Genomic DNA, 134744 nt, shown 5'->3' with positions numbered 1-134744 from the left:
TGTATCTGAGACTCCAACAACTGTCTGTCCTTGCTCACCAGGAGCCAGTCGTCCAAATACGGGTAGACCACTAGGCCCTGGGTTCGAAGGTACGCAACTATTACTGCCACCACTTTGGTAAAAACCCTCGGAGCTGTTGATAATCCGAAAGGGAGGACTGTATACTGGTAAATCGCATCCCCCACTGTAAAACGGAGGTATTTTTGGTGGTTTTCCTGGATGCCCACATGGAAATATGCGTCTTTCAAATCTAACGTTGCCGCCCACTCTTCCTGCACCAGAAAGGGTAGAATTTCCTGCAGTGTCGTCATTCTGAACCTCCAGGTCCAGACAAAGTCGTTGAGTTCTCTCAAGTCCATGATTGCCCGTATCCCACCATCCCGCTTGGGTATTTGAAAATAACGGGAGTAGAATCCAGACAACCTCCTCGCCCACTGCACTGGTACAATTGCTCTCTTCTCCAACAACACCTTTATCTCCTCTTCCAACACTGGTGTTGATTTTGTGAAACGTAGGCCTGAGAACGGGGGCAGAGCTGTGAACTCGATTGCATAACCCGTCTCCACAATTCTCAGTACCCACTGGTCTGATGTAATGTTGTGCCATGCTATAGCATGGCTTGCAAGTCTGATGGTTGAGCTGACAACTACAGGGCCGATGGCAGTTGTCCTGGTAATTGTACTTAAATGCAGCGGGCTGGCAGAGCAATAAAAAAGACTGCTTTGCAGCCTCCTTGTTGTTACGATTACTCTGGTTCTTGTTTTTGTTGCTGCTGTTGTTATTGTTGCTTCTGAAGCCCCTTGATCGCTGTTAGGGTTTGTTCTGCCTTCTGAAATCCCCCCTATCCTGGTAACGATACGGCCTTTGTCTATTATAATTGTATGCACGAGAGCCAGATGTCGAGGTAGTCTTTGCCGTAAACTTTGACTTCTTCAGCGTTTCCATCGTGGTGTCTGTGCTCTCATGGAAGAGACCCTTTCCATCAAAAGCAAGATTTTCAACACAGTCCTTCATGTCTGGCTGAAGAGATGTTGCACGTAGCCAGGCATAGCGTTGCATGGGGACTGCAGTCACCATGGCCCTAGACTCAGTTTCGGCTAAATGTTTAAAAGTACTAAGTTGTTGCTTAGTCACCGAAGTTGTCCTTTCATACACCTCATGGAGCTTAACCTGCAGTTCCTCCTGGGACATCGAGGTTGAGTCATGTAGCAAGTTGTTCCATAGGAGGTGAGTGTATCTAGCCATACATGCTGCGTAGTTTGCAATCCTAATAGCTAGGCTCGAGGTAGCATATAGTCTACAGCCTAATACATCAGTCTTTCTGCCTTCCTTGTCCCCAGGTGTTGTGTGTCGGCGGCCGCCCTTTGATGTAGACGCGCAATCCACTACAATGGAATTAGGATACGGGTGCTGTAGCAGGTGTCTTCCCCCTCACAAATCCGATATAGGTTCTCAATGCGCTTTGAGGTTGGATTTGCTGAGTGCACCGCATCCCATGCTGACTTCGCTGCCTTTGCTATAGCCGGTATCATGGGCAAAGATATAGGATGTGAAACTGTTGACTTGAACATCATGTTATAGACCGGATCAGTGGAATCAGTTTCCGGCAGTTGCAAGTTTAAACCTAAGGCCTCTGCCATCTCTCTAATCAGCACATGATATGCCTTAAGTTCCTCAGTCGGGGACCTTGAAAGGCGTGGTGGAACCTCGGATGGAAGTTCTGCCTGTCCACTGACTTGATCTGAATAGGATACCTCAGAATCCAAATCCTCTCGCATTGACACGGGAGATGATTCCCTGGATGATGGGCTTGGTGGTGGTGGAGTACTTTTTCTCTTCCGTTTCCCACTTGGTTTTTCCTGTAGGGTCTTGGCCCTGGATGTTGTGGTCTGGTCTCCTAACCCCTGTGGAAGCCTCTCTTCCCTGGGTTGCTCTGGAACAGGCTGCTGCGCTTTCCACCTAAGGTATTCAGCATAATCGTGTGGGAGAGAGTGCCTGAACCCACACGAATGCGATGGTTGTGTAGCGGGGTGGCGTATGCTGCCATCCATATAACCCGCCAACGGTGGCACTATAGCCAAGGGAGACTGGAGCAAGTTATCGTCTGCAATCCTCGGGGGGAAAAGATGGAGTTTTTGGAGGTGGGAGACAAGGCTCCACGTTTTCTGCCTCATCCGCTTCTTCCTCCTCCTCATCTAAGCCAGTGCTCACAAACCCCTGAAAAGTAGATTCTGCAGGGGTATTAGGGCCCGATGCCATCAGGCTCCTGAGTGCCAAGGTCGCACTCCGATCGGAGCGCTGGCTGCCCATATTCCGTGGCGTAGATGGGACTGTTGAGGAGTACGCGCAGGTGGGAGAGAGACACGCTGTAAATTTTCTCTCGATGTCAATGAGTTGCGTTTAGTCTTTGCCCTCGACATCGAAGAGTCTCCTGTGCGCTCTCCCCCCGACGTCGAGGGCTTCGGTGTCGAGGGCTTCGGTACCAGTGAATCCCTTGCGTGTTCTGCCCTCGACGTCGAGGGCTTCGGTGTCGAAGGGTCCCGAGTGTTCCTTGTGCCCATCGATGCCGAGACTGGGCTGGACGTATGAGGTTCCATACCCCACTCATCCTCCGAGCCTTGCACCGATGAAGCTGATGGGGTTTTATGCTTATGCCCATGTTTCGTACTCTTTTCGGCGGAGCCTTCGACGTCTTTCTCTCGACAAGGCTTCTTCTCCGCCTTCGAAGAGACTTCCAACGGTCTTTTAAATGCTGTAGTAGGCACGGTTTTAGACTGTGCTATGACAGCTCCATGTGTCTCCGCCGTCGATGTTGATGCCGGCGGAGCCTCAGGGCGAGGGGTCGGCAGGCGGAGGGCATCCTCATAAAGCGCAGCTCTAAGGCGCAACGCTCTGTTCATTCTCGTTTGTTTCGAGAAGGCACAGCAGATCTTACAAGCTGCTGTGTTGTGCTCCTCTCCGAGACACAACAAGCAAGCATCATGATGATCAGTGGATGGCAATTTTGCCCGACACTTAACACATCTCTTGAACGTAGTTTTAGTCTCCATACCGTTTTCCATATCACAGTCCAGGTCAAAAAACAAACTACAATTTTCCGTCCAATCTTTTGTCAAATACTGTCCGTGTAGCAGTTAGTCAAGTTCCAATAACAGTCCGGTTTAAGCCAAAAAATCAGTCCAATCCGTTGTCAAATCCAATCTGTCAAGCAAATAGCAAATTCCGTTTGACGTATCCAAAGTCCAAAACCAAATTAAGTACTTCTAGTTCGCAATCTCTGTCTACCGAGGAGCCCAAACGAGGTCTGAACGCTGTGGCGGTCAAACAGAAACTAACAGAAGACACCCAGCCGCTTAATATATTTAGCGTGCAGGAGCACGTGCAAAGGGGTGGTTGGGCGTCGCGAGGAGCTACCTAGTCGGCCCGAGAGGTGCCTGCGCAGGCGCAGAACCCATTCACATATGGACTGAACGGATCACTACCAGATCACCTGTTACAGGTAAGCAACCTGTTTTTCTGAAGGCAACAAACCATCATGATTAAAGGAAGGCAAACAGTTTGCTGATGTTTATGTCCAAACAGGAGCGCAGTCTCCAACCGCTGATAAAATGCTGACAACTGAGAGCCCTATTATATATAGGGGGGAATGTTGGTTTGTCCCCTTCTGGCAATTACACCTTAAGTAGCAAACAAAGAACCTCTCAGTTAATATATTGACCAAAACATATTATTTTGGACATTTGCCTAAACTCAATTAATCATCAGCGTTGGAATACAAAAGGAAAAATTAGAGCCTCACTTGCTCAGATTTTGTGCTTTCCAATGCAAGCAGTTGATTTGATATCATTTTCTGAACTAAAAACCTTTACACCCTATATGCTTAAATTGCTGCTCAGATTTGACTATGCTTTAATTCCACAGTCTTTGCTTAGAATGTGGAACCGTTTGGCACAATAGGAGATATTTCCCAGGAGGGTGATTGAGGAGTCTTTGAATGTTCCTGATGACCCTGTAGAACTAAACCTTGGGACCATGAGGAATTGCATGGCTATGTGAGTGAATCGGATCACTGGTGATCTACAGAAGAGAGAACTCTTGTAGTTCCTTTCCCATTATGAAAGATCAACAAACTCAGTTTAGGTGTACGGATCAAATCATGAATACTTATGCTGTACCCAAGTCAACTCTTAAGTCCAAGTGAACCTAATGATCCTCCATTTGTAACTATCTCGGAAGTGGGAGAACTATCAGAAGTTTTCCAACCCCCCATATTATTTGGAGGATTGTGAAACATCTGAAATACTGAGGAATTTATCCCTGGCATCACAGGCTGTTAATCAGACTAGCCTGGAAGATAATTTGCAAGAAAATGAAGTCTTTGGAACCTAGTATCTCTAAATTTACTGAGGCGCTGACTACACCTATGCTTAAGAATCCTCTGATAACTTTAAACCCCACTAGTTTAATGGGGACCTCGGATGATGCAGAAAAGACTGAACTAATAGAAGAATCTCTTTTGAATGATGGCTTATGGTCTAATATTTCCATGTTAACATCTCTTGAGGCCATTCTAATAGAAAACCAAAATCAAAGGAAGAAGACGCTACGGGAGGAAAGTGCAAGAATCATGACACTTACTCATTTACAGGAGAATGATAAATTTAACTCCTCCTGCACAAAGGATCAATGGAGCAGCTTGCCCACTGATTATTCACACCACCTGAGACAGACTAAAATCTCATTTTTTTTTTCCTCCCTCGAAAAAGACCTTAGGAAGTTTGGAAAAGGTATCAAGTTCTCTTCTGCAGAAATGAGTCTCAGTTTGCTCTTGACAAGCAGAAATATCTGAAACCTACATCTGGTTTTGCACTGTCTGAAGGGAATATGGAAAACTTTACAGAGGTGAAATCCCGTGTGCTAACGTTATTGACGGGAAATGGCACTGGACTTTTATTCTCTGAGTCTTCGCTTGAACAATCTATCCCTGCTCGATCTGAGATTTGTAATGCAAGCTGCAAACAGTCAACCTGGAAAATTCTTGGTTGGAATATTGCTGGGTGGAATGGGGAGAGAAGTGATACAGAGTTTATTACATTTATACAACAGTGGGATATTTTAGTGTTTCAGGAGACATGGACAAAAGAACAAATTAATATCAGTGGTTATACTATTTACTCATTGAAAGCCCATTCGGATACTAACAGGGGAAGGCTGAAGGCCAGATTAGTATGCTGTATATCATTAGCTTTGAATGTAGAATCCATTCGATTATTTGACCTCCCCCCTTATGCTATGGCAATTCTGATTAAGGCTAAGAGCAGAGATTTGTTATTGATTAATGTATATCTGCCTCCAGGTCAAACAATCAATTCCTCTATTACTATTTGGCAACAGTTGGATTTATATATCACTGAAGCAACATTAAATTATACTTATGCTTCTATAATCCTTATGGAGGATTTTAATTCTAGATGTGGTACTGATGATACAACGCTGATGGCCTCCCATTTTTGGAAATGGGGCGACTGTATAGACGGTGCTCCTGTTCCCAACCGTTTTTCTAAAGATAAAGCCATCAATTCATCAGAAGCCCAACTGCTCTATCTAACTAGGATATTTGAGCTGACAATATTAAATGGTGCTATACCTCTGGATATTCCTGGGGAATATACGTTTCTTTCCTCTTGGGGGAGTAGTGTTGTGGATTATGGTATGGTTTCTAAATCTATTCTTCCTTATGTTACTTCCTTCGAGGTGGGTGAGCAAATTTTCAGTGATCATTTTCCTATGTTCATTTATCTAGGTCTTCCCTAGGAAAGGAGGGATAATCTTTTTCCCTGTGATTTTGATGATAGTTCTACCAATTTAAGTTGCAAAATAAAATGGTCTAAGAAAGTAAAAAGTGAGATATCCGTGTTCTATGACTCTCCTGAAGGTAGAAATCTATATAATTCTATTGTGCAAGCACATTTGGGCCCGCAAACAATTACTGCTTATGTAAAATTAGAAGATGCTCTTATACAAGTTTTCATGTTTGAGCAAGTCACAGTCTCCACACGCTCATTGTAAGAGAGCAACAAATAATTGGTTTGACTCACGCTGTAGGGCATTATGTAAACAATTGAAGAATATCTACAGGGCTCAGAACAATTTCTTCCACCTATCTATTTTCAGATAAAGCATATAAAAGTCTCAAATTTGCTAAACATCAAGCCCTACGAAATGCCTGGAATACGCTAATAATGGCTACTATTAACAAAGATAGCCACACTTTTTGGATAATTGTTTCTGTAACAAGCCGAGTTAACACGCCTTGTAAGATCTCGGCTAGATCATGGGAAACCCACTTTTTTGAAGTTTATAATGATGCACAGCCTAGTCAGGTTATTACACCATCTTTGATTGATGTGTTACCCCGTTGGCCCCCCGTTACTCCTGCAGAAATAACTAACTTAGTAGGATGTTTAAAACTTGGAAAAGCCCCTGGTCCAGACCTTATTCTTCCTGAATTATTAAAAGCTAATATAATGGTGGGCCTTAGAGTTAGCCAATTTATTTACATCTATTAATAGCTCAGGAATTATACCAGAGCAATGGAAAACAGCTATAGTTGTTCCCATATTTAAAAATGGTTCTCATTTGGATCCATCTAATTATAGGCCTATAAGTTTGCTGTCTGTGGTTGGTAAGCTATATGCTCTTTATCTATTGGATAAGCTTGAGGCATGGATCTCAGAGAACCAGATCCTTGGGATTGAGCAAGCAGGTTTCAGAGCAAGCTGCTCTATTCTTGATCATTGTATGATCTTGCATCATCTAGCGAAGAAATATTCTAGTGGCCCTAAAGGCAAATTTCTTGATGCTTTTATAGATTTGAAATCTGCGTTTGACTCTATTTCCAGACACTTATTATGGTCCAAACTTGAAAAAACTACAATAGATTAGAGACTGATGATGCAGCTTTATTCCAAATCTTCGCTATGGGTTAGGTATGCCACTAATGGGGCTCTAACTGATCTAATTCCTTCTACTCGTGGGGTCAGACTGGATTGTGTCTTTGCCCCTTCATTGTTCAATCTCTTTATTAATGATTTGGCCCAATGTCTGGAAAAGGTGGATTCAAATGCACCGAAGCTGGCTAATAAACGAGTGCTAGTTTGGTTATACGCTGATGATGCGGCTGTATTATCTCAGACTAGACTAGGGTTGCAAAGATTGCTGCATGCTTTCACCTGCTATTGTAATAACAAGCTAATTATCAATTATAAACAATCAAAAGGTCCTGGTTTTTTCCAAATCCAGGAAACTATATAAATGGGTAGTAAATCAGAACTGTATTGAGCAGGTTTACAAATAAATATTTAGGCATTTTCCCCCAATATAATCTTAATTGGAATACTCATAGGCTGTCCTATATTCATATCGCCCGTAAAACCCTTAGTGCCTTTCTGTGCTTCTACTATTCTAAAGAAGGCCAGTACATTCCTATGGCACTCCATGTATTTCAGGCTAAGATTGTGGCTCAGTTACTTTTTGGAGCCTCACTATGGATACAGGGAGTAACATCTGATTTGGCGAGAGTCCAGTCTATATTCCTAAGAGCAATCTTTGCAGTGCCTAGGTATGTGTCATATTCTGCTCTTTGCTTGGAATCTGGGTCTTTCTCTATAGCCTGTAAAGCTCGGGAACTTACTTTTGATAGATGGATCAAGCTCTGTTTAGAGATCTGGGAATTTGCTTTCTTCCAATATTTATGGTTGGACTCTTATCCAACCCCTGGCTATCTTATGTAAATAACAAAATAATGCAGTTGGGGCTTTCTCCTTCTGAACTACTTACCCTGGATAATAATAATAAGGTGAAGGAAATACTATTCCTGCGGTTGCATGATATTGAACATCAGGAACTTGTGTCCTCGGCTAATAGGACCTGCTCTCCCCTACACTTTGGGATTTCCCCCCGCTATGGGAGATAGAGGTGCTAATTATTTAACACCACTTCACTTTTCTAAGTTTCAGGTTGTGTTTGCTCGGGCCTGTTTAAATGTGCTGCCCTCCTCTCTCTTGGAAAGGAGGTTTGCTAAGGATCCTTCAACTACGGTTTTCTGCCCTTGTGGCTCTGGCCTCCTAGAAACTGTTATCCATGTTCTCTTATATTGTTCTCTGTATCTTGATGTCAGAGAAGAACTTATTTCCCCCGTTAGTTAGATTTCCCGGAAGGTGTGAGCTTTTTCATACACAATATTGCCTTGCGGATACAAGCTGTGAGGTACAAAAGTAGTAGCAAATTTTGTTTATATTGCTATGAGATTAAGGTCCCAATTTTAGGAGCCATTTTACTATTTTTAAAGTAATCTATTTCAGATGCTTGTATACTGTTTTATTGTGTGCTGTCAGTTACCATTTGTGTTTATTAGCTATATTTGTTCTGATTTTTATCTCTTTGCTGGCCAACGACTGTAATAAAATTGACTGACTAGTTCTGTGTTTCCTCTTCCTCCCTGATATCTTCCAAGCTGTCAACTACAAGTTTGTTTCTGGATCCATAACCTCCCTCCATTCATGGACAGAAGATCCTGTTCCATGGGAGCTTGATGTACTTGCCCTGTGACAGCTTGAGAAGTATAGAATAGCATACTTGTCTCTGCCATCCTTGAATTTTTTTTAAAAAATTAACACAGTTGTATATGACCCAAAACAAAAACAGATAAAAGATTAAAACATTACAACAATAAAAATTTAACATGTTAAAACTATTAAAAACACAATTAAAACAATATCTAATTAAAAGCCTGGGTGAACAAATGTGTCTTAACTGCCTTTTAAAAAGTTGTCAGAGATGAGGAGGCTCTTATTTCAGCAAGGAGTGTGTTCCAAAGCCTTGGGGCAAAAACAGAAGGACCGTCCTCGAGTAGCCACCAGACAAGCCGGTGGCAACTGCAAACGAACCTCTCCTGAAAGAAGACATTCTCTTAAATACTCCGGGCCCAAGCTGTTACAGCTTTATAGGTTAACTAAAACCTTGTATTTTGCCTGGAAACTTATCAGCAACCAATGTAAATCGTTTAAGATGGATTGATATTTCTCCATATCTCTTCCCAGAGACCAACCTGGCTGCCACATTCTTGACCAACTGCAGTTTCTGAACTATGTACAAAGGCACCCCTCACAGAGTGCAATGCAGTAGTCAAGTCGGGGGGTGACCAGCAGATTGTACTACTGTTCTGAGATAATTTATCTCAAGAAATTGACACAGCTGGTGTATCAGCCGAAGCTGATAAAAGGCACCTCTGGCCACTGCCTCAACCTGGGACACCAGGGAGAGTCCCTGTTCCTTCTGGGGAAGTGTGACTCCACCCAGAACCGGCAGATCAAAATGATCTCCCAAATTCTGACCCCACACAATAAGTATCTCTGTCTTATCTGGATTCAGCCTCCGCTTGTTACCTCTTATCCAGGCCATCACTGCTTCGAATCAAGCATTTAGGGAGGTTATGCCTTGTCATGATGACAACAACAACAACATGGAGAAAAAGATTTGGGTGTCATCAGCCTACTGATAACATCCTGCACCAAATTTCCTGGTGATCTCCCCAGCGGTTTCATGTCGATGTTAAACAACATCAGACAATATGGAGCCCTGAGGGACACCATACCAAAGTTCAGGTTTTGAAAAACAGTCCCCGATGGACACCATCTGGAATCTGCCTGTGAGGTAAGAGTGGAACCCGCTGCAAAGCAGTGCCTCCCACCCCCAACCTCCTCAGACGCTCCAGAAGGATACTATGGTCGATAGTATCGAAAGCCACTGAGGTCCAAAAGGATCAATGGAGTCACACTCCCTCTGTCAATTCCCAATTGGAGACCATCCATTGACCAAGGCAGTCTCCACCCCATAGCTGGTCTAAAATGGATCTAGATAATCAGTTTCATCCAAGAGTGCCTGGAGGTGGGAGGCTACAGCCCTCTCAATTACCTTGCCCAACCACAGAATGTTGCAGACAGGCCCATGGTTGCTCAACTCTGAGGAATCCAAATCTGGCTTCTTCAGAAGTGGTCTAGTGATTGCCTCCTCAAGACAAAGAGGCATCCTGCCTTCCCTCAGAGAAGCATTTATGATCTTTCCCAGGCCTTCTACAACAACCTCCCTGCCAGATAGTATTAGCTATGTCAGGCAAGGATTAAGAGAAAAGGTGGTAAGCTGCATTGCTCCAAGCGGCTTGTCCACATCCTCATGAGTTGCAAACCTAAACTGCTACAGCCTGACCACCAAAGAGGAGTTGCTGGACACCTCCAATTCAGACACTGCAATAATTGTAGAGTCTAAATCCAAGCTGGCCCTAATAAGAGATTTTATCCATACAAAATACCATAACACATCACAGCTGTCAATAGATGGTTCCAAATACTGATTCAAGAGAGGAGGAGCACTCACTAGCCCTCTCACAACCCTAAACAACTGCGCTGGACATGAACTTGCAGACTCAATACAGGCCAAAAAGAATAGCTTCTTTGCCACCTATATTGCCAGAGCATAAGTCTTCAAATGTGCTCTTTGTTGTAATCTTTCAGATCCATGTTGAGTCTTCCTCCAATTGCACTCTAGTCGTCTACCTCAGGGATTCTCAACATTGGGTCCCCAGATGCTATTGGACTTCAACTCCCATAATCCCCAGCCCCAGTGGCCTTTGGTTGAAATCCAATAACAGCTGGAGACCCAACGTTGAGAAGCCCTGGTCTACCTTGCTGCTTCAGCCCCTGTAGTTCTTCTGTATACCCAGGGGCCAATTTTGAAGCGGGTTGGAGAACGCTTAAGAGCGAACATGTCTGCTTCCCTGATGGGTTTGCTGTTCCAATTCTCTACCTGGGCATCAACATTATTACCAGCAGAGCCAACACTAAATCCCTCCAAGGCTTCTTGGGTGGACCATTCTAGTGGGCCCCTTGGCTCTGTGAAGGTGGGGTGTGACTCAGTCCAACCTTAACCAGGTGGTGGTCCATCCACAACAATGGGGAAATCACATGAGTCCCCACCCACAGAATACCACCCTCCCTGATCACAGTGAAAGACCAGATCAAGTGTGTGACCTACAATGTGCATTGGTCCCGAAACCCTTTGGGGTAGGCCCATAGTTGTCATGGCTGCTGAATTGCCCCAGTCAGAGTGGTCCCAAAGTAGACACTGAAGTCTCCCAGCACCACAATCCTGGGGGACTCCAACACCAAACCCGAGACCAAGTCCATCAGCTCAGTTAGGGACTCCATCAGGTAGTGGGGTGATCGGTACACAAACAGAAGTCCCAGTCTACCCCTGGTCCCCAAACTTAGGTACACTTCAACAGGGATCCTGGTCAGGGAAAGGTTATTCCTATAGACTACAGCCACTCCACCTCCCTGCCCATGTCCCCGCACCTGCTCCTCAGAGTACCCTGGAGAAAGAAGCTGGGACCAGACTGGGCCACCAGCCTCCTCTATCCAAGTCTCTGTAATACATACCAGGTCTTTCCCTTCATCCAGAATCAAATTATGGATCGTTTCTGAATTATTCTGGACAAATATGGCATTACAGAGAAGCAAGGTGAGGGTCTGTGGGATGCTGGCACTGCTCCCCAAGGTCAAAGAACGGGTAGGACAGCAGGAAGGGGATATATTTTTAAAATAAATTTAAATATTTATTATTTAAATATTATTTTAATTTTTAAATAAATATATTTTTAAACTTTTAAATAGGGATGTACACAAACCAATTTGGTGCCTCCTTAGGAAAGTGCTGAACTGGCATGCCTGGCAGCCATGTGCGTGCCAATGCACTTTGGTAGAGCGATTGGAACAGGGAAGGACCTGCTTTCTTGCTTCTTAATGGAACCACTCCCACCCGGGCTGCGCGAGCCCCTTCAGGCACATCCCTACTTTTCAACAGAGATGTGTTTTAAAAGTTAAACTTTAATATTTGTACTTTTCACTGTGTATTTTGCATTTGATTATATTGTGAACTCCTTTGGGATTTTAATTTCATATATTCATATACTGCCTGGTATGTGCATCTCTAGGTAGAATGGACAATTTTAAACAACAGTAAACAAAACAATTTCACAGAATGAAGTTAAGTCTCTTGGGATAAAAATAATTAACACAATTTAAAATTAATTTCAGTTAAAAGCCTTAGAACTTGTGCGTTGATGGTCTTCCTAAAAGCAAACAGATTTGACAGGGCAGCTACAGAGAAGGCTTGGTCCTGAGTTGGCAACTGTAACCTGTACTCTCCATATGAACTCTGTCACCTATTAAGAGAGCACCTTCTGTTATGATCTTAAGTACCCTAGACCCAAGCCACTGAGGGCTTGGTACATAATAACCAGCACTTTGCATTTTGCTCAGAAACATAACAGCAGCCAGTGCAGTTCTTTTAAAATCTGTGTTATGTGGTCCCTTTGAATTGTCCCAGAGACCAACCTGGCTACCGCATTCTGTACTAGTTGTTTCCAGACTACATACAAACGCAGTCTCCCATAGAGTGCATTACAGTAGTCAAGCCTAGAGGTAACCAGCACACGCACCACTGTTTTAAGGTCATTTGCTTCTAGAAATGGGTGTAACTGACATCAGCCGAAGCTAATAAAAAGCTCTTGGCCACTGCCTCAACCTGAGAAAGCAGAGAGTGAGTTTTGGGTCCAGGGTAAGATAGGGATATCCTGCAGCAACAGCAAGGGCCATTGAACTTTTGGTCTTTCCTGCTGACTAGCAGGAGTGCACAACTCAATTGCCCCGCTGGGTTGGAACCAAGCATCAGTAGGCTCCAGGGCAGGGGACATCTGTTTTCAAGTGGCCAACTGCATTGACCTGTTGCCACTCAGTAGGAAAGACCAAAAGCTCAACTGCTCCTGCTACAAGATGTTCCTACCTTGAGGCCAGCAAGAGTCCACGGGGGCCAGATCTTGTGCAGGCCTGATTTATACAGGAGAAACTCAGTGAAGCCCAATTGTTTGATCAACAGAGACCACCCAGAAGAACTTCATTGTTTGCAAGGGTTCTGTTACCTATCACCATGAATAATGAGGCATTATTCATATAGGGAAAGGGGGGCGAGTAGCTTCCAGATCATACAAAAAAAAACCCCACAGCAAAAGCAATTATTGTGTGCTCCATGGGGTCTCCTTGTGCCCCACAATATCCCCCAACTGTACATTACTTGAAAATGCTTAAGGTGGAAAATGGCAGAAAGACAGCAAAAAGTACTCTTACCTTGCTCTGCGGGGGTCTCCTTGTGTCCAGCCCCCCAAAACATCACAGAAAAGTCTGTTTTCTTCAATGAACAAGTTGCAAAATGGCCCCTGGTGACAAAATGGAGGGTAGAAGTGACCTCAGCAGTCACTTCCAACCCTCTAGTTTTAACCCTTTAGTATCCAGATGCTGAAATCGGCTGTCAATTAGACACCTGCAAACAAGTGAAACTGGATATAGAATCTGTTTAACTAAGTTCTCCTGTACACTTAATGCTTCTTTGGAAGAAACAAATGCTCTAAACTTAGTTTTACCTAACTTATTTAGCTTTTTCTAGGCCTCTGCAATTTGTTTTTAAAGAGCACCTGTGTTCTGAAACAGCTGTGCATGCATAATACTTTTGCAAGCATTAAGCAAGAACAAAGCCCAGTTTGTGTTACCAGCATGGTTGCTTCAGGCATTCTTGTAAAGATATTTGAAGGACACAAATCATATAGGTGGGACGAGCAAAGTAGTTGGCTACCACTCCATTTCTCAGGACAAGAGTGATGATAGCGCTCCCTAAATGTTAAGTTCCTTTGTAAGAGCAACACTGAGCCAAGAGTATACTTTGCTGTCTGCTCTGTTTAATATTAAAGTGCTAATAGAAGAACCATCAAGCTTATTTAAAATATTTAATACCCACCTTTCAGGCATATGATCTATGTCAAATGGTAAATCTGACTCGTCTTGACCAAGTCCCATTGAAATTAATGGAATTTGGTCATTACTAATTGCTCAGTATGCATAGCTAATACCAGTGTACTCTCCAGTTTCTCAACTGTGTGTGGAATGAGTTTTTTTTCTGCATGCCAATATCAAGACAAAATGTACACATGCATTCAGAGTGTGGCCTTCCTGATTTCACCTGAGCAGACATCAAAAACCTGTGAGTGTGTGCACGCCTTAGAGGGAACACAGGTATTATAGTTTGGATTGGACAAGCAATCAAGAAGTATGCAAGTCTTAGTAGTCACTTAATTTTTTATTCATCTTTCTGTTGGGATAGGGAAAGAGCATACATTTTATTTATACAATATTTAACAATCACTTGTATCCAGGATGGGTTTTTTTAAATACTTGCCAAAAAATTGCAAGTCTAATTGACAGTAGTACAACAACCTGTGCCCAGAACACTGACAAGTACAGAATAAAGCTAAAATAATTGCGTACCAATATTTTGAGAGGTAACAGATCTTAAATGGACTGAGTGTGCATTAAAAAAAAAGTACTGCTGGTTGAATATCTTGAGGTAAATGGTGTTCCAACAAGGATAGTATTTATCATTTTGCTCAGAATCCTGTACATAGCTTTCTGCATCTTATACCAAATATTCCTAATAAAAATGCTTTAAAAAGGTTAAAAAGAGAATACTGGAAAAGAAGTCAACCAACCAGTCACCTCACTTTGTTAACTACAATCAGTAATTCTGTAGAACTGTAGTATGAACAATATTTATTACTACTACATCTGATTACACTTTAGTTATGCAAGAGCTACTCCACATGGATTTTGCTATCAAAGAAGGTATAAAGTTGTGTATTTCAATCGACTCATTTTCAGAATACCACCATGAATGAGAACGCTAGGTCAAGAACTCCAACAATTACGAGGCACGATCTGTTCTGAAATGCTAAGTTATATTTAGTAGCAACTGTACAAAGAGTAGTCATGCATCATCATGTGATATAAAGTTCTTAGCTTCTAACACAAACTGAAAAGGTATTGCAGGGTTTAAATTTTTGAGTTGATCACAAAACTGGCTAATCTTAACTCCTGTGGCAATTATATGGCAGCCAACTAAGTAGACACGGGCAAGCCAAAGACAACTGAAAGCTTGAGCTACAGGCCTAGCTTTTCTTCACAAGTCAAAAATACAAAAGGAAACCACCAGAGCTGGCCAGATCCACACAAGCTGTATGATTCAAATACATAAAGCGACAATGGTCACTATCTGCCAAAAAGCAGAGAATCTCTCTTAGCTCAGATGTTAAAGTGTTGGCTTTTATCCGTGGGCCTTGGCTTAAGCATTTTAAACTTGTCAACCTCTAGATTTACTGTACTGTATAAGTTAGAAACATGATGTTGAGATTCCCTACGAGACAACATCTTAAATCTGGATCAAAGTAGTTCCGTGACTTCCGCCAATTCTAGTAAAGGTTTAATAATTATAAATGTTTTTTTGCTGAATGATGTATTGTTCTCTTTACAAATCTAAACAAAGTACTTCAACCACTTATTTGAGGGATTGCAAAAGGCATTTTAAGTAGAAGACCTATTGCCATGCTTGATTGTCAGTTTTGATCATTTCCCCATATGACCTACAAAACAAACATTCACAAAAATACACAAGATAGTTCCCACCTGATTCATGGGCCTTGTTGGCGGAAGTTAATGTTTGATGGAAAGCAGCTCTACGAAAGTTTGGGGTAAGTTTCCCAAGACAAGAACTGCAACTATATTTTCAACCAGAAGTAGTTCTACTTACATGCTTTAGGATAACCAATGGTGCTATTCTTGCATTTTCCTAATATAGACATTTCCAATTTGATGAGAAACCAGATCAATCTGGTTCAGAGCTTTTTAGACATGATTTGTTGGGATGCCATATCAGTTCCCAGTATTAGGTACAGGCCCTCTCAGGAGTACAGACAGGAAGTACACTACTTGCATACATCTTGAAAATATAGCATGTGGATTACTACGCATACAGATCTGTATAAATACAGACTGCACACAACTGTACATACGTTTAATAACATCTGAACATGGCAAATTGAAATTCAGTTAGGGCATGGGGTTCGTAAGCTGCCATAAGACAGACCGTTTCTGGGTGGTGTGCCAGTTGTATGTGAACACCTTTGCTGTCACCCTTTTCCTTCCTACTTTAGTGTTTGGGGACCAAAATCTTGTTTATAAACAATTCCTCTTTGTTCCCAGAGATTCCGCACATCAAAACACAAGATTGGTCTAATAAATAACTGATTAGAAGAGAACATTCACAGTGAGCTCCTGATTGACATTAAAAATTTCTCTTGTACATCTAATGCATGATTAAAAAAGACTTGACCAGAATCTCATAATACTGGCTACTGTTTATTCAGTACTGTCGTTTTATAGAGAGTTAACTCATACTTTGGCGTGTATAAGTGTAGGTGATCAAATAACTATAACATATTATTACTTTTGGCACCTCTCTCCTAAGTGCCCATAACTTTTATCATAAGGCTTTACATCTTAAATTCCTCTTGAATACAAGTTTTAATTTAAAATTTGCAGGGCTTTTTTGCTAGACTGTGCTACATTATCTCTACAGGAGTAATTGCATATTTGATGGTAAGCATTTAAAAAAAAAAATACATGTTTCTGGTTTGTTTTTGTTTTCTGTGACCATAGGGTAAACCTATGCATCACAACAAATATTACTCTGACAAGTCGGCACCAAAAATCAAGTGTTTTGAAGCTACAAAAGGCAACGCATAGAGTGAGGAGTTCTCGATAATGAAGCTTCCTGAGGTGATCCTGAAGTAGTGATACAGTGGAAACTAAGTTCTGTTGAAACAGAAAATATGCTCAGCAGAACACTTTTACATACATAAATGGGAAAAGCTTTTTTTTTTTTTTTTAGTTAAGAGCTTTCCAGTGCCATAGCTCACAATTTTTTTTAGAAGTCATGCTTTAAGTTTTCAAATAACCGTCAGACACAGCAAACCTAAATAATATTTAGTAAAAATTAATGTATGAAATATTTTGGGAACTGGAGGTAAAATAAAGCTTTAAACTAAAAATGGGGAAATTGCAATTTAAACACTTTTTTACACACAAGCTAGAACAAGGCAAGGCTAACACACTGTTTTAGGAATGGCCATTGACAGTTGGCACGAAGCACAGCGTACCTTTAAAAAAAAAACCCAAACACTGTGAATCTGTAATACATCATTTACAAAATCTGGTTCAATTTATTTCAGTTTGTTAGTGTTGTCAATTTCACAATTTAGCAGAGGTGGAACTGAGGTATACCTTGTTGAGGGAGGTTAAGTAATGCTTGGAAGCCTTTTTGCTAGATCCCACTTTGATTACATAGAACAGCAGCACACTAAACATTCACAAGCTGTGTCATATTGGCATTACAATAGTCATTTATATAAACACAACAGCAAATGCAATAAAAACAAAGTTACCCTTTTTTCTTAAATCTGAAATGAAATGTTTGATTTAAAAAAAATAGCAGTAGTTCGTTTTAAGGAATTAGTCTCTGACACTTTAAGAAATAGTATGTCAGCTTTTAAAATGTTTGATTAGCTGGGATAGGTCCATATTCTTCAAATAAGTTCATTATAATCATTTTGCCACTTTTCTCAGTTGCGTGTCCTTCAGGCATATGCAAAGAATGCAGCAAGTCTCCTGGATCCATGTCTGAAGGACAAGGAGTCTTCCTACTGACCCTCTGAAGACAGACTTACCATTCCGCATTTCACGCTCAAGACTATTTTGACCAGAAACAGGCCCATTAGCTTAGCAGCTCTAGTTTAGAGAGTCTTATTGGTCAAGATGTGTGACCAGTGCAACTATCATAGACTGGATTCTTTGGGAGGAAAGTCCACATTTGTCACCATAGTGACCACAGTCACAATGTCCTCTGTTGTTATAATGTTTGTCAGTCTTTGCATCTGAATAATCCGCTCCTCTACACAGCCTGCTGATAATCTGGCTTCTGCATCATGATCCCAACACTCTTCTATTGTTTCACAGAGCATTGCCATTCCCTAAAACACAGAATTCAGATGTATACATTAGAATCAAATGGGTTTAAATGCAAAGAAAAAGAATTATAATTAAGCTTAAATTCTGTCAAAGTTCAAGATTTGATCCAGACAGTGTCACAAGTGAAAGGTATTCCCTTCAAATGGTGTTTGCAGAGCCTTCCGATCTGAATGAGCTTTTCCCCATAGAACCCTCCCCATCTTCTGAAGTCCTGTTTTTCACAAATTAGTTTAATGAGAAATCAGAACAAGGCTTTTCCAACGAACACAATGACCCTGTGAAGGCTTCTCCTGGAATGTCTGCCAATATCCAGTTTCTCACAGACTGCCCAATTGACGATCTGCAAGATGAACATCAACGTTTCCATCCACCACTTAGTACTGCAGCAGGGACGGTTCGGGAGGGGTTATGACTACAAAGGATCACTTCCAGTTACAGGTAAGCAACCTGTATATCTGGATCGTGATCCGTTGTAGTCATAAGGAATGGGTGATTAGCAAGCTTTCCTTCCTGGAGGGGGGTGCAGTACACCGCAGCCTATGTGAATGTTTTTAGAACATTTATCCCAAAATCTGCTGCTTTCGCCATTCTCAAATCTAAAGCATAATGCTTGATGAACGGCTGTTGAGAAGACCATGTGGCTGCCATGCATATATCCGACATCCTAATGCCCTACAGGTGAGCAGCTGACGTGGTGTACGCCCTGGTCGAGTGAGCAAGGCGACTCCCTGACACTTATATGTCAAGCAAATCAGTTCCACCAACCAATGCGCTAGATGCTGGTGTGAAATTGGGTAACCTTTACATTTCCCTCTAAAACCAACAGTCTCCTTGTTTTCCTAAAGTCATGGGTTCTTTGTAAATAAAATAGAAGCGCCCTCCGCACGTCTAACGAGCGGAGCGCCATTTCCAATGGTGTTTCCGCCTCTTGAAAAAAGGTGGACAGGGTGATTTTCTGATTTAAATGGAAGTCCATCACTATCTTCGTGCGAAAGCGTGGGTCTAATCTCATGACCACTTTGTGGGGATAGAATTGGGTATATGGTTTATCTACCCGGACGGCTGTCAGCTCACTTACTAATTTCACAGATGTAATTGCCACTAGGAAAGCGGTCTTTAGCCTAAGTAGACTGAGGGGCTCAAATGGCCCCTCTGTCAATGCTGACAATACCAAGGACAAACTCCACTGCTGTATTGGCCATCGTATAGGCGGATATAAATTATTTAATCCTTTCATGAAGCGTTTGCATTCCGGATGGGAAAACACAGTCATCCCATCCCAACCCTTGTGCCTTGCTGAAATGGCCACCAAATGTATTTTGACAGACACATTTGCTAAGCCCTTTAGCTTCAAGGAAGTTATGTATAGTAATACGCCCCAAGGAGTGGCCTGTTAGGGCCTGACTCCTCTAACCTGCATATTAGCCTTAAAATGCTTCCATTTACTAGCGTAATTCCTTCAATTGCCCACTGTTTAGCAGGATGTTTTTCATAGTCTGATCCTCCAGGCTGTCATTTTTAACGCGTGGACCTCGGGGTGCAAGATCTCTCCTTGGTCTCTTTGTAACACGTCTGGTGCCTGTGCGAGCTTGAGGAAGGTCCCCTGCGACAACTGTAGAAGTGGTGCAAACCACAGTTGGCGTGGCCACCACGGCGTCAGTAGAATGCAGTTTGCTTTGTCCCATATCACTTGCGCCAACGCCCGTCCTATTACTGGCAATGGCAGAAACAGTTAAAGAAGTCCAACACCCCATGTATGTTGGAACACATCCCCCAGGGACCCCCGTCCAATGCCTGCACGAGAGCAGTAGTTTGCACATTTCTTGTTGGCATGTGCTGCAAATAAATCTATCAAGGGGGTCCCCCAGGCGTTGAACACCTTCTGGAGGTACACTGCCTTTATCGCCCACACGTGCCTCTGGTCATAATCTGCAACTCTGCTGAGGCTGTTGGCTAGGTGATTGTCACGCCTCGTATGTGGAGTGCAGCAGGATAGACAACATGTTGTATGCACCATTCCCATATCCTCTGAGCAAGGAGACACAGTGATATGGAGACTGTTCCGCCCTGGCGATTGATGTAGGCAATTGCCGTCATGTTGTCCAATTTTATCTGAACAACTGTCCCCCGTAACTGAGGTTCAAATGCCTTCAGGGCCAGAAACACAGCCATCCGTAGTTGATATGCTGTCTGTATTGAAGATGCGTCCAAGTTCCTTGGATGCAATGGCCGTTGCAATGTGCCCCCCAGCCTATTAACGATGCATCCGTCGTTACCCACCAGTCCGGGGCCAGTGGCGCAAATGACACTGCCTGCGTCAGATTGTGCTCTTCCATCCACCAGCGCAAGCTCTCCAAGATCAACCTTGGGATGTCCAAGCGCATATTCTGGCTGTCTATATTGGGTCGGAAGTTGCGGAAAAACCAGTGTTGTAATGTGCGCATGCGCAACTGTGCGTACAGGACTGTCGTGGCACAGGAGACCATCAGACCCAACAGCTTCTGAATCTCCACCGCAGGTTGTCGTGGACTTTCCACAAACTGCTGAAGGAGCAAGTGAATTTGCCATATGCGTTCTTGAGATAAAAACGCTCTTTTCTTTTCTAAATCCAGTACTGCACCTATGAAATTTATCCGCCTCATAGGGATGAGGTTTGACTTTTTCCAAATGATATTCACCTTAAGGTCTTCGAGCAGGTGGAGCATGTGTTGAATTTGTTCGACCAGTAGCTCCCTGCTGTAGCTTACTAGGAGCCAATCGTCTAAGCATGGATAGACCATCATTCCCTGTGTTCTTAAGTGGGCCACCACCACTGCCATCACCTTGGTGAACACTCTTGGTGCCGTTGACAGCCCGAGAGGTAGAACCATATATTTGTATACGTGTCCCCCCACTGTGAACCTGAGATACTTGCGGTGATTCTCCTGGATGCCCACATGGAAGTATGCATCTTTCAGATCCAAGGTCGCCGCCCACGACCCTTGGGTCAAGAAGGGCAGAATAGACTGTAGAGCTGTCATTCTGAATTTTTTGGTTTGAATATAACAGTTGAGATCCCAGAGGTCCATTATTGCCCTGATTCCACCACCTTTCTTCAGAATCTGGAAGTACCGGGAGTAATATCCCGTGAGTCTGTTCGCCCACTGCACCAGAGCAATTGCTTCCTTTTCCAGTAACACTTTCACTTTGTCCTGTAGTATTTCCGCGGCTGCAGTGAACTTCATGCCTGAAAACCGTGGCTTGGCCTTGAACTCCAGCGCCTAACCCATCTGTATTATACTTAATACCCAGCACTCTGATGTTATATTATCCATGCTTGAGCATGGCTTGCCAGTTTGATGGTATTCCTGGCAACTACAGGACCGATGGTAGGGGTCCTGGCATGAATGGCATACAAAGGTGGTATGGAGCCAATGTCGTGGTTGAAGGACTGTTAGAGTGTGCAGTGGATGGAAATTCCTGTCAAAAGTTCTGTTTTGGAGTGTCCTTATTTGGACGAGTAGTAGTCCCCTTTGTTTTCTGGTTAAATCCTTTAGACCGCATTAGAGTCTGTACAGTTTTTTTGAATTCTCTCCTGTCTTGGTACTTGTAGGATCTTTGTCGAGAAAAGGCACGGCCCTTTGACGAATTCCCCGTCGACCCAGAAGAAGTCATGAAGGTGCGAGCTGTAAACTTTGGGTTTTTTTTAAACAATTCCATTGTTGAATTCATATCGTCATGAAAAAGGCCTTTCCCATCAAAAGCCAGGCCTTCTACTCTTTCTCTCATGTCCTGTTGCAGGGACATGGAACGAAGCCAGGCATGTCGGCGCATGATTACTGCCGTGACCATCATGCGAGATTCCGTCTCAGCAAGATGTTTAAAGGCGTTCAGCTGTTGTCTAGTTACTGCAGTTTTCTCATAGACCTCACTGAATTTCCACTGAAATTCCTCAAGGGTCATGGATGTAGAGTCCTATAACAGGGAGTCCCATAACAGGTGTCTATAACGAGCCATGCACGCTATATAATTAGCAATGCGCATCGCCAGGCTAGCTGTACTATAACTTTTTCTATCCATGACATCAGTCTTTCACCCTTCTTTATCCCCAGGCGTTATATGGCAGCGTCCACCCCAGGATGTCGAGGCACAGTCCACAACTAGCGAATTAGGAGAGGGATGGTGCAAAAGGTAAGTGTTGTCGTCTTCAGAGATTCTGTACAAATTCTCTAAGCGTTTCGAAGTGGGAGTGGAGATATGAAAGAGTTCCCACGCTGTTTTGGCGACTTTACTGATTGCCGGGATCATAGTGAGTGCTACTGGATGGGATGTCTTGGACCTGCCTATCATCTTGTACACTGGGTCTACAACCTTCGCATCCAGGGATTTCAAATCCATCCCCAGTGCGTCTGCAATGTCCAGGATAAGGGCATGATATGCTTTCAACTCCTTTGTATGAGAAGTAGAAAGTCTAGGTGGCACATCTGATGGTGGGTCAGACCTCCTGCTGGTGTTATCAATCTGAATCCGCCAAAGATTCCTCTTCCATGTCGCAATCACCCAGTGAGGAGGGTGGTTCTGAGGGCAGAGGGGTTGACTTTCGCTTCCTCTTTCCGCTTGGTTTTTCTAGAGGTTGTGGAGGTGCTGCCTGTAACTGAATAGCAGGCTCCTGTGATATTACTACTGGTTGCGGCATATGAAGCTGGGATGGATGGTTGCCCTGTCACTGTGCCTGTCCAGGTATCTGCATTGCTTTCCACCACAAATAATCAGCATAATCATCAGGCAATGTATTGCGGAAACTGCAGGAATGCTCTGGCTGCATAGGTGACAAGCAGACTCCTTGTTGTTCCAAGTGTTGGCCGAAGGCTGAGTTACAGATATACGTCCAGGATCCGATGTCACAGGCTGCGTCGATGTCGCAGGCTGCATCAGCATCGACAGCCCGCGTCAGTCCAGTACTTGTTGAATACGCAGTGGCGAGCAAGAAGGCGTTTTAGGCGGTTGTATGGGCTCATCCTCATCCTGCTCAATGTCAAGGCCAGTGCTCAGGAGCCCATGGAAGGTCGATCCTGATGGTGTACTCGACGAGTCCATCAAGTCTCGAAGTTCAGTATATTGCTCGTCCTGCGCACGCAAGCCTGATGTCCTTGGTGTTGGGGGAGACTGAATCGGGGTTCGAGCTGGAGACAACAAACAAATAACCTTTCCCATTAGTATTGAAGTGGTTGATGTCGATGGGGCGGATTGCATCATTTTTGTAGACGCCAACATCGATATGCGAAGTTGTGCCACAGGCGATGCAGACGTTTGAACCGAGCCACCCGACATCAGGCGCAGGTCCGGCATCGAGCATGTACTACGTGCAGTTGGTTCACTTGAGCCACGGAAAGGGACGGAGGCAGACTCGTTCGAGTCACCCTCAAAAATCTGCGCCGACACTGGGGAAGGGGTGCGATGCTTTTTAACCAGTGGTGCCCCTGAACCCCCGGATCCGTGGTGCTCACGTTCCTTATGCTTATGGTCTTTCTTTGAGATATTTTTTGGTCTCTTAGAAACATTCTCTCCAGACTTTGCCATGCCTGTCGACGTGGTTTTAGACTGCTGGCAAGCAGCTCCGCAGACATCTGGTTTCGCCCCTTTTGTCACCTTCAATGTTGTAGTGCTCAATATCAGGTTAGTAATCAACATTGACGGAGAGTCTGGCGAAACATTTGGGCATGGTGTTGGCGGACGGAGTGCTTTGTCATATAATGCAGCCTGAAGTTGTAACGCCCTATTTAGTCTAGTCTGTTTGGAGAAGGAGCAACAAACTTTACATGTAGTAGTATTGTGCTCCTCTCCTAGACACATCAAGCAAGCGTCATGATAATCTGTCGATGAAAGTTTTGCACGGCACTTAACGCACCGTTTAAAATGTTGTTTTAGCTTCCATCGTCCGAAACCAGTCCTAAGTCAGTAACCAAAATAGCCAAATAATCGTTTACCAGAACCAGTGCGTCTTGCAAATCCAGTCAGTTTGCCAATCCGAGTCAAGTCTGTAAATAATATCAGTCAAAACCAAAGCCAAGTCCATAATCCAAGTCAAATTCTGTAGTACAAATCCAAGTCAGTATTTAGTAAAGTTAGTCAAGTTCCGAGGAGCTACAGCTACGAGGTTTGAACACTAAGGCGGTCAAAGAGAAACTGGATAACGGACGCCCAACCGCCACTCTTAACTAACTCAGCACTGCACGTGCAGGCGGGGTGAGGTGTCACAAAGAGCTACTCAGTCAGCCCATGAGGTCCCTGTGGAGGCGCAGAACCCATTCCTTATTACCACAACGGATCACGATCCAGATGTAATATTTTCACTCAAGAAGCATTCTTCAAAATGTGTTATGACTGACTGAACTGATGTCGTTTCTAAAAGCACTCTAGTTTCTGCACAAGAAGACAGAACTCCCTATTTGAATCAACAGAATATACAAGTGCTTCATGCAATCTTGCAGTTTACACAACCTCCTGTAAAGAAGCTATCACTATGATTGCAACTACATGGATGAAGAGAGTAAGTGTTAAGAAGCAGCAGTCACACCCACTACTGAAATCCTGAGCAAACACTGCCCTTTCCGCCACACCAGCTCTAAGATATAGGGCAAAATCTGGCTAAAGATATATCCAATTGAAATGGATACAAGTTGTGAAAAAGTTCCATCCATTAAGGCTGTTTAAAGGCGCTGGGTAGGGCTGCTCATGTGAAGTGCCGAGATCGAGGCAAATCCTGGTGCTGCCCTGCCAGGTAGCCTGGGATTTCCCCCCTAGAGGGAAATAAGATAAGAAGGCGCCTAGAGTGCTCAGCTCATGGAGAAATCCCCCAATGCACCATGCTCCTCACAGCACTGTAGGATTTCTGGAGGCCAGGGTCCGTTTCCCTGGCCTCTAGAATGCCACATGGATCACAGGTCATGTGGGTGTGCGAGCCATACTGCCTCAGGACCACTCCGAATTGTCTGTGGGGGGGGAGGTGCTGCCTTCCCTGCTCCCAGCCTGAATTGAAAAGTTGTGAGCACAATTGAGTTAGATCCTAACTCACCACTCCAAACAGCATTCCTTCCATTCATGGAAGAAAGAGTACTTGAGAAAGGAATCCTCTCATAAAGGCAACCCCCCTTCTGAATGCAAGGAACTCCATTCACAGGGCAGTAAGCTAAGATCCAACCCCAAAGCTTTCAATGGGATTCAGCAGAAATTAATTTTTGAAGTACTGTTCCTGTATTTTTCCAAATATCTATTAATAGGATAGTCATATTAGAAGTAAACTGAAAATTATTACATCCCATTAAAAACCTGAAAGTAAAACACTTAAAAATATTTTGCTGTATGTAAGATCTCTTCCAAAGTGAAGAACAATTCAAGTATTCGGATTTTTTTTTATTTTTATAAGACAGGTGAAAGTGTGTATGGAATTTCATTCCAGTTTCAAACAGAAGGTTCAGTATTAATTTGCAATCCTGATTATGTTACTGCTTTTCTAACTTGAACGGTGAGGTGTTTTGAGGCTTTTAATTCTTTGTTTTTGTATTTGGGATTTGTGGTGTGTTATTTTATGTACTGTAGTGCAATTTTCTCTCAGGAAAGTGGGATATATGTTTTTGTTAAAGCTAATTTCTATTATTTTAAAATGGTTTTAATTGATTTTATTGATTTCTATTGTTTTAGGTTGTATACACCACTCTGAGATTTAGTTGTTAAGCAGTTTATAAATATAATAAATATAATGCCATAGTATTAAATACTTACAGCATGCTTCTGCCAACACTCTCTCAAAACAGGCCTCCTCTTTTTATGTACTACCACTTCCTGCATATCTTCAAGCGAGGGATGCTGGCCTACTTCTTCTTCAAAAGGCAACATATACTCATCCACAGGTCCTGTATTTTAAATAACAAAAACTTAAGGTAGACCATATTTAAATCCTGCCTTTATTCAATGGAGCTCAGGCTAGCATACAAAGGACCTTCCTTTTAGCTCAATCCTGTGCCCATCCAAGTACATGCATCTAGAGTGTGGGGCAACTTCAGGGGGAGGCATCTTGTATGAATGGGTGTTTTGGCTTGTATAAAATGCCTCCACACAATATTGGCACTAAGGGCACTGTAGTGAGGAGGATGGGGCCAGTTACCCTGCCACAAGCTTCCTCCAACTCATGCTCACTTTACTGACACAATCAATAGCCACTGACAAACAAGTCTAGAGGCCTATCTGGCATTCTAAACTACAAAGCTATAAGGAATTTAGAACCTCCTTTATGATAGGCTTCATGAGACATACAGATTGGTTTTAATTCAGAAATTGAGCTCTTAACATTTCCTCCGATGATTAAATTACATGTTGCTTACCATCTGACGCAGTGCATCGTGATGCTAGTTCCCAAAGTACAAGTCCCATGGCATACATATCTATTCTCAAAAATGCATCCCTTTGAAAGTTTATAGCACCTTCTAACACTTCTGGAGCCATATATCTGCGGGTGCCAACCTTGAAAAAGTGAAAGTGCATGTTAGGGTTGCAGATGGGAAATCCCAGCTTTAAACATACACATACAGCATCCTTCTAGGAATGTACTCAGTGGCCGACATCTGGACTATACATGTGACAGAGAAGGGATACTTTTTGCTTATTTCCCCTTCTCTCTGCAACCCACAGTGTCCCAAAAATATGTCTCCGAGTTCCAAGGCATGCAGGAAGATATTTTTAGGAGGCACAGTGGACTACAAAGGGAAGGGGGAACCGCAGAAAGCACCCCGCACCCGTGCACATGGTTAGTTTGGATACCAGCAAGTGCAAGTATTGCTAGACCTGAAATCATTTAGCACATGATACTTGGGGATTAATACCAACCAGCGTTAGAGCTGAGCTGTCCCAATCAAAAGGCCAACATTGCTCACTTTAAAAAAATATGAATTGCCTTCAGAATATTAAACATTAACAGATCATTCAAAATCTTTTGAACCCAACAGTTTCAGTAGAAAATAATTCAAAGGAATGAGATCAGCTTAGGAGAGAGCTGTTGGCAAGGATGATGACAAAGAATATTTATATACTGCTTTTCAACAAATGTTCCCAAAATAGTTTACACAGAGAAATAAAAAATAAAATTGATATCCTGTCCCCCCAAGGGCTCACAATCTAAAAATAAACATAAGGTAGACACCAGCAACAGCCACTGGAGGGATAATGTTCTGTGGTTGGATAGGGCCAGCTGCACTTTAAAAAGGTGCCTCTTTGCTCGGGAAAGGAAGACAGATTGGCCCAGACAGGGAGAAATATTCCTCCGTTATCAGGGTAGTCTCCAATACCAAGGCCTCTACACAAATTACATAAGGATCTGGTCAAGATTTGTCTAGGTTTCTGGAAGCCTTCATGCAGCCTTGGCAAGAAAGAACTACAGTGCCAGGAAGCAAATTTACAGCACAATCCTATGACGCTCAGAAGCATGTGCCACTGCATTCAATAGGGCTTGCTCCATAGTATGTGCGTATAGAGGAGAGCTGGTCTTGTGGTAACAAGCATGACTTGTCCCCTTAGCTAAGCAGGGTCCGCCCTGGTTGCATATGAATGGGAGACTTGATTTGTAAGCACTGTAAGATATTCCCCTCAGTGGATGGAGCCACTCTGGGAAGAGCAGAAGGTTCCAAGTTCCCTCCATGGCAGCATCTCCAAGATAGGGCTGAGAGAGATTCTTGCCTGCAACTTTGGAGAAGCTGCTGCCAGTCTGTGAAGACAATACTGAGCTAGATAGACCAAGAGTCTGACTCAGTATATGGCAGCTTATTATGTTCCTATGTTTACATTTTTACTATCCAATATCACTGTCTCTCCCTGCATTCTGCTACTCTGCAATTTTAATTATTTAAAACTGACGTATTTATGAAATCTTGAAGAAAATGGGCAGCAAGCAGACCTTTAGTAAAGTGCTGCACTATACGCAGAAGTTTGTTCTATGAACTAGGTATGTGTGAACTAGATTCGTGCACAGGCTTGGCACTAAATGGGTTCGGATAAGGCCATGTATGTGCTGGCACTACACGTGGGTTCTTAGGAGGAGCACTGTCACAGCAGGAAGCTGCTTGGGGTGTCAGCGGTCAGGCAAAGACCTGCCCGTCTCCTTTTTAAATATCCCCCTCACTGCTCCCCTCCCTCCCTGCACAGACCTTGGTTCGTGCACATCCCTGCTGTGAATAGGAGGAGTACTCCAATCAAAGAAGCATCTTTATATGAGAAGAGGTCCTCACACAGCACAGTGAGGAGTTTCAGCTAATGGAGCACAGCTCTGCTAAAAGTCTGGATGCTACCCCATGTGTTTAGAACTGGTTTGCTTGATCTATTCCAAATTTTAGAGCTAACCATGGTAAAACAAAAAAGCCTCTCAGACGAATCTTGTTCTACAGCACGAGTATCTATATTATTACATTACGAGTAGGTGAAGCCCGTCACTGATCGGACAGTCTTTTTGCATTGTGGGGGGATAATGGTTGCAGAAACAGCGATACTGGAGTGCTTGACCTAACCCCAACAACAGTATTAGGTTCCTGAGCTAAACAATCAGTTCTTGCAGCAAGAGTGGATGGAAGCAGCCTGCGTGGTGAGAGTGACTATTTAAACTTTAAAGCTCCCCCTGCATCAGCTGAGAAGCGCAGGGCAGTGTAAAGCTCAAACACTCTCCCCACTTCTCAGTCGAAATGTTTAAAGGAGCAGGCGAGAATAGATGGAGCAGCCTGCACCTTTCGTGCCACTTCTCTCCACATATCAGCTGAGAACTGGGGAGAGTGACTATTTAAGCTGTATACCAATTTAGTTAGTGAGTAGAAAACCACAAATACCCCACCCCCAGATATTATACCAATATCTAAATTGGTATACAGGGAGGTGGCTCATGAAAGAGCAAAACAGCTATTTGAGGGCCATCTGTATGTAAAAGAACAGTTTAAAATTTTTTAGGATTTCAACTTCAAACATTCATTTTATTCAATTACCATCATATATGGTAAATTTGAATAATTGTAAGTTTGAATCTGAGAAAGATGATCTTCTCTTGGGCACAATGTCATTTTGGAATTCTGGATCTTACTGAGTATTAAAAATCTGAGAAGAACAGTTAAAATATGATTATACAGGAAAACCTCGATATTCATGGGGGTTCCATTCCCCACCATTACCATAGATAAGGAAACTACGAATTCAGAATCATTACGTCTATGGTATCACAGAGGTGGTTAGGTTCCTGGAGGCTGGGAAACTGTCATGGAAATGGGCCAAAATGGGGGGGGGGCACAATGTAAAGTGCCCTGCCATGGCCCATGGACCTCCAGCACTCCAGCAATGCCCCTGAGAAGTGCTAAAATCCATTTTCTCCCATGAAAAGTTGGGTTTTAGAGCTTTTAAAAAACAAAATGAGCCACAAAATGGCAGGCGGAAATGACCTCGGAGATCATTTCTGCCCCACTCCAACCTGCGGATCTTAATCATTTGTGTGCTGGTTTTAATTGCATATGCCAAGATCAGTTGCTAATTGCCCAACTGCAGATACCTGGAACCAGGATAGTGAGTCTGAATGCCAAGGTTTGCCTGTATACAGAATTTCTTCTAAAAACCCATAAAAAATTTAAACCTCTCCTCCCCACCCCACAAATTCTGGTGTAAAAAATACTGCTTTCAGCTAATTTCAGTGGATTGTTCAGGCAAAATTTGGTACCTGTAGGTCACTGAAAGTATGACTTTATTTTGCACAAGTTCTTCAAAATATATATCAGACAGAAGGGTGAGTGTTTCCATTTTGACTTGAACAAAAAACACGTACCTGTCCATGTGTATCTCCAGCTGACTTCCCAGCCTCAAATTTTAATGCAAGACCAAAGTCAGCAATACAAGCTGTAAGATTGTTTTTCAGCAATACATTCTTGCTTTTGATGTCCCTTTAAAAGAATTAACACAAAGATGAGAACTACCAACACAAAACAGGAAGACTAAAGGGTCCTAAAGAATAAAGTGTAATTGGATAGTTTCAAACCCTCAACTTGCATTTTATTCATAACTAGGACATTGTTTAAGCAGTAAATATGCAGCCATATAGTCAGGGCAACAAGCCCTAGTGACATTCAATGCCACCAACATCTTCAAGAAAAATGTATCACATCTAGGTGCCAGTCCACCAAAACCTGTATTGGCTTCAAATGCATTTATGGCTACTGCTTACATTATCAAAACTGGATCTACGTTACTGGCAAAGTTGAAGTAACAGTCTGCACTAGAATATTGTTCTGGAAATATTCCAATTGCTTTTCATCATTCTGATTATATATTTCTGCAGATATTATTATGTAAAATACATTAACTACTAATAACTCTTAAGTAAAATAAAGGAATACCGTATTTTATGGACTATAAGACTCACTTTTTTCCTCGAAAAATATCCACCAAAATTCAGGTGCGTCTTATATGTTTTAACAGTTTAATATGTTAAAACTCTGAAAAACTAGATTAAAATTAAGGTGCGTCTTATAGTCCGTAAAATACGGTATATATCCTCTATATGTTTAATATAAAATAACGGCCCAGATACTATGTGAATCATACCTATGGGATATAGCTGGTTTATGTCCATCTTTTAGCCCAGGGATATCTTCATGAAGATAAGCCAAACCTCTAGCCATAGTTTCAGCAATGTGACACAGTTCATTCCATGAGACTACATTAGCTTTCAGGAAGTCTGTAAGTGAACCCTGAACAATGAAAGTATCAAAAGTTACACCTTCTCTCTCAGTTCAGTCTTCAATAAATTATCCTAATCTTCAACACGTTTGAAGTAAAAATACCATACAACAGGGTCTCAGATATAAATCTCTACAAGTTCACTAGTGTGCATATAGTCTCTCTGGCTAACACCGGGTTCTCCCTGTCCAGCATAATGTCAAGACAGTGTACTGCCTCCCCTCCCCGCATCCTCCCAGTGTGGATGCACATGCAAAGTGGTCTCCAATGCAGCTGCAAGAAGGGAAGCTTGCATGCACATCAAGTCTGGAATAGCAGACATTTCATGCTAATTCCAAATTCAAGTTCTAATTTTTGTTCAACTGGTACAATTGCCCTGACCCTTAGTTGTCCAATTCTACTTTTACTTTGTTGGGGGGGGGGGGGGGGAATTACCAGTAGCTGGGTAAGCAACCTCTCATAAACGTTAGCCAAGGTTTTAAGAATGGGGATTTATTTATTTGTTCAATTTTTATACCACCTTTCATATTTTTATTTATTACATTTTACATCCCACTCTTCTTCCAAGGAGCCCAGAGTGGTGTACTACATACTTAAGTTTCTCCTCACAACAACCCTGTGAAGTAGGTTAGTCTGAGAGAGAAGTGACTGGCCCAGAGTCACCCAGCTAGTTTCATGGCTGAATGGGGATTTGAACTTGGGTCTCCCCGGTCCTAGTCCAGCACTCTCACCACTACACCACGCTGGCTCTCCTGTCTCTCATAAGACATCCCAAGATGGCTTACAAACGTTAAAAATACAGGAAAACTCCATTAAAATCGCATTTAAAACCTTAAAAATCAGTTAAACAATAAAAACTATAACAAACCAAACCAAACCAAACAAACAAAAAACCACCCCACAACATTAAAAAGACAGTAGCAAGAAAGCTGAAAGACTCGGCAGCCCTTAAGGGGTAAAAGCCTGAATAAAAAGTTATTTTGTTTTTTAAGAGCATATTTATGCAAATATAGACACGCATCTATATGTGCATCCCACTGAATGCAACAACAGCATTCTGTTTCAATGTACACCTGGGAACACATCCAAGTTATAGCGGCAGTTCTAAAAGCAAAAATGTCCAAGACACTCTGCAGCACTTCTGTGGCTATCCAAGGCCATGCGGCAGCAACACTAAAGGCTCCATGGAAATAAGCAAATAGGTTGAGAGCACACTACTAATGTCCCATTCACTCAGTGGAACATATACAGACGACTATTTGCATGACCCTCTCAGTTACATGGGAGAGGAGCATGGGAGCACATCTTTTTATCCCATCCAGAAAGCTGTCGCATTATCACATCAGGCCAGTTCATTTGAACTGTCCTCAATATATGGATTAAATATGTATTATTTTGAAAATACCACACACTGAAGTGTGGTATAGGTGAACTCCCTGGCACAATTACATGAAAATGGGTTGCCAGGCTGGTTTGGGAGGCGATAGGATAGATATGCACTCACACTCCTCTCCCATATGATTAGAATGGGTTGGCAGCCATAATGTCATAGTTGGCCCTCTGTTTTTCAATTATCAGCTACCAAAAACTTTGTGTATATGAGCAACCTCATGTTGAGTTCTCTTCCAAAATTAGTAGTGTAACTTACTTAGTGTTCCACTGTTATGCCGAGCATTTCCCTGTCCTACATTTGGCTGGCAAAGCAGGAAGACACCCTTCTTGTCACGGGTAGTTCTAACCCTAGATGATGAACCTCTACACATGATCAGAAGGCAGTGATCTGGGTCTTGGAAGAGTCCTAAGCCCAAACTATCAACATGGCCAGGCTATGTTAACTCAGCTTGTACATAATCGCGACAGCAGCAAGTGTGGAGCATGGAAGTCCACCCGGGAATCGGTGGAACTGCTCCCACAATGCACCATGCTGCCAGAAAAAGGGAAAAAACCTCATCACAGCCACATTCTGAGTGGCCACAAGAGGGAAAGGGGAGAGACAAGATCCATCCAGTCCGATTTGGGCAAGGGATCAGAGACCCCTTGGTGGGTGGCTGCCAAAACCTGAAAACAGAGAGGGAAGCAGACACTCAATCCACAAACCCAGGTACTGGGACCCCGGCTGTGCACTAATCTAGGTTAAGACCCAGGGTTATTTTCAAGGATACCTGATTTTGGCAAGCCTGAGTTTGTGGGCTGTGCCCTGGTTTACACAATATGCTAACTAGGCTTGCCTCCTCTAACATGGGTGATCATGTTAAGAGCCTTGATGAGTTTTGTTGCAAATACTTTAGTAGCTTGTTGATATATACATGCTGTTTATGACTAGGTTCATTTCCATTTCCACTAGCCATTTCCTCACATCCCACACACAGAAACCATATCACTTAAAATGAGAAATCAACAGTCCAAACACCTTTTCGTGAAATGCTGTTATTAGCCACAAATCTACATCAATGTTGGTGCCTCGTTTCTCCGCACCGATAAATTGTAGTACATTTTCATGCTTCATTCCAGGCAAGCTGTATATTTCATATTCATTTTGCCATGACTGTTTATCCTAGGGGAGAAAAGGCTTTTAATATACCCACAATGTGTCAAAAATCTCTCATGTTTGTAACATCACTTCTGTAATTCTCTCTCAAAAACAATCTATCATCTTTTAACTACTCCTATGTCTTTCTGTTCCTTAATTTATTTTTAAGACATTATTGTAATCTTTATAAGCTGCCCAGAACACAAACACACCTACCCCAGGGTGGACTAGGGATGTACAAATCAATGTATTAAAAACTGGATGATTAATTCAAAATGACAAATATGCACTTTGTTAATATAGCAATCTGAAAGTCGATTACTTCAGTGTGTCTTGTGTTAGAAATGTGTCACATACTGTAATTACCTGAATTCAATACTAGTTTTCCCCCAGGTTTTTTGTAATTAGAAATCAGGAGGAAATCAAGATTTGTCCCTTTCAAGTAAATGCAGTTATAACCTGAATTTAACTTCTACTTTTAACAGGGGGTCACCTTAAATTGAGAGTCTTCTATTCGGGTAAATATGGTAAGCCATTATTTCAGCAAACTATTCTTTTAGGATATGAGATTAACATAACCATGTTCATATAACTTTCCTTTTGTCGGTTCAATAAAAAGGTGACTTCTAGTCTGGTATTTCCTCACTTTCTTTGTTTTCAGAACTGCCCCCACACACACACACACTTTTAAAATAAATGTCTTGAGATGTAGTACAGTCCCAACTTTTTCTGGTTTTCATAAGCAGCAACTTTCAACCAAGTTGCATTTACTCTGAAGGAATTTATTTACCTGGATTGGGAATATTTTCACAGCTACATATTCATTTAACAACTGAGCTTTCCAGACACAGCCAAATCTTCCCCTAGCTTTGACTTCTAGTAACTGCAGTGGCTTCAGACCCATCAATGGTGATGGAGGTGGTGGTCCAGGATCCTAGAAACAGACAGACAAACTAATCAGACTCTGGGGTTCACACCCACCCCTCCATGCTACACCACCACCAATACTCAGAAGAATAAAAACCATGAGGTGGCAAAGTTCTGCTAATAAAACTTACTAGCAGAAGATAGGCAGTAATTAGAACACAGAAGCAAGTTAACATATTTATGACAATGATCGGGATTGTACAGCAACAACTCAAACTATATGGAAAGCATTGACCAATTTCATAAGTGACTAAATACCTTTGACAATATTACTACCGATTACTACTACTAACTACGAAGCATATTTATAAACCGTTCTTCAACAAGTTTCCAAATCGGTTTACACAGAGCAATAACAAGTAAATAAGATGGCTCCCTGTCCCCAAATGGCTCACAATCTAAAAGGAAACATAAGATAGACACCAGCAACAGCCACTGGAAGGATGCTATGCCAGGGTTAGTCTCCCAATACCACAATGGTACTTATAGATGCAATATAGCAAAAGCTAGGCACAGATAAATCATTTTGATTTCAGCAATCCTCAAGCACAATTAACTTTTAACTGTTTAATTGATTTTAAGATTTTAAATGTAACTTTGATGGAATTTTATTGTATTTTAACTTTTTAAAACCACCTTGAGATGCTTTATAAAAGGCGGTACACAAATTTAACAACAAACTCTCTCTGCACTGTGTCACAACTTCAGTTTCCGCTAGCAAAAAGCAGATAGTTATGGACTGGCTGCAGTTCTCTGTAGCAAGTACCCATTTGAGGAAATGCGTGTTTTCCCAATATAATGAGCCAAGTAGTGATGGCAAGCACAGAATATCTACCTGATTCTTGCCAGTGCTGCAAACAGAGAACTACCAATTAACAGCAGGTGGTCGTCTCCTTTAGGTCCCTGTAGATTGTGTACATGGGGGATAAAGTGTGAAGCTGGCACAACCTTTTTAGGAACAATTCAAGCTCAAACTATAAAAAGTGTCCGTTAACTATATGCATATACATGCATTACATGTGTATGCATATGAGGTTACTATAGGTTTAACTACATATCTGCATCTATAATAAAAGGCTTGGGTGTACACCCATGTCTCTGCGCCCGTGTCTTTCTCGGCCGTTCTGGGCATGCCCAGAACATCCGAGAAAGATACGGCCGCAGGAACCAGGCAGCCATGTTGGCTCCCGGTCCGGGAGAAGGAGAAGCGGGGACCGGGGAGGGCAGAGGCAGCCGCAGAGAGAGGAGAGGCGGTGGAGGCGGGTCTGGCCCGCCCCCCGAAAAGAGCAGAGAAGGGAAAGACGGCGGGGGCAAGCCGCAGGAAGGCCGGAGGAGGCGGGCACGGGACCACACAGACTGCAGGCAGAGGCGACAGCGGCGGGACTGGCCCTGCCGCGGGGAAAAACGAAGCGGCGGCGGGACCGGCCCACCTGCAGGGAGGGGGGAAACGGTGGCAGCGGGGGTTTAGAAACAGCAGTGGCGGCGGTTTAGGATCGGCAGCAGCAGCAGAACCGGCCCGGGAAGAGGGAAGGGAAAGGCACCAGACCCGACGCGGGGATAGAAGCGGGCCGGAAAGGGACCACGGCGGCAGGACCAGCCTGCCCATGGGGAGGGAAGAGAGAACAAGGGCGGGACCGGAACAGACAAAGGATAAACAGTGGCGGTGGAGCCCACACCCGCCAGGGAGAAAAACGACGACGGGAAGAGGAGAAGCGGGGACGGGGAGGGCAGAGGCGGCCGCGGAGAGAGGAGAGGCGGCGGCGGGTCTGGGGGAGGAGGAGAAGCGGGGACCGGGGAGGGCAGATGCGGCAGCGGTGGGTCCGGCCCTGCCGCTGAAACGGCCGCAGGCACCAGGCAGCCATGTTGGGGCCAGGAGGAGGAGAAGCAGGAAGGAGATGCGACCCCAATTTCAAGAACCGGCTGTGGGAACGTGAGTCTCTTTGCCCCTCCCTTCCCCAATCTTCCACACGCACTTTAACCGTCTCTCGATTATTCCGGGGCGGGACTCTCGCCTGCTCTCCCCGCCACCAGCCCCATAGATGGAGGAAATCGTGTTGGAGAAGAGGCTCTCCGTCCCCATCCCCCAACAGAGCCTTCAAATCAGGGCTTCCTGGCCCGTGTCGAGAAGAGGAGGAGGGCACCGAAGCCTGCCCAGCAGGGTCCTTGGTCTGCGGCCACCCAACCCGTAAAAACAAGGGCGGGTGTGTGTGTGGCGAGCCTGAATGAAAAATCCGCCCAGGCCCCAAATGGGACCTCCGCCTCCCTCCCAGCACCGCCCAGGATGCAGCCCCCCCCCCGAAAGTTCTTTGCGGGAGGCCGGAGAAGGCTACTAGCGCCCATTATTTTAACGGGCTGAAAATTACTAGTATTTAATAAAATTCTTACCACCGTTTGGCAGTACAACATAGGCAACCTACCTCAGGATCCAAGCCACTCCAGAGTGGTTTATTCATCAATATGATCATTGCACATCAATTTTTAATGTGCACTGAACATAAATGTTACCTGGGTACTGGTTTTTAGTTATACTATGATTTTATGCAAGTGGGAAGGATCAGGTCCGCTATACACACGATAGTAATATCTCCCTGGGTGGTTGGGTGGGGTTTTTTCATATTTAAAACAGCAGTTGCAGTCCAGACTGGAATCATAGCGGGAGGGGATTCACCCGTTGTCCTGTGCTTTCCTCCCCCATATATTATTGCCTTCCCTTGAAGCAGATATTTGCCCTCAAGGATGCCACTGCAGCAAAGGTCACCATTGAGACTAATAGCCAATTTGAGGGAGGCAATTCTCAACAGGTAGACACTGTGGGGGCAAAAGGTTAAGCCCCCACTCCATTTACTTTACCCCCAGCTGAAATAAAGCTTACATGTAGTCATTTGTTAATACGGTATTTATCCCTTTACCCTCCCTCCTCTCTCCCATCATCTCCGCCACTGTCAAGGTATAAACAGTACTAGCTTTACCAGCGCAGAACATCTGCACGCTAGTACTTGATTGCTCTCCTCACCCCCTGGCACAGCCCCCCTCACCTCAGAGATCTTTCCACCCTCACCTGAGCCGCACTCCTGCTCCTCTATCTAGTTGCTTCTATCCCCCTCACCCCTCTTGGTCATGGCTATAATGTTGTGGCACCTATTGGCCAAGCTGCAGATCCCTATCCCCAGAGACCTCCCTCCTTCACCCCACTCCTACTCCTCCCCACAGGAACAGAAGCAGTTGACCAGGCCCTTCCTCACTGCCACCACCGCAATGGCCACTGGTTCCCCTCATGCCGCTGACAGGCCTGGGCCCATCCCTTGCCTGCCTGCCTCCACCAATGGTCTCGGTAGCCCCAAACAGCAACAGTGGTTGATTGGGTCCTTCCTTGCTGCTGCCGCCGCCACCGCCACCACCATAACCGCTCATTTCCCTGAGGCCATTGACAGGCCCGGGCCTGTCCCTTGCCCTTCCTTCCTTCTTTTTCTCTTCCCTTCCCTTCTCTCTCTCTCTCCCCCTTCACTCACTTTCCCTCTGTCTTTCTCTCCCCCCCCCTTTCCCTTTCTGAGTTAACAGTTCTTGTCTGTCTGTCTATCTAATTCTCTAAGATATACCCATGGCTAATCTTGTGTGTTGCAGCTCTCACGAGAGTTCGCCAGCATAAGCACCATGGTGATTGGACAGTGGGGATTCCATATGCAAATAGGGAGGAGGAGCCGGAGAGACCAGAAGCACCATGGTGATTGGGCAGTATGGATTCCATATGCAGATAGGGAAGAGGAACCTCTGATGGTTAAGGACAGTTGGAATGCAACTGTTAATGGTTGGAATATGTTTTTAATTGTAGAGAGGAATCTATAGATAGATAGTGGGGTGTCCGTGAAGAGAGGGGTTGTGAGGCAGATCTGTTTCCTCATCTAATTAAAACAGCAGCCTCCTTCTCCTGAAGGGGCTCTTTCCTTCTGTATTAAAATACTATCCCTTGGTGTCCCTTTGAGACTGTTGTTCATCCAAATCTGAACTTCCCTATGGTGTCCCTCAGGGCTCCATATTGTCTCCGATATTGTTTAACATCTACACGAAACCACTGGGAGAGATCATCAGGAGATTTGGTGCAGGGTGTTATCAATATGCTGATGACACCCCAAATCTATTTCTCCATGTCAATATCATCAGGAGAAGGCATAACCTCCCTAAATGCCTGCCTGGAGGCAGTAATGGGCTGGATGAGGGATAACAAGCTGAGGCTGAATCCAGATAAGATGGAGATGCTTATTGTGCGGGGTTGGAACGCGGGAGACCATTTTGATCTTCTTGTACTGGATGCGGTCAAGCTCCCCTGGACGGAACAGGTACACAGTCTGGGGGTGCTTCTGGATCCAAACCTCTCTCTGGTGTCCCAGGTTGAGGCGGTGGCCAGAGATGCTTTTTATCAGTTTCTGCTGATACACCAGCTGCATCCATTTGAGATGAACGACCTCAAAAATCATGGTACATCTGCTGTTAATCTCTGGATTACTGCAATGCACTCTATGTATGGGGCTGCCTTTGTACATAGTCTGGAAACTGCAGTTGGTTCACAATGTGGCAGCCAGGTTGGTCTCCGGAATCTAGGAGATTACTCCTGTGTTGAAGGAAATACACTGGATGCCGATATGTTTCCGGGCAGAATACAATGTGTTGGTTATTACCTATAAACTCTAAACAGCTTAGGCCCTGGGTATTTAAGAGAACGTCTTTGCCATGAGCCCCACCACCTGTTAAGATCATCTGGAGAGGTTCATCTGGGGTTGCCGCCAACTTGTTTGGTGGCTGCTCAGGAATGGGCCTTCTCCGTTGCTGCCCCAGACTTTGGAATGCGCTCCTTGCTGAAATAAAAGTCTCCGCATCTTTGGCAACTTTTAAAAAGGCACTGAAGACTTATTTATTCATCCAGGCCTTTAATAAGATTCAGGGTTTTAAATGATTTTAATGTTTAAATGATTTTAATTGTTTTGGGAAACTGTCCTAAGCCATTTTTGGAAGGGTGGTATATCAATCAATCAATCAATCAATCAAATAAATAGGAAAAAATATACCAGGGAAGTGTTCACTAGATTTTGTTTAATATATAGAGAAGAGGAAATGAATGGTGAAAACTGCTTCAAATAATACTTGACTAATATCGAGTATGAATATTGCAGCCTGTAAAGACCATAAAGATAGGAATTAATTATTGAATGTTCATTGAAAGCAAAGTAGAACTAGAAGTATGTCATTGGGATTATGGTGCAAGTTATACAACTCTCCAAAACAAGCAAGGTGTATTTCATGGAAGATGAAACCTAATATGCATTTAGATAAGAGGCATCCGAAAAGTCTATCTAAAAAGGTGAAGGAAATGTGATGCCACAGAAAACAATTTTATTCCTGACACCTCCCAACAGTGAAAACTACACAAGTCCTCAACTTACAAATGGGTTGTGTATCAAAACTTGATTGGTAAGTGTGACATACGTAACTCAGAATACATACACATAGTTCCCAAGAGTGGTGACTTGTTCATATGTTTGGGCTGGCATTTGTAAGTTGGGGACTTCCTTAATGTAATAAGTTATGGAGCTTTGTTTGTATATATAGATGTTTGTAACTTGGCAAGTACCTGTATTGATATCAAAACACACACTAGAACAAAAGGTTGTATCCTAACCTCTGTGAGCAAAAGTTCATGCAAACACATTTTCACATCCTCTCGTCAACACAATAGCTCTCCTTCCCCCAAAAGTTACCTCAGATGATTAGGAGACCTCGGGCAATGGGGTGTGATGAGGAGTGGGGAATTGTAGGGGAAGGTAAAGAATTCCTTAAAGTTCTTATGAAACACTCAGGGGGAATGTCTGTGCCCAATTTTATGGATCCCCCTTCCCTGCAGCTTCCTACAACCATGAGGGGCCCCCAATTCTTAAGTGCTGCTTTTTGGTCAATTGCTGTGGGGAGGAGAAACAAGCAAGTCCACTAATGCAAACTTCTTTCCACTCAGAGGGGCTAAGATGTAATCTAAAATACTTAATACATCATGTACAAAAAGTATAGTAACTATACTGTACTAATATTAAACTGTAGTTGCTATACTGTACAAAGAGCCTTACCAATCTTTCTACTCTAATTTTCCCCCCAGAATTTGTTATCCTGATTTTATCTGTAGCTGGCACACTTAGTTTCTTCTATTTAAACTTTTGGGTCACCTTGACTACTGAGGCCACAGCTAGAGAGATATTTTAAAAACTTAAAGAATAGTGTCTAGCAGTTCATAAAAGGCAATTTCATCTATCAACACTTTCCACACACGAGTATTGGTATTTGGATCCAAACATATTTATTAATAAGCTGCTCAAATTGTGTTCATAGATCTATAATTCCACAAATCGATCTACAATTCCACAAATCCATATCAATCAACAAACAATGTATCTTACCTCTATCATTATATGAAAGGCGTGCTTGTAAAGAAAAAACACACAGGCAAAAGGAAATTACTTGATATAGTACAAATGAAGTACAAGAGCAACTTAAGAAAGGTGACAGAAGAGAATAAAGTATAAAAAATTTAGAGCTAGGATTCAGCATTGATTCTATTGTTTTAAAACCAGCAAGATCCCCCTTTCAAAATAGGAGGCATAGCAATAGGTTTACAACAGCTTAACATATTTGGAAGTCAATCATGTTTACAACTAATGTTCAAAACTAGTAATTTTTATGAGTTGAAAGATAACAAATTAAATATATTTTAACTGTAGTGCCCATGATACATACTGAACACCATGAATGTTCACATGTATAGCTATCTGGCTATTAACTAGTGTTCCTTTACAGATGCTTGTGAGCTTTCCAACTCCTTTGAAGTGAAAATTAAAATGTAGGCAATGAACATTTCTATAGGTTCCAATATCACACCAGAGGGCAGTGCTGCATCACCTAGAATTACCTACAAGTCTTAAATACCTGTGAAGCAAAGCACACACACTCCTATGCAACATGCTATTTGGTGTTAATATTTTTATTTTGGCAGATCAGTAGAAATTAATGCTAGAAATACAATAATTGCCACTCCATATAAATGCTTTGATTTTCTATTGTTTCCATTCAAGAACTCTTGAGAAAGATGTACAATATTTAAATTTCATGATAAAAATAAGAACCAGATTGTTGTAATGGTTAGAGTTCTGAACTAGAATAGAGAGACCCAGACTCAAAATTCCCACATAGCCATGAAGTTAGTTAGGTGATCTTGGACCAGTCACCATCTCTTAGCCTGATCTACAAGAGGATAATTGTAAAAATTAAATGTGCTGGGGGCAAGGAGGCATGGTTAGTGGGGATAAACTAGTATCTTGGTTTACCACTCTGCTCCTTGGAAAAAGGCTGGAATACTGGTGTCAATCCATAATCATAATCATAATCATTGATAACCACCCTAAAAAGTGTCAGAAGACAAATTAAACTCCAGAAGGCCTGTAAGTCACAAAGGGGCATTAAACATGTAAAACAAACATTTTAGTTTGGAAGGAATCAGTACAATGTATTTAATTTATTTATTCTAGTGACCATAAGAACCACCAAGTTCTTGTGCACCCCTGTGTTATCCTAAACTTACCCCCAAGCCTGCTAGTTAATGCAAGCTTATAAGAGATACATCCTAAATCAATTCCATCAAGTCATTTCTGGACACCCAGTAGCTACTAATTTCAAGATTGGTCCCTAGAAATTTAGAAAATTGTGCCCTATTGTGTGCACTGGAGTTGAAATTTTGAAGATGTTGTATTAAGCTACAAATCCTAGCTAAACTCTGACCAGATTCTATTTGGGGGTATACAGCCTTCAGAACTTTATACTCCTGTATAAAGCACTGTATGCCCCTAATTAATAACCCAAAAAGAGTAATCATCATGAATTGAATCTTTTAAGTAAAACCAGGAGTGCTCTTTGGACCCAACTTCTGTGGGGAAGTCTGGTCCACAGCACTGGTGGTGGGTGAGGGGGAAGGCCTCCAAATGTCCTGGGCAGAGACTGGGGGATGCTTGCAGCCCACTCAGGGCCCACCCACTGATCTCCTGCGGGACTGTTTGGGGCCCGCAGTTGCCTGTCTCCATGGTGGCGGGGGTGGCTAACGCTCTGGATGCTGTCAAATGCTTGTGACCTTCGCAAGTTGAACTGCACAGGCATGGGGAGCAGCTCATCTATTCCAGGCCCGCCAGCAAGGCCCAGCTCAGGCCGGGTCAGGTCCATCAATTTGTCAGGATGATGCCTTAGACACCCCCGCTGCCACAGAGAAAGGTGGCTACTTTCCATCTATTTGCTGGACCACCCATCACCCAGATATGCAAGTGCTTTGCTTAGACTTTAGAATGTGTTAGGAGCTGGAAATGACTTTTGCACATGCTCAGACACTATGGAGTTGGTTCCCCACAAGCTGGCCACTCAGTTGAACTACTTTAAAAAGGAAAACGTAAGAAAAAGAGGTCACCCAAGCCAGACTCCTGCTCTGCAGAGAGGGGATTCTCCAAAGGTTGAATTCTCTCTGGAAGCAGAGAGTGGTGGCAATGACTACTGGGACCTTGCATTGTAGAAGGGGTTAGTGAGTGAAACTACCTAAACTCCTGTTGGGGCTTCTGAACTGGGAAGAGGGTTTCCAACCCTGGACCTCCCCCAAGTATGCTTAAAATCATCCGGTAGAACTGCCACCAGTCTCCTATGAAACAAAACTAACATTAAAACCTTCCCTGTTTTATCTACAACCATGGTGAACTCAAATTATAGCCAAAATGCCTTAAAACCTCTTTAAAGAGCATGTAGCCAGAACAGGCTTGTGAGGAGACAGAACGGAACATGTTTCCATTCAGATCAAGTTTAAAACAATCAAAAGATAGTTCATTTAAGTAGATATAAAAAGGAGGATGGTTTACATGGCAAACAAAGCAAAAAGGTTAAGATGTACAAGCAAGGACCACAAACACCCACAGCACTGCCTGGGATATCTGGAGTGCCCACCCCTGGGCATTTTGGAGGCCTTAGCCACGGAGACAGGCAGCAGAGCCAACAACAGGACTCAATGAGAAGCAAGCAGGCTGGCCACAGTCAGAGTGGCATGGGTACGTGCATGTCAGTTAAGAGTACCTTTTCCAAGATTTTTTCTAGAGAAAGAAAAATTGGTAGACTGACTGTGAAGGGTTCTTTTTCAGGGTATAGGGAGGTCAACAAAAAGAACAGATAAAATAAGCTAGAACAAAGGCAGTAAAGGGACAGATAAACTGTTAGCCTGGGGGTCGGCCTACTCCCCTGACTATAGGTCCAGTGAGGACTGAAAATACTGAGAAAAATGTGTCCCCTATCCACAGGTGGGCCGGATGAACTCCCTATATCCTGAAAAAGAACACTTCACGGCAAGACTATCAATGTTTCTTTTCCCATGGTATAGGGAGGTCATCCTCAACATGACGGGGTGTACACAAGCGGAATAGGAATAGGGAGGGAAGCGGATGGTTAAACCACCTGCTATAAAACTGTCCATCCCATAGCTGCTTAAGCCGCATGGATAGACAACCTTATTGTTTTTCACAAATGGGGACACTGAGGCCCAAGTGACTGCTTTGCAAATCTTGGTTATTGGTGCTCGTGCTGAAAAAGCAGCTGAAGTACAAGCACTCCGAGTGGAATGGGCTGTGAATCCATGAGGAATAGACAAACTGAGACACTCATAAGCAAGGGCAATAGCTACCCTGATCCAGCAGCCCAGGAAAACCTTAGAGCCCAAGAAGAAAGGCTGGAAGGACAAAAACAAGGAATTTGTGCTGCGAAAGAATTTGTTACACTTCGTATAAATTCGGAGGGCCCTGCGAACATCCAGAGGGTGCCAAAACTCTTTCCTTTGGATGAGAAGGAGCTGGACAAAAAGGAAGGCAGAGCCAACTCCTGTTCCCTATGGAAAAATCGAATTAGCCTTTGGCATAAAGATTGGGTCCAATTTAAGAATCACTGAGTCCTTTTGGAAAATGCACAATTCCTTGTGCACAAAGTGGCCAGCTTGGACACCCTTCTAGCAGAACTGATCGCCACAAGGAACAGAAACTTGAAGCACATCAGCTTTAGCAAACCAAACGTAGAGGCTCAAAAGGGGGCCCTTGTGCGGGCATTTAGAACATTTTTCGAGTCCCAAGATAGAAATCTATGTACTAGAGATGGAGTCATGTTGGAAGCTCCCTTTAAAAAATTGAAAATATGGGGATGTAGGGCAGAGAAGCCCAGTACTGAAATGTCCAGGACAGATGACAAAGCTGAAGTTTGGTGTTTCAAGGTATTTGGACAGAGACTCATCTTGAGATCTGTCTGGAGAAAAGCCAAAACTTCTGAAACTCCCGCTGAGGAGGACTGGATTTGTTGCCTTCGCCCCCAGCTACAGAAAGCTTACCAAATGGCTTGGTAAACCCGAGAACTAGAAGGCCACCTTGAAGCAAGAATCATGTTCTGAACTTGCCATGAATAATCTGTCTGCTAGCGACTCACACTCAACCTCCACACGTGTAGGTGTAACCACGCCGGATCTGGATGGAACAGAGGATCCTCTGATAAGATATCCACTCGGATGGGGAGACGCCATGGTCGATGAACAGACAGAGACAGTAGGTCCGAGAACCAAGAACGACGAGGCCAGTAAGGGGCCACCAGGATGATCTCCGACCTTTCTGACAGAAGCTTCCTGATGACAGATTGTGACAGGTGGAAATGCATAAAGAAGCCCAGGTGGCCAGTGACATGAGTACATCTATCTGTTCCACTTGGTAGTACTGGAACCTTGGAAGTAGAGTGTTCAGCGGAGACACGGACAGGTCCAGTTTAGCGGAGATGCAGACAGACCCAGCCTCTTCACAATTTGAGCAAAGACTTCTGGATTCAGAGACCATTCCATGGGATCTATCCATTGCCAACTCAACTAATCCGCCTGCAGATTTACTGAACCACTTAAGTGCTCTGTCAATACGGTGAGAAGGTGAGTCTGCATAGGCAAAGAGTAGATTGGGGTTTCTCATGAGAGCCCGTGATCTTGTGCCCCCTTGATGGCTGATGTGTGAACGTTATCAGAACATGTTTTCCCAGCAGTAATTCTTGCAACCGAAGCAAGACAAGACAAACAGCCTTCAGCTCCAGCCAACTGATACTGTGCTTCAAGATTTCCTGAGTCCATACTCCTTGTGCATGCTGTCCCAGGGAATGTGCTCCCCAGCCAGAGATGCTTGCAGCAGCAGTGACCACCACCTTGCATGGACTTTCCAGAGGAATTCGATGTGGAATTCCACCTTCAAATTGAGTTGGCAGAGGGCGATATGGCGGTGGGAGGGCGACATGCCATGTGAGGAGAAGGCATGTTGGCTATATCACGCCCTCCGGCCTTTATCCCATCCAAGGAGACCCTAGTAACTCTCCCAGCAGCTGACCTTGCCTGAAGCTCGTGCTATTAAATGCCAGGTCCATAAGTGCAAAGACTACAGCCACCCAGGAGATTATCCTGGATGAGCACACGAACCTGGCGTGCATTACGGAGACTTGGTTGGATGTGGGGGGAGATGTAAATCTCTCCCAATTATGCCCACCAGGTTTCCGGGAGCAGCATCAGCCAAGGTGGGGTGAATGGGGTTGCCCTGGTTCATTGGGAAACCATCCCCCTCACCAGATGCACTGTCCGCCATTCTGAACAGTTCGAGTACCTGCATGCAGTGATGGGATCACAAGACAAAGTTGGGATTCTGTTGGTATACTGCCCACCCCACTGTCTAACAGTCTCTCTGCCTGAGCTGCTTGAGGCGCTCAGAACCCCATGACTTTTAGTCTTGGGGGACTCAGAATGTCCATGTTGAGGCTGCCTTGTCTCGTGCAGCTCGGGACTTCATGTCCTCTATGACCACCATGGGCTTATCTCAACTGATTTCTGGTCCTACACATGTGGCAGGCCATATGCCTGACTTGGTCTTTGGGTCAATGTGGACAGTGGTGCTCTGTGGATAGTCCAAGAGACCTCAATACAGTTATCATAGACGGATCACTATCTGGTGAAGACTGGACTGAGGGTGGACCCAATACACCTCTTCAGGGGTGGGGGAACAGTTAGGATGGTAAACCCTCGGACACTTATGGATCCTAATGGATTCCTGACAGCTCCGGGAGAGTTTGCTGTTGAGAGAGTGAACAATCCTGTTGACACCCTGGTCTCCCTCTGGTATGAGGAGATCGGTTGGGTGATTGACACGGTCACGTCTAGACATCATCTCCCGACCTGCCGAGTCTAAGTGACTCCCTGGTATACAGGCGAGTTGTGGACAATGAAGCAGGCTGGTAGGCAGCTTGAGTGTCATTGGCGGAAAACTCAGAATGAATGTGACCCAACACAGGCTAGAGCCCATATCAGGGCCTACTCTATGATGGTGAAGAAATTCTACTTTCCTGCCACTACGAATCTGCTCAATGTCATCCAGTGGAGCTTTTTTGAGTGGTTCAGGGCCTCCTAGGTGAGGACCCCAAAGACCAAACAGAACTCTCAGCAGCTCACTGTGAACAATTTGCACCATATTTTGCCGATAAAATCATTCTGACTGTTCTGACTTGGATGCTAATGTTTTTGCAGCACTGGAACTGGATGTTGCCAATGCACCTTCTGGTCTTGTTAAACTGGATGTTTTTCAGATTGTGTTGCCTGGGGAGGTGGACAGTAGTCTTGGAAGGCTGAGGCCTACCAAATGCGTTCTCGACCCTTACTTGCCCTTCATGGTTGGTGAAGGCTACTGGGGAGGGACTGATTTCATGGGTGGCGGGGTGGTGAGTGCCTCTATAGAACAGAAGGTGGTGCCCCCTCACTTGAAGGAGGCAGTCATTAGATCCCTCCTTAAAAAGCCCTTACTGGATCCAGATGACTTAACTAACTTTCAAACAGTTTCAAATCCCCCCTTCTTGGGCAAGGTGTTTGAGAGCATTGTGGCATCTCAGCTCCAGGCAGTCCTGGATGAAACTGATTACTTAAATCCTTTTCTGTCTGGCTTCTGACCTGGATGTGGGAAAGAAACTGTCTTAGTCGCCCTGGTGCATGGCCTTTGCCAGGAGATAGACAGAGGGAGCGTGACTCTATCGATCCTCCTGGACCTCTCAGCAGCTTTCGATGCCATTGGCCACTGTATCCTTCTGGGATGTCTCTCCAGGTTGGGACTTGGGGGCACAGTTATATGCTGTCTCTGCTCCTACCTGGAGGATCATACTCAGAAGGTAGTGTTGAGGAATGCCTGCTCCACCCTTTGGCCTATGGGGTGTCACAAGAATCTATTCTGTACCACAAGTTGTTTAATATCTACATGAAACCTCTAGGAGAGGTCATCCGTGGGTGTGGGCTGCGGTGCCATCAGTGTTCTGATGACACCCAGCTCTACCTATCTTTTAAGTCAGCAGACACTAGGGGGACAGTGGATGTTCTGAACCAGGGCTTGAAGGCTGTTCTGGACTAGATGGGGGCAAACAAGCTGAAACTTAATCCAGATAAGACGGAAATGCTCTGGGTTGGTAGAACTGATCATCTGAGTAATGAGGTAAATCTGGTCTTGGATGGGATCACACTCTCTCTGAAAGAGTCTGCAGCTTGGGGGTGCTTCTGGACTTGACACTGTCCTTGGAGGCACAGGTGGTGACGGTGTACAGAAGTGCCTTTAACCAGCTATAGCTGGCATGCCAGCTGAGACTATACTTGGAGACGTCAAACCGGACCTCAGTCACTCATACTTTGGTAACATCCAGACAGGACTACTGCAATGCGCTCTATGTGGGTCTGCCCTTGAAGACGGTTCGGAAACTTAAGCTGGTCCAGGATGTTGCTGCAAGGATGCTCACGGGTGCAAGTTGCTTCATGAGTGTCACAAACACCCTGCAGCAGCTTCATTGGTTACTGATCCGCTTCCAGGCTAGATTCAAGGTGCTGGACTTTAAAGTTCTATATGGCTTGGGGCCAGGGTACCTGTCGGACCTCATTCACCCATATGAACCTGACAGGGCCCTCTGCTCTTCATCTCAGGTCCTGCTCATGGCCCCGTCACTAACAGAGATCTAGTTGGCGGGGACTAGAGGCAGGGCATTTTTGGTTGTGGCCCCTTAACTTTGGAAATCCCTCTTTGAAGAGCTTCGCCATGCTCTCTCGTTCTGTTTTTTAAAACCAATTATAAACACATCTTTTAAAAGAGGCTTTTAAATGTTTTACCTACTGCTTATATCTGGTCGGTTCCTTCGGTTTTTTTAATTTTCAATTTTTAATTTTAAAATAACTTTTTATTTGAAACTTGATTCTGACTGCAGTTTCAGCCTGACTTTTAACTTGTTTAATTTAGTTAATTTTATTAGTTTTATTTTACATTGTATCTATTTTATTGTTGTGAGCCGCCCTGAGCAATAGTGTACTGGAGGAGCAGGGTATACATATAAAATAGTAAATAAAATAAATAAAATAAAATTCCAGCGCGAGACCCTCCTTCATGGCTGGAGACAACCACCTTGAGCTTGCGAGGGAGTTGTACCATCACATGCCTCTTTTCCATGATGGCTCCCTGAAAAGGCAGGATGGTCCATTGAAGAGGTCTGGAGTGCTACCATGCCCAAGGGGTGAAATCCAAACAGGCAATCATCAACTCCATGGGTTGAGTTAAAGTCATTAGATCTACTCTGTGCTTGGACAATAGGGGCATTATTGAAGTAGCCATCTTCTGCTTGTGTACTAACAGGTGAGACAGTAGCCGCTTGTCTGTCGAATAGAGCGCCCAGATGCTGGAGGCACTGTGATGACCATAGATCATTCTTCAATAGATGAAGCCATGCTACTGGAGTATCTGAACAGTCTGCTAGACATCTCTGGAGGCTTGGCACAGTGAAGATGAGCAAATCAACAGATCGTCCACGGACAGGTGGGCATGAATGCCCTGGAAACAGACGTGGGCAGTCACTGCCACCATCAACTTGGTAAAGACTCAGGGCGCTGATGGCAGTCCGAAGGGGAGCACCCAGTATTGGTACTGACTATATTTGTAGGGAAATCTCAGGAAGCAGCAACAAGAGGAGTAGGTGGGTATGTGTAGGTAAGCTTCTGACAGGTCGATGGATGCCAGGAAGTCTTTGGGCTGGACAGCATGCTTGATTGACCTGAGGGATTCCATACAGAACGATCTCTTGCTCATGTTCTAGTTGAAGTGTTTTAAGTCCAAAATGACTTGCCAGGACCCATCCTCCTTTGGCACCAGAAAGAGTAAGGAATAAATGCTTGAATGTGATTCAGCCAATGGAACTGGCTCTATGGCCTGGATTTCCAACAGATGTTGAATGGCCTGTTCCATCAATACATTTTTGTTTGGACCCTGGATTTGCGGGTTTTAAAATAAAAATAAGGGAAGGAGAAATGAATTCTGTTGAGTACCCCTAAGGTACTGTCTGCAGCACCCAGCAATCAATGGTGCTATTCTCCCAGGCAAAAGCAGGAGCCTGCCCCCAACCAGGATTTGGCCATTGCTTATGATTTCCCTCAGTCGATGAGAAGGGGAAAGATCTGCCTTGCTGGTTTCTGGAAGTATCTCTAACTCGATTGCTCCAGGGCTGTCGCTGGGCTGGTTTGAAGGTTGGTGGTCGATTGTCTCTGTAGTTGTCTCTGAACTGGTTAGCTGGAGACCAGTGAAAGGCTCTGTAGGGATGAAAGGAAGACGAATAGGAAGTACTCCCTTTAAAGGGCCTACAAAACTCTGTGTCCAGCAGGCATGACCTTCTTTTTATGTTTAGTCTCGACCAGCACCGGCTCCAAAGACTCCCCAATCTGCCCCCCAGGAAAGGGGTAGCAGCCAGTGTAATCTTTGATTTGGCATCAACGTGCCAGTTCTTTAACCACAACCCTCTATGCATTGCTACGCCAGAAGCCATAGCCCCTCGAGGCATGCTGCATACAATCCAGGCTCGAATCAGCCATGAGGGTGGCTGCCTTAGCTAACCTGTTGACTCCTTGGCGCAACATAACCTTCTCTGGAGAAATGTACTGCACCAGCTCCATAGCCCAAAGCATAAAGGCGCTTGCAAAAATTGAGTTACTGGTGCCCAGATAACAGTGACAGCAGCATCATGACCTTTTCTAAGCAGATGATCCACTTTCTTATCCTCTGGCGACTTGCTGTTCATCCCCCTCCTTATTCATCAGCGCTCCCCATATGAGCTGCGCCACGGGAGCGTCAACCAGGAGGTACTGTGAGAATAGACATAATATTGTTAGGCAGTTTGTGGAGCATTTTTGGGAAGGAGAGAGCTGGTTTAGAAGCCACCAGGGCACCCTATTCAGCAAACATGACCTTCTTAAACAGAGCCGGAAAAGGGATAGTAGCAGCCGCAGCTGCAGTTGATGGGAAAACCTCCTGATCCAGGTCTGAAACGGTGGTAGTACTGACTTCCTGGGATACATCCTTAATAGCCCTTTTGACCGTAGCCAAGAGTACTTCAAATTCAGTCGTAGTAAATAAGTGTGTTGAATTAGGCTTTTCAGTGGGGGCCTGTTTATCGGACAATTCCCCCTCATCCTTCTCAGACTGAGGACTGAGTGTTTGGAGACAGTGGGACTGAATGAGGCAGCTGGCCTCTAGGTGGTGCTGGCTGGCTAGGAAGCACTGGTACAGGTTGCTGGCCTCTAGGTGGTGCTGGCTGGCTAGGAGACACAGGCCCGGGCACCTCAGGAATAACAGGCGCACGAACAGAAACAGGTTGTTTTGGGAACCTGGGCCCCTCTGATGAGTATGGTGATGAAGGAGGCACCACCTTTCTCTTGCATGACAGCCTCCTGTGCTTTGATAAAAAATTCTCCCTTTCCCCCAACGGAATAACCCGTCTAGTGGGACAAGAGTCCGGTGAGGACAAAAAAGAAGGATAGCCAGGATGTTTGGGCAACACAGAGGCAGGCAGAAGGCAGCAGGGACTGGAGTAGCAACGAGAGGAGAGACAGGCCAGACATTGCTTTTTAAACAAATTCCCTTCAACTATTTAGAAACATCAGGAGGAATCATGGGTGGCAGACAATATCGGAGCGGTACTCATGTCCCATCACCGGGGCTGGTGTAAACAATGGTGCTACCAGCGGCAACTGGATTGGACTGGGGGGGGTGGGGGGTGTCCGGTGGTTAAATTGGACTGGGAGGGGCAGTCTGGCACAGAAACAGCCTGTCTTGGCCCAGTATTCAAAACCAGCACCACAGTTAAAAGCTTGTCAGGGGCTAGTAAGCTACACCCCGAATGGTATTGGCTCCCAAAATGGCAGCCGCTGCTTGGCTGACAGGTGAAATTGCTGGCTGGGCCACAACCAAAATGACCGGACCCTTAGCAGGATCTTTGGGTGGGAAGAGAGAAGGCTGTTTGCAGACTGCCCGAATTTGTAGCCTCTCGCTCAGGGGAGCTCCCCCAGAGGCATGCTTAACCTCTCTCCTCTTTTTTGCGCCCTCCACCTCAATATGTTTGTATTTCCTTGCCGCTTCTTTATGTGGCTTCTCTGTCACGGCGGCAGTAATCATGTGGCCCAAAGCTCCAGCCAGTTCATGACTGGTGCACGATCATGCTGAGGAGAAATCAAACGGGCCTCTTGGGAGCCAAGGAGAGCACCCTCTTGGCGTGTCTTCCGTTTGATTCAGAAAAAGGTCCCTCAGAAAGGGGACTCTAACATATTGCCTAAGTGGGAAGCCTCCATAATCTGAGTCAAATAGGTCCAAAATACTACCTGAAAAAATCAATTTAGGAAATCATCCAATTGTAAGATAGTGACTCTCTTCCCACCTTTGCACACAGTAGAAACAAAGCAAGCAGGAAAAGAACTAGCTATTTATTTATTTAATTTCTATGCCGCCTGGTACAGAAATCTCCAGGCGGTGTACAAATTATGAGCAGAAGCTTGAACCAAGAGCTGTATAACAGAGCAACACAGGACTGGAACTGGGGGTTTACTGATAGTTACCTAAGCTAGCAACTAGCCTGCCTGAAATTTGATTGCCCCTGTCTGTCTGAAATTTGATTGGCCTCTCTGGAGCATGCAGAGGCTGATAACCCATCACACTGAGGATTCCATCCCTATAAAGGTAAAAGGTAAAGTATACTGTCGAATAGGTATCGACTATCCACTCCTGGCAACCACAGAGCCCTGTGGTTGTCTTTGGTAGAATACAGGAGAGGTTTACCATTGCCATCTCCTGTGCAGAATGAGATGCCTTTCAGCATCTTTCTATATCGCTGCTGCCCAATATAGGTGTTTCCCATAGTCTGGGAAACATACCAGCGGGGATTTGAACCGGCAACCTCTGGCTTGCTATAGTCAAGTCATTTCCCTGCTGCGCCATTATGTGGCTCATGACCTCCCTAGACCATGGGGGGAAGTTCCCAGCTTTCCCTGAGCATGCTCTGGGGTAGAAAATAGTGCATTCAACTAATTTCAGTGCCAGGACTCTCAATGCAAAATACTTCACAGGTCAGTGCAAAGTATCTTCCTTCAGGATTTTTTTTCTTTAAAAAAAAACTTTTGTTCAGTCATATTTATTATAACACTGCAAGAAAAAAGTAAAATAGCTCCAACTTCTTGCCTACTTTTCTGAATGGTGGGTCGTCTTTTCCACTCAGCCCCCAAGATGCAATAAAAACAACAAAAATTCTAAGGTCTTCCCTCCACCCCCACCCCCGTGTTAAAAAAAAAGTGGTTTGGTGTTGTTTTTTTTACATCTTTACATTCTTGCAAATTCAATTGCTTAAATACTGGATCCTTTAGAGATAGAGCGGGCAGTGGGTAAAGCAATATGTGGGGTGGGAATATGTTAAGTTGTGTGTTGGAATGTTTCTGCTAATGCATACTTGTATACATAAACATATTTTACATTATTACATTCTTGTGAGTTCAATTGCTGTTTGTGCCCTCAAGAGCCCATGTGTTAAAAATAGTGTGTTTGTGTGTGTAGAACAAGGGTGGGGAACCTTGGCCCTCCAGCTGTTTTTGAACTACAACTCCCACCATCCCCAGCCACAACAAACTGTAGTTCAACAACAGCTGGAGGGCCAAGATTCCCCACCCCTGGTGTAGAAGGATGATGCTTAATATGCTGCAGCAGAGGTGGCCCCTCCAGTGGGGGTGGGGGGCTCCAAAGGCCTTTAGGCCAGGCTCCAAAATTATCTAGGTGCACCAATGAGTAAAACAACATTGTGTAGAATTCTGGCAACATCTAGAGCAAAGTATTTTTGCTCACACAAAGGTTCCTATATTCTGCCAATTTTTCCTGCAACCCTCCATCCCATGCTGTGTCCCTCAGGAATAACTTGGAGAAGGAGCACACGGGGCTGCAATGGAAAGAGACAGCAGCAGGGTTAAATCTGTTTAACGTGCAAAACTCTTATTTGGATCAAACTCATTGATTTCAGTCACTCACCTTAAAGAAAAATATTTGCTTTTACAACAAGCCTTACTCAGATTGGGGGTTGGGGGGATGGAATGAACTTACCTGGGTTGGTACAAGTACTGGAGGATATGCTAATTTGTGATGTCGATACATCCAAAACGAAAAAAGTACGATCACCGCAATTCCCATTATAGGCACCAGAGAATAAAGCAAGGTACTGAACAGGGGTGGCTTAGATGGGAAAGGATTAGAAGTAGCTGCAAAAAGAGAGTCACAATTAATCTTCTGCTTTGCATGAGGCCTATCAGAAAACACAACCCAATTCTTTAAAAATTGGGGTGGAGGGGCGGGAATCAAACAAAGCAAAGCATACCATGATAGTAAGCTAAGTAAGCAAGCCACCAAAGATGTGGGTTTTCAGGAAAAAAATGAATAGGGAATTGTTCGGGGGGTGGGGGTGGGAATTCTGAAGTATTTTCACATGCAAGTTTCTCTCACTTGCATACAAGTTTTTCTCAGAAAGTTTTACAATGCAAGTTTTCCTGATGCACTAAATAGATTGATCTGATTTGGCATATAGCTTTAGTTTAAACACACACGCTCACACCATATTACCCTTCTGCTTACAAATCAATAAAAACATAGGTACTCTCACATTTCCTAGTAATAGTCACCTAAAAACATTAATTACAACTTTGAAATTGCCAAGTTTGCCTAATATTGCATGGGCATTTATTCAGAGTTATTAATGTATTTTACTGAACACTGAGTTTTTAGAAATGGAAATTTTTTCATTATAAAATAAAGTAAGCCACCAAAGTAAAGTTTAGCATTTAAAAGACTTACAGTAAGCTTGTATTTTAATTCATTTTTAGGCAGCTTTCATCAGTCAATGACATTCAGACTACTCACAGAAGAGCATTTTTCATAGTGTGAGGAGCAGTACCATTTTTGATGATCGTCCTCCACCTCCCTTCTACAGTTACCTGTGACTCTGAATACACATGCTTAGGGTGTGGATTCTTCAGGGACATGTTTTCAGGAGTCACAGTCGGCTGCAGAAGGAAATGAGTTGGGGGGGGAGGTAATTGAACATAGTCCCTTCCCTCACACCATGAAAAGATGCTCTTCTGCAAGGGTGTCCGTTTGGATGTCGGTCGTTAAGGGCCTATTTCTTTATTTTTGTACTATCAAGTACTGGGAGACTTGAAAGGTCACACTGTATTTCACCAGCAGACATTGGCCCAATAAGAAATAATCACTTTATCTACTATGTATCAGCCAATACCAACAATTCTCCTGAACACAAAGGCTTTGAGAGCTCAAGCGCTATTCAAAACCCTTTTTAACATTACTTAAAATAATTCCAAAATTTAGGGATAAGAACACACATTAGCTTTAAAGTAGCTTCTTAGCAGGAATTAAGAATATTCTGAATCAAAGAGGATGCCAAGAGTGCAGTTATACTCCTTGAGTTCTAATTTCAGATAAATAACTTAAGTGTTGCACACTGAACCACTAGCTATCCAATAATGTTATAACGCAGCTCTTTAGAAATGTTGATTTGCATTTAGTAGAAGGTCCAGCTATTCTGCACAATGCTTTTGAATTCTATACATATTGTTTACAACACAACTGCTTTGTGTCACTGTCACTTCTTGTGCTCCTGCATCTGCTGTGACCACCACATAACAGTTCTCTGTACCTACTAGCTGCCCTGGTCACTGAAGATTGATGGGGAAAACCTCTGCAGACCTGTGCTATCTACAACATTTAGTAAAAGCTAAAACGTTAGACAGTTTGTGTTAAACAATGTGTGCTTTAAACTCTAAGACTTTCTGAAATAAACTGGCCAAGTGACTTTTCATTTGAACCCATTTGTAGGGATCTCGTTACAGGATCTCTCATGACCAAAACACAACTATGATTTATTTTTTAAAAAAACATATTTCCTAAAGCTAAAAAACCAACTTGTCGTTACTAACTTTTCAGTGGGGGGGGGGGGGGGGACACAAACTTACGTTGTGTGACCTCCATCTCTGGAAAATAGAAAAAGTGTTCATTGCACATGTTGCCTTCACAGCAACAAAAGAATACATCAGGGCTGTCTTTCTTTTCTATACAGTCAGTTCTGAAAGAGATTAAAACCAGTTATTCATCCTTATTTTAAGACAGCATAGATTTGACTGACAACATACAGGAAACTAATGCACAGAAATAAGATGATACAGTTAACAATTCAATATTATGGCATTTTACATTTTTTAGGAGTCCCAGTTACTTAAAGCAGAGCTGTACCAAATTTTTATGGAGTTCATTTTTGAAGCCAAAGGTAATGTCTCAGAAGACAAAATCCAAAAAAGCAGCATTGCTCTGGGGGGTGAGGAAATAACCTACTGTGAAACTATGATTCCTCCTGCTCTCCTTATTACTACTACAACAAATATTTATATACCGCTCTTCAACAAAATTCTCAAAGCGGTTTACATAGAAAAATACATAAATAAGATGGTTCCTTTCCTGTTCTAAAAAGGCTCACAATCTAAGAAGAAACATATGGTAGACACCAACAGCCGCCACTGGAGGGATGCTGTGTTGCAGTTCAATAGGGCCAGTTGTTCTCTCACTGCTCAATATAAGAGAATTACCACTTTGAAAGGTGTCTCTTTGCTCAGTTTGCTCATGGCAAACTAACTGCCAAGAAAGGGAGAAGGTATCATGTGGGGCATCATAATGCAAACTGGCTCCTTTAAAGTGGTTGGTGAATATATTGTTTAATATTATGGTAATATAATATTATATTAATAAAAGTTAATATTAATATGATTAACATTATCTAGGACCCACTTTCATATGCTGTGAATTTCGTTTGCATCAGAATGGATTAAGAGAATGGTGCCTATACTTGGAGTGATCACCATCTTGAAACATTGTGGATCAACAAAAAGACTCATTGGGGATCTCCTAGTCCCCAATCTCATGTTCTGTTTGTATCAGAATGTAGAGGAGAGAGAAAGAGAGAGAGAGAGAGAGAGAGAGAGAGAGAGCGCGAGCGCGTGCACAAGCCTTCAGAAAGTAGGCTAAAAAAAATTAAGGACCGCAAGTACCTTTATGCAGTTGAAATATGCATTCAGTGCCTTAAACAAAAATAGAACACAATCAATGTTTACAAGACTGTAAACCTGCTCTGGAATGGAATGATCATAATAGCTAATTAGCCCTGTTGCTTTGCAGCAGGCTTCTGCTGCACACCAGTAGAAAAGGTTTGCCCTGAGCTCAATCAGAAAGAAGAATATGTACATCTGGCCAGAATGTGGTAAATGCATTTCCAGATGGCAGTGACTGCTGCTTGTAAGCAGCCTAAGTAACAAAAGAAATGCAACTGTTTAGATAACCATGCTGGTAAAACTTGAGGAAAAAAGGTAATACTTCATAGAGCTCAATGGGATCAAGACACCACGGGCATGCTATGGCAGGAGAGTTTGTCCTCAAGCCTAACAGAAGCAAGTACAAAATGTGCCAAATTGTGCCTTATTGCCCCCCCACTATTGCTTTTTTTTTTTTTTTAAGCACACAGTTTAAACACTGGTACAAAAAACATACAAGAGTGGTTTACTTGCCTGTCGTAACAGTTGATATCATCCAGCCAGCAACCTTTTTTCACAATCTCAACAGACCCAGAAATATTCTTCCATGTTGCAAAGCAGTGTCGTCTTTTATCTTTATCACCATAACAAGATTCAATGCCACTGCGATTTGTGTTGTCATTTTCCCAGTTAGCATTGTAGAAGATGCATTCCTGTGTCTCTGATCTGCCTAGTATGGCACCTACAGGGGATTAAAAAGTTAAGCTATTGGAGAAGGTTGCAAAAGGGTGCTCAGAATAAAACTGCATTATACTACTTGTGCTGTTCTTTCCTATTAAGTGGCATTATACAAGTGTCACCACTGAAACTTTCCATAATAATTTCACTGCAAAATATAAACTAAGTATTTGTTATAAAGAATTGTGAGAGTTTTATGTACTACCAATGCCAGTCTAATCAATGGAATTCATCACCTCCAAATGCAAGAAGAATGCTTAACACAGATAACCAAATTATTGAATCATGTTTACATGATCAGAAACCTGAAAAATGAAGATATGTAGCAGTCCACAGTAATATCTACAAAAGAAAATATTTAAGATTGTGTTTTATCTTGAAAATTTATATTATAGAAATATGTTTTTTAAATAAAATTGTTCACGGCTGATTTCCCCCCCCTACTATCCACAGTCAGCAAATTTTTCTATTAAAGTTAGTTGTCTGTAATTGGATAAACTAATTTGTTAAAAGATTGAGACAGGAGTTTTCCATGGAGCTGCAATGCAAAGCCTGGCTGTTGTTGAAGTCATCATTTCGAGATCTTCCTTTATGATAGAATTGTTTATTAAAATAATGTTTACGTAACCAGACCTTCAGGTTAAACAAGAGTTCAAAGCCAGCAACACCACTAATAAAATTTAAGAACTAATTTTTAAGAACAATGACTGGACCTAGTTAGAACATACATGATATCCCCCAAAAGCACTGGGGTTTGACATCACCAAAGAGCACCTTGTAGATTATAAATTTGATTTAGATGGGAGAGATAAGATCACATTTAAACCAGATAATGGTTTAACCTTTTGTTTGACACGTAGACAGGGGTCATTCAATCAAATGATGCTGGAAACGCAGTCATTTTTTCAGTTCTCTTGATAAAACCAGGGTATGCATCATGTACCCCAGACTTCCTTTCATCTACAGCTTTCAGTAGTTTGCTTCAACCTGCATTGAATATTCCATTCCTCACTTACTTTCAACTGAAGACAAGTTTCAGAAGGTGATGTCTTTACCATTCAGTAAGGCTTCCCTCCCCTTGATCATTGAACTATTTGTCTTACTCCACCGTTTTTTACTTTTTGCTAGTCTGTGTCAAATGGGAACTTCTCACTCCGCAGTCAAAATTGGTTACTTCACTCCACTAATACCTTACAGTCAATTCAGATTCCATGGCAGGTATGTTTGCATCACTATTCTTTCCCTAGAGGAAACTCACGGTATTAAACGAATGTATTTAATATTTATCATATTTCTGTAGAACTTATGTACAGTATACAATTTATCCGTATGTGCATACAGTTTATTCACATACAGTATGTCCAACATAAATACTGCACTACATGCTATCTGTACTCTTCATTTTCATGCCAACTTCCAAAATAAATGCATGTAGTGTCATTCACATGGCAATGTATAAACACACACAGGACAGCACATAAATAGCCCTACAGTGTGAAGTTGAGGTGTACCTTTACAAAGGTGCATCTCCCCTTCATGCTACAGGGCTATTCATATGCTGCTTGTTTGCAAACAACTCTTTGAAGAATGTCTGAAGACAAATCTCCCCTTTAGTACTTTACATCAGTATTCCTTGTGGCTAGTATGTAAATACAGTCAACATGTCTGCTGCATTGAAGTCCGAATAGTTTCTAATCATATTGCAAATACGTACTACTCTCCAACTAGCTTTAGTTTTGTATTTACATTTAGTTTTTACAAGCATAAAATATGGACACACACATACACTGCCTTTCTATGATCAGCTCATCCAATAATCTGAATTCTATGTACAATTCTCATATGCATACACTGAAACAATTTTCAGAGTTTATTTTGAAAGTCTAAGAGACCAGTTGAGATTTAATGAAGCATTTGAAGGCATTTTTTTTAAAGTAACCCAAGTTAAATTATGCACATAAACTCTGCTTACTTTTTACAAGGTAACATATGACCACGTGCAGCTAGATTTACAACATCTAGTTTACAACAAGTCCAATGGCAAAGCAATACTGGACAACTTTGTCTTTTTTCTAACCAAAGAAAGAATAATTTAAAAAAAATATTTCAACTAAAGAGTTTTAAGTCAACTGAAGCTTGTTTGTTTGATTTGTTCTCATAGAGATTCACTGACATATACTTTTCATATTCCCTCTGAGTAAATTTTCTATATATTTGATATATATTGATTTGCTACCTTAACTTTTATATTGGCTTTGATCCTTATCTCCTGTTCAATCCTCGGCACCAGCTGAAATGGACCAATGGTATGACTTAATACAAGACTGCTTCCATATATGCATAAATATTTGGCTAGCCAGTTTACTCTCAGATCTCTATTATCTTTTAGAGATGCACAAGCTGCTCAGCAAGTCTGTTTACACCTCTCAGCACCAGAAACAGAACCAGTTACCAAGAGTTTTGAAATATTTTTGCATTGCCTTTAAACCCTCACACATAAGATCAGAGGAAAGTTTCCAAACATTTGAGTCTGGACCCCAATGCCTTGAGAAAAATATATATTAAAAAGCACATATTGACAGCACTATGTGCAGTTCCAATCCAGAGCTATAGTGCAAAACTAGAAGAATGGAAAACATCCCTGAAATAGGCAGGGTTAAGATGTATTATTGAAACAGAGATCAGGCAATAAAAAACCTCAAAAACAGGGGCCCTCGTTATTTGCAAGGGTTCCCTTCACACCAATTTCCACAGATAACAGCATGAATAAAGGGACCTTAACCTTATGGGGATTGTGGGGGCAGGTTTTTTTTTTAAAATGCTTTAAAAAAAAAAAAGCAGGGAGGGGGACACATAAGGGTAGAAAAGCATAGCACCTTGTCTCCAGGTCTCCAGAAATGCCCTCCAAATCCTATTTTCCATTTGTTTATTTTTTAACAAAAGAAGAGCCACATAATGGCTTTCCACTTCAAAATGGTGGCCAGAAATGACATCGGAAGTTGACATTTCTGGCCACTCAGGAACCATGGATAGGCGAAAATTGCCTATATTTCATGCTGTGGGAAAAGAAACTGGATCTCTAAGACCCATCCATGGATACACGAAACCACAATCCATGGTTAATGAGGATAATGAGGGTCTCCTGTACTTTATTTTGAATTGTCTTTCTGCATTAGAACAGTCCTCTATTTTCAACTCTGCCTTTCAATCTCATGAAGATTCAAGAGTGTTATTTTAATTTTGCTCTTTTCTAGCATTCACATATCTATGATGCCCGATATCCTTCCGTTGGCAGAATCTTGAAGGAAATCTTGCTCAGTCATCCTGAGCTCTAAAGATAATGACTGGAACTACAAGGTCAGACTGAGATAGGCATGTGAAAAGTGGGCAAGAGGTATTAGTAAATTCAATTTTTTAAAGAGTAGGGCTTTAGTGAGGAAGAAAAAGTGAGCAACAAAGAGCCAAGATCTGAAATGAGAGTCAAAGTATCTGCACACCTAAGCAACGCAATCACTGTATTATACAAATTCCAATATTGCAGTTTGAGATAAGAGGAAACATGCCAGATATAATAAACAGTGTTAATCAATGAGCAAATCTACTTGAAAAAAGCAAATCCATTGGTCTACTTCAGAAAGCTTCTGAAGCATACAGAACATCTGCAAAGAACATTAAACCAGGCACCAGCTTGCAATAGCGCCAAGAAATGTAACTGTGGCACCTGAGCCAGATGGTGGATGGACACAAGGAGGCGGCAGCAAGCAGGGCAGGGGTGGGCTCTTCCTTCCTGCTCATAGCCATGCTGTTGCCTGCTTAGCCATGCACATGCTGCCTTACTTCAATCCAAACGGCTGATATTGGGCTCCGCCACCATCCATCTTCCCCTCCATGTGCATGCACCAGAAACTCCCCAATTTCCTTTAACCCCCCCCCCCCCGCCACCTACATGCTCACCTTGTGTGGTGGATCACACAATCCATGCAGTCTTATCTGGACAACTACCAACACAGCCAACGTGCCTCAGCAGGCCCACACCACATGCACCCTTCTCCAACCAACCAACCAACCAACCAACCAACCAACCAACCAACCAACCAGACCATTCTCTGAGTCTAGACATGTCTTGGCCCACCTGCCTATTGACCTCTTCGACACTTACACAGTGCTCACACATGCACATCCTGTGAAAATTACTGATGCTCTCTCTTCATATGCTCCACCTTCTCCCAGCTACTCTGCATTCTTTGCAATCTTCATCACGCATGAAATGAAAACAAGTTTTCAAAGAGAAACCGAACTTAATTTCCTACTCCAATTCACTTACACTGGACCAGTCACTACGTCAATAGAAGAGTAAAATCAGTTCAAGGGGGTTGTTTTCTACCCCATCTCATATTTTTTATTAATAGACACAGGAACATTGGACTTACTGTGAATGGTTCTTTTTCTCTGTGACTGGAGCGCATCAGAATGGGTTGTGCCCATTCTGCTCGAGAATGGCCAAATCACGCAATACTAGTTTCCTGTTGCCAAGAGGCACCATAGCCCCAGTTCTGGGACTGTAGGTTGGAGTATGGTATATGTAGTATGGAGTATGGTATAAGGGCTTCGAGGTAGCTGAGAGTGGAATGTGCCGAAATTCCAGTAGGGATGGGTAAATTAAGTCAGGAGGATCCAAGGCCTCCTCTAGATTCATCTAGAGTACCCTTGGAGACCTTAGAGCCTAATCAAGAAGACTGGAATGTAACAACAAGAGAGTCAATTCTCTGGAATGACAGATATAGACGTGCAGAGTCCTGCGGATGTCAAGGGTGTGCCATGCCATTTCGCTAGAACTGGATGGTGATGGACAGAAGGAGGGTAGCAATGTTCCCTCTAACAGGGAATCCAGATGTTGCTGACTACAACTCCAATAATTCCCAGCCTAGTCCATCAGAATTGGGGATGCTGCAAATTGTAGTCAACAACCTCTGGAATTCTATGTTAGAGGAAATGCTGGAGAATAGTACTATATCCTGAGAGTGGTAAAAGGAAGAGTTAACCTTAGGAAGGTGTGGTTAAGCTTCAGGACTACAGTTCTGTTTGGAAGAGGCAGAACTCTTTTCTAACTGAGAAGGCACCCTAGTTGAGATAATCTATGAGCCAACGTGATGGCTACAAGGAACAGGATGTTGTAGGATAAGTCCTTGAGGGAGGCAAAGGACAAGGGTTCAAAGGGCGGTTGAGTGAGTGCGTTCAGGACCTTTTTCAGGCTCTATGTTTGGAACCTGTGAACAAGAAGGGGGGCAGATTGGATGTCTGCTTGAGAAATCTTGCAATGTGTGGGTGAAGTGTGGACTACCCAGGAGAGGATAGGTACAGAACCAATACCAGGGTGGAGGTCTGGCATTTCAGAGTGCGAGGGCAAAGCAGCAACTCAAGTTCAGACTGGAGAAAAGCCAGGACCTTGGGAACTCCCACCGGGATAGGGTCAGTGTGTTTTCTACGTGCCATCAAGAGAAGGCTGCCCATGGTAAATGCAACTGGTGGCCAGGCGCCTGGAGGCCACCCTAAGAGCAGTTGCTTTCACCATCTTATTGAGGCCTTGGCAGAGTTTGGTGTTTTCAGGCAGAAAAAGCAATGCCAGTTCTTTCACCCGAAGGATTGATGCTCTGGCAAAGATAGATTTCATGGTTGCTGCCTTGATGACTGCGGTGGATGCCTCATGAGATTTCCTGAGGAGCAGATCGCACTCTTTAACCTCCGATATTCTGAATTGTTCTTGCCCCTCAGGATTCAGAATAGAACCAGATATGTTGCACCACAATTGTAAAGCACATAGAACAACAGGCCCTGCTGGGAGAGAACCAGCATGGCTTCTGCAAAGGTAAATCTTGCCTAACGAACCTTTTGAAGTTCTTTGAGAGTGTCAACAAGTATGTGGATCAAGGTGATCCAGTTGACATAGTATACCTGGACTTCCTAAAAGCTTTTGACAAGGTTCCTCATCAAAGACTCCTGAGAAAACTTAGCAGTTATGGGATAAGGGGACAAGTACATATGTGGATTGCTAACTGGTTGAAAGAAAGGAAACAGAGGGTAGGTATAAATTGAGAGTTTTCACAATGGAGGGAAGCAAGAAGTGGGATCCCCCAGGGATCTGTACTGGGACTGGTAATTTTTAATTTATTCATCAATGATCTAGAAGTAGGGGTAAGCAGCGAGGTGGCCAGATTTGCAGATGATACCAAACTCTTTTGGGTAGTGAAATCCAAAATAGATTGTGAGGAGCTCCTAAAGGATCTCTCCAAATTGGATGAGTGGGCGACAAAATGGCAAATGTAGTTCAGTGTTGGCAAGTGTAAAGTGATACACATTGGGATAAAAAACCCCAACTTCAAATATATGTTGATGGGATCTGAGCTGTCAGTGACTGACCAGGAGAGGGATCTTGGGGTTGTGGTGGACAGCTCGTTGAAAATGTCAACTCAAGAGGTCGAAGCTGTGAAAAAGGTCAATTCCATGCTAGGGATCATTAGGAAGGGGATAGAAAATAAAATTGCTAACATTATAATGCCCTTATACAAAATGATGGTGCAGCCACACCTGGAGTACTGCGTACGATTCTGGTCACAACATCTAAAAAAGGACATTGTAGAACTGGAAAAGGTGCAGAAGAGGACAACCAAGATGATCAGGGGCCTAGAGCACCTTTCTTATGAGGCAAGGCTACAACACCTGGGGTTATTTAATTTAGAAAAAAGATGACTGCGGGGAGACATGATAGAGGTCTATAAGATCATGCATGGAGTAGAGACAGTGGACAGAGAAAAATTCTTCTCCCTCTCACATCACTAGAACCAGGGGTCATCCCATGAAACTGATTGCCGGGAAATTTAGGACCAGCAAACGGAAGTATTTTGTCACACAACGCATAATCAACTTGTGAAATTCTCTGCCACAAGATGTGGTCTTGGCTACTAGTGTGGATGGCTATAAGAGGCGTTTGGATAACTTCATGGAGAAGAGGTCTATCAACAGCTACTAGTCAGAGAGCCACCTCCAGCCTCAAAGGCAGAATGCCTCTGAGTACCAATTGCAGGGGAATAACAACAGGAGAAAGGGCATGCCCTCAACTCCTGCTGCAGGCTTCCAGTGGCATCTGGTGGGCCACTGTGTGAAACAGGATGCTGGACTATATGGGCCTTGGGCCTGATCCAGCAGTGATGTTCTTATGTTATTAATGTAAGGAACTGCCAGAAGCGACGCAACAACTTGTGGAAGAGAGTAATGTTCCTGGGGGCAGACCCCACACTGGCTTAGAGGAGATGGGTCTTTCTCACTCTGCTAGGATGACCTTCCGAAACATGAGGGGAGGGGGACCACGGAAGAAGGGGTGGAGAAGGAAGGGAAGACACTTTGGTCCCATTCTGTGGAGAGCTACGATTCCTCAATAGGCGTAACATCATGAATAGTCCTCTTAGCCTTAGCAAGAAGGACTTCAAATTCTATGGACAAGAATAGACATGAGGATATGTGTACTTGTGTGACCTCTTCCTCAGATAACTCTCCTTCCTCCCTATCAGACACCCACGGATTAAGAGAGTGAGAGTATTCAGAATTTAACCGTGGCAAGATCAGGTTCCCAGATTGATGTGGTAGAATTGGAGGGAATACAGGTACAGGTGGGGGCAACACCCGGGGCTTTGCAGGAGGGATAGGGACTGTTGGTTGCAAAAGTAAGCACTTAGGTGGAGGTGGAACATGCCCAGTGGGCAGTAGTTGGAATCCTGCTTTCTTTTGAGGCTGGCAGGAACAGCAGGGAGGCAGCACTTTTTTTCTGCTAACAAACTGCCTGAATCAAAATGTGCTCACTGAGCCGAATGGCTGAAGCTGGCTTCTTGTGATTTTTCAGCTTCTTGCGCTTTTTTCCTTTTTTGAGGCTTTGCCTGGCTCAGAACAATGTTTTGTCTTCTCTGCCTTTTGGGGGGCCACGGAGGAGGCTTCCACAGCTGTGGAAGGGGAAGGAAGGGGTCACAAGGATCCCCTGACCAAGCCCATTTTAGGGAGGTGGGTGGCTCCCATGCCAGGCTTCTGCCCCTAGAGTTGGACTGCGTGCCCTCTGAGAGGGAGCCAAGCAACAAATTGCCAGCCTCAGATTGCTCTATGTGGAGCAAAGTGAAGCAAATCAAAAGTGAAACTAAATACCAATTAGCCAAATGAGAAAAAGGCAATTTGGGAATGTAAGAGAGCTATAAACAGTTCCCTTCCCACCCTTGTACAATCTGGGAGTGGGGGAGGGAACATAGAAGGAAAATTCCAAGTCAAGAAATAGGAACTAGCCTGCAAAAATCTCAAACGCCAAAGAGCTCTTTCCAAGACCTATGAACGTGAGCAAGACAGGACCAGAACTGGGGCTATGGTGCCTCTTGGCAATAGGAAACTAGTATCACGTGATCTGGTCCTGTCTCGAGCATGCTCAGTCCACAACCCATTCTGATGAGCTCCAGCACAGGGGAAAAATAACTGGCAAATATCAGTACTTTTGGATATATTGTATAGTATTAAATAAACAGGACAAAGGTTGAGAGGGGAGTTTCAGTTACAAGTACTGAAATGGCCATCCATGTCAGTTTTCATGGTAGCTGCAAGCTGAGTTCCTTAGAACTTCACACACATCTCAAAGGGTCAATTCAAAGGAAGTTTTGGAATTTAATGTAACTGAGATCCCAATTATTTTATTTTTTATAGAGATAATGACGGCGAATGTGGGCCCATTACTGGAAATTAGATTAAACCCACTCACACTCCACTTAATCCCAACCCAAAAGATTGATTATAATTATTACTTGGGAAGATGAATTTCATTTGGGGGGAAATGCCACATTTTTATTCGTAGCTAAAAAAAAATTCAGCTGATTTCCCTCCCCCCCAATATCAAATTTGCATATGCAGTGAAGAGATGGCATTGGGAAGTTCTCCAGCAATGTTTGGCTTGACTATGAGAACACAAATTCAAATCGAGATTGGCACACCTTACTATTAAGGAGTGCAACCTCAAACATTCATCTCAAAACATGCAGTCCTTATCTGGCTCCCTAATGTCTACTATCTATATTAATATTTAAAATCCCAGCTACAAAAAATAAAGGTAGTTTATAGACAAAGAAGCACTCAAGACAGCAGTTGAGGACTGACTAAGGCTACAAATAACTTTTGATTGACATTATCAGCTTAACACACTAGGAAAATAAATGCATTAAATTTTATAATTAAATTTTATAATACTCTATACAGATAGACAATAGATTAAATAGTCATAAAACCAGGGTTGATTAACAAAATTAATGGGTTTTTTTTTGTTTTTTTTTAAATAAGGAAAGGATTTCTTGATTTAAATTGCATTTTTAAATTTTCTGAAAACAAATTGTAAAAAATACCTAGGTCAAAAAATATCATGAATAGTAATCATAACTTCCAATTATATTCTATAAACATACTTCTTAGCAGTATATGGAGATGAGAGATAACAGACCTGATCAGTGCTATTCTGCTGACAATGTAAATTGCATGCACGCACAAATAGTCAAGCCTTTCCTTTCTTTCTAAAACTTCTAAGACAAAGAAGGACAATAAAGAGATAATTGGGGGGTCGGGTGGAACATAGGAAACTGCCATATACTGAGTCAGACCATTGGTCTATGTAGCTCAATATTGTCTTCACAGACTGGCAGCGGCTTCTCCAAGGTTGCAGGCAGGAATCTCTCTCAGGCCTATCTTGGAGAAGCCAGGGAGGGAACTTGGAACCTTCTACTCTTACCAGAGTGCTCCATCCCAAGGGGGAATATCTTACAGTGTATCTTACATATCTTACACTAGAGATGTGCATGGAACCGCAGAGCTGCAGTCCGGCACTGGAGTGGGGGTTCCTTTAAGGGCGGGGGGAGGGTGTACTTACCCCTCCCGCTGCTTTTCCCCCGCCGGTGCGCATATTTTAGTAAGCATTTGGAGCAGCAGGGTACCTCCCTGCCGCCCCTTTCCCCGGTCGCCAGCAAAAGGCTTCAGAAAGCCTTTTACACATGCGCACATTGTGGAGATGTGACGTGCGCACGCGCAAAAGGCTTTCTGAAGCCTTTTGCTGACGACCAGGGGAAGGGGCAGCAGGGAGGTACCCTGCCACCCCAAATGCTTACTAAAATACAAAGCGCCGGTGGGGGGGGAGTGGCAGGAGGTTTAAGTACACCATCCCCCCTCCCTTAAAGGAACCCACACCCCAGTGTCGAACCACCAAACTGCCCCATGTCCAGACCTGTCCGAAGGCCTTTAGAACGGCCTCCGAACTGGTCCATGGACATCACTAGCTCACATATCTAATCTCCCTTTCATATGCAACCAGGGCAGACCCTACTTAGCTAAAGGGACAAGTCATGCTTGCTACCACAAGACCAGCTCTCCTCTCCTCTCTGAACAAGGAGAAGAAGTCTGGATATAAATGCAACTGACAAGGAAGAGGAAAACAAAGTGAAACAAAACATATTCATGCAGTCATGAGGAAACTTATTCTGAGTGTAAATTTCAGGGCTAATGGTGGCCAGTTCAAGAAAAATATACTTGCTAATGACATTTTAAAGGCAGTCACACCAGTGAGCTGGTGGAAGTCACTTAAACATTTGGATCTGGAGACCAAGTGGTACAGCTTTTAACAGAGGTAGCCTCTTCCTCAGATGGAGAGAGAATTCCCTCTCTCTCTCTGGGCTAATTCATTCTAAATGAATGGCCCTATCCACCGCCAGCACAATACCTCCAGTGACTGTTGCTGGTATCTATCTTAAGTTTCTTTTTAGATTGTGAGCCCTTTAGGGACAGGGTTCCATCTTGTATGTTTGTGTAAACTGCCCTGAGTCATTTTTGGAAGGGCGGTATAGAAATCAAATTATTATTATTATTAATAATAATAATAATAATAATAATAATAATAATAAAAAATTGAGAAATAATTTGGGAATGGAAAAAACAGGAAAGTTAGTCTCTTTTTTCCAGACTATGAAAACAGGACAAAAGATGAAGATGGCCGAGTTAGCTGTACTACCCAATATTTTTAAGTTTCTAGTGTTGACTTGGCTGAAATTGCCTATTCAATTTTGAAAAAAAAACACCTTTACATGTATAACTAAAGTAGTTAATTCAAAAATATATTCAAATTCTTTAAAAGGTTGGCCAATTAGTTGGTTGAGAAAAACTCACCAGAATGAACAAGCTTATTAGTACAATTTAAAAGCTTGTTAGGTGATAGAGGTGGTTCTCCTACCACATCATGACAAAAATACCCTCCAAACATCCATGATTAATTGAACTGGAACCGGTTCACTTCCTAATGACTTGACAAATATGTATGTACTTTGGTACTAAATAAATTGACCAAATCATCCCTTTTTAAAAAATGAAGATTAATCTTAAAAATTTAGAATAAATGGTTTATAATGTAGTATGTACCTACTTTCTAAAAATGAAACCTAAATCTGAGTGGTGATTAATATGGATTAAGATTATATCAGACAAGAATGTACTTTTACTAGAAAATTACAACTAAATAGAATCTTCCCGACGAATGTTTTAAATCATTGAGTCTTCTGGAGAAAGGATTTAAATTGTGATTTAAAATAGAATTGATTTAAATTAAACCCACTCTGCATAAGGCAGACAAATATTTTGAAGCCTGCCATATGTTGTCTATTTAGGAAGTCCTCTCAATGACTGCCTACCATAAAGCTTTAGGTCCAGCACCTAAAGATGTACAGAATTGCAACCTATTCTGAAGACTGAGCAGCATCTCAGTTTAGCAGCATAAACAAGAACACTTTTCAAGCAGGATTTTGTTAAAAAAAATAGGCAACATCACCCTCCTTAAAATGATCAGTACAGAGGGATGCAACTCCAACTGTTCTTTATAAAAGGAGAATACAAAGCTAATTTAAAGTCAACATTCAGGTTGAGCAGGGTGTGGCTGTAACCATCAACTTTCTTACCGAAGCGGGGAGGATCTGTGGGAACAGTATGGGGCAATGTCCCAAGGGGCACTTCTCTAAAAGAGCACCTAAAGGGATTGAGCAATGGGAGCTGAAAGTGCTAAAATGAGAAGTGTCAGAAGCATGAAGACAACCAGAATGGGATAGATAGAGAAGACAGACACTCAAAGCTGCAACTGGCATATGGAAAGAAGATTCTTGCTCTCAAACAGCAGAGATTCTGACTCTTCTCAGCATTTTGATTTTGCTAGTAAAAGTATCAACCAATTGCATGATCTGACATTAAATACAACACTGTTCAACAAATCCCAGGCACCACATCACTATAGTGCCTCAAAATTTCAGCATGGTGTCGGAGCCAGGCAATGGATAAATGCAATCAGGAGGTGTGAACAAAGCACTGGAGGATTGTTCATCCATTGCCTGGCTCAGATAGGCAATGGATGGATGTGACCAGTAGGGAGGGAGTCTGTTAACCCATGCAAGATGCAACAAAGGTCATTGCTAGTGATGAGTCTGCTTTCCCCCGCCATGAAGTGGACAGCATTGCTGTCCAGCTGGATGCTACACCGGAGAACACACCAAAACTAATGGGCACACAAAGCTATGGAGGATGGAGACATGGTTATTTATCTGTTTAAACTAGACATTTGAAACCGTGAAGCTGAAAAGCAAGTGTGATTTGTAAGTTTGGGGGCTGGCTCCTAGATTCAAAGAAAATGTGTCAAGGGTTGAAATGCAATGCAAAAACTCCTTAGGATGCTTCACTTGTTCTGATTGTCAGTTCTGGGCAACAAATAAGAAACCCTTTTTTTGTGTGCAATGTATGTCACTCCATCTTATTCTAATCTTGTGGATTCTACAATTTTTTGTCCTAATATTTATATATCTGTTTTGTCCTGCTTACAATTGTAAGGTGTGACTTTTTGACACGGAAAGCTACCTCTCAAGTTTCAAAATCCCTAAATTAAAAAAAAAAAGTTCTCATATATTGTTTTATGACCACCTTGTTATGTTTGCCAATACATGTTGATATAGGAATTAAATACTAAAGATTACATGAAATATTTGTTTTTGTATACCAATTTAAGTATGAAGATAGAAATAGAAATATTAAGTATGAAGATAGAAATAGAAGATAGAAATAAAGCAGGACATATAGCTGTAACCATTTAGTTTCTTGTGCTTCTTCTAGTATTATTTACACAGATATACAGCTTGCCCATGCAATTCAATGCTTTGAAAGCTAGAATGAATAAAGAGCTTTAAAGCCTACATATAGTTTTCCGATTTGCCAATTTAAAAAGTTCAAATATATTTCTCAATACTACAGGTTGCTATAAAAAGGTAACATTCACAACTTTGTTAAACAGGTGCAGTTGTCCTCCCTTTGACATACATTCCATTCCACCAAACTCAGAAGAGAACAGATGCCATAGTGGTCTCATGCATGAAATTACCAACCATTTTAAGCAGCATCTAAAAATTACTCTGAAACCCCACCAGTTTGGAACAATTCAGTTATACTACTGCACAGAAATCTAGTTTTAGTTTTATCCTAAGCAGCTGAGACATTTTATTTTATTAATGTGCTAATCAAGGTAGAGTTTTAACATTCACTACAGCATTTTCTTTGGTCCTTCTCTGTAATTGTAGTTGGAACAACAGTGAAGGGCAGCCGGTACACTAGGAATCGAATGGGTTTTCAAAATCATTTGAAGGCATTGAGCATTTGAACTTAGGGACCTTCTTGTCTCTGACCTATGAAATGAACGGCTGTCCCAGGCCACTGGCATGATTATTTCCTAGGTTCTCTCCCCTGAAAACAGCAGAATCGGGTTTTCATGAGATGTGATTTGGATTTACAGAAAGTGAAGCTGCTCAAAAGACAACTAGACCTCAGGTAGTGGACAACTCCCACAACTCGTGACCATAACTTTGAGCCCATTTGAAGAGTGAGTCTTGCAGTAGTGAGCATGAATTGTCTCCTTTTCTAAGCAGATTCAACCTTGGTTTGCATTTGGATGGCGATTACATGTAAGCACTCTCTGCTGTAAGATATTCCCCTTAGGGGATGAGTCCATAGCGCAGTGGTAGGGTATCTACTTGCATACAGAAGGTTCCAGGTTCGATCACTGGCATGTGCAGGTATACCTGGGGAAAACTCCTGCCTGAAACCCTGGAGAGTCACTGCCAGTGCAAACAATACTGAGCGACATCAGGGTTACACAACTCTGGGTCGCCAGCTGTTTTTGGACTACAACTCCCATCATCCCCATCAGTGTTCCTTGTAAGAGGGATCTGCAGATGTTTACTACAACTCCCATAATAGCAATAGCAATAGCACTTACATTTATATACCGCTCTATAGCCAAAGCTCTCTAAGCGGTTTACAATGATTTAGCATATTGCCCCCAACATTCTGGGTACTCATTTTACCGACCTCGGAAGGATGGAAGGCTGAGTCAACCTTGAGCCCCTGGTCAGGATCGAACTTGTAACCTTCTGGTTACAGGGCGGCAGTTTTACCACTGCGCCACCAGGGGCTCTCTAATCCCCAGCCAAAGACCACTGCAGCTAGGGATTCTGGGAGTTGTAGTAAATAACGTCTGCAAATCCCTCTTATAGGGAACACTGTCCCCCATCAATACTTGCACAGTGACCAACAGTCACGAATTATCAGGTAGTGGACAACTCCCACAACTCAAGTGAACATAACTTTGAGCCCATTTGGAGAGTGAGGCTTGTGGTAGCGAGCATGAATTGTCTCCTATCAGAGATGCAATCAACTTCTGTTGGAGGATCAAAGCTGCGCAGCCCTGAGCTAGATGGACCAATAGTCTGACCTGGTATAAGGCAGCTTCCTATTAAGGTCTGATGATGATGGCAAAATTAACCTGCGATATGGTTTTTCATAACCTTTTGATGTCTTTTTTTTCCTTTAATTTTTTTTTTCAGACAACCAAGAAACAAAAAAAGAAAAAAGGGGGGGAGGTACCAAAGAAAGCCACATCACTCTGTGGTCGCCAGGAGTTGACACCAACTTGATGGCGCAACTTTACTTTTACATGGGACTACTTTAAAAACCTGGAAACTACAGCTAATGCAAAACCATCATCTGCTACCCTATACAACTTGAGAGACATAAGTATGTTACCTATGTATCAGTCAGCAGTATATTTTCAGGCCCACTTCCAAAATGTTAGCTTTAGACTCTTCCTGTCTTCTGTAGAAACATAAGAAGCTACCTTATGCCAAGATAGACCCATTGGTCAATCTAGATCAGGACTGTACTTTGACTGGCACTGGCTCTCTAGGTTTCAGGTAGGGGTCTTTCCCAGAACTATTTGGAAATGCCAAGGGTAGAACTAAGACCTTCTGCATGCAAAGCAAGTGATACTGCCCTTTCCAAAGTAATCCCAGGGCTGTAATCTTTCCTCTTGAGTCGTTCAAAAAGAGTTGGAAGGCACATTTTCTATGTGGGTAGACCCAGTGGAGATGGCTGCTGCTGTTGTGCAGCTGCAGCAGTAGCAACTATGGGAGTAGCACTTTTGTCAATAACAATACAGCTGACAGTGCCATTTTAATTTCCCCAGTGTCCTAGACCCATGTGGTACAACTGCATACCACCAGTATGTCAGATGAAGAGGAATTGTGAGGAAATCATAATGGCTCCTCCAGCTTTGCCAGCACTGAAAGAAGTACTGCTTGCCATCATCACTACTTCTGCCATCATCGCCACCCAAGGCCCACCCACACTGATTTAATCACCCAACAATAGTAATTACCTCCACATGCTGCATGGCAAACAGCTTTTGATTCAGAGGGAAATTTCAGGAAGAGTTTGTAATATGACAAGAGCATGTGGTCAAAAACTACAGTGGAACCCATGAGGTTCACCTGAAGTAGCTCTCTACTAGTAATAACATTTTTCAGAAGTTCCCTTTCACATAGACAAATCTATTTTTTTAAAAACTTGCATGAATCTCAGCTAAACACTAATAGCTGACATACATTTATAATATGTTATATATGTATGATATAATTTATTAAAAAATTATAACATAATATTTATAATAGCTGACATACATGTAGTGGCTAGAGTGCTGGACTAGGACCGGGGAGACCTGAGTTCAAATCCCCATTCAGCCATGAGACTTGCTGGGTGACTGGGCCAGTCACTTCTCTCTCAGCCTAACCTACTTCACAGGGTTGTTGTGAGGATAAACTTAAGTATGTAGTACACCGCTCTGGGCTCCTTGGAGGAAGAGCGGGATATAAAATGTAATAAATAAATAAATATACATGTGAAAGTCCAGCCCAGTAAAACTTTCAATGTGCAAATTTTCTATGGATTTCTACATAAAATATTCCTATTACATTTACAAAGAAATGTATTGTCCGTTGTTTTCTGCTTCTCACAAGACTAGAAAGAACCATTTTCCTTGTTCTATGCTTTCTAAAAGTCTTTATTAGATAATGAATGTGTCACTATGCAGTAGTGGCCATGATTTTCCTAAAGCTCTAAGAAATCCCATAATAAAAATTGATGATCGTATACTTTGTGAACACTAAGAATTTAGGTGAAATATGAATATGCAGTGATGTGGATTTTCTAGGGGGGAAATACCATAAATTGACTGGGATCTGATTTAGCATGGTTGACTTGTATTCAGTAAGCAGAATTTGACATGTATGTCTTAATATTACATGCTATTTGAATATCTTGTAAGTTTTTCCCAGTAGTCAGAAATATTTGAACTATTTATTTATTTAACACATTTATATACTGCCCAAAACACAGGTCTCTGATGTGTGTGTGTGTGTGTGTGTGTGTGTGTGTGTGTGTGTGTAGTGAGATGAATCAAACCAGCTAATGTGGTATAAATGTTGTGTTCAAATTCAAAGCTTTACTTAGAAATTATTTTTGCTGGAATATTAATTTTGAATACTGTGATTCAAAATTCAATAGCATGTACTTGCCTTACATTGTCTAAATTTTAACAAAACAGTAAAGGTGCTGCTGAAATCTGTTAACATACTAATTTCAGGACAAAGAGTTGTACGTTAGATATATTGGAGTATATCCCAAAAACCTATTTCACTTGCAGAAGAAGCTCTTTTGCACAAGTGGGGGCAGGGGAGACACATTTTGTTAACCCCCCCCTTTGCATCCTGAAAAATCTGCTTTGGAGATTGGAAGCCCACAGGAGCAGGTTTTCAGGAGCCCAGGAAGCTGCAGAGGGAAACAGGGGGAGGTGGTAAATAAGTAAAAGTCACATATCCTCCTTGCACAAATGGAGCTTCTTCAGAAAACACAAATTCTTGGGATACAACCTATAGACTTCCCAAGCATAAGCTCTCGTCTCATGTTTCTTTGATATATTGATCAGAGGCAAGGAGAATGGGTGTGACCCCCGGCTCACATAATCTTCATGTGTTCAGCAGAAGTTAAGAATGCACTACACGCACTTAGATCCCATTCTCACCTTCTGTTGAACATGTGGAGATCAGAGACAGAACCAAACTCCCTTTCCATGTGTTTACTACATCAATGTAACATGGTAAAGGTAAAGTTGTGCCCTTGGGGCACAACTCCTGGCGACCACAGAGCCAGGTGCTTTTCTTTGGTAGAATACAGGAAGGGTTTACCATTGCCTCCTCTCGCGCAGTATGAGATGATGCCTTTCAGCACCTTCCTATATCACCGATGCCCAATATAGATGTTTCCCATTTGGGAAACATACCAGCGGGGATTCAAACCAGCAACCTCTTGCTTGCTAGGCAAGTCATTTCCCCGCTGCGCCATTAGATGGCTCCTAAGGCTTATAGTAATCTGAACGGGGGGTGGGGGGACAAGGTTGTAAACTTCTAATAATCAGTACTTCTGAGATTAAGAACCTTATCTCCCAACTAAGACAGGGGAAGGCCCCTGGAGATGACTTAACCCCCCCCCCCGAGCCAATATAAAGCTCAGCATGGTGGGCCCCTATCCTGGTCTTGCTACTCACATTTATCATGGCCGCATTCCTAAGGACTGGGGGCTAGGCATCTTTGTCCCCATCTTCAAAAAAGGCAGAAAGGACGACCCAGCAAACTACAGATCCATCAGCCTGCTCAGCACAGTAAATAAGCTCTATGCTAGACATCTATACTGTAAGCTAAGGAACTGGCTGGCTGATCTCATGAGTCAAACTGTGGGAAAAACTGGAAGCCTCCTCAATTGAGCAGTTCCTGCTATATCTATCTATCTAATCTGTATCCTACACGATGATATGTTACTCAAAGGCAGGCGCAGTCCCCAAGGTCTGTGCCATCAAGCGCCATTCCAACATGTAAGGGCATCAAACAAGGCTGCATTCTTGCCTCACTCCTGTCTAACTTCTACATTAACACCATGGTGGGTAACCTTAATAAACTAGACTTTCATCCTCCCAAGCTCGCAGACACATCTCTGCTCTACAGAGACAATGCAGCAATTCTCTCTAAGACCCCCATAAGTCTCAGAAGAGCTCCAAGGACGCTTGTTCAATACTGCAAGGAAGACCAGTTGGAAATTAACTATCACAAAACCAATATTATGGCCTTCACTAAGAGAACCAAGACACACTCCTGGTGTGTAAACAGGCACAAAATTGAGAAGGTCTAATGCTTTAAATACCTGGAGGTGGTCTTCCGCATTCCCTCTAAGGCATACGCATGTGTGTGCACACACAAGGTTTTTTTTAGTGTCTGCTCAGTTAATTTTAGACCCCGCTCAGGTTGAATAAGGAAGGCCCAATTCTGAATGCATATGTACACACACTGTCTTGATACTACTGCTCAGAACAAAAAACATTCTGCACACAGATGAAAAAATTTACAAGGAACACTGGTGGTCCTCCATGCCTCTGACAGGAAAAGCTCACAGCTCTAATGCTACCCAAAACACCCAGAGGAGCGCCACTGCCATCCTAAAAATTCTTGTGACCAAAGAGGCCACTACATACCTGCAATCCTTAAACTGTATGAAGCCAAGTCGCTGGCGCAACTCCTCTATGGCACTCAACTAGGCCCCTCCAGCTTTGCCCCATTGGAGCTTGTCCAGTCCAAATTCCTAAGAACAGTTCTCCAAGTATCACGGTGCATCTCTAACACTAGCCTACATCATTGAGGCAGGTCTGGTGAAAGCGGAGGCCATTCTCAAGTTGGAATGGCCATACTCAACTACTAGTTAAGGTTAACCCTTATCCTACTGGGTCTAGCCCAGGGCTGCTCAACTTTGGCCCTCCTGCAGATGGCCTACAACTCCCATAATCCCTTGCTATTAGCCACTGTGACTAGGGATTATGGGAGGTGTAATCCAAACAGCTGGGGAGCCAAAAATAAGCAGGCCTGGTCTAGCCCCATTAACACTACAGAACAGTAATCAATCCACCTGGAAATGAACACTGCTAACAAAAATGTCTCCAACAGTGCATAACGGACATAGAGAGAAACATTGGTTCTACCTGTGAAGGGTTCTTTTTCACAATGTCTGACTTAATCCTAGAGAGTGGGTTGTATTCCAGATCACGCCTCAGAGATAAGAAGTAGTTTTTAGAGTTGTAGTTCATATCCCCAGTTCCGGACTGTCAAGCCAGGTCTCCGCAAAGCTGAAGAAGGAACTAGCAGTTACAGAGAAGAGCGAGAGTGAAGAAACATTCAGATAGGAGAGACAAATCAGAGTGAGAGATAATCTTGGTTAAAAAGGTACAATGAATGATCCATAGAGGATAGGCTCTGCTGACCCTGGGAGTTGCCACCTCCCACAACGGCACCAAGCCTATCCTAAGAAGGTCTAATGTCCGCGGGAGGGCCAGATTAAATCAGACACTGCGAAAAAGAACCCTTTACAGGTAGGACCAATGTTTCTTTCCCCACAGTTATCTGATTTAATACTAGAGAGTGGGACATGCCCAAGCCTGAAAAGAATCCTAGGGAGGGAAGGCGGACGATCAGACCACCTACTGAAGAACAGTGCGCGCCATGACAGCCTGATCTGAATAGAACGAAGCTACCTTGTAGTGCTTGATGAAAGGGGAGATAGAAGACCATGTGGCAGCCTTACAAATGACCTGAAGTGGTGCGTTGGCCGAGAAGGCTGCTGAGGTGCTGGCACTGTGAGTAGAGTGGGCAGTGATGCCCTCTGGAACAGGAAGATGAAGAGACTGGTAAGCCAGACAGATGGTGGCCTTGATCCATTATGCTAGTGTAGACTTCAACACCTTGTGGCCCAAGGAAGTTGGATGAAGAGAGATGAAGAGCGTGTCCAAGCTGCGATGAGGCCTGGTGCGCTTCAGGTATATACTGAGGGTCCTGTGCACATCAAGAGTGTGCCAAATTCTCTCCTTGGGATAAGGTGGTTTCAGGCAAAAGGACAGGAGCACAACAACCTGCGACCTGTGGAAAGAGGAATTGACCTTCAGGATGAAGGCCGAGTCGCGACGGGGGATTACCTTGTCTTCACTGAATGTGCAAAGCTCTTTGCATGCCGACAGCGCCCCTAGTTTGGATACTTGATGCGCAGACATAACGGCCACCAAGAAAAGCACCCTATATGAGAAGATCTTCAAGGGTATGGATGAAAGGGGTTCGAAGGGAGGCCGAGTGAGGGCACTGAGGACCTTGTTGAGGTCCCAGGAGAAAAACCTATGAACCGGAGGAGGAGCTTAGGCTGACTGCCCCTAGGTGTGAATGTAGAAGCTGGGAGCCTTGAGCAGACAGGTCTAGGACAGACTAGGAGACGAAGAGGTCCATGACTAAAACTCTGAAGACCTCCATGATTTGTTGGAAGACTTCCTGGTGTAAGGTCCGCTCCGCTGGGTCCACCGTCTGGCGATTGAGCCAGTCTGCTTCCAGGTTGGTTGTGCTGCTGAGGTGTTTGCCGCAATGGAGATGAGATGTTTCTCCACCCAGGTGAACAACGTTGCTTCTTTCATCATCGAGTGGGATCTGGTGCCGCCCTGATTTGCGATGTATGCCTTTGCAGCCACATTGTCCGTGTGGACTAACACATGTTGACCCCGAAGGAATGTTAGGAATTGGACTCGAGAAAGGCGGATAGCCCACAGTTCCAACAGATTGATGTTCAACGACGTCTCCTTGTGAGACCAGGTTCCCTAAGCAAGCTGTTGCTGTCAATGACCCCTCTCCCAAGCCAGTCAGGCTGGCATCCGTGTTCACTGTAGTCCTGTGGGGGGCAGAGAATGGCAGACCTCATCGGATGGCTGGAGAGACCCACCAGCATAGTGATTGCAGGACCTCCAAGGGGACCATGATTCTCGTGTGGGTCTTGGTGGCAATCTGTTCCTGAAAGGGTAGGAGTAGCCACAACAGAGGGCGGGAGTACCATCGTGCCCAAGGGGTGGATTCCAGGCAGGTGATCATTGAAACCAGAAGCTGTGCCAGGAGGGCAACATCCGTCTGTGATCTGGTCAGAAGTGTGTGGATAAGGGCTGCCATCTTGAGGCAACATTCCACTGACAACGATATTACTCCCTGATGGGTGTCAAATTGAACTCCCAAGTGCTGCAGTGACTGTGACAGGATAAGGTGACACTTCTGTGTGTTGATTATGAATCTGTGAGATTCCAGGAGCTGGGTGGTCTTCTGGACATCCTGCCAGCTTGATGGAGAGAAGGGGAGCAGATCAGTAAGTCATCCCATAGGGATGCACATGAAGGGCCTCTACCCACATCCTGGCTATGAGGGCCACCATGACCTTGGTGAATACCCCTGGGGCTGATGACAGTCCGAAGCGCATCGCCTTGTAAAATGGTGGTTGAGGAACTAGAACCGAAGGAACTTGTGATATTCCAGATGTATGGGGATGTTGAGGTAGGCCTCCGAAAGGCCTTTCTATGGAAGATAGGAACTCCCCTTTTCTTAATGTCTCCTTGATAGTGTGGAAGGATTCCATCCTGAAGGCCCTGTTTCGGATAAATCGGTTTAGGTGCTTGAGATCCAAGACTGCTCTCCACGAGCCGTCCTTTTTTGGTACTACGAAGAGCAGAGGTTTGTTTATTTATCTATCAAATTTGTACACCATCCCAAACATTCATCTCTGGGTGGTTATATACTCCTTGAAGATGCTCCTCCGTGGGAACCTGTTTGACAGCGTGTATCTGAAGCAGGTGCTGAATTGCTAGACACATCTGTAGCATTTTTGTTGAATTCATGGTGGAAGGTGTGGGAGTGTAAGAGTCGTTGGGTAGGGCAGAGAATTCCAGACGCAGGCCTCGAGAGAGGGTGTTGAGCACCTAAGTGTCCGATGTTGATTGGCTCCAAGCCATTGAAAATAAATGGAACCAGCCTTTGACGGGCAAGGAGTCATTGTTTCCTGCCCTGTGCAAATCTGGACCTGAATGGCTGTCTGGATGACTGGTTCCTGTTGTTCCCTCTGAAGCGCTGCTGCTGACCTTGATGTCCCCAGGGGGCTCTGTAGCTGCCGCCAAATTGGCAGGTGTCTCTGGAGAAGTAGTAAGATTATCTCCAATAGGACCTGTAGGGACGAAAAGTGTTCTGAGCAAATCTGCCCGGTTGAGAGTATTCTCTACACGATACCGGCATTGCTTTTTTTTTTGTCCCTGGTTTCAACCAAGACTGGTTCCAGGGCTTCCCCGAACAGTTTGGACCTGGTAAAGAGAGAGGAGACTAGGTTGAGTTTGGACTTATGGTCCACCCTCCAGTTTTTTAACCAGAGACATCTTCTAACGGCTACTCCAGCGGCCATAGACCTGGATGCATGCTGTATGCAATCCAAACTGGAGTCAGCCATGAAGGCTGAGGCCTTGGCCAGTTTGTTGATACCCTGTCTCAGTTGTTTATTTTCAGGGATTACCAGCGGGATCAACTCTTTAGCCCATAGCTCCGAGGCCCGAGCAAAAATCTAATTGGCGGTTACCACCTTAATAACCGTGGCCGGACCCTTCTGAACTTTGCGAAGCAGGAAGTCGCATTTCTTATCTTCTGGAATCTTCAGTTGCTCATCACCGTCCGTGTTCATAACCGCTCCTGAGACCAATTGGGCCACTGGCGCGAAGCAGGAGACCAACAGCTGGGGAGACCAACATGGACATAACATCATCAGGCAGAGCATACAATTCCTTAGGTAAAACAGAGTTTGGTTTGAGAGCAAAGGGTACCTTCCACTCCGCCATCATGGTGTTCCTGAAAAGAGGGGGGAAGGGAACAGGAGAGGCCGACGCCGAAGTGAAAGGAAAAACCACTTGGTCAAGACCAGGTTGAGTAGGTGCAACAGATTCAGGGGAAACATCTTTGATGGCCCAGCATGACTTTGCTAACAGTACTTCAAAATCCGCTAGTTGGAAAAGTCTGAAAGAGCTGGTCTGCTGAGACAGAGACTATTCTTGCGATAGTTCCCCTTCCTCCGTGGAAGAAGAGGAAGAGTTGGTGGAGGGAGTGCAATGAGGCTGGGAAGGATGAATGAACAGGTATGTGGGGGGGGGAGGCACAGGCATAGAGAGAGGAGGAAGTTTCTTGTGAAGAGGCAGAAGTGGATCCTCCTCAGATGAGGAAGCTTAGGACACTGGTACAGTTGGTCTCTTTGGTTTGTGGCGTCTAGGCGGCCTGGGGAGGAAAAGCCCTTTCTCATTGGGCAGAATCACTCCCCTGGTAGGGCTGGAACCCAGAGAAAAATACAGGCTTAGTCACATGAGTTGTGTCCCTTGCAGGGACATATGGCAGGGAACAGACCTCAGATCTAATTCCCTAATCCAGAACTCGAACTCAGGACCCGGTTGGTTATGTGGGTCTTCAGATGGAAGACAGAGGTTACTCACATTTTCCAGGGGTTCCTGAGGTTGTCCTTGGCCAATAGCCACTGAGATAGGCATAGGGGTGGCAGAGCTAGGCATTGCTGGCTGGGATGCGGGGGGGATGACCGGAGAACTGGGTTTCACCTCCCCCTGGATGCCACCAGAGCCTGGTATCACGGACATACACAGGTCGCCCGTCCCGGTGATGGTAGAGGAGGAACCACCCTGCCCTTGAAGAAGGGCATGAGGAAGGCGGTGAGGCAGTCTTTGCTGGCACACAGCCTGCAAAAGCAGGCACTCACTCAAACGAGCCACTTTAGTTTTCCGTTTGTGGTGCTTGTGTTTCTGATGGGCTGCCTTATGTTGTTTGGAGGAATTGCTGAGCTCTCCTTTCTTGTCTTCTCCTGCACCCATCTACCTCCTCATGGCATTTGCTCTTTTTAAGAGCCTTGCGGGGCGAAACAGAAGCCACTGCCGTTGGGAGTGCACCTCCTGATATGGGAGGGATGTCAGAGACAGACGTGCCTGCTGGCATGGCCAGCAGCAGGGAGTGAGGCTGCTTGCCGCAGTGACTTCCCACGTTGTGGGATCTCTCTTTGGAGAGAACAATTGATTTGGGGAGGGGGTCCCTCTGATAGGGAGCCCCCCAGCAAATCGCTGGCATGAGCTGGTTCCATGTAATGGGCCGCCGAGGACCTCCGGTCAAAACCTAAAGTAAAATGCAAATGCTACAAACAGACCGAACTGGAACGAAAAAAATTACTTTGGCAAACTGAAAAACAAAGGACTCCCATCCCACCCTCACAGAGAGAAATAAGGAGAGGAGGGAGAGGTAAAGATAAAAGAAATAATCAGCCAAGCCTTGAGATAAGCAGAGCTCTTAGAAAGCATGCTGTCCTGAGGCAAGACAGGAAGGAACTGGGGGATTGGGCGACACCCACCTAACTACTAGATATGAGCTACAACTCTAAAAACTACTCCCTGTCTCTGAGGCATGATCTGGAATACAACCCACTCTCTAGGATTTAATCAGACAACTGTGGAAAATGCCAAACTGGTTTTAGGCAGGGTCCTGAACTTCCTCATCAATGAAGGACTAAGATACATTGCATCTCCTGCTGTATACCTCACACAGCTGGAAGCCCCAAAACACAGAAGAGCCTTTTACCCTGGCCCACCATCGTGCCCTTCTTTCGGCTGTGCTAGAAGACCCCCTTCTTGAAACACCTGTGATTCTGGGCATGTTTGAACAACAGAACATGTCCTCCTCCCAGGGTGGATTTGAGTTAAATCAAACTGATTTAAATCACGATTTAAATCACTAGCAGGGTGGATAAAAATCAAAAAAATCCAATTTAAATAAAAAAATCCAATTTAAATCAAAAAAATCAATTTTTTTGATTTAAATTGGATTTTTTTATTTAAATTGGATTTTTTTGATTTTTATCCACCCTGCTAGTGATTTAAATCATGATTTAAATCAAATCCACCCTGCCTCCTCCCTTACCCATTCTACAGAGACATTTGTATCACCCTCATCCTTGTGCTATTAATCGAGTCTGCAGGTCGCTCAAGCCAATTCTACACATCTCTCCTACTCTCTGACTTTAACTCTATTATTAGCAATAGCAATAGCACTTACATTTATATACCGCTCTATAGCCAGAGCTCTCTAAGCGGTTTACAATGATGTAGCATATTGCCCCCAACATTCTGGGTACTCATTACACATTATTACACACATCATTGTCAAGTTTTGTGCGGCAGCATGTGAAATTTGTCAAGTCCCAACAGACAGCAACAACTAAGAAGATCTGACACAGCGCATGTTCACACAGTTTAGAATTCCATAGCATTTTATAGCTTTAACTGATGATTTTAAGATTTTAATCACTATATGGTGATTATATAAAGGTAAAGTGTGCTGTCAAGTCGATTTCGACTCCTGGCACCCACAGAGCCCTGTGGTTTTCTTTGGTAGAATTCAGGAGGGATTTACCATTGCCTCCTCTCGCGCAGTGTGAGATGATGCCTTTCAGCATCTTCCTATATCGCTGCTGCCCAATATAGTAGCAGCGGGGATTCGAACCACCAACCTACAGCTTGTTAGTCAAGCATTTCCCTACTTATAATCACTAAGGTGGCCTTAGTGATTATATAGGTCTTACCCATTTTACCCTTTTAAACTGTAGTTTTAAGATAGCTCACTGCAGCTTAACAGTAGCTGTTTAACAGTGTTAAACAGCTTTTAACCTTTCTACTGTCTTCACAGTTCCAGGCATAGCCTGTTTTAATACTGCCTTAATGCTATTTTAATATAATCTACTATGCTGGTCAAATACCTTAGTAAAGATTGATTGACTGAAATAGGGTCACTCCAAATAAGATGCTGACTACATCATCATCAATCATCAATCATCATCATCATCATTAATAATAATATTATTATTACATTTGTTTAAAATATTTCTGTACCGCCCAAAACCTGCGTCTCTGGGCGGTTCACAATTAAAATCTTTAAAACATCTGGCGACCGCCTCAACCTGAGACACCAGGGAGAGGTTTGGATCCAGAAGCACCCCCAGAGAGCGTACCTGTTCCTTCCGGGGGAGCATGACCCCATCTAGAACTAACAGATCAAACTCATCTCCCGAGTTCCGAGCGCACACAATAAGTACCTCTGGCTTATCTGGATTCAGCCTCAGTTTGTTATCCCTCATCCAGCCCATTACTGCCTCCAGGCAGACATTTAGGGAGGTTATGGCTTCTCTTGATGTTGCTGCCATGGAGAAATAGATATGGGTGTCATCAGCATATTGATAACACCCTGCACCAAATCTCCTGATGATGTCTCCCAGCGGTTTCATGTAGATGTTAAACATCGGAGACAATACGGAGCCCTGAGGGACAACATAGGAAAGTTCTGATTTTGCAAAACATTTTTTGAAGTTTCCAAGCGATACCATCTGGAATCTGCCTGTGAGGTAGGAACGAACCTCTGCAAAGCAGTGCCTCCCACCCCGAAATTCCTCAGACGTTCCAAAAGGATACTATGGCCAACAGTCTCAAAAGCCACCAAGAGATCCAAAAGGACCAACAGAGTCACACTTTCTCTGTCAATTCCCAATTGGAGATCATCCATCAGATCGACTAAGGCAGTCTCCACCCCATAGTCCGCTCAAAAGCCAGTTTGAAATGGGTCCAGATAATCAGTTTCCTCCAAAACTGCCTGAAGCTGGGGCCACTACCTTCTCAATCACCTTGCCCAACCATGGAAGGTTGGAAACAGGCCTGTAATTATTTAACTCTGAAGGATGCAAGGCAGGCTTCTTCAGAAGTGGTCTAATGATTGCCTCCTTAAAACAATAAGGCATCCTGCCCTCCTTCAGAGAAGCATTTATAATCTCTACCAGGCCCTCAACAACAGCCTCCCTGCCAGATAGTACAAGCCATTTCGGGCAAGGATCAAGAGGGCAGGTGGTAGGCTGCACCATTCCAAGCAACCTGTCCACATCCTCATGAGTCACGAAGTGAAACTGATCCAGGGTCATCATATAAGAGGAGCTGCTGGACACCTCTGCATCAGACTCTAACAATTGTGGAGTTTGAATCCAAGTAGGCCCAAATACGAGAGATTTTGTCCACAGAGAACTCATTAATAAGTCACAGTTTGTTGGTGCTAAGTACTGATGCAAGGGGGAAGGGGCATATGTAGTTCTACAAACACTTGTGAATTAAAAGTAAAAGCAAGCCCCGCAAGAAGCCAGTCTGACCCATAATGAACACAGTCAGCCATCTCCAGAAAATGCTCAGTCGCTATGAAATGCTGAGGTGTTAGTTTGAAGTTTAAAAAATCCAAAACTTACAACAAAGCAGTGTGAGGCAGCCCAGAGAAGAAATTTACCTGTTTTAGCTTTTAACAACATATTGTATTCTGAAAGTGAGCATTAAGATGGGAAGATGTAACTTTTTGCTGCAAACAGCCCTGTGTCAATCACTTTATTTGCCTTAGCACAAGGGGACTGAATACTCAAGAAACCCAAGGTACATTACAATGAAATTTAGTTCTTCCAAAGCTAGACTCCAAAAACGAGGCTAATTTGCCCCCAAAATGTGTAGAGGACTGCACGTATGTCACAGCTACAGTCCATTCAGACCACTTGTATTCTGTCCGGATTTGAGGCCATGACACTCAATGGTAGCCTTCAGAAGAATAGAGGTTGCATTCTATGCTCCCCTCACCCGAGTCTGCACCCCACCCCTTTCTCTTTATTCCATGTGTTGCTCCACTGCTCTGCCCCACTTTCCCCAGATCTACTGTTCATGTTCAGAGGGCAATGCATTCCACGCAACCCTCAAAACGTTTTAAACAATACGACAGAGAGGGAAAGCTTTCTGTATCTACTTTGTGATACCATGATTACTTCTATAACCTATTATGTTTCCTCCCATAGAACCTTTATCCTGTTCAAGACTATTTAGAAGCAAGTCCTATTTACTTCAACAGAACACCAAGTAGTTGCACACTGGATTGCTGTCTCTACTCCCCCCATCTCTAAATTGAGCCTCAAGCATTTTAGTCTGTCCTTGTACAAAAGGTGCCTTAATTCTCAGCTTCTGATCATCCTTTTACACTCTAATATTTTTGGTGAGCTGGGACAAGCAGAATTATACTGTACACAGTACTTCAAGTTAGCTGCATATTGGTTCATAAAAAAGGCATCAAAATACATACCATCACCCTTAGGCTCCAAATTCATCATGGGAGTCAGGAAAAAATATCAAAGAAACATGGCTCCATATCCAAGTGCTTCACACTACCAGACTGGCAGATTCACGAGGTGAGGGTGTGAGCGGGGGGGGGAGAGGGGGTGTAAGACACATAGACACCCTTCTATTTTAGATTCAGTTTTTACACTGTTGCATAGCCTATTGCTTAGATAGCTTGCCTCCACTTGGAGGCAGGGTGGATTTGATTTAAATCAAACTGATTTAAATCAAACTGATTTAAATCACGATTTAAATCACTAGCAGGGTGGATAAAAATAAAAAAAAATCCGATTTAAATCAAAAAAATCCGATTTAAATCAAAAAAATCCGATTTAAATCAAAAATCCGATTTAAATCAAAAATCCGATTTAAATCAAAAATCCGATTTAAATCAAAAATCCGATTTAAATCAAAAATCCGATTTAAATCAAAAATCCGATTTAAATCAAAAATCCGATTTAAATCAAAAATCCGATTTAAATCAAAAATCCGATTTAAATCAAAAATCCGATTTAAATAAAAAAAATCGGATTTTTTTTATTTAAATCAGATTTTTTTTATTTTTATCCACCCTGCTAGTGATTTAAATTGTGATTTAAATCAGTTTGATTTAAATCAAATCCACCCTGCTTGGAGGCAACCTGAACCTTGTGCAGGAAGCCTGAAAAAATGGGATCTTGGAGATTTGTCTCACTGAAGACTTGTCTCATTGGAGACAATACTGAATTTTAAGTGGAGCAGGATTCCATTTTGAAACAAGATCCCTGGACAATAACCATGTTCTGGCAGGCCAGACTCCTAAAATACAATGAGAGCAACTCCAAAGTCAATTAGATTTTACATACAACCCTTTCGTGCAACACCTCCAATCTGAATAGCAAAGCCTACACCCACACATCACCCCCGACCACACAAAAAACTTCAAACTATACTTTCCTCCCTTAATAAGCATAACCCCATGGACTTGAGCTGAACCCGTTTGGTTAGAACTTGAATCGGGGGGGGGGGCGGTCCAGTTCAAGCTCAAACTAGGCGAGTTTGAATCGAACCTGGTTAGAGTTGAACCAGTTCTGCACATTCCTAATACACACCCTTGATTGCATGTGTGTGTCTCAGGACACCAACTTGCTCAAGAGAATATACTTTGAAACTAAGGGGAAATACTCGGTTGCTAGGGGAAACCACAGCTAACAGAAGCTGCTGCTAGTCTGTGAAGACAATATTGAGCTAGATGGACCAATGGTCTGACTTTGTATAAGGCAGCTTCCTATATTGATTGCACCAGGAAGATCCACAACTGTGTCTTTCACCATGGGAGAAGGGGTTTCACATTAGAGGGGATGTGAAGAAGCTGTAGGAATCCTTGGGCAACCAGGGGCTGTGCACAGAATTGTGGGATAAGCCAGGAGGGGCAGCTTAAAGCCCAAAGATGTCCAAGACAATCTTGTACAGACTAACCTGCAACATGAACCGAAGAAGCTGCAAAAGAAGGGAAAGCAAAAACAGTATTGCATGGAACCAGGACACCAGTAGTGGTTCCGTGAGCACCCCTAATGTGTATAGGATATGGGTCCAAGCAAGGATGGCAACCGAGAAGAGAAAAGAATCTGGAAGCTGGCTTCTATATGTTCTGGTGCACTCTCCGGATATTATTCAGCATTTTACTACAGGCTGGTAAACAGTCACTGACATCATCACGTATGGTGAGTGACTTGCCTCCAGGAGACCAGTAAAGAACCTTGGGGGAGTGAGCAGACTTTTAAGCCATGCCCAACATAGGCATATTTTGGAAAGATGAGCTAGTGAGAATGTGAGCTAACGTGGGGTGTGAGTAAAATAAAGATGCAAATAGAGAAAGAAGAACATAAACTAAATACAAGAGAGGGGAGTTATCAGGGGCTTTGTTTATTTTTTACAGACAAGTTCTGAGTGAAGGTACAATAGAACTGACGGAATAGCAGCAATGAAAGACAGAGGAGAAGGAAACATAGTATGCCACATGACTAGGAATGAGGGAGGGTTCCCACCAAAAGGTAGTTGATAAGAAGCAGCTTGGCAAGTTCCTGATGAGATCTCTATGTATGCACACAGTCCATTGATGTGAAGCACAGAGATCATATCAAAGAAACAAAATTCTAGGATTGGGACAATAGTACTAGGAAAGCAAAATTTTAAGTTTTCTTCCTTCCTTCATCAAAATCTCTCCATTTGCCAAAGCTGCTACCAGAATCACTGGGAAGGCAGGATTTTGTTTTTGTTTGTTTTTAATTAAAGCTAAGAGCAGCTTTGGAGGGAATTTCCATCTCCCTCACAATACTGTTGCCTCAATCCAGTCTGGGCTCCACCCAGAGGCTTTTAAAGTTTTTTAGATGCACAACAGCATATCCAAACATAACCCCCAAATAACTTGAAATTTGTCCTCAGTACATTCCTGTACTCTGGGAAAAGTGAGTTGCTGTCATTAGTTCTATGAGGAAAAGGAACATTGGGTCTTACCTGTGAAGGGTCCTTTTTCACCGTAATCGGAGCCCATCCTTCAGTTAGGGTATTTCCTTCATGCTTTCAGAATCGACAGGAAGTTATCACAGCAAAGATTTCCTGGAGGACTAGGCTGATCGCTAGTCCCCAGTTCCGGCTGTCGTGCCGAACGATGCTGTGAAGAACTATGGAGAGAGAGCTCTGTTTTGAGGTTAGCCTTGAGAACAAATTTCAAGTTGAGGATAGATTAGAGAGGCCCATCCACGTGCCGTTTGTTTGGATCCTTGTCGAAACACTCCTATTGTCTACCCTCTAGTCCCTCTGGAAATGTTGGAATCGCTGAACTGGATGCAAATTCTACTTCCGAGGGTCGGGGTGGTCCGATTACAGTGAAAAAGGACCCTTCACAGGTAAGACCCAATGTTCCTTTTTCCACCGTAATCGGAGCCCATCCTTCAGTTAGGGACATACCCAAGCTAGGTGACTGGTACGCATCGTTAGCCCAGGTGGGTCACGAAAGTGTCTTTGACAACCTGCTGGAGCACAGTTCAGTCAAAAGCCGCCTGTTTCTCATGGAAGGCCGAGATCTTGTAATGTTTTATGAATGGAATGACCGATGCCCACGTCGCTGCCTGGCAGATAGTGTGAAGTGATGCTCTGGCTGAGAAGACTGCTGAGGTGGCTGCGCTCCTCATGGAGTATGCTGTAATGCCTCTCGGAACCGGGATCTCTAGGGTGTTGTAGGCCAGTATGATGGTCTCTCGTATCCATCTTGCCAAAGTGGCCTTAGACACCTTATTTCCCATGGTTGAGGGGCTGTAAGATACAAAGAGAGACTCTGTCTTGCGGAACGTTCTTGTCCTCCGGATGTATGCACGCAGAGCCCTCCTGACGTCCAGGGAATGCCAAGATCTCTCCCTTGGGTGCGTTGGTCTTGGGCAAAAGGAAGGGAGAACTATCGGCTGTGACCGGTGAAAAATCGAGTTTACCTTGGGTAAGAAGGTTGGGTCTAGGTATAAAATCACTGCCTCCTCCTGGAAGATGCACAGTTCCTTTCGTACTGACAAGGTACTAAGTTTGGACACTCTGCGCGTGGAAGTGATTGCCACCAGGAATAGTACTTTGCCTGTGAGTATGCTGAGGGAGGTCTCCTTCAAATATTCAAATGGAGATCTTGTGAGTGCATTGAGGACCTTATTCAGATCCCATGAGGGAAATCTATGTAATGGGGGTGGAGCCAAGTTAGTGGCCCCTCTCTGGAAGCACCTTAAGTGGGGGGTGAAGGCGAATTGAGTCCTTTGAGTTTAGCTCGAGTATGAAGGCCAGAGCCGAGGTTTGTCTTCATAGGGTGCTAGACCGCAGGCCCTGGTCAAGCCCATCTTGTAGGAACAATAGTACATCCTGAACTATTGCTGCCATGGGTAGGATCCCCTTTCTTGTGCACCATAGCGAAAAAGCCCTCTAGGTGGTCTGGTAAATTCTGTTGGTGGATGCCCTCCCAGAGGCCAGGATTGTTGTCCGTACCTTGTGGTCATACCCCAGGGCCGCTAAAGTTTCCTGCTCAATGTCCAGGTGTTGAGTTGGAGCCAGTCTGGATCGGGATGCAGTACCGGACCTTGGGATAGTAGGTCCGGTCGCCTTGGGAGAGGCCAGGGTGGCTGCACTGACATCACCAGTAGGTCGGTAAACCATGGTTGACGTGGCCACCGGGGGGCAATTAGGATGATGTTGGCCTCCTCCTGATGGGTCTTCTGGATCACTCTGGCAATTATCACTGTGGGAGGAAAGGCGTAGAGCAGACCCCCTGGCCAACTGGTGTACAGGGTGTCCGTCCCCTCTTACTGTGGGTGATGGAAACGGGTCATGAAGCGTGGGACTTTCCTGTTCTCACTGGTGGCGAACAGATCCATCTCTGGTCGCCCTAGTGTCCTGGTCATCGTCTCGAAGACCTCCTGGTTCAGGGACCATTCGGCCGCATCTACTTGTCTCCTGCTGACCCAGTCCGCCTTGTGGTTTGCGGTGCCACTTAGATGTTTGGCTGTTATGGATAGGAGATTTCTTTCTGCCCACGCGAAGAGTCTGTCTGACTCCTGCATGAGCTGCCTGGATCTTGTTCCGCCCTGGTTTTTGATATGGGACTTCGCCATGGTGTTGTCCATGAGAATGTGAACTTGCTGATGTTTGATGTGCTGGAAGTGGATCAGCGCCAACCATATCGCTCTGAGTTCCAGCAGGCTGATCGACCTTTTGCGCTCCCATGGGTGCCATCTTCCCTGTACAAAGAGATGTCCCAGGTGTGCTCCCCACCCTTCCAGACTTGCATCTGTTGTAATCGTTATCCTGTTGGGTACGTTGAATGGACGGCCTCTGGATAGGGCCCTGGACCTCCACCAATTCAGTGATACCCGTGCTTTGAGTGGGACCCGGATTCGGATTTGTGATCGGGTCATGATGTCATTCTGGTGGGGAAGGAGTAACCACTGAAGGCTGTAAGAACGCCACCTGCCCCATGGGGTGCACTCTATGCAGGCTGTCATGGAGCCCAGTAGTGTGGCCAGTGTCATGATCTGACTGGAATGCACTTCCAGTACTGCTGAGACAAGATGGAAGACCTTCTCCTTCTTTTCTGGGGCTAGGTAAATGATACCCCTAGCCGTGTCGAAGACCGCCCCCAGATGTCGGAGTCTTTGGACCGGGTCTCATGATCTGTGAGACCTGGTTTGGGGCAGTGAGTGGGAAGAGTGGGCTAAGCCCACTCTCCCCACTCACGAGTGGGGAGGGAGCCCTGGGTGGCCAGATTGGCCGCCCACACAATTGCCAGCTCCGAGACGGAGCCGGCGGGGTCTGGGGAGCTTGGGGGCCATGTGCCCCCTGGAATCCCCAGTATGCCCTGAGAAAGCGTGCAGGGCATACTGGGGAGACCCCCGGAGCCAGGAGGCGGCTTTTCGCATGCCGGTCGGGGGTCTACTCGCGAGTAGCTGCAGCGCAGAGCTGCGCTGCAGCTACTCATGATCAGGGAGCCCGGTTTTGCGGAGCACTTGCTCCGCAAACCCGGGCAAAGGGCAGGGGCACTTAGGCAGGTTACCCGCCTAGGAACCACCGGGCTCACAGCCGAGCCCGTTGGTTCCCACGATTGGGAAAAATCTGGCTAGGCTTTCCTAGCCCGACTTTTCCCAATTGTGGGAATAGCCCCTTTGTGTGGGTATCAAGTGGCTCTTTTGCTGGTTTACCACAAAACCCTGTAATGTAAGGAACTCCAGCATCTTCTGCACGTCCTTCTTGGCCTTCAGTAGCGAGTGTGAGCATATAAGGAGATCGTCCAGGTACGGATGTATGCAGTCACCCTTGGCCCTGATGTGGGTGATCAGTGCCACCATGATCTTCATCAATACTCTGGACGCAGAGGCCAGGCCAAAGGGCATCGCCCTGTATTGGTATTCTCGGTTGCTGAAGGCGAATCTGAGGAAGCATCAGTGGTCTGGATGAATCAGGATGTGGAGGTAAGCTTCTTACAGGTCCACTGATGCCAGGAACTCCCGGCCTCTTACTACCTCTTTGATTGTTCTGAGGGACTCCATCCTGAACGTGCGTTTCCTTATGTAGTGGTTCAGGGGTCTTAGGTTTAAGACTGCTCTCCACAATCCATCCTTTTTGGGGACCAAGAACAACAGTGAGTATACGCCGCATCCAGACTCTGTTGTCAGCACTCATTCTATAGCTCTGATCTGGAGAAGATGGCGTATGGATTGTACCATCTGTTGTCTCTTTTGCGGATTCTTAGGAACAGGTGTGAGCCGCAGGCTGCCGGTGGGTTGGGATGACAACTCCAGAGACAGGCCCTGGGAGACTGTCTGGAGCCCCCAATGGTCGGAGGTGGCCACGGCCCAGGCTTCCTGGAATAGTTGAAGCCTGCCCCCGACAGGTGCAGCGTCGTTGTCCGCGCTGTTGGAAGGTGGTGGATCGGAATTGCTTGAAGAGTTGGCAAGCCCCTCCCCTCTGTCACTATTGCCAGTGGAGGTGGCCAGCTGGGCGATGGTTGTACTGGCAATAGTCACAAAAGGAGCCAGTTGACGAGCAGCTGGATTGTCTGAATGAAGGGCAAAAATTTCGTGGTGGTTCCCCCGCCCTGAATGGTCTCTGGCTTTCTGTCCTGGCGGAAGGCATCACCTTCTTCCTGTCCTTGGCCCAGACGACTGATGCCCTGGCGAAGGCAGAATTCACCGCTGCTGCTCTAACTACATTGGCTGAGGCCTCATGAGCGTTCTTTAGAAGGGACTCACACTTCTTGTCCTCAGGTGCCTTTAGTTGTTCATCTCCTTCTTTACTGAGTATGGCCCCCGATACCAGTTGTGTGATCGGGGCATCTACCACTGGGGGGGGGCTAACAAGGATGTCACCTCCTATGGGACCATGTAAAGCTTGTTATAAAACTGAGCCATAGACCTGTGAGAGAAGGGTGTGTTCCATTCGGCCATTAGGGTGGACAGAAACAGCTGGGGGAACGGAACGATAGGTGCGGGATTGGAGGCGGAAGGGAAAACCTCCTGGGCCAGCCCCTGACTGACCTCTGGGAGCTCCAGCTGGGCTACCGTGTTAATGGTGCTCCGTGCTTTAGCTGCAGGACCTCAAAATCTGCCTGTGTAAATAGGCGAGTTGAACTTGCCGCCTGCTGGGCCAGCTCTCCCTCCTCGGAAATCTCACCCTCCTCTGACTCTGAAGAGGAGTCATCAGGGCTGGTCGGCTTCCCCCGGTCCCTGTGGGGCTGGGACTGACTTTTTCCCCAGTCCCTGTGGGGCTGGGGCCACAGGCCCAATTGAGGGGACCTTCCGAAGTGGCCTTTTGGGGGGAGCGCTCTCAGCATCTGAGGATGAGGTTGTGGGGGAATGGTAGCGCCTCCTCTTTCTGACTGTGGGTGCCTGGGGGACAAAACGCCCTCGTTCCCCCTCTGGAACGGGCCCCCTGAAAATGCCCGAATCTGGGTAAGATGAGGAGTCCCTCCTATGTCCCACTCTAACTGGGGGTAGGGGAGCCCCCGCCTCCATTGCCAGGGCAGGGAACCATGTCTTTAACTCCCTGGCAATAAATCCCTTCAGCCACGTGGCCCCCTCCCCCAAGATGGCTGGTTCCGCTCCGCCCTGCCTGATCAGGCAATTACTCACGAGTAATGGCGAGCCAGTCTCCAGAACAGTTGCTAAGTACTGTTATGTGGCTTTTAAAATAAGAGTCTCAAACTCATGAGGATATTCTTTTTTAAAAAAACTGCCATTTTTAGGTAGGGGTGTGTGCACACACACACTTATTTTAAGGATTTTATGTGATTTTGAGTAATTAATGACTGTACATTTCTCTTTTGGTCACTGACAGTAAATAAATAAATAATAAAGCCAGTCTCCAACTTGTCTGCCGGTCAGACTTCTGTGGCAGTAGTGGTGCTGGTTCCATCTGGGGCTCCAGTGCCCTGGTTCCCCACAGACGCGGTCAGATCAGAGGTCGTGGGCGGTAACATGGCGCCCATTGCTGCGTCCGCCACTTCCCCCAGTTGTTCTCCTCCCTGGTGGGCCAGTAATCTGGGGAAAGGGATCTGCCAGGTTTGCCGCTGTTGGCAGACCGCCTGCAAAAGCAGGCGTTCACTCAGCCACGCAACCAGTGGCTTTGTAGCTCTCCGGCAGCTGCCGGCAGCCTTCGGCTGCTCTGCCACCCACCTCTCGTTCTTTTTAGCTTTCTTTGCCTTTTTTCGTGGAGGGGCCTCGGCCCCTGTAGAAAGGGTAGTGCTTTGGGCTATGCTTTGCTGCCCTGCCCCGGCATATGCCCCCGTTGCAAGGGTGGCGCTTGTGATCCTCGGCTCCCCTTCCGACAAAAAAGCCATGATGGCATCGGCAGCATGGGTGCACTTCACTGGCTGGAGTAGCGAAGCAAGGAGGAGAGAGGGGGCGGGAAAATACAAAGTTGCGAGGAGCGTGAGCGAAGAGCTTAGCTAGCTACTGAAGGGGTAGAGAAATCAGAAGGGTTACGGAGAGAAGGAAAAATGGAGAAAAAAGAATAAAGTTTTGGATGGAGCTCTCTCTCTGCTGCTGATCCTGAGGAGACAGGAAAAGGAACTGGGAATTAGCGATCAACCTAGCCCTCCAGGAAATCTTTGCTGTGATAACTTCCTGTCGATTCTGAAAGCATGAAGGAAATACCCTAACTGAAGGATGGGCTCTGATTACGGTGGAAAAACAGCACCATACTTAAGAATAGAATTGTGTTTGAGTAAAATACAAATTATTTGGTACTTGAAGGTCTGACCTCAGGGGACAAGGAACAATGCCATATTTTCTTTCTGTATGCAATTCTATGGTTATAGAACAAAGGCTTACCTCCATACAGAGCAGTCAATGCATAGTACTGGGGCAGGAGGACCCTTAAAAGGAAGTGAAATTGCAGAAAACCTCAGCAGTGTCTTGGAAGCTGTGCAATTTAGTCCTTCCCACCACTTACCACTCAAAGCTCTATGGCAAGGTTTCTCAACATGTGGGTCCCCAGATGTTATTGGACTTCAACTCCCATAATCCCCTACCCCAGTGGCCTTTGGTTGGGAATTATGGGAGTTGAAGTCCAATTACATCTGGGGACCCACACGGTGAGAAACCCTGCTCTATGGGGAAAGCACTGGTAAGGATTACATTTCCCAGTATTCCTTGCACAGCTATCGAGACTTCACTAGGGCTTCCTACACCTTTGCCCTTCCAGATGCACGGACCATTCTGCACCATGGTGGGGTGGGTGGTGGGGGTGCCTTCACATGTGTAAATGATTAGGTTTCAGTGCTTTGAAGCTGAATCTTTGCACAGGTATAGTTTTCAGCATCTCCTTTATAATTAAAGTCTCTTATCTTTAGCATTCAGCCACAAGGCATCAAGGCAATTACAAGTCAGTTTACTCAAAAGAAAAGAGCTCATGTGAGCGGTATAAGGTCAGAGAAAACTAGCACAGGACTGCAACCACCCTTCAAAGATTAAGGAGAATGTGTCATTCCTGTTCATAGAAGGGCAACTACTCATACAAGGTACACACAGACTGCCATTGTTTTAATCCTGCCTTTTTAACATTAAAAATCCATCAATAAAATACTGAGCCTCATTATGCAGCTTCATTAACAAGTTGTTCTACTAAGAACTAATCTGCCTACTTTCTTTTCACTATCCCTACAGCTGAACTAAATTTGGTCCAAATCTATTAGGCAATTCACAAGTTAGCCCACTTGCACCTCTAACATTTACACATCCACCATCATGAATCGGGATGGATTACTTCATCACAAACTATGCAACTGAGGTGTCCCTGTGTGTCACTCACTACAACTCATCATCAGGGGATTTGGTGCAGGGTGTCATCAGTATGCTGACAATACCCAAAGATACTTCTCATGTCAGTTTCGTCAGGCAATGGCATAACTTCCATAAATGCTGGCCTTAAGGAAGTAATGGGCAGGATGAGGGATAACAAATTGACTGAAGCCAATAACTACAGATGTGTTCACTGTAGGAAGCCACAGTTTGGGAAACGGGAAAGATCTGTCTGTTATGGATGGGGTTACACTCCCCCAGAAAGAACAGGATCTCAGTTTGGGAATACCTCTCTCTGGAGACGGTGGCCAGGAATGTGACTGGATCGCCAACTGTACCCTTTCCTGGAAGTGAGTGACCTTAAGACAGTGGTGCACATGCTGGTAGACTCCAGGCTTGACTACAGCAATGCACTCTACGTGGGGCTGCCTTTGTATGTAGTCCGGAAGCTGCAATTGGTGCAGAATGCAGCTGCCAGATTGGTCTCAGGGATGTAACATTGAGACTATATTAATCAGATTCTAAAAGATCTACATTGGCTACCAGTAGGTTTCCAGGCAAAACACAGTGCTGGTTATTACCTATAAAGAGCTTAACGGCTTGGGCCCATGGAATTTAAGAGAACGCCTTCTTCGGTATGAACCCCGCCATTTATTAAGATCTTCAGGGGAGGTTCATCTGAGGGTGCCTCCAGCTCATCTGGTGGCGACTCAAACCCGTGCCTTCTCTGTTGTTGCCCCAGGACTGTGGAATGCACTTCCTGCTGAGATTACAGTTGCTCCATCCCTTTTGGCTTTTAGGAAACAACTTAAGACACAAGCTTTTTAGTTAGCTGGTGTTTTTATGGATATTTTAAATCAGAGTTTTATATATTTTCACTCAGGGTGGATTTGATTTAAATCAAACTGATTTAAATCACTAGCAGGGTGGATAAAAATTTTAAAAATCCTATTTAAATAAAAAAAATCCAATTTAAATTTTTAAAAATCCAATTTTTTAATTTAAATTGGATTTTTAAATTTAAATCAGATTTTTTTTTATTTTTATCCACCCTGCTAGTGATTTAAATCAAATCCACCCTGTTTTCACTGTTAAATTATTGGTTTGTTTTATGCTGTAAACCACCTAGATGAGTCAGTAGTGGGTGGTATACATATTTCTTAAATAAATAAACTGTACCTAATTTGGTTCAAATTGGTTAGACAGTCCACAGGTTAGCCCACTTGCGCCTCAGAAGTTTACGTGCCCACCATCTTGAATCAGGGTGGATGGCATCACAAACTACGCCATTAAGGTGTCCCTACAACTGTACCCAATTTGGTTCATATTGGTCCAGGTGTTGTGAAGTTGATGTGGGGACACATGGACAGCCAGGTGATCTTATAAGCCTACTGGAAAGTAGGCTAAAAATGGGTGCAGTTCATGAAATGCAGCTGGTGAGCAGCTTCCATCCAATATGTGGGGCTCCTGTAGGAGAACTTTGTGGAGATTTTATATGTGTAAATACCGAGCACCAAAATGTGTTTATGTTTATAGAATAAAGCAGCCAAACTCCCAACTTTGAAGACAAGCATACATACCAAGTTAACATTTATACCCAACTACTAATTTTACACTATACAAGAGACTTAAACAATTTATTTTGCCCATGTTTTTCTAATTAGTTCAGGCTAACAGCCATACCACTGAAACTGTGCAGTTCTACAGTGCTTTAAACAGCTTTTAGGAGAATGTAAGATTAAGTTCATGGCTGCAGTAGGTGCTTCATAAGAAAAGCATACAGAATTAATGTGACTATAGTTAACCCTGTGACAGTACTAAGTAGGTATCATAGCTCCTAACAGAGCCAGAGGAGGAGTGGGGAGTTCACTGGGGTGAATTATTAGCTGTAAGGGATTCAAAGTAGGCTGCTACCATCCACCTTATTTTAATGTGGGACGAACCACTCTTTCCACATAAGATTCCTAGGGGCAGATAAAGTGGCAAAACCCTTCCTAGAAGGGCTGAGCCGTCCTAGGCCTCCAAAGGCATTTGACTATGGCAGACCCAAAATGAAGACTATCACACTTTAGCAACAAGGATTATTAGATTAAAAGGGAAAGGTATGCAATAAGAACTGACTTTTCATAAAGCAGACTGTAAGAGAAACAGTTCTCATTAACCTGGCAACTCAGATTCAAGCAATACAATAAAGGAAAATAACTTCCCTCACGCATCTGTCTGAACTGGTCCTTATCTTATTTACTCACAAGCAGGAATTTTGGCCTCCCATTTCCCTAGCAGCTTCTCATCCAGCTACTTCCTCAGGGCACTCTTGGGATAGAACCAACTAAGAAAAAGCTCTCTCTTCTTCTGCTGGAGGAGGCTGTGTGTGTAGTTCCTACGCAGTCCTCAGGATTGGTCCTTTTTCTGGGCTTTTCCCCCTATGAGGAAAGCCAAAACACCCAGCAGTTGCTCTCACTGAGGCCTGGTCCTCTCTCAAATCCTTCCCACCACTGCAGTAGAAGACACCATTAGAAGACAGGCTGCCCCTTCCTTTCTTATGACCACATTTGTTCAAGACATTTAACACCTGGTATGCCACGTAATGGCGCAGCGGGGAAATGACTTGACTAGCAAGCCAGAGGTTGCTGGTTCAAATCCCCACTGGTTTATTTCCCAGACTATATCAGGCAGCAGCGATATAGGAAGATGCTGAAAGGCATCATCTCATACTGCGCAGGAGATGGCAATGGTAAACCCATCCTGTATTCTACCGAAGACAACCACAGGGCTCTGTGGTCACCAGGAGTCGAAATCAACTCGGCGAGAAACTTTTATTGAAATATAACAGCAAGATTTGGCATTTTAGCACCTTAGAAAACCATTCTCACACCAGGCTCCCCACTATGCTAAGAATCCTCTCAAGTAGGCACTATTTGGCAGTCTGGTCTTTCACTTAAATGGCATTCTTGTAGTTGTAAAGGCCTGTCAGGGCTTACTCTATTCTCAAAAAGCCTTGCCTCAACTTTGCTGCTCCATTAGGGGTACCCTAACACTGATCGGCCAACCGTTTCAAAAACCTATTGCTGTATGGATGTTTAATTGGTTTGAGCTAATTTCCCCCTACTCTACTCAGAGTGAACACATAGTCCGAGTGTTTGAAAGCAAACAAGGTAACACCACATTGTTTCTCATTCTCTCTCTTGAGAATGAGAGCTCAGGGTACCAGACACACAACTTTCCTCATTTTATCATCTCAACAAGCCTGTGATGTTGATTCTTTTAGAAATATCTAAAATATTTCTTCATTTGAATCCGAGCTAGTGAATAAATAAGACATGCACAAGCACGAACATATAAAATCTAACTCACACACACACACTTCAAGCCAAATAAGTTAAGCCGAGACCAATTACTTCGAAGATGGTGTTCAAGAGAGAAAAGAACATTGGCCTTACTGTGAAGGGTTCTTTTTCCTGGTGGTAGGAGATCCTCAGGAAGGGTTAGGAACTGAGCATGCTCGAGACAGAACTGGACCATGTGATTCTTGTGGGCATAGCTAGCTCCCCAGTTCCAGGATTGTTGAACGAGGAGCGTCTGACCCGTGGAGAGAGCTGTACTGCACGTAAGAGGTCTGTAACTGAGTGTGAAGGAATAGATACAGAAACAGATAGCAGAATTCAGAGCAGAGAGCAAAATAGACAAAACGAGACTTGAATTAATTAGGGAAATCGAATAACTTGGTCTAATCTCAGTGCCCTTGAGAACCAGCTCTATACCTGATATCCAAGCTTAAAATGTAGCTGGGATCCCCTCCCCCACCTCAATAACCCTTAGTTAAGAGCATCCGGGAGGGGCTGAGGATCTCCTACCACCAGGAAAAAGAACCCTTCACGGTAAGGCCAATGTTCCGTTTTCCTCTGGTGGTAGGAGATCCTCAGGAAGGGACGCGCCCAAGCTAAAGACACTGGTCCCTGGGAGGGAAGGATGCAATTACAGAACTTGTTGCAGCACCGTGAGACCGAAGGCTACCTACTGCTCGGAAAAGTTCAATATTTTATAATGCTGGATAAATTGTGTTGTGGATGCCCAGGTAGCCGCTCTACATATTTCAGACAGAGGAACATGTGCTGAGAAAGCCGCCGATGCGGCTGCGCTTCTGGTAGAGTGAGCCAGTATTCCCCCCGGTGGTGACAGATTGAGAGCGGAATATGCCAGGAGAATACAGGACCTAATCCAGTTTGACAATGTCGCCTTTGAAACCTTGGTTCCCAAGGTGGGAGTATGGAATGAAACGAATAGAGCATCCGATTTTCTGATGACTTTCGTCCTTCTAAGATAAACACGTAGTGCACTACGCACATCCAACTTGTGCCATAACTTCTCTGTTGGGTGAACAGGGAGGAAACAAAAGGAGGGTAAAACGATGATCTGGGATCTATGAAACTGGGAATTAACTTTAGGAAGAAAGGTTGGGTCCACACATAACAACACTGCATCCGATTGAAAAGTGCAAAATTCTTTTCTCGAAGACAGGGCACCCAGTTTGGATACCCACCGCGCGGATGTGATTGCCACAAGAAAGAGTACCTTGTATGACAAAATCTTCAGTGGTATAGATCAAATGGGTTCAAACGGTGCTTTGGTCAAAGCGTTAAGCACTCTGTTAAGATTCCAGGTAGGAAAACACTTGACGGGGGGAGGTGCCAGGTTGGTAGCGCCACGAAGGAACTGTGAAATATGGGGATGAAGCAATAGCTGCGAGCCTGAGGAAAGTTTGAGAATCGACGCAACGGCTGAGACCTGCCGCCGTAAGGTGGCAGGACGGAGCTGTTTGTCTAAACCTGATTGTAGAAAACTGAGAACCTCAGGGACACCTGCCAAAACTGGGTCAATGTGGTGTGTACAGGGCCAGGTTAAAAAAGCAGACCATGTAGTTTGATATATACGGTTTGTGGATTCCCTTCTAGCAGCTAGTATGGTATTTTGTACTGATGAGGAGTATCCTCTAGCCGCTAAGGACGCGCGCTCAACCTCCAAGCGGAGAGTTGTAGCCACTGTGCCTCCGGGTGTAATATCGGTCCTTGAACCAGGAGGTCTCGTCGTATTGGTAGGTGCCAAGGTGGTCTGACTGCCAACTCGTGGAGACTGGAAAACCAAGGCCGGCGAGGCCAGTGAGGAGCTATGAGAATAAGCTCAGCCCTCTCTAGGATCATCTTCTTGATTACTTTCATGATGATGGGAACTGGAGGAAAGGCATAGAGAAGTGTTTTTGGCCATGGGGAGTGAAGTGCGTCCGTTGCTTCCGCCTGGGTGGATTGGTATCTTGAATAAAAATGGGGAAGCTGATGGTTTTTCTGCAGAGGCGAACAGATCCACCTGTGGAAGGCCCAAGATCTGAGTCATTCGACAAAATACCTCTGGATGCAGAGACCACTCTCCCGGATCGAGAGCCTTGTGGCTGAACCAATCCGCAAGTTCGTTGTCCTCCCCTTTCAAGTGTTCCGCCGAGAGTGATAGGAGATTGTCCTCTGCCCAGCTGAACAGAAGATCTGACTCCATCAATATCTTCGATTTGGTGCCCCCCTGGCGGTTGATGTGGGCCTTCACTGTTACGTTGTCCGTTCTGCTCAGGATGTGTCGATGACGAAGGAACTGCTGAAAGCTGATAAGGGCCAGACGGGCTGCCCTGAGTTCTAGCCAGTTGATGGGTCGTCCCTTCTCCTCCAGAGACCAGGAACCTTGTGTGACTTGCGACCAACAGTGGGCTCCCCACCCCAATAGACTGGTGTCCGTGGTTACTATCACTCGCGGAGGTTCCTCCAACGGATGGCCCCGACTGAGGGCTGGGGACAGCCACCAATGTAGGGATTCAAGGACCCGTCAAGTGATCCTGATTGACTTCCTAGAGCAAGCCATGATTTGGTCCTGCCAAGGGAGGAGCAATCATTGTAGGGGGCACGAGTGCCATCTGGCCCATGGAGTGCAGAGGAGACAGGCAATCATGGACCCCAATGCTTGGGCCAGAATCATAACATCCTCCGAAGTCTTGGAGAGGAGCGGGCATAGTTGTTGGGCAACTTTCTGTTGGCGTTCCGGTGGCAGAGATACTGTCCCCTGATTTGTGTCGAAAAGAGCCCCTAGATGAACCAGTTCCTGAGTGGGCTCGAGGTGGCTCTTGGGATTATTTACTACAAAGCCATGATCCACAAGTGCTTGTAGGGTGATGTGGACATCCTTGGCGGCTTGTTCCCAAGTGCAAGCTCTGACCAAAAGGTCGTCCAAATACAGGTGAATGTGTATGCCCTGGAGGCAGAGATGGGACACCAGGGCTACCATCACCTTGGTGAACACCCGGTGGGCGGATGATAGGCCGAAGGGGAGCGCGCGATACTGGTAATGGTTCCCGTCGTAGGCTAAGCATAGGTGTCTGCGGAAACCCTTTCTGATGGGAATATGCAAGTAAGCCTCCAAAAGGTCTATTGAGGCTAGAAAATCCCCTGACTGAATGGTCTCCTTTATGGTGTGTAAGGATTCCATTCAAAATTTCCTTTTCTGAACAAAACGATTGAATGCCTTCAGATCTAGCACGGCCCTCTAGGTTCCGTCTTTCTTTGGAACAAGGAACAGAATGGAGTAGGTGCCTAGAAAACGTTGGGTATCTGGAACCGTTACCGTTGGGTATCTGGAACCGCATCTGTATGTGTTTGATGGGATTTGAAGATTTTGGTGTGGGGATGAATCGGTCGTGAGGTTTGGACGAAAGTTCGATGTCGTAACCATCGGACACTACGTCTAACACCCAGGTGTTGGAAGTTGAGGACATCCAGGTGGTAAAGTGGTCTGATAGTCGGCCGCCTACCGGAGTGGCGTCATTGCTTCTTTTGGTTGGCAAATGAACTGAATTGCTTGTGGGAATATCCTCTGTGATTGCCTCTGAATCGTTGCCTCCATTGCGGTCAGAAGGCGCCTCTAGGAGGGGTGAATCGTGACTCTTGTGACTGATAGTTCTGACTATAACCGGAAGAGTATGGCTGGTTAAAGGATTGCCTATACGGGCGAAAGGACCTTGCGGAATTACGAAAGGAACCACGAAAGCCCCCGTGTGAGTAGGGCATAACTTTCTTCTTATCCTTAGATTCCACAAGAACCGGGTCTAAAACCGGTCCAAAGAGTCCCCCCACCCCACCCGCGCAAAGGGGGCAGAAGTTAAGGCTAACTCTGATTTGTAATCCACATTCCAGGCCTTAAGCCAGAGGGACCTACGCAACGCCACCCCTGCAACCATAGCCCTAGAGGATTGTTGAATGTTATCCAGACTGGAATCGGCCATTAGAACAGCCGCTTTGGCTAGTTTATTAATGCCCTGTTGAAGTTTGGGCAATTCAAGAGGAACCATCTGGAAAAGCTCCTTGGCCCAAAGTAAGGATGCTCTGGCGAAGATGGAATTGGTCGCTGAGATCTTTATAGAGGAGGAGGAGGCGTTGTGTACTTTCTTAAGGAGAGAATCACAGCGACGGTCCTCCTGGGACTTTAATTGTTCTTGTCCCTCAGATTGAATTGCAGTACCCGAGACCAGTTGGACCACTGGTGGATCCACTTTCGGGGTGGCCAGGAGCTTAGTAACATCCGTAGGTAACAAGTAATGTCTCTTGGGAATGTTACCTATGGGTTTAGTCGCGGTTGGTCGATGCCACTTCGCACACGACTCTTTGAAACAAGGGAGGAAATGGAACTACTGGACTCACCGGTTCAGAAGCAGGAAAAACCTGCTGGTCTACTTTGGAAGCCATTCCCTTCAGTTCAGGAGCAGTGATATCATTAATTGTCCACTTTGCCTTTGCTAGCAGGATCTCGAAATCTGCAGAGGAAAACAGCCTGGCCGAATTAGGAACAGGCAGAGCAACCTCTTCATTCAAAAGCTCCCCTTCCTCCTTATCTGAATCGATGGGAGCAGAGGGTTCCCCAGGCTGAGAATGTGGCGATCCCCCATCAGAGGAAGAGTGTGTGAACCGGGGGGGTGGACTGGTCGGGTAATATGGGAGGAAGGGTGGGGATGAGAGGAGGTGCGGGTGGAGGAGGAGAGGGTATGGAAGGAACCAATGGAACCACCTTTTTGTGGTGTTTACGTTGTGCTTCATTAGCGGAGGATGACGAAGAGGATGAGCACCTGCGCTTTCTCTTAGGTCTGTGTGGGAAAGGTCTGGGTATGAAATTGCCCCACTCAGATAGGGGAATGGCCCTACGCCTGGGGCTAGAATCAGGAGAGGAAGATGAAAGTCTGTCTGAACCTCTCCTGTTGGTTGTCCGCCTGTGACTAGTTTTGCTTCCTTGACTTAGGTCTGGAGCAACTGTCACAAGAGGGAGCCTGTCAGAGGGAACAGGGTCCGTTTGCAACTATGTTAATGGAACTGCAGCTACAGGGGCTCCTGCAGAATTTCCCGCCTAAAAAATTCCCTTAACCACTGTGTGGCTCTAGGAGAGAACAGATCTTGTTTTACAAGGGAATTTGCGGAAGGATCTGCTCTGTGCAAGTTCTCCTGTGCAGTGCTCCCAGGAGGAGAAGTAGCCCGTGGAACAGCCCCTAATAGACTCTCTTAGGGCGAAGGGTCAGTTACCGGAAGGTTGCCCACCGGGCACCGGCCGCCCAATTTACTAGCCGATCGCTTTTTATGCCCCTCTTTATTCTTCACGCCATTTGTCTGCGCTTTGGATTTCGATCGGCAGCACACCGCCTGAATCAACAATCTTTCGCTTAGCCGCTTGTGTCCCTCCGCTTTGATAAGGGATTCTTTGCGCTTTCGTTTCTTTTTGGCAGTTTGATCTCCCAAATGCTTAGATTTTTTGTAAACCGCCTTGGGGTTATCTTTTTAACGAAAGGCGGTATATAAATGCAAAAATAAATAAATAAATAAATAAATTTTTAAAAAACTTTTTAAGTCAATAGCCCGGACGAAGAGGGTACCGGCGCTGCGGTATCAGAGGGCTGGGGAGAGACAATGGAGGGGGGAGAAACTGTCGGGGCGGAGTGATTTCCCCGCGTATTGCTCAGTTGCTGCGGCAATACAGAAGCTTCCAACATTGAGCCCTGTAACAGCTCCTCGGCATGCGAAATGTCCATAAGGACTAACGTAAACGATATAAAATCAAAGCGAAAAACTTTTGAGTAACCAATTGAGTCCGAATTTAAAGGAAAAAGTAAGTTTTTGAAAGTTTTGTTATGAAGCCGGATGGAGCTTGAGCTCTCCCCCCCCCACCCCCGCACACACTAAATATAGAAGTCACGGAAAGGCAGTTCACAGAATTAAAGGCAATAGCCACAGACCAGAAAGCAGAATTCCAGAATGTAGAGTACAGGAGCTCTCTCACAAAACGTCTAGTCCCGAGCGAGACAGAACTGGAACTGGGGAGCTAGCTACGCCCACAAGAATCACATGGTCCTTCTTCCTGAGGATCTCCTACCACCAGAGGAAAAATGGGAATGTTAGTTGGAACAGATAAGTGTTCGTTAGACACCAGAACATCATTCAATGAGGGGGGCAAACAATCCCCTGAAAGAAGGAATTGACAAAATGAAAGCTGCTACTAAGGCAGCCTTCTCTAATGTGGCTAACAAGAAAGTCTGTTAAATAGCTGGCACCCACAAGAAAATCTCCCTAGAAATTTCTGCAGCAGGGGGAGATTCAGAGGGGTCTTTCAAGTACTTTGGCCACAAAATAGCTTAGGGATTTAAACACCAGCACTTTGAATCTCAACCAGAAACAACCAGATGAAAAAGAGCAGCTGAAGAAGAATAAGTGTGGTATGTTCAAGATTCTTGCACCTGTCAAGACCCCGGAAGCTACATTCTGGACCAGCTGAAGTTTCCAGAGGGTCTTCAAGGGCAGCTACATGTTACAGTAATCCAATCTAACTAGGCTAACACTTCCTAGCTCAAGACTGACCAACCAGTGACTTTTAAAATTAAATGGTGATTTGAACTAGTTTCCTTAAACCCTACCTGCTACACTACACTAGCTGTCTTATCCACCTGGAGGTTAGTGTGAAGGTGGTGACAAAAATCCCAAGTGGACACTAGTATGAAAGTTTGGTTAATCTGCTTATGTATTGAGAAGGTCATTCCAAGTCTCAGCAAAAATGTGAAAAGTACAAGGGCTCATCCAGATCAGTCACTGCATCTGGACATGGTTCAAAATAAACTAGGTATTTTTGTTTCAGTGATTGCATATATATCCCTTCTCTTTCTCAGTGTGAAAGCATTTGGAAGCATTTCACTTTAGAAATAACAGGATTTGTACTTTCAGCACTTAATTTTTACTATTTTCTATACACAGAAAAAGTCAGCTTCATATGTTTTTATGACCACAAGTGTTTTCCCCCCTTTTTTTAAACAAATTAAAGCATTAAGTCTACTCTACCAAGTAAATTACAATGATCCATCTGTAATATTATGAGATGTCTCAAATGTATGCACCTCATATTACTGAGTAAGGCAATGGCTAAGTTCAGCCATAACAAAAAGTCATAATTTTTCTGCTACACGAATGAACCTCTACAAAGTGTGGGCTCAAGCACTCTCCCTCCTCTAAGCTCTTTAGCATGCATGGGACGCGGGGGGGGGGGGAGAAATCAAGACTTTCTCTTTGAAGCCAGCCACCATTTGGCACTATACATGAACTCAGAAACATGTTTTACTTCCAACTGGAGCAAAGGACCACAAACTGGAATCAAAAGCCAAATCCTCAGGAGAGATTTTTTCCAGGAGGCTGCTGTAAGGAAGAAGGGGCAGGCAAGTTGCAATCTTCCTTCTGTGTGATTTTTTGCAAGCAAACCATTGTTTTAAAGCTGCTTTTATATGAACATAAAGAGCCCTTTCTCATGATCCCGTGAGTGGGCTTGAGGGCAGGTGGTGTGGAAGGCTGAAGTAGCTTACCTTCCCCACAGACGATCTTGCAGAGTTGCTAGGCATACAAATCACACACCCAGACAAGCTGCTGCTGCCGCCCCAAACAGTGTGGAGGTTTGGGGGCCGGGACGCATCATCTCAGTCCCTGGAAATCCCACAATGCATCACACAAGTATGTGGTGCATTGTGGAGATCCCCCAGGAGCCATTCCTATGTCAGTGCCGGCTGGGAACAGCCATGCCGACACATGAGTAGTTAGCCCATGTTAAGGGCACACTCATGCCCTTAACCTCAGCTAACTGGTGAGCTTCGTAGGCAGGTTTGCCACCGAGGCACTGCTGGGAGCCCTGGGCAGTTCTCAGAGGCAGCTATGCCCGAGCTTAGCTGCTCGTAAGAACAGCCTCAAAAATTCATAGAATTTTAGATAACTAGAAATCTTCTAGTCCAATCTTCTCCCCCAACCAAATTAACTCACCCGGGGACAGCTGTTCGCTGCCAGGGAGTGGAGACATATTAGACAAACCGACACCTGCAGCGGTAGACATAGCAGCAGCAGACGACAGACCCTGAGGAGGGTCGAGGAGCGTGAGTGGCGTTAGCGCGCTAAACAGAACCTGAGGAGGGTCGAGGCCCTCCCCAAACCTGAGAACGGAGACTGCCGCCAGAGCAATAATTGGACCCCGCGGGGGGTCATTAATAGACACAGAACCCTGGAAGGGTTCGGAGATCGGCATCATGCACCCAGGTTCCCCATTGCTCTTAAAAAGAACAGCAGGGCTAGACTTGGAGAGGAGAGCTAAAATGGCTGCTGCACCTTTGGCAGTTAAATTGGGTGGGAAAGCAGAAGGTTGCTGCACCTGAACTGCCTTCAACTGCAGTTTATTGCTCAGCGGCGTGCTGCCAGGGGATCGTATATGCTTTTTCTTTTTTGACAATGCCCTTTTCCTTTAGGTGTTTAGTTTTCTTTTTCGATTTCTTGGGTGGCGGGGCAGGCAGAATAGAAGCCTCCTGGCTCACAGTAGTCTCCTCTCCTTTATCAATGGCCGTTAGGCCCAAGCTCGCTGTCCCTGCCACCGAGGGAACAATTGCGCTTCTGTGAAGGGGTCCTCCGAAAGAGAACCCTTCAACATATCCCCCATATAAGCAGGCTCCATATTGCGAATCAGAGAGACCTCAACAGAGGAAATCCCAAATTAAAAACTATTAAAATAAAAAATAAAGGCTATGAAATTTTTCCTCACAGCGATACTCAAGCTCTGTCTGTGGAGCGAGACAGGACTGGAACTGGAGATGAGTGACAGCTGTCTGGATACATATTATCGACCTGAATTTTGGCTGGTCCTGTCTCGGAGCATGCAGAGCTTAATAACCCATCACGTTAGGATGCCCTCCCCATACCAAGGAAAAAACTGCTACAGCATCCCTGACAGATGCTTGTCCAATTTCTGTTTGGAAACCTCCAGCAAAGGAGAGCCCATCAGGCAAACTATTCCACAGTTGACTAGTTCTTTCAGTTAAGAAATTCCACAACAGCTAACTCCTTCTCCTATGTGGCAGACTCTTGAAGATGGCCCTATCTTCCTTTAGTCTTCTCTTCTCCAGGCTAAACATACTGAGCTCCTTCAACTGTTCCTCACAGGACTTGATTTCCAGATCCCCCACCAAATTTTGTTGCTCTCCTCCAAATTTGTTCCAGCTGATCACTGATCAACTCATCCTGTTTAGTATTTGTATTAAAATACTGGGAGCAGTTATCCATAGAGATAGGGCAGGAACAACAAAATATAACAGTGGAAATTTATCAAATATTTATAAAGACCCACTGTTTTTTAAATTTTAATTTATATCAATGGATACAACAAAAATCAAACCAGATTGCTTCAAAGTTGTAATCAACATTTTCAGGTGACCATAGATGCATATGATGTATTTTGAAAAATTCATTTTTGTGTGGAAAAAAAGTCATACTTTCCCAATTACCTACAGATACCACAGTTTGCAGAAACAGTCCTGACACTGAAGTTAGGTGAATGCACTACCTTTTACACCAGAATATGCTCAGTGAATAGGTTTCTTTCCTCAGCAGAAATCCTGAAGAAATTGACTTTGTTATTGTTCAATAATCAGATCGATAATTCACGAATATGCCCAAGAGAAGGAGGTGGTTGTCCTCAGATTCAAAATTTACTATGCATGTTCATTATAAAATAATACTTGAAGTTGAAATCCTACACATTAAAGACCTGGACTTTTACTTCCCTTTTGCAAACACATTAAACAATTCTATGACATCTCACTTCTTGAACTTTCCTGTAAGTGTAAATGCACACAAAATGACTTTGCCCAGTTGACAGCACCTACAACATAAATGCTTAACTTTGGGCATGAAAAAATTAATCGAATCCTTTTCAGTACTTTCCTTAAACAATGTAAAGAAGAATATGCTACCAAGTTGTCATGTTCCACTTTGATCTACTTGAACCAAGACGGTAGGGATGTGCACGGTCCGGAGCAGTCCGGACCGGCACCAAAGGGGGGGCCTTCCTTTTAGGGCAGGGAGGGCTTACTTACCCCTCCCGCCTCTTTGTCCCCTCCAGCGCCCGTATTTCACAGAGTAACGGGGCGCTGGAAACCAGCCGCCCCCACCGCCGCCCCCCCCGCCGCGAGCAGATTAAGCCCAAAACTAACACTGCCGCCGCCGTCGCCCGCCAGCCCTCCCTCCCTCCCAGCCGCCCGCCCGCCCGAGTCCTCACCCATGCTGCTGGCAACAAAGAGAGGAGCTACCGAACAGAGCTCCTCTCTCTTCCAAGTCCTGTAGGCTACTGAGGCTTTGCGCGCGCGCATGCGCACGCCACAAAGGACTTGATCGCCGGAGGCCCGGTCTACCCGGCCTGCGGTGATCCGAGGCCGGGTAGACCGGGCCTCGGATCACCGCAGGCTGGGTAGACCGGGCCTCCGGTGATCCGAGGCCCGGTCTACCCGGCCTTTTCCCGGCGGGTAGACCGGGCCTCCGGCGATCAAGTCCTTTGTGGCGTGCGCATGCGCGCGCGCAAAGCCTCAGTAGCCTACAGGACTTGGAAGAGAGAGGAGCTCTGTTCGGTAGCTCCTCTCTTTGTTGCCAGCAGCATGGGTGAGGACTCGGGCGGGTGGGCGGGCGGCTGGGAGGGAGGGAGGGCTGGCGGGCGACGGCGGCGGCAGTGTTAGTTTTGGGCTTAATCTGCTCACGGCGGGGGGCGGGGCTGGTTTCCAGCGCCCGTTACTCTGTGGAATACGGGCGCTCGAGGGGACAAAGAGGCGGGAGGGGTAAGCAAGCCCTCCCGCCCTTAAAGAAATACCCCCCACCCGGACCCGGACCAGCCAGGTCCGAACCCGTCTGGCAGTTTGGCAATTCTTTAGAATGGCCTCCGGACCGGTTTGGACACACCCCTACAAGACAGAACCAGACTACTTAAAATAAAAAAGGTAGCAGTACAGCTTTTTAAATGACACCTGGGGGATAGCCGACAGGAGCTGGGCAGCATACAGTCCAGCAAATGCCATCCCTTATGGTGTGAGATTGTAAATGCGAGAATTGGCTTGGTTGCCAATGAAAATATGGATATTGTGTGCATAACGGAAAAATGGTGGAACACTGAGAACCAGTGGGACACAGGTCAGGGAGGGGTGAACTGGGGGTAGAGTAGCATTGTATAATAAAGAAGAGATAGAATCTAATATGCTAGAAAACCTAAGGCCACCAAAGCCTTCCACAGAAACTCTGTGGGTGACAATATGAGGCCTAAAAGGAAATGTGCTACTAGGGACATGCTATTGCCCTCCTGATCAAAACGCTGACAGTGACTAGGAGATGCAGAAGGAAATCAGGGAGGCACCAAAGAGAGATAGAGCTGTAATAATTGATTATTTCAATTACCCACACACTGACTAGGTAAATTCATAGTCAGTTAATGACAAAGAGGCCAGATTTCTAGACATGCTGAATGACTGTGCCCTAGAACAGTTGGTCCTGGAACTAACCTGAGAGAAGGCAATCTTGTACTTAATTCTGAGTGGTGCCCAGGACCTGGTGTGAGATGTCACTATCATGGAACCTTTATGGAACAGTGACCATAGAATGATCAAATTCAACATACATGTGAGGAGAGAATCAGCAAGGAAGTCTAACATGGACACTTTGAATTTCAGAAGAGGAAACTTCTCTCAAATGAGGAGTATGGTAAAGAGAAAGCTGAAAGGGAAAACCAAGAGAGTCACTTCAGAATGCATGAAGATTATTTAAAACCACAATAATAGAAGCCCAGCTAAAATGTATACAAAAAGGAGGAAAGGTACCACCAAGTCCGGGAAGATACCAGCATGGCTAACAAGTGAAGTCAAGGAAGTTATAAAGGGGAAGAAGAAATGGAAGGCCTCCCCAAATGAAAAGAACAGAAAGGAACACAAACTCTGGCAAAAGAAGTACAAGGAGACAATAAGGGAGGCGTTAAGAGAATTTGAGGAACATTTAGCTAAAAGCATCAAGGGGAATAACAACAACACCTGAGGGGAGACATGATAGACATCTATAAAATCATGCATGGTGTGGAGCATGTTGATAGAGAGGAATTTTTCTCCCTCTCTCATAACACTAGAACTAGGGGACCAACTGAATGTTGTTCAAATTATGGTTTGCAAAGAGGTCTGACCAGATTTGGTCTATAAAGAAAGCAGAGCTTTGCTTGCTCAAACACTAAATTTGATAATGCAATTTATTCCTAAGGTCTTTTATTAAAACAATACAAATACAGCTGATATCTTGGGTGGAAATTTTGCTAGAATTCCCCACACATACACACACTTTATTTTTTCACGTTATATTTTCCATTTCTACATGGCTACCTAAACTTTTGAACTACAATGGGGCAGTGAAATAAGGTAGAGATGAACCATGGCTAAACCATGGCTTGTGTGCCAATCATGCCTCAGGAAGTAAACTTGAAAAGCAGATGGTAATATTCGGTAGTTAGGCTTGAGGTGCCAACCCTCAGTTCCATTCCTGTCTCTCCTCAGGGAACATCATTTTTTTTTTTTTAAATTAAGAAAGCTCTCCTCCGCCCACATTCAGGCTTGTTTCTCTTTCTTTCTTCCTCCCTCCTCTATTCCCTGCCCCTTGTTCCAGGGTGGGAAGGGAGTCGTATTTTCATTACTTCCTGCTAAATTCAAAACATTTTTTCAGTTATTTAATTCGGTCAATTGGTTCCATTATTCTTCTTTTATTTACTTTTATTTCTGCCAACATCCCCAGTCTTCTATTTCCAATCCCAATGGAGCCGTCTCATGCTGGAGATTTATTGTGGGGTTGCCTCTCATAGTGTAGTGCTCATGAAGGCGGAGTGCTCTGTTCTTCATTGTTTTAAATGAACAGCAAATTTTACACACTGCAGTGTTGTGCGGTTCTCCCAAACACAGCAAACACAAGTCATGATAGTCATTAGATGGTAACTTTGCACAGCAGTCTACACATCTCTTAAAAGTTTTTTTTAGATTGCATGTCGACAAGCAACGCCCCCAAGGCTTTTGCCCCGCGGCAGCAAAAATAAAGTTTGTTTAACCAATCCAATCCGTTAACCAAATAATTTTCTCAAAACTGACCTATAGTAAGTAAAATCCAAAGAATCAATGTTTCTCTTTCTTTTCTGTTTGTTTCTAGATAAACCGAGGAGCCGAGACAACGACGAGGTGTTGGCACTTTGACAGTCAAATAGAAACAGAAAATGGCGCCCCCAACTACCGATTTCAACGGAAGCACAGAGCACGTGCAGGGCAGAGTGGGCATTACAAGGAGCTAGTCAATCTACCCATGAGGTCCCAGCACAGGCGCAGAACCCCATTCCTTGGAATGCAACGGATCACGATCCAGATCCATATATTTCCTAAAAAGCATGTTTACTGACTAGTTGCTATAACCAATGGTGTATTTTGAAAACAGATGAGCTGATTACTACTCAGGAGCATAATACCAAATTCTGGTCATGTGGACTATATGTCACTTGTACTATGAAGTGTATATCCGCTTAGGGCAGGGCTGCACAAACTTCAGCCATTTTTTGACTATTACTCCCATCATCCCCAGGCACAGTGGTCAACAGACAGGGATTATGGGAGTTGTAGTCCATCTGCAGGAGGTCAGAAGTTGTGCAGCTCTGGCTTAGGGCAACAATTACAACTTTATGGATTTCTGTTTGGTTACACAGACCTACACCATTAATCATGATCATTTGCTAAGTGTACAAAACTTTACAGAATCCTTGTAAATACTGGGTGGAACAGTTGCTCTCCATGACAGGAAAAATAAATTTCCATGATATATGAATGACAGTCTAAATATTCAAGATTTGCACAACAGAATAGACAACCCATTACTTATATATGCATGCTTGTTCCCAAGTCACATGTTTGATAAAAGAGCCATGGATTCAGTTTTAAGCATGCTTCAGCACAGACTTTTAACAAATTTCAACTGTATTCAAATGACAATTTAAACAAGTTTTTAAGTGACTTTACTATTTATTTAAAAAACACAAACCCAAACTTTAAATTGGATTTTGTTAGTATCCAGCCTGAAGCTAAAGCTACAGTTTTCCCCACTGATAGCCAAGCTACAAACAAGACTCCATTACATGCAAGTTGGATGGAAATATTGGGTCCGGAAACAAACTGTTACCCAACAGAAACAAACTAATACTGGAGTAATATGCTCTGTACATCTCACCCCCGTTAATATTCTGGTGGCTGCATTTCCAACAAACTAACATTTCCAGTTTTCCAAGAAAGCAGCTCCATGTAGAGTTTGTTACAGTAAACTAATCTGGATGATACCAAGGTATGAATGTCACAGGCCAGGTCCATCTTCAAGGAAAGATCACAGTCCATGAAAAAGGCTAAGAAGCCACTCCTAGTCAGCACTGAAACCTGGACATACAACTGCAACTACAGATTCAGAAGCATTACTAAGCTGTGAACCTGATAAAGAGAAGTGCCATTCCAAAACAGAGTGAACATTTGAAAACAGACCAATACAACCAGCAGTACTTCCCTCTTATCTAGGTTAAACTTCAGTGTGTTCATGTACATCCAATCCATCACAACGCTCAGATTGGTTAACAACCTTCACCATTTGGAGAGTAACCAATGTCCAGCATTTCCAATGATGACAAAACTAAGTGATCACAAATGCTCAGGCAATTCCATCAAGCATATCAAGTAGATACAACACAAGATGCAACCTTGCAGAATCCTACAAGTTAGAGGTCATGTGTTACAGCAGCAGTCTCTCACTACTGCTGTCTGAACCTGATCTTCCAGGAATGACCAGAGTTACCCAAGTTTTTCCATCAATGGTATCGAGTGTCATGGAGAAATCCAGGACAATCCGTAGAACTTCAACATCCCCACTAGTCAATTCCCAATGCAAATCATCTACTATGGTGATAATGGATGTTTCAGTTCCAAATCTCATTCAGGGAGATCAGTTGTGGGAAGGCTTGGAACTGGACCAATACATGTTCAAGTATCTTCCCCAAATATGCAATATTCAAAAATGGTCGATAGTTCACAATCCTTTAGGCCAGTGATCTTCACTATTTTTCAAGTGAGGGCCACTTTTGCAAATCCTTCCATGTGAGAGCCATGTCCCACTGTGCACATGTCCCACTTCACAAGTAGTGCATTTTTTCTCAGTACTGGGAGGGCCCTTTAAGACAGACAAAGCCCTCAAGTGCTGAGAAGGATTAGACCTTCCAAAATGGTGCAAGGCTCAAGAGGACCCCGTTTCCCTTAAAGGAGCAATAGGCAAAGCATAGCACTGTATGATGGGAATGGTCTCCTCAGCATGGTGCCAGGGGAACTGTATATTCATATTCTTCAGCCAAAACTTCATACAGGTCTAATATTTAACTAGTTAATTTATATACCTCCCATCCAAAAATGAGTGAGGACAGTTCACAATCAAAATTAAGCCATTTAAAATATTATCATATAAGACTCATTTAAAAACCATTACAAACAAAACACAACAACAATTAGCCAGGGAACTGCACTTAGGCTGATAAGGGCTGGTGGCCCCTGGCCTTACAGTGAAGAATACTGCTCTGGGTCTAGTAACCAGGGTGGATTTGATTTAAATCAAACTGATTTAAATCATGATTTAAATCACTAGCAGGGTGGATAAAAATAAAAAAAAATCCGATTTAAATAAAAAAAATCTGATTTAAATTTTAAAAATCAGATTTTTTTATTTAAATCGGATTTTTGATTTAAATCGGATTTTTTTTATTTTTATCCACCCTGCTAGTGATTTAAATCGTGATTTAAATCAGTTTGATTTAAATCAAATCCACCCTGCTAGTAACTGACTCTTTAAAAAAAAGAGTCCTTATTTAATGTTGGTGGGATCCTGCCATCCACCAATGAAGCCATTAATAGCCTTTATGACACAATCAGTTAAACTTGCTCTACAGAGTCAGAAGAGGCAAGGGTGAAGCATGCACAACAGACACAATTTCTCCAAGGATCCCATCTACATTCTCAGACTGCACAATCTAAGTATTATAAAAATAAACATTCAAGAGGAAGTCAGATATATATCCAATACCAATTCTGTATGTGAAGAATCCTAGTTGGAGTATATGTGAGCCATCTCAACTGCAAACTGTTTTCCAAGCTGGTCATAGTGGGCACTACTACTAATTCACCTTAAAAGTGGTACCGAAAAAGCTCCTCACCACTCAGAAGAGTTCTGCTGGATAGTATTGTGTAGATGAAAATGGTAGTAAAGGTATGATTCTTCACCACTATGGAGTAGGCCTGTAACAGGTCAGCAGGTCATTACAGGGGTAAGTCAGTCAGTAACCCAATAGCTCCAGCTGCTCTGTCAGCTCTTTGGCCTTGAGGAACAGTGCCAGTTATTCAAAGAACCTGATCTTGCTCTTTTGTAATGACAGGCTAGTTCAAAATAAAACAGAAGTCATCTACAACTTGACGGATGAGGGAAACAACCTGGCTTGTATAATGGAGACCTTGCTTGGAAAGGTCAGGACTAACTAAGCAAAAATATATTTTAATGTGAGTCTCTTATATTTAGCAGGAGGAGAGCAACTTGTCATATCCAGACCTAGGACAGCAACCTTCCAGCGGCTGTTGTCTAGTGGTAGTAGTAGGCCTACTACTACCACTACTATTATAGGACCCTCTTTGGGCTCAACCTCTCCTGAAAGAGTACTCTGTAGTGGGGCAGATGACAGAGCACAGCTGCAGTCTCCCTTACCAGGATACTGATGACAGAACTGGCCTACATGAGTGCATTTACTTAGGCCTGGGGACTAGGAATACATTGGAGCTTCTGTTGTGATGAGCACACCACTGCCCAAAAGAGTCCCTAAACTAGCCAAGCTAATGGAATCACCCAGGCTGATGGTGGTAGGGAATGCCAATATCCACTTTGGGGCTGACTAGTCTTGTGCAGCTCAAGAACTATGGGCCTATTCCAAGAGATTTCAGGACCAATGCATGTTGTTGGACACAAGCTCTATTTGGGTTTTTGCTCCAATCAGGGAGGAACTCAGCTTCTTGCTATGGTGGCGCTCCACCCAACACCGCACACGGGCTTTTGGGGGGAGTGCCACAGCAGCAGGAGTGGCTGTGGTCAAGTAAAGACCTGCTGTACTCCCTTTTTAGAAGCTGCCACTCACCACTGCCCCCACACCACCTCAGAGTGCCAAACTAGTTCAGCACCAAACCTTTGCATGGATGTTCATGCACATCCCTACTGCGATCTACTTCTACAGTGGTGAAAACCCCATTAAGACAGTCCACTTGAGAAGGTTATTGGATCCAATAGGTTTCCAAGACATCTTCAAACATTTTAAAGTTGGGTTAGGGTTTTAAATCCTATTGGTTGCCTCCTGAGAATTAGCATAGTAAGCTAAGCAACAAAGATAGGTGCAGTACTTCCTCCTCTTTAATAGGAGGGGGGCTGCTAGATGCTTAGCACTGAGTCATGGTCAAAGGTTAACCTGAGACCTAGAAGACTAGCATAGCCACAGGGTTTGAGGCAGGGATCAAGATAAGGGGCCCCACCAGGGGCTGCTGCCTGTTGGAAAGGACAGGGAGAAAACCAGCCCTCTTTCCCCTGAGTGTAAACTTGGGAGGTAGGGAAAAAACCCTTTCATTAAGTGGCTGCTGCAGCGGAATAGCAGCGAGGACGATTTTAGGCTTGAGCCATTTAGACTTGAGCCAATTAGTCCTGTGCAGGAGGGAAGTGAGGCTGTAGCTGCAGTAGCAGGCAGGAGGAGACCTCACCTCACACTGACGCTCAGAGGAGTTCTAAGGAGCAATCGAGACTCTCAGTTTGAGGACTGAAAAAAGCAGTTAGGGTCCCTTGTTTCTCCCCCCCTTTCTTGGGGGGTTTCTTTTCTTTGGGGGGGCAGGGGAATTGCGGCGGCACTGTTTAAGGGCCTTCTTTTGACCACCACCGCCCCCATGCTTTCTGTGGGAACCTGCTAAGGTGTCCCCAGGTTGCTAGCTGCCCATGCCCAGTTGTAGAAAGGGGAAAGTCTCACCAGTAGAAAGATGAATGCAGATTAGAATTTGGGCAGGAGCCCAGGTGTATGTCTGACCAGGAGCGAAGACAGGAAGGAACTGGGGAATCACACCTGAGCATGCTGGGAGAAGGGGGACAGACTTCAGCTACTTGAAAAACACCTGAGATTTCCTGTCTATCGGGAGCAAGGAGTGGAAGTTAACCCTTTGTGAGCTGTGACCTCCTAATTCGAGGGAGAAAAAACACTCACTAGAGCTGTAGACATAACTACTCCTAAGAGCCCTCTTTGCTTCAAACAGCCCCATGCTATGTGAATGAGCTGTGAAAGCTGAAGTAGCAAAAGGGACAACTAAAACACAAGTGGAGAAAGACTACTTGAATTTGATAAGGCACAACACACAGCCCATCTGAAGGCCTATGTTGTGGCAATTTGTGCACCAAATAATTCTTTTTTGCACACAAGAATTCACAAGCTCTTGACATGACCTATATAAATCAACAGGGAGGTTACCTGAGGTAACTTGGAGGACATCAAAAATGCCTCAATGAAGGAAGGCAGAATGCCTCTGTGTTTAGAGGAGGCAATTATTAAATCCCTCAGAGATGAGCAGTTATAGGCTGGTGTCTAACCTCCCATGGCTGGGCAAGTTGACAGAGGGTGGTGGCTTCCCAACTCCAGATTATCTGGATTCATTTCAAACTGGCTTCCAGATGGAATATAGGGTGGAAACTGCCTTGGTTGATATGATGATCTTTATCTAGGAATTGATAGAGGGAGTCTGTTGGTCCTTCTAGAATTTTTCACAGCTTTTGATACCATTGACCATAGTATCTTTCTGAATCATCTGAAGGGTCTGGGAACTGAAGGCACTGTTTTCCTATCTCTCAGAAACACTTCAGATGTCACTTGGGCACTGTTGCTACTAAAAACAGAAACTACTGTATGGAGTCCCTCAATGTTCCATTCTGTCTCCAATGCTTTTTAATATCTAGATTAAATCATTGAGAGAGAATAATGTGTAGGGTGTTATCAATATGCTGATAACATTAACATCTATTTCTCCATTATATCTTCATCAGGAGGTGCCATAACTTCCCAAAATGCCTGCCTAAAAATTGTAATTGTTGGATGGCAATAAATTCAAACTGAATCCAAACAAGATAGAAAGCCATAACTCAGGAGATGCAATAAATCTATTTGTTCAGAATGGAGTTACAGTCCCACAGAACAAACAGGTATGCAGCTTGGGAGTACTCCTGGATCCAAACCTCTCTCTGGTACCTCAGACTGAGGTCGTGACCAGGACTTCAGCCCATATGCCAGCTGCGTCAATTTCTGAAAGAGAACAGCCTTAAAACTGTGGTGCTTGCGTTGGTAACCTCCAGACTTTATTACTATAATGCATTCTATGTAGGGCTGCCTTTGTATATAGTCTAGAAGCTTCCATTAGTACAATATTCACCAACCTGGCCGGTCTTTGAGATAACCAAGACAGACCATGCCACTCGTTTTGAAACCATGCCAATAAGATTCCAGGCAAAATACAAAATTCTGATAATTTCCTATAAAGCCCTAAACAGCTTAGGCCCAGCTTATTTAAGGTGTCTTCTTCTATAATTCCCACCACTTGTTAAGACCATCTAGAGAGATCCACCTGCAGTTCTCTTTTTGTGGTGGCTCATGGCCAGACCACCCGATGCTTTAGTACACACTTCCAGCCCAGACACAAAATTTGCCCTCCCTACAGTGCTCAAAAAGGACTTAAAGGCACACCTTATTTACAATAGGAATGTAAACTGAAACAATAATATTTCAAAAGTTAAATATTTTAAACTGCTAACATAGTCAGTTCTGATAAAACAGCAAAACCTCCGGGGGGGGGATTTTTAACCTCCAGCTGCCAAAAGAAGTTTCAGTTCATATCTCCATATTATACCTAATGTCTACATTAAATGCCCTTCTATTGTACACATTAAAAGTGTGTTGAACACTGGTTTCCATAATTCCATTCAATTGCTACAGAAATTGTGTCACTTTTGGCAGAATTAGCCAACATGGTCTTTTAACATTCAAGTTTATTCATGTTTTACTTTAGATTGTATCTATTTTATTAAAGCTGTGAACCACTCCGAGCAGTAATGTACTCAAGGGGCAAGGTATACATATTTTAAATTATATTGGAAACTAACCACGAGACTCTGTAGCCAATAAGTGGGAAGACAGAAAAATGGGAATAGATTTAAACATTTACTAAAACTGCAAACCGTTAAACTCATTTAACAGCCCCAATTCGGCACAGACACAAGTAGTCCTCCCAACCTAGGCTAGTCCACTCTTAACATTTGCCTCATCTGGATTAAGTTTCAATTTCTTAACCCTCATCCACCCATAACTATGTTTAGGTATTAATTCAAAATATAAAATGCTATTCCTGGATTCATTGAAGATAAAAATAGAGCTGGATGCCATGAGCCAAACAACAACATGGCATTCCAAACTGACTAAGATTTATCCCGGTAGCTACATATAGATGCTAAGAAGTGCTAGGAACAAGATGGAACCTTTTAGTATTCTATAGGAGAGTGCTCGGAGAGTACAGTAATCACCTATGTCACTTTCTGGCATCACCCATCAAGCAGAAGTGAAGCCATTTGTCAAGCAGTACCCACCACTGCAGTGCAATCACACACACACACACACACACACACACACACACGAGGTTTCAGCCTATTTCATGACTGGCTAACCGGATTCTCACAAGCTCAAGGACCGTGCAAATCTAGCACCAGAATGAGGAAAACTAGTAGTCAGAAAAACGATTTCAAATACACAGTACTGAAGCTGGCTGCAATAGATATTTAGACAGCATTCAATATCAAGAGAATCAAAGGTTGTTACTAAATGATATGCTTAAAAAAACCAGAAGTAGTTTTTGGGATCAAAAAATTTAAAGAAAACAGTTAATCCTGCTACATGAGTGACAGATGTTTCCATTATGGTGTTTGCCAAAGTCCAAATTCAAGCTTGCAGTTAGGAAGCATGCATGCCTTCCTCAAAGTCACAATATAAAGGGTGTCAGCTTTGTCACAGTGTGCATGACTAAGCCAAGAAAAAGGCACAATTTAAATTTTCCTAGAGTTTAACCAACACACCTAGATTACCATTTCCTAGAGAGACACTCCAGAAAAGCCAACACCAGGGCACCCCCTATACATTATTTGTGAAGTCAGTCAGCATAGAAGCTGGAACACAAAACCTCCTATTCTTGCCACCAATGGAAACAGGGCAAGAATGGCCCACTTGTGCAATGTGCTTAGTAGACACAAGAGGCACTTTGCTTCCTTAGGTGGATCATGCCTTCCTAGCATGATCCACCTCACACTCTGAGCACTAATGCTATACATTATCCAATTTTTTCTCCAGAATACTTTTAACTATGGACTAGTAAGAGAGAAAGATTTTTCCAAGACAGTTGCTGCCATATGTAGGCACTATTCATCCACTACCAATTGGACAAAGAAGTCCCTTATCAGTTGGTGTTATCTTCTATTCAGCAGGGGGACACTAACGGTCTCTATTCACCCCAGCATGGCATCTTTTCCAGTGGCTGTTTGCTGGTGCACCATGTGTGCGAGTAAGTATAGAAATCCTTTTACTAATTGCCATCATGCGACCTCAGGAAAGGAACTTCATTTTTTATACACCATAGAATACTGAAATCAAGATATAAATGAAGTCCCACAATTTTATAACAATCTAGAAAAGGGATGCATCTTTCAGATGATAATTTTCTAAACATAGATTAGGATTGGCACACACTAACTGGAACATATACTAATAAAACTCAAATGTTTCCATGGAAATTTGTGGTACTAAGAATTAGAATAATTTAGCCAGCATACAAAGTTGGGACAATTGTTTCAGTTACCAAAGCAATTTAAACAAATTGAATCCCAAAGCTGTTAAAACCAACCCCATACCAAGTAGTTGTTAATTCCCCTTACCGCTATAGTACAGGAATATTCTATTCTAACATGAAAAAAACCATTGTGTCTATTAGCATATACAGTATTACAAAAATTTGACAGTTTTCATGGAGTTGTCCATGAAACCAATTTGCTTTGAGCACTATTACAAAGAGTTTCTGAGAATAGATTCAACATACACAACTGTATTGGGCCACAACTGTTTGGTTTTAGCTATATTTGAGAATTACATATCAAATATTTTGTGCATTTCAGGCACCCCAGGTGCATTAAAAAACAACTGTTTATTTTAATTCTTTAATGTATAGAAGTAGCTATAAGATGTGCATTAAGGCGATACAATGACTTAATTGGTGACTCTGAGCCAATCACGTCTCTCTCAGCCTAACCTACTTCACAGGGTTGTTGTGAGGAGAAACTTGTGTAGTACACCAAATTTTGACAACTCTGCTGCGTATGGACTGTGTGACAGAAGAAACTGGTTACTTTTATATGGTTAATTCCTACCCTCTTTCTCTGCTGCTCATAACTCAAAAAAGATGCCAAACATTCCAAGGAATTTGTCACTCCCTTTGCTGAAGTGTAAGCAGTTGCCCTCCACAAGTATTTAATAAGCAAAGGATTACCTACAAGATAGGAAGGCTGAAACTTTTATAGGACAGATTTTGTAAAGAAACTCTAGGAAACAATTTTCAACTTTTGCTCCCTACAAATTCCATGCTGGTCAAGTAATATAACAGAAGTGTTTCCAAGAATGACCACTACCCTAATCTACATTAAGTAACTTAAGAAATTCTTCCAAGAGACTTTTTTTTAATCCAGTTATTCACACCATTTTAACTATGAGAACACACAACATTGAACACAATTCCTAAACCTACTACTGACTAAAAGCAAAAAGTATCATCTATTGATGTTACCAATTATTTGAGAACTGTTTCTTCCAAGACAACACAGGCCATTCATTGTGTTCTCTATATACATTTAATGCTTTCTAGCTATTTTAATGGAGACATGCTATCTATAAAGAGATGGCACTTTGCCATATAGTATGAACATCTTAGGCTCACCTTTTTTACATCCTGATGCAAACCATGTTTACCTGAAAGCAAGTCACTGAGGCTGTTCTTACAAGCATCCAAGACCGGGCTAGGGCAGCTAAGCCCGGGCTTACATGCCTGTGGCACCTCAGCAGCAAAACTGACTAAGAAGCTGGGCTCTTAAACAAGGTTAAGGGAGCGAGCGCATCCTTAACTAGATTTACCTTTGTGTCAGCACCAGCTGTTTTCAGCCATTGTTGAAACACTGATTGGTGCCTGCCCATCGCTGGGGAGATCCCCACAATGCATTATGCGGTACACTGTGGGATTTCCAGGGGCCAATGTGTCCCAACCTCCGTGCTGCCCATGGCAGCTGCAGAACATCTGGGCATGCAATCCACACACCCAGATCCCCCACCCAGATCATCTGTGGGGAAGGTGAGTTCATGTGAGGATGCCGCCTTCCCTCAAGTCCTCTCACATGATTGTGAGAAAGGGCTCATTGTGTTCTATGAGGCCAATTTCCTGATAAGCATGCTTACAATTGTAACCTTAGAGATGGTGGAGCAATGTGAAAAAGAAGACTCAACATACTTACATTAAAAGGGGAGTGACTTTCTTCAGCAAAGTGCTATCCAACAGGGAGGGAAGAAAGTAGTGTATGAACAAATAAAGAAGATGGGAAGTAATGATGCAAAAATATCCCAAGATTATCTAAATGGCATTTGAAAACTTGTTTTTCCAATACTGACCTCTTTCCCTGGAGGGTTCCATGTTTGCAATATGAACTGAAAACCCAGCAAAAAAGGGCTAAATGTTTTGGCCTACATTGGTCAATATATTTGGGGAAGGAAAAGAGAGTTCTGAACCAGAGATTATTGAAACAATTTAGCATTCTCAACTTTGTAGATGAACATTAGATTATGAATGTGCAGTCATTCCTAACTTCATAACCAAATCAAAATGACAGCAATATCTATTCCTTTGCAAGTCTACTTTCTTCTTACATGGTCAGTCTTAAGTTTATCTTCTATTTGTGCATAAATATAGTGCAAATACAAAAGAACTTCATCTGTACAGCAGCACTTACTATAAAAGTGCTTTTGAATAATAATGTGCTTTTTTTGCATATTCCTATAGTTTATCCTCCTCTCCTGCATGCCTTTTAGAAATCTTACAATCACAGTTTTCCATATGGTAATCTCTATGTATTACAGTCAAACACATGAGCTAAGAGAAATCAGCACAGCAAATAGTCTTTGTTTTCAAGTCAGAAGTCCTCAACGAAATCTTTAATCCAGACAAAGACTGCAATCCTAAGCATAACCAAGAAGTAAGCCTTATTGCAACTTAAGTGTGTGACCAGTTTTCAAGTAAACATGTTTAGGATCAACCTGAAAGTCAGAGGCTCTTTAAAAGACTATTCTGCCCCTTTAGTCACTGGTATGGTGCTACAACCATTGGTAGAAGTAATCGGGGAGGATGGAGAACCAGACTCAATTACAATTGGAACATGCAAATAGGAACAAATAAGTATGATGAGCTTCCTTCCATTTGCTCATTTAATGCAATCCATTTAATGCAAGATGTTTAGTAGATAATATTCTAAGCAAGATTTTAATAGTGCAAAGAGTTACAACTGGGTTTGCCTAACAATGCACCATTTATTGATATTTTATCCTAACATTTTATTCAATTGAACTATTATACTAAACTGTTATTTGTTTAGCCATTTTCCTCTTTGAACAGACATGAATTCTGTCAAGCCTCTAGTAGTGATCGCCATTTCACAGTACAGCCAGCCCACACGGAACAGATCAATAACATTACAGACACAAGACTAGACTGTATCCATTTAATAACCACAAGAAAGTGTACCATTCAGCAAAATCTTATACAGATTACACAACTGCTGGAGAGCAGGAACTATCTAATGATGGAAATCAAAGTGAAATCATAATCAGATCTATCTAGCTGTCAATTTAGTTATTAAAACTATTTCACTTTATAATTAGTACTGTATTTAAGTACAGTAACAACTCATATTTATTTTTACTAGATAAAACTAGAGTACTCATTCTAGCCATTACTAGCTTGTCACAGTACCGTCTGTGAGAACTACAGGGTTTCACATACTTTGAACTGCATGAAACAGTTCCTCCAACCACTGGTTGCTGCACAGCAAAGCTTTTCCCTACAACCAGAACCTGATCAACTTATTTCTGTTTCAGAAATAAGTTCAACATTTTAATATAGGTACACACTTTGTTAGGTGGATAAGAACTTGAACATGCACATGAAAACAGAGTTTTAAAACACATATCCTTCACCTAAAACTATTCAACACATTACTTTGATATAGTAAAAGTATGCAATCACCTTCCATAATCTCAAAGAAATAGCACTGGGTTCCCCAAGACATGAACACACAAAACTGCATTGCAACTACCTTCCTGGAAAATTTCTTTAAACGTGAACACTTTGCTATATCTCCATAACACCTTGTTTTACTAGCTTCAACACTTGTATTTGTGCAGAACCTCTATAAAGCAGTCTAAGTAGTAGTATTTTTTTTTAAAAATGAAGTAACAAGTACTCATTCTACAGAAAATAAACTGGCACTTGCAGTTTTAATCTTACAAGTTGTGTTGCAATGCAATTTTAAAGATATTAGAACACAAACTGGAGAAGGAAACCTTATACTTACCTGAAGAGCAAGAGATAAGAAAAACAGCGAACACCAACTTCGTAGCAGCTCCCATTTTCCAAATAATTAGAACAGATATGAACAAGTTCTATATATCCAGTTTCTTGACTTGTCCAAATATTAAGATTCCCCCTTTTGCTTTAATGTATATAGTAACCTATTTGGAAATTATTGTGTTCATAAAAGAGTAAAACTGGATTTCTATAATGTCAATTTATCCAGCTCTTCCTTAATAGATCCTCCAGTAAAAAAATGCATATATTTGGGAACACACATCATTTGGCTTCTGTACAAACAGTGGCAAAATTCTATTCATAAAAACACATTAAGTACCCAGTTTAAAAGGTCAACAGCAAAATGGTTAAGTGTTAGGCAAATAATTGTTGCAGAGCATAGTTCATTTTTTCTTCACTTTGAAATCTGTAAGATATTCCCATGGGTGTTGCAATCAGGCAAGACTCACAGAGATTAGTAAACAATACTTTCGTCTTCACGCCTGTTTTACAGCATGTAGTGTCTGGGTGAGAAATAGTTCCATCTTAGTTTCAAGTGTCAACACAAGCATGCCTTCAGTGGAAAGAAGAATAGTGAATTAATCCATTTTTGTGTGTTTTAAAAATCGTGAATTTCTTAAAACACTGACGTTTCTAAATGTTGAAAGCAACCAACAGGGAAAGGAGAGGGAAGAAATGAAGGGTTTATTAGTCCTCCACAGTACCACAAATGAGGTTACTTTCTGGTCCTTCCTTATCTAATCAATGAGATGCATATTTCCTTCTAACTTCCCACTTTTTCTTCCTTTTGCGATCTTTTGATTTGGCCACCTCAAGATGCAAACTATATTTCAGATATTTGCTTTGCCTTCAAGGAAAAATGTTTTCAAATCTTTAAAAAAAACCCTCTTCCAACCCGTATGACACACACACCCGCTCCAAAGCTAGCTTTAAATACTCTTATATTTGGTTTTTAAACCACACAAAGCAATGGAGAGAACAGGAAAATAACGCTGTGTCCAGCTGGTATAGAAAAAGATATTTTCGCCGTTCTAAAAATAAGAATAACGGCTTGAGGGGCTTGTGAGAAATCTTTCCTGAAGTAGTGGCAGCGGTGCGCGCGGTCTCAAAAACTGGCGAAGTAGGCGAAACGATGCTTTATAATAACCATGGTGATCAGATGTGGGCAAGTCGGTCTTCTGGAGAGCCCAGGCGGGTGGGTAGGTGGGATTTGTTTCCCCTCCTTGTCTTGCAGCAGGGCGGCTCTTCAAGCTGGATGCTTCCACCTACACCTCGCTCCCCCCCGCGCCCCAGCTCTTCCTGGGCTCACCGTTGGTTTCCCACGGTGTGTCCCCCTCGGTGGCTGTAGTGGTAGAAGCAGGAGTGCAGGACCGTTCGTACGCGATCCAACTCGGCTTCTGTGGTGCTTCGCCTCCCTCCTCCTCCTCTCCTCCCCCCTTCCTTCCGAGACAGAATCACACCCGTAGCGAGGAGACGAAAGTGGGGCGGGCGAGGGCACGGAGCCTGGTCAATCCTTGCTCGCCTTTTTTCTCCCCCTTGTGCCTCCCACACAGCGTAGACCAAGCGAGCCCTCTGCGCAGAGAGACAGAGAGAGGGAGGGCGGACGGACGAGAAGTCCCTCTTCGCCCTCCTCTAGCGCTTCTTCCCAGGCTGCGAAGACCCTGCTACTCCCAGGTCCAACCCTCCGGTTTCCTGGCCGCCGCCGGCGGAGACGACGGAAACCCGGCTGAGCCCAACTTTATGTCCTCGATAATGAAGTTGAGGAGCTGCCGAGGAGCAAGGGCCGAGCCGAGTTTTCTCCTCAGGGCGGCGTCGGAGGAAGCAAGGGAGGGGGGAAACCCCGGCTCTATCGTCCCTCAGGCCCGGCTGGCGGCGCGGAATAGCCCTCCCTACCTTGCTGCGCCCCTGTGGTAATTTCATAGCTACCCATTCACTTGCGTGGTGTGGAGAACGGACCCAAGATGGCGGCGCCCGGGCGATTGTTTTGTTTCCTCTCCACCTCGCTTTTTCCTTTTTTTTCCTCCCCCCTTCTCCTTTAAACTCCCTCCCCCCACCAACTCCCTTGCGCGCGCGCTCACTCGCGCGCTCCCTTCGTTTCTCAGCTCGACCAGTCCTAACAGCTGCTAACGTGCGCGCGCGCTTTCGTGGGCGTGCACGCGCCAGAGTGGGAGAGAGACTAAGTATATGTTTGTGTGTGTGTATGTGTGTCGGTGTCGTGCTGTCGCCCTGCCTTGATTGACAGCTCTTGGTAGCCACTCGAAGCAAGAGGAAAAGAGGCTCGGCCCGAACAGACGAGGTTCCGTTCCCGCCTCTCATCGCCTCCGCCCTCAGCTGGGCGGGGTTGGGCCGTGGCTTTCTGAGTCTCTCGGCATTTTCCCTGGCGTTGAGGAACGCGAAGCACAATGGAATCGGTGGGGAGGAACGTGAGGTGTCCTGGTGCCCAGTCCTGTGCCTTGTTACTCTGGAGTAATTTCCATTGAGTTGAACGGGGCTTGTTCCCGAGTAGGTCTGCTTAGGAATGCAACCCGAGTGTGGCGTGCGTGCAGTCCGAGCCTACATGGATTTACTCGGACATAAGTCCCACTAAACTGTATGAGGTTGCTCCCGAGTAACTGTACATAGGATTGCAGGCTTTGCTTGGCTCACATAAAGTTGCAGTATGTAGGCACACTTACTCGGCTGCGAGCAGCATTGAGCTTGATGAGATTTACTTTCGAGTAAGCATGCGTAGAAGCGTTCGGAACGATCGATTTTTCTGCAAGACCCTTCCCCCATTCCCTCTCCCATCCTCAGAACGTTCGTCTTTTAAGGTAGCAAATCAAAAGAATGGTTCAACCATTCACAATACGAGTTGGCTAAAAACGAATGGAACAATAACGGACGTAATTCGTGGGTGTCCAAGTGCATTTATTGTTTGTTTTTGTTTTGTTTATTTTAACCTATTTTTATACTGCCCCAAACTAATGTCTCTGGGTGGTTTCAGAGGTGCGCTTAGGTAATTTTGGAACCTGGACCTATAGGTGTTTGGAGCCCCTCCCTCCTGCTGCAAGTTAAGCTTCATCCGCCTACACGCACACCATGACAAGCACAGAGCCGGGTCTCGCAATCGATGCGACCCAGTTTGACCCGGTTTGGTGAGCTAAGCAAGGAGAGCAGGCTAAGCCCGCTCTCCCCGCAGATGATCCGGGTGGAAGCCCTGGGCGGCCAAATTGGCCGCCCACATGATTGCCGGCTCCATGACGGAGCCGGGGGAAGCGGGGGCCGATTGGCCCCCAGAAGCTCCAGCATGCCCTGCATGAGCGCACAGGGCATGCTGGTAAGACCCCCAGAGCTGGGAGGCAGCTTTTCGCCTCCCCTCCGGGGATCTCACAATTTTTAAAACCAGGTTTGCAGAGTGCTTGCTCTTAGGGCAGGGGTACTTAGGTTTTAGGGCAGGGGTACTTAGGTGGGTTACTCGCCTAGGAGCCACCGGGCTCGCAGCCGAGCCCGGTGGTTCACACAATGGGGCAAAATCGGGCTAGCCTCCGCTAGCCCGATTTCGCCCCATTGTGTGAATAGCCTCACAGTATTTTTAACACATGGGGTGTATCTATGCAGTAGCAGAAACATTTCAACATGCAACTTAACATATTCCCTTCCCACATCCCCCCCGCCCCCCAGCACAGGTCATAATCACTTTCGGCCCCACACAGTGCAGGCCAACAGCGACCATAGCACCCAGAACAGACTGAGGAGGATTTGGGGGGCCCCAGGGGGTTTGGAGGCCTTGGACTTCATCCCCAAAGTCCAGGAGTAAGAGCGCCACTGGGTGGTTTACAATAATTTATTAGGATTTTTTTTTAAGTCAAAGACAAAAATAAAACTAACATTAAAACCAGTAAAATTCAACCAAAAGCTTGGCTGAAGAGATGTCTTCAATTGTTTCCTAAATGCCATCAGGGATGGAGCAGAGAGTGTGTTCCACAGGTGCGGGGCTCTACAGAGAAGGCCCGTCTCTTGAGTCAGCACCAGGCGAACTGGCAGCACCCTGAGATGAACTTCGTTTGACAATCTCTATAGGCAACATGGTTTATAACAAAGAAGATGTTTTCTTAAATACCCTGGGCCTAAGGCATATGATATGAATATAAACACAATATTTCATATATTTATTATGGATGAAAATTTTAACATGGGGCTTTGTTCCCAGGGAACTTACCTTATTTTCATATTAAAAGCAAATTTCCTTGTTCCTGGCTAAGTGTAAGGGGAGGACTTGTCATTCCATATTATTTCAAAAACTATGGATGTGCCTGCATAGCTTCTATCGGCTTCCCATATTAGCATTAATATAAGTACTACAGAACATGATAGATGCCCCTTTATTTTAGGATACTATGGGGTGCTGAACTACTCAAACAGTACATCAGAGTTGTTATCATACTATGCTTTTTGATTCAGATTTGTAAGTGAAGAAAACCCAAGTGTTTGCAGTTTAATACCATATCACTATGTCAACTGAAATGCTAAATTGAGGCTTCAACTCTGTTCACATGTATTTGGGAGTAAGTCCCATTGAAATCAATAAGAAATCAGACTCATTTTTGTCTGAGTAATGATGAATAGGATTAAGATATAAGCCCAGGTGTCCCAGGTAGATAGTGGTCTAATAGCAAAACACAGCATGATCTTCTGCATGGTTACACAGAAGAAAGTCCCACTCTTCTGAATGGGGCTTACTCCCAGGTAAGTGCATAAGATCAGCCTTGTGCATCAAAAGGTTGATTTGTGCATTCCACTATTAATGGAGAACCTCTGAGAGTGCCCTTTCCTCTAAATATTCAAAAAATGTTCCATGTTTGAGATTAGAAATGAGAGGGGTTGTCTTTTCAGGAACTCTTGCACATTAAATCTGTTTTGATCTTTTTCTGAACCAACAAAACCATACTATCTTAGACTCCACCCCACTAAAGAAAAAAGAAAAAAAGATTGTGATATAGTATCCCCCTTAATTCTATAATACTTAAACTGAAGTCAAAGAACCCCTGGTTATTTGCAGTATACTTTTCCAAGTAGTCCAAGGTATCATGAGAAAATTTATAGAGGGATATTACAGCCTTTCCCAAGCAGATGAGAACACCCAACAGAATAATAGAAGTTTCGAGTTAGTCGTGACTGTGGGGGTCTTCTAGTCCAACCCTCTGCTCAGTTCAGGAATCTGTTACAGCATCCCTGACAAATGGCCATCCAGCTTCTATTTGAAAAGCTCCAGCAAAAGAGAGCTCTCCATCCATGAGACAGACTGTTCTACTGTTGAACAGCTCTTACATCAGGATATTTCTCCTGATGTCCTGCCTAAATTTGCTTGTTTGTTATTTCAGCCCATTGGCTTCTGAAAGCAATTTATTGTTGCACTCAGGAGCAACAGAGAAAAAGTCCATTCCATCTTCTAATCTGTGTGACAAACCTTAAGCTGTTTGAAGACATCTGTCATATCTCCCCTTAGTCTTCTCCCAGCTAAACACACCCAGCTCCTTTAATCATTCCTCATAGGACTTGGTTTCCAGATCTCTCACCATCTTTATTACTCTCCTCTGAACCTATTCCAGTTTATCAGCATCGTTCTAAAAAATGGCATGCACTCACAATATTCCAGGTGAGATCTGATCAACTGTTATTTGTGATCTAGATGCTATGCCTCTGTTAATGCAGCCCAAGATTACAATTAGCTTTTTCAGCAGCTCATGTTTAAATTGTGATCTATTAACATATCTAGACCTTTTCACATGTACTGCTTCTAGGCTAGGTTTCTCCCATCCTATACTTGCACATTTGATTTTTCTTATCTAATTGCAGATATGTTTATATCTGTTGAAATACTTGGTTCTGGCTCAGTTCAAATGTGTCCAGATCATTTTAAATCTTGATTCTATCTTCTAAAGTTCTCTCTCTCTCTTTCTCTCACTCACTCTCTCTCTCACACACATGTTTTTAATGTTCAACAAAAAGCAATCATTCGTAGATCTGTCATATGGCACTGTTTGTCTGAAAGGGGTGGCACTGTAAGTGGTGCTTGCCATCCCTTTCCTGACTAGCTAAATGGGGCAGCCATTACATCCTGAAGGAATTTCAAAGAGCTCAGTGGGATGAGCAGGGCAGGCACTTTCAATGGAATGAGCAGGACAGGCAATGGGGATCCCATTGGGGGGTGGGGGTGAGTGATAGCAGGGGGTGGAACTTCCTTCTTGCTTTCCCCCTTGCAAGCAGTGCTCATGCTTATGATATATAACATATATGTGTGTGTGTGTGTGTGTGTGTGTGTGTGTGTGTGTGTGTGTGTGTGTAAACCACTCTAAGCCATTTTTGGAAGGGTGGTATAGAAATCAAATAATAAATAAAAAACATCTGGAGAGGGCTCATGTGTTAACTCTAACTCTACAACAAAGTTTTAGAACAGCGGGCATAACTGCACCCATCAGCCAGGAAGAGCACTCATACTTCTTCTTCAGTTAACTTTTGCTGTTTTACTGTACAAACCTCAGTCCCCATCTATGATTTCTGGACGGCCAGGCTCCATCCAAGGTACTCTCTCATTTCTTGTATATATGTGTGCCACTCCAAAGACCTGGAACATGCTACATTTATCACATTGGTGGCAATGGTGGCAGCCAGTGAGGTACTGTGACAGATGGGAGTGGAGTAGGAAGAACATAAGCAGAAACCAAGGGTATGGCAGTCTATACAAAATACAGGTGTGTAGGGCTGGAATGTACCTGATAATTATTTAGCCAGATATCTACCAGAGGTATTTATGTCATGTGATAAATGTATGTGAAGGCTAGTCCCTTTAGCAAGGTAAGCACAATATGCAAAGCTTTTGTTCATGTTCCACAAAAAACTTAAAGGAGAAAGTGTCTCATCTGGAGGCTGGCTGTCCTTCCTAGAACTAGCCTCTGTGATGAAAGGCAGATCAATTGTTCCTAAAAGAAAGGTGTAGGGTTGTGCCCATGACAGACTGCGCCCTTTGCTATGGCGTAATTACATGGGAGTTTCCCAGTGGAGAAAGTGCGTGTCCCACTCATTCCACTGAGCTCTTTGAAAATTCCTTGCAGCTCAGAACGTAGTGGCTGCCCCATTTAGCTAGTCAGGAAAGCTATGGCTGTTTTGAAGTTGTAGAAAATGCAAGGGGTACTAACATGACTGCAACATCATATAGAAGTAACCCAGATTACAACCTGATACCACAAATCTCAGTGTCCATTTTTTAACACATGCCCACCTTAGTGAAATTGAAATGGTCTTTCTGTCACAGTGGCAGTCTCAATAGTTTTGAGCAATTGAATGTTTGGCATTAGAGTTCTGGCATTAGATTACAACACTCAGAATAGCATTAGTAAGACTGTTTTTATTCTCCCAGACACTTGGGGACTGAGAGAAATTGGAATGATGTGTGTTGTTTCTTGCTGCTGTTTTTAAAGATTTTGCTATTTATGTTGCTGTCTAAATTTGCAATTTTAATTGATTTTATATCTTTAGATGCTTGCTGGTGGGTTGTCTCTGAGCTTGAAAGTGGACTTACAAATATAAATAAATAAATAATAATTAAAGCACCACTAGGGTGCTAGTAACCTTGCTAGTATAAGGAGAAGAATATTCTCTGCACAGCAGATTTTAGAGCACATTCAAGGTGGTATTTCTATTTCTCTCTTGGCCATCAGACACAACGCAGAGCCATGAAAGCTTCTAAACAAGCTTCCGAAAACAAGCAGAGAGTTCTCTCCCCAGACAATGGACAGCAATGCAGTTTGTTTTGTTGCTGGGTGGTTTCTTTGTCCCCTCCCTCTGCCATTTGCCCAGTTCACAGCTGTTTCTTGGCTGTTCCATGTGGCACCTCTTGCAGCAAGCTGAGAATAAAGCCTAGGAGTTGGTTTGGATGGCAAATGCAATGGCAAATCCAGCCGCACTTAAAACAAACAAGCTAACTACACATCATGGTTTCAAACCTCGGTTTGCTTGGCCAAATTGAACAGTTGAATTAGGGAGGCGCATTCAGACAGAAAAACAGAATGCTCTAATTCAATCAAGCATCTGTGTTGTGTCTGAACTGGATCTCCCTTCCTCTCTGATCTTATATGCATGCATTTCTCAAGAATCAGAGGTGTATTATGTTTTGAAATATGACTTAGCGCTGAGCCTCCATTTTTAAAAATCCAACCCTGATCAGGATCACACTGGCAATAATGTCTTGTCGTACATAGTTATGCAACTGCAGTTTTTGATTACTGAGAGTTTTTCAACCCAGGCACCATCATCTGCTTATTAATTTGGTCCTTTGAGAAGTCCAGTGTTACAGTCACCACTACATTCAGTTAAGTGAAGGCAGGCAAACATTTAGAAAACTTAAATGCAAAAAATAAGGAAATAAAGTCATTGAGCAATATCTGGCTCTCCATAGCCACCCCAGTGGTTGTAACTGAGTGGTTGTAACTCTGATGTCATTCACACAATCAGCCCTACCCAGGCTTGCAGAGCCCTACCCAGGTAGGGCTGCTCTTTTGGAGTGCTGGAAAAGGTCCCAATCCCGGCGCTCTTCACTGGGATAACTCCATTTTTTTACCCAGGCTTATGGTGAGGTAAAAGGGCTCAAGCATGCCCTTCTACCCCACTCCCTGGTGGTATGAATGCTCAGGCTGCCTGAGCGGGCGGTAAGAGCACACAGCAGCAGGGAAATCCCTCAATGCACCATGCTCCTCATGCAGTGCATTGTGGGATTTCTGGAGACCAGGCGCCATTCTACTCGCCTCCAGATGGCCATGCAGCTTGCTGTAGTGTGGATCATGTGGGCACAGAAGCAGTGCAGCTGAAGGGAGACCACGCTTGTGTCAGGGGAAGGTAGGACTGATCCTGCCTTGCAATGTTTACACTTACCTTATAATAATCAGGAGAAGCCTAGAAATATGAAGATAAGGTAAATAAAGTGAAAACCACTTTCCTTTATAAGAGAAAAGTGGAAAAATACATACTTTTAAAAAGACAAATTTTATTAAATCATTTGCGATTTTTAAATGTAATATTTAATTAATTAGTGGTCTATGGAAGTGCCTTCAGGGTTTTTTACTATCACATGCCCTCGGTGGTTATACTGAGAAGATAGGAAATGTACAGAAGATAGGAATTACTCTGTTGTTTAGAATTTATTTCCTTTAGACATTTGTCTTAAACTTATGTCTTAATTCTGCCTTTCCTGAAATGTTTTGTAACCGACATCTCCAAAAGTCAATAGAAACATGTTATCTGGCCTCGGCTGCTTAGTGGATGTTGCCATACTATAATGCATAATCCTACACTCAATCTGAATGTAAGCATAATGGGAAGCAGTTTATAGGCTTTTCTTACAGTATTTCATCTAGTCTGGTTTTGCAGTGTGCTGCTGGAACTAGGTAGAACTTCTTTTTGAGTGGCTCACTGCCCTCTTTTTTCCCCTCATTATTAATTCCATGAGTAAACTACTTAAATCGCAAACCTTGACATAGTACAATAGCATATATTTTAATTCAAAACCATATTCAAATCAATAATACAAATAAGTAAGTGGCCACTTCTCTGTGCAAAACAGAAGCAAGTGTGCTTTTCTGTGCTAAATAGAATGCAATAGTTTGAGAAGAGATTCTGCATACCAGAAGCTTTATCATCATGTTTTAAACAACA

General features: G+C 44.0%; 1 protein-coding gene across 6 annotated transcripts; it reads right to left on the bottom strand.

The window, feature by feature from the left end:
- Positions 1-14225: 14225 nt before the first annotated feature.
- ACVR2A (activin A receptor type 2A) lies at positions 14226-127127 on the bottom strand. 6 transcript variants are annotated; one of them, XM_053263719.1, is made up of 13 exons: positions 126984-127087; positions 125044-125610; positions 57260-57467; positions 55661-55770; positions 53742-53896; positions 40650-40673; positions 34076-34219; positions 33166-33309; positions 30621-30766; positions 29845-29959; positions 26384-26522; positions 25785-25915; positions 14226-18025 (listed from the first exon to the last, which is right to left on the bottom strand). In XM_053263719.1, the coding sequence occupies exons 2-13, from the start codon at positions 125096-125098 to the stop codon at positions 17831-17833; spliced, it is 1566 nt and encodes a 521-aa protein (XP_053119694.1). In that variant the 5' UTR covers positions 125099-125610; positions 126984-127087; the 3' UTR covers positions 14226-17830. The 6 variants fall into 6 exon arrangements, with proteins under 6 accessions (XP_053119694.1, XP_053119687.1, XP_053119702.1 ...); XM_053263712.1 differs by having other exon boundaries at positions 126951-127078; XM_053263727.1 differs by lacking the exon at positions 125044-125610 and having other exon boundaries at positions 126951-127127.
- Positions 127128-134744: the final 7617 nt, after the last annotated feature.

The sequence above is a fragment of the Hemicordylus capensis genome, chromosome 1 (assembly GCF_027244095.1).
Source record: "Hemicordylus capensis ecotype Gifberg chromosome 1, rHemCap1.1.pri, whole genome shotgun sequence".
In the NCBI taxonomy this organism is placed as follows: Eukaryota; Metazoa; Chordata; class Lepidosauria; order Squamata; family Cordylidae; genus Hemicordylus; species Hemicordylus capensis.
The sequence above is the reverse complement of the archived record's forward strand: the minus strand, read 5'-3'. Positions and strand labels throughout refer to the sequence as shown.

What these genes read in the sequence shown, in the direction of transcription:
- ACVR2A (XM_053263704.1), bottom strand. Translation starts at nt 125,098, where the DNA reads ATGGGAGCTGCTACGAAGTTGGTGTTCGCTGTTTTTCTTATCTCTTGC. An exon ending in TCTTATCTCTTGCTCTTCAG is followed by an intron (nt 57,468 to 125,043) that starts GTAAGTATAAGG and finishes AATCCCCTGTAG; the next exon opens with GTGCCATACTAGGCAGATCA. An exon ending in CTGGAGATACACATGGACAG is followed by an intron (nt 26,523 to 29,844) that starts GTACGTGTTTTT and finishes CACTTTTTCAAG; the next exon opens with GTTGGCACCCGCAGATATAT.